Source organism: Camelus dromedarius, chromosome 9, assembly GCF_036321535.1.
Source record: "Camelus dromedarius isolate mCamDro1 chromosome 9, mCamDro1.pat, whole genome shotgun sequence".
Classification (NCBI taxonomy): domain Eukaryota; kingdom Metazoa; phylum Chordata; class Mammalia; order Artiodactyla; family Camelidae; genus Camelus; species Camelus dromedarius.
The window spans coordinates 69,099,067-69,232,786 of record NC_087444.1 but is presented as its reverse complement, the minus strand read 5'-3'; the positions used below and the strand labels follow the sequence as shown (position 1 = coordinate 69,232,786).

The following is a 133,720-nucleotide window of genomic DNA, read 5'->3' as shown; positions in this document are numbered from 1 at the left end:
ACGAGATTTGTGTGTTTTTCTTCTGTGAATGTCCAAAGCTTTCAACAAATTCTCAAAGGGATCTAGAACCCTGAGCAGAGACTGTTCAGAAGTCTATCACTTCTTCTAGAAAGCCTTCCCTGATATTCTCTCAGATTGAGTCAGGTGCCTCTTCTGGGCACCCACAACCTCTGATCTTCCCTATCCCAGCCCTGACCCCTTTTCTGTACCTCCCCAGTTCCAGCACAAATTGTCACGTCTGGCAATGTGTCTGTATCCCTCACTGGATCTCCATGAGGGCAGGGACCAGGGATTTCTTGGGAACAAAAAATGTCACCAGCATTGTCCAACACAGGGACTGACATACCAAAAATAAAGGGAGGGGGCATTTAAAAGATATTTGCCATCCTTACCTGTAGGCCTTTGCGGATACTGTTCCCTCCACCTAGAACATTCTCCTCCACTGCTTCCTTCGTGGCTCATTTCCCCACATCGTTGAGGTCTTAGTTCAGACATCTCCTCCAAGACCCCTCCAGAGCTCCCACCCCTTAGGGCTAGGTTAAAGTTTGTGTTCCCAACACTCGTTTATTACAAAGCAGATGTTATATAGAAAGTACTTGATGAATGAAGTAATGACAGGTCAGTGTTTGGGTCAGTCTCCCTGTATCAGCTGGATCATCACTTCCTGACCTCCCTTTGTAGAATTTTTCTTTTTAACTGCTTTATTGAGTGACAATTCACATACCATACAACTCACTCATTTCAAGTGTATAACTTGGTGGTTTTTAGTATAAAGTTGTGCAACCATTGTTCCCTTTGTAGAGCTTTGTGCCCCTTGCAGACTGACACCCCTCCCTGCCCAGGGCCCTGTGCTAGCTGTTTCTCACTGTCCTGTTGAAAGAGGGTCTGGCATCCTCCATCACCCTGGGAGGGAGATCAGGTGAAGAACAAGATGTAGCTGTTTGCCATCAACACCCAGCCAGCCCCAGGTCTCAATATTTACAGGGAGGCTCGATCACTGAGCCCTTGCCATGTGCCAGGTGACATTCTCAGCATTTGACATACAGAATGATTCATGTAGCTGCCACCAGCAATTCTGGAGAGAAGGCACTATTTGTGTGATCCTCCATGTGGCACCAGTGAGAAAGTGACCCTCCCCAAAGCTCGGTGTTGAGTCAAGGAGCGCCCATTCCCCATTTATACAACTTGAGCTGAACCTGGGAGATCAAAATTGGTCTCTCATGGGCCAGATAAGCTCCACAGGGTGGTTATAAAAATCTTATTTAAGATGGGGTAAGTTTCCCTCTCTGTTCCAGTTGACTTGTAAGCACAATGTCCCTGGTTATGAAGCCTCACTTTTATGCTTTGATTTTCTTACTCTGCACCTGCTTCTTTCTAATATCACTCACATGGGCCCCAAACCATTTGTGTTTGAGACCCTAACACTAACAAGTGTGTGAAGAATGACTCAGGCTCAGTCTTTTGTATTGATTTGTTCCAGTGCCAGTGAGCTCCCCCACTCCTGACCCCTGTCTCCTGAGCTTATGCCCATCCAGGATGTTTTTGGTTCTTTTGGGGGGGGGGAGAACTGTCTCCTCCCCATGGCCCACTTGTCCTAGAGAGTTTTTAACTTCTTTGGGGAGCAGGGGAAATGTGGGGTTCCCTCTAGCTGAGAAAAGAGGTAGCTTCCTGAGCAGGGGCTGAAGCTAACACATCCCATGACTTCCTGGGGCCCCACACGGGGGGAAGCAGGGGTTCCACAGGATTTATTGGGTGGGTCAGGAAAATTAAAAATCCAGATGTGAGATCTCACTCAAGTTTAGAGAGATAATGAAACAGAGAGCTAGGGAAAGAGAAAAACATAGACCAAAAGACAAAGGCAGAGAGACATGGAGAATTAGGTAGAGAAAACAAACAAAGACAAGAGGCACAAGACTGAGATAAAGAAACAAACCTAGGAGAAAAACAGAGACCAAGAGAGGCAGAGATAGACCAAGCAACAGAGGGATGGGAGTGAAGTAGCAGGGATGGGGAGAGGATAAATCCAAGAGGATTTATTGGCTCAAATAATAAACTGGAGCCAAGCTTTGAGAACAGGCAGACAGAGGCATAAGGTACAAAAGAGGTGTTTTTTAATTGAAAACTTTTATAAAACGGAGCGGGAATGTAAAGGGGACCGTGGGCTAGGCCCAGGCCAGGGGCGTTGGTAGGAGGGGCGCTTCTCCTATCCGTCGGTTTGTCTGACCGTCCCTCGTTTTCCGCCGAGTCCGGTATCCCTGTGCGCATGCGCGCAAGCGGGCGTGAGGGTGCGCGCTGCAAGGGCCCCGCGTGCGCAGGCGCGGAGTGGGCAGCCCGGGGCTGCAGGGGCTCAGGCCCGGGGCCTGGCGGGCGTGCAGTGGTGCGGCTCGTGTGAGGGTGCGAATCCTGGGCGGCAGATACAGCGGAAAGAGCCATCGGTGTTGATGCAGCGCGCGTTGATGCAGAGCGGAGCGGCAGCCTCGGCCTCGTCACACTCGTTGATGTCTGGGAAAGGAGGATAACAGGGGCGTTGTTCAACGCTGGGGACCCGGGAGCCCGCCTCCCTGGCCCCTGAGGCTCTCCTGGTGCAGAGGTGTGTGGATGCTGAGCCTCCTGTTGGAGTCGAAACCAGCCACTATCACCTGCTGGCTGTGTAGCCAGGGCAGGTGCCTTAACCTCTCTGTGTCTCAGCTTTGTGTTCTGTGAGATTGGTATGTAAGCCCCTAGGTCACTAGGTTTTTGTTAGGAAAACAATATTGATGATGATTTCAACAACAATGAATGCTTATTCTGTAACAGACATTGTTTTAAGCGTATTACATGTGTTAAGTTTATCCTCCTAATAACCCGATAAGGTAGGTACTGTAATCCCGCTTTACTGTATGTGCAAACTGAGGCCCAGTGTGGGGAAGCCCTTGGCCCAGTGTCACACAACAAGGCCACACTCTGCCCAGACCAGTTCTCAAAAACCCGGAGTGCCCAGCTCCCTGCTATTTCTTGGCTGTGAGACTTTGGGGAATTCAATTCCCTTTTCTGAACCTTGGTTTTGACACAGGTCTCACTGTCAGTGTAAACTGATATTCACCACTCTATGAAATGGGAAAAATTAGATGAGAAAAATTGAGCAAGGGAAAGTGACCTGTCCAGGGTCACATAGCCAGCTGCTGGATTGAGCCTGAGGTCTATCCAACTCCCCCAGAGTCCTTGATTGTAACCACCCTGCCCTCCTACTGTCTAAACGAGGCAGACATGATTCATATTCCCATTTTACAGATGGGGAAACTGAAAGCTCTTCAAAGAGGTCAAGCAAATTGCCCAAGGTAGCCCTGGGAGTCCTTAGTAATTACACCCGCAGAATTCTACCCTTCCATCCTGCTTCAGGCCTGACCCTGCCCTGTGGTCAAGCTCGGCTGTCCTCCCAGCCTGATCTCTCCTTCAGGCAAGCCCCATCGCTGAGCAAGAATTACTTTCTGCTCCCCGCAGGCTGGCTGGTTTCCTTCACGTTCCTGATTACTCACCTCTAGTTAAGGTTTCCACCTTCTCTCGCACCCTTCCCCCCACCCCATGCTGGCCCCAGCCTGCCCCTTACCGACGCAGGCCATGCGGGTCATGTCCAGGCGGTAGCCGTCGAAGCAGTCGCAGGTGAAGCCCTCGGGGACACGCACACAGCGGCCGTGGGCGCAGCCGTCCAGGATCCCGCACTCTTCCGCCTCCAGCCCCTCATAGGGCCCGGCCTGGGCGCCTGTGGAGAATGCGGGGACTCTGGGGTTGAGGTCTCTGCCTTCTATTCCTTATCCCTCCACGGATAAGTGTTCCCTACTAAACTGTCCATCCTGCTCCAGGGCCGTGGGGGGGCGCTGTGGGGCCAGGATGTTTACGTCACTCCGCTCTCCTTAGCTTTCCCTGGGTCCTCTTCTCTTTCCCGTCGGTCTATAGGTATGTCTCTGTTCCTCTTCATCCCTGCTCTTTGTCACTCTCTCCAATAGTGGCTCTGCCCATCTCTCTGAGCCTGTCTCTCCCCCGCTTCTCTTTGTTTCAGTCTTTCTCTGTCTCTCCCCCCTCCCCCTCCCCCATCTCTCTGCACATTTCCCTCCTAATCTTAGTCCCCATCACTCGGTCCACAGTACTCACCAGCATAGCTTCCACCTTCAGGCGACTCCTCAGGTTCTGGGAAGGAGCCACGGGTGTCGCGGGGCCGATACCGCCAGCGGGTCCCCGGGCCGGGTGGAGCAGGAGCTTCGGATTCACCGTAAGGGCCACCATCGTCCTCAAAGTCGGGCAGGTCGAATGGTGGCGTCCCGTAGGGGGCCTCCCGGCGGGCAAAGGGCCCAGGTGGCGGAGGGTAGGGGTCATAGGGTAGCACGGGTGGCGGGTACAACTCAGGCCCATAGGGAAGGCCCTGGTAAGGTGGACCCAGGTCTGGGCCATACTCGTAGGGGAGTCCAAAGCCACCTGGCCGCGGGGGTCCATACGCAGGGGGCCGCAGAACATTGCACAGAGCCTCAAAGTCATCTGTGAAACGGAGCCGAGCCTAACGATCAGCCCTTGCTGGGAGCTGGGACTAGGGGCCTATGAAAATGGGGTGGAGGTGTTTTAGGGACCAGGACTGAGACATACTGGGGGCCCGAGGGGTCAGGATGTACAGGAGGGGATCTGAGCCATGGGACCTGGAAGTCAGAGGATGAGGGGTCTGGGGCTGACACTGGTTTCCCAAAGGCTGAGAATTGGGGGGACTCAGGGGTTTTAGGAGCCAAGACATGAGGATATCTGGTGCTGTGTGTTGAATTCTCAGACACCCAGATGTGGGTGTCCAAGCCCGTGGAGCTTGGAGGTCTGTGAGCTATGACCAGAGAGTCTGTGGGCCAGGATGGCAGGGTCTGAGCATGTAAAGGTCCAGGATTTGGGGGAGGAGGTCTCATGGGCTGTCTTGGGGGTCTAGAGACCAGGAGTTGAGGGTCTGAGAGACCAGACTTCAGAGCTCTATGGGACCTGCTGAGTCAGGCCTTGGGGTTTCTGTGATTGAGGCTTGGAGGTCTTTGGGTTGTGACTTGGGGTCTAAGGGACCGAGATTTAGGGATGGGCTGGGACATAGTGGTCTGAGGGGCTGAGTTTGGGGAAATCTTGAGGTCTAAGACTGGGAGTCCGAGGGCCTGGATTTGGAGTCTGAGGGGCAGGGTCTCTGAGTGTGGCCCAGGCAGGTGGCAGTACCTGAGTCCTGGGCAGGGCAGAGGGCACAGTCCATGCCCCAGGCCTCTCCATAGAGGCAGCAACACTCTGTGTAGGTGGCCTGGCGATCCAGCCTGGGGCGACTGCACACAAGGTCAGCCCCTACTTCCTGCCAGCACACTCCCAGGTTGTCGTCTAAGGGCAGAGACAGCATGCATCAAGGTGGGAAGACACTCTGGTCCTCCCAAATGCTCATTCTCCTCCCCTGCTGGAGCAGCCCAGCCACCCTGTGCCTATCACCAAATCCTTCCCATCAGCTGTGATCTGACTCCTGGAAGTCCTCTGGGGTAGCTCCATGTGAGTACAGAGCTTGGTCCAGCACAAGGCTATCATATAGGAGGAGAGAGCAGAAGGGGTCCAATGGCTTGGAGATAGGGTCTGAGAGGAGGGTTCTATCCAAGTCTGGCCTCTGGAGGGCTCTGCGACCCCAGGGCTGTTCCTTTTCCTCTCTGAGCATTGTTTGAATGAAGTCTCAGGGTGTGGGAGGATGTTGTAGGAACAGGAAGTGGAAGAAGAATTTGGGTCAATGGGCAAAAAGAGAGAAAGGACCAAAGAAATAGAGAGAAACACATCCAAAGAGTCAGAGACTCAAAGAAGCACAGGACAGCAAAGATGCAGAGAGAACAGACCTAGGAGCAAAGACAGTCGCAGTGGCAGAAATTCAGAGAAAAGCCTAAAGACAGAAACCCAGAGAGATGCAAAGAGACAGAGACACGCAGGGAAATAACAGGAAGCACGCTTTTAGACCAGGTCCCATACTGTCCTTAAAAATAAAATTCCTCACAGCACCCTGTAAGCTAGGGGCTACTGCGAGTCCACCCAAAGTGCAGAAAGGAAGCTGGGCCCCAAGAGGCGATAAGCAGCGTGCACATGCACTCAGGGCCAGCAAGTGGCAGGGAGGCTCCTTTAAAACCTTTGCCTTGAACCAGGCCAGCTGGCCTGTGGATCTGAGTCAAACACCAAGACTAGAAGCTAAATGGGGCGTAAAGGGGCGTGGCCGAGCCACGCGCGCGAGGGGCGTGGCCCGGGTGCCGGCGTGAGGCCGAGCCCAGGGAACCCGGGGCCGGATGGTGTGGGCGGGGCTGGGGCGGGGCTAGTCGGCTGGGCGGGGCGGAACTGGGGGGAGGTTACCGAGGCTCTGGCTCTCGTTGGAGACACAGCGGCGCCGCGAGCCGTCCAGCATAAGTGGGGGCTCGCACGTGCAGTGGTAAGAGCCTATGGTGTTGACGCAGCTGCCGCCCTCACAAGCCGGCTCCTCGTCAGCGCATTCGTCATTATCTAGGAAGGCATGGAGGAAGTGATTAGGAAGACTTCCTCTCCCCTTTCCGATTTCCCCAGAGCATTGACAGTGTGATAGATTCAGTCTAGACTCCAGGAAGGACTTCCTGCTGGTGGTGGCCACATTCCAAAGAGAAGCTGGCGTGGCCAAGGGTTGGGGAGAGTCCCAGGCCGGGGGGAGGGAGGGGGGTGATGGTGGAGGTGGGGCTCCTACCGATGCACTCCAGTCGCTGGGCATGATAGTAGTAGCCATTGCTGCAATAACATGAGTATCCTGGGGCCGTGTTCACGCACACGCCGCTCTTGCACACCTGGTCTCGGAAGAGCTGACACTCGTCCACGTCTGCGGGAAGGATGGTTAGGGACGCGCCCCCCACCAAGAGAGATGGGAGCAGGCCAGGTTGTGGGGAGGGCTGTGTAGAGGGAGTGTGCGGCTTGCGGGGCATGATCAGGGAAGAGAAAGACAGAGATGGTGATAGAGACCCAGGAGTAGAGATCAGGGAAAATGGAGACGGAGAGACACAAGTTAGGGGTGAGATGGGGGAGACAGAGAAACAGGGTGAGAGACAGAGATAAAGAAAACAGAGACAGGGTGAGACAGAGCTGGGCCTGGGGGCTGAGGGTGAATGGGCCTTACCTCTCCGGAGGCTTAGGTCTCCACTGGGCGCCAGGTAGCCCCGGCCATGGGGGCACAATGACTGGTACTCGGCTGCACACAGAGACAAGGCTGAGCCCAGACACCCTTGTCCCAGCCCCTGCCTTGGGCCTGCTTGTGCCCACCTGCCTCAGTGCTCAGGCTGGCCCCATGCCCACCCTCCACTGCCCAAGACTTCAGCCCTCGCGCCTGTTTGTATCCACTTCTCAGCCTCATGCCCACCTGGTTGGCAGCTCACTCTTGTCCACACAATGCCAGCACCTCAGCCCTACGTCCAAATGTGTCCCCTTGTCCCAGTCCCATGCCCACTTATTTTTATCCAAACCCTCAGCCCTGAGTCCATCCCTTGGCCCATGCCCACCTGTCTCGGTGCTCGGGCACTGCTGGATGCGGCAGCCGCTGCCCCAGCCCTCACCCACCGTGCAGCAGCACTCCTGCCATGTTACGTTCCGAGCCAGGATGTTGTCACATGCATCTGGAGCTGCCGTGTCAAAGTAGCACTCCCGGCGCCCGCTGCCCACAGGGCCCTGCCTGGGTGGGCTGGGCCGGCGGGGTGGGGGTGGTGGGGGTGGCCTGGCTGGCAGACCAGGGCTGGCAGGTCCGGGGCTGGCAGGTCCATGGGGCTGTGAGCCCGGGAATGTGCCTAGGGAGACAAGGGGCTTTAGCCTCCAGCCCCTATGTTATGGATCGGGAAACAGGCCCAGAGGGCCCCCAGCCATTAGTGACAGAGCTAGATTCCACATCTCTCACCACCTGTCCTCACCCCTCTTTCTCCCATTACTACCTCATCTCATCTCTGCACCTCTTGCCTCCCCACCTCCCTCTCCCAGGCGTCTCAGCTGCCATCACAGCTGCAGTTCAGGTAGGAGGAGAGGAGATTTTGCCGGCCTCTTGGAAGCCTCCCGGGGTCCTTACATCCAACGTGTCCCAGACTGGTCTTGGGATCTTTATATCCAACCCCCTGTCTAGGCCTGGACACCTGTCCCTGACCCAGGCAGCCCACTAGCCTGTCCACTTGGCCTCTCGGGCCTCTCCCACCTTCCCTCTCCTCCCCTCCCATGGCCCCTGCCTTGGTCCAGTCCTGTCCTCTCTGCTGGGGTCCCAGCCCCCAGGATCACCCAATCCAATCCCCCTTTACGTGGCAGCCAGAGGAAATTTCACAATCTGATTATATCCCTCTCCTGCTCAAACCCTTTCCATGGTGCCAGAGTGCCCTCGAGAAAAGTCCAGCCTCCTGACCACAGTAAGTCAGTGTGGTCTGGTGCCTGCCTCCTTCTGTGGCCTCACTTCACTTCTCCCTGCCCCCTCCCTTGCTCTGTAAAGCACGTCGCCCTGAACTTACTGCAGTCTTCCAAACATGTCAGGTACCCTCTTGCCTTGCCAGGCCTTTGCCCTTGTAACCTCACCCCAGAATGCCCTCCCTTATCCACTTAGCCTGGCTCATTTCTACTCATCCTACTGCTCTCAGTTCAGAGATAACCCCCAAACTCTCCTTTAAGGCTGGGGAGGCACCTTCTCTAGATTTCCACAGCCCCTAGCCTTTCCCATCATAGGCTTGTTCCCTCTGGTCTGCGCTTCCTCCATCCCAGTGCTGATTTCTCCGGGTTGTTAACTGTCAGGTTATATCACTATCTGCCCCTACTAGATTTTGAGTCCCTTGAAGACAAGGTGGTCACTACTGAGTCCTCAGTGGACAGAATGTGGCCTAAACACAGTGAAGGAATCTGGTCAAGTCAGGACCAAGATCTACTTCTCCTGACGCTGAGTCCCACACCCAGGTTAACTCATGTTTTCTGAAGTTTTTTGTTGTTTAAAACAGCATTTAACTGATGGCAGCTGTCCACATCAAGAATGGTTAGACTCCATTATTTTTCTGCGGGGCCAGCAGCCATCAGTTCAGTCGACACGGATCTCAGTCTCACCAGCAGAAGTCCGAGGGGAAACACAGCGCCCAGTCATGGGGTCAAACTCCTCAGGGCTGTTGGGGCAGACACAGAGGAAGGAGCCTTCCACGTTCTCGCACAGGGCTGCTCCACACACACCCTGTAGCGTTTCACATTCATTCACATCTGTGAGCAGGAGAAAACAGCAAAGAGGGAGTCAATGGTTGTAAACCTCTGGGATTCCGTAAGTCTAAAGAGTCTCAGCTTTCAAGAGTAATTTATTTATTTATTTTAATGACCTAGACCTCATCATCTACTTATCTTCTGGTGACAAACCCTGAATTTCTCTTGGAATCTCTCTGCTGCTCCATTTTCAACCCATGTGATCTGAGCAGGCCAAACAGAAGTCTGCATTTCTCTGGTTCAGAGACAGGCAGTCACCAAGCTGGGCCAGTCAAAGCCAGTCCTGAGACTTGTTCTAGAATTATTGAGAAAGAACCTCCCTCTGTAGCTAGGGATGTCAAGCTGAGGATGTCAGCCAGAGGTGCCTTTTGTCATTGTGAAAAGAGAATCTGCCTGAACATAAATGCAATTGAGGAGAGCAGAGCTGGGAGAAAGCTGGCTTTGTTACAATTCCTATATCCATCTGTGCCTGAAGTTCAGATATTTCCCAGGACTTCACAGTTTTAATTCCCTTTAAAGAAATAAAGCTTGGTGTGTTTGCATTTGTCAAAACTAAGAAGATGTATAATTAAGACTCATGCATTTCACTGTATGTAAATTGAACCTCAAATAAAAATATCTGTAAACACATATTGAATTCTGGTTAATGATATGCAGACTGAAGAATTTAGGGGGAAATATATTGATGCCTACAGTTTAATTTTAAATCTATCCAAAAAATTAGATGGAAAGTTATGTGAGGAAGCAAGTATAATAAAATGATAATAGAATATAGATCATGGGTGTGCAAATGTTCATTCTACAGGTCTTTTAATTTGCTGTATGGTTAGAAAATTTCCTCTTTAAATGTTGGGAAAAAATAAAGAATGTGTATGTACACTTAAGATTAGTGCACTTTTACTACTTTATGCATGAATTTTGTAAGCACCCACAAAATCAAATATGAATCAATAGGGTTTCCTGACTGACATGAAGATGATCTTATATTCCGAGGTCTGAATTTCATACCTCTAAAGTTTACAAGGATTCAGAGCTATGGAGGGGAGCAGGGCCTGACCAACCTCCTCCCCACCCTCTGGCTCCACCCACCCCTGGGAGCCCCGTACCCACGCAGTGACGCCCGTCCAGTGCCCCCTCGTATCCCTGGTCACACAGGCACTGGAAGGAGCCAGGCAGGTTCTGGCACACGGCATGGGCCCCGCAGAAGGAACGGTTCCGGCATTCGTCCACATCTGCAACCACCAGACAGTTAGGCCATTGCTGGACATTCTGTCCCCTCCAAATCCCTTGCCCCAGGGACACCCACCCTGGCATCCGCCCCCTGGCATGGGCTGGTAGCCAGGGTCACAGGCCGGTGTGCAGCGGTAGGAGCCAGGGGTGTTCTCACAGCGCTGGGCTCCACAAATCGCTGGGCCGTATTCCTGACACTCGTCCACGTCTGCAAAAGAGTGGGGAGGGGAGGAGAGTCACAGGCCTAGATTCACATGTTCCTGATGCTACTGCCAGTTCCCGTGACCAAGAAGTCTTTGAATCTGGTATTCTAGCAGTCTGAGCTTCTAAAGATGGCCTTCATACTCTTAAGGCCACATTACTATATCTTGAATAGCCTAAACATGGCCCCACCTCAGGGCCTTTGCACTTGCTGTTCCTTTTGTCAAGAATAGTCTTCCCTCAGTTATCTGTGTGGCTCCCTCCCTCACTTCACTCAAAGGTCTAGGTCAAGCCCTCCTAGTGCCCCCACTGCTACTGCTCTTTAATCTCTGTCCATTTATCCTGCTTTATTTTCCTTCCAAAACTGGACATTATATTATACCCATGCATTTATTGACATGACAACTGTCAGCTTTCTACAATGCCAACATGTCGGCAGGGATTTGTGTCTGTGTTGTTCCACACTGTATCCCCAGGGTATAGAACAGTGCCTGACACCCCCAAATTGTTTGCTGAATGACTGTTGAATTTATCTACATATTTATTGTCTGTCTCTCCCCTAGAATGTCAGCTCCATGAGGACAGTGATTTTGTTTGACTCATTGCCTGTTCTGCCTCCAGTGTCACACACAGTAGGTGCTGAGTGAATTCTTGTGGAATTAATGAATGAGATCCCATGAAACTAGATTTCCATGAATCAGAAGTCTGGCAACCCGAGCACCAAAGGCAGCCCAGAGTCATTTCATCTGTTTCACCCTCTCCTTCCCCCAAATCTTAGATTAGTCCTAGCCTCCTGTCTTGGTTAGTACCCAGCTGGCACCTGGTGGGGAAGGAGGAAGGTCAGGGGTGGGAAACCATGGAAAATGAGAAGAGGCAAAGGGTGGTCTGAAGGCAGAACAGAGACTGGAAGGAGTGGGCCTGTACTTTCCTGAGACCTGAAGAGGTCTGAGGAGTGGCAGAAAACAGAATCTGAAGAGTCCTATTTGAACTTGGAAGGGTGGAGCTTAAGCAGGTTGGAATCAGAGCTTGAAGAAACCTGGGAATTTCACACTGGGAAAGGATAGGGCCCAGGACAGCCAGGGTAGAGCCTCTATGGAGGGGCAGCTGGAAGTAAAACAATTGGTCAAAGGTGGAAAGAGGGTAGGTCCAGACTGAAGGGGTCTGAAGAGGGAGAAATGGAATTTTAAACCATAGGCTGATTGGAAATGGGAGGGAGGCTAACAGTTCTTTCTAGTAGATGTCTAACCGGGTATAGCCTAAAATGTGGCCTGTGCTCAAATTCAGAGGAGCATGCGCTGCTTCTGAAAGTGAGGCTTGGCCTGTTTCCTGATAGGAGTGTCTTGCCCCATCCTCTGGCCTCCCCTCTGCAAGAAAGTACACTGGTGGCTTATTTCCACCACAAGGATGGGGAGAGAATTAAGTACACTGGTTTGGAGCTTTCCCCCCCTCCCAAGTCCGTGAGGCCTGGTGCCCCTTCTGGGTCTCCAAGAGAGCCAACTTATACAACTTTTTGTGGGAGCGAGGGCAGTGGTCTCACCATCACAGGTGCCCTCAGGGCCCGCATGGTAGCCAGGGTCACAGTCGCGCACACAGCGGTAGGAGCCGGGGGAATTTTCACAACGCTGGGACCCACACAAGGCGGGGCCCCGCTCTCGACATTCATCCACGTCTGAGGGGGGAGGCAGGACAGACAGTCAGATAGGGAAGCAAAGGAGGCAAAGAAGAAGAGGAGAAAAGGCTGGGGAGTCAAGGAGGGGAGTGGAGAGTCAGAAGGGGGAGGAGGGAGACACAGGAAAGGGAAAGGGAGGAAGCAGCGGAGGGAAGGGAGCGGGGGACACAAATGGGGGACACCAGTGGAGGAGTCCAGGAGACAGAGGGGAAAGAGATCAGGTGGGGCCACTCACCAAGGCAGGAGGCGAGGTCTGGGCCAGCGCGGTGTCCCGGAGGACAGACGCACTCGAAAGAGCCGTCGGTGTTGGTACAGATGCCACTCTGGCAGAGGTCCTCCTCGCTACACTCGTCCACGTCTGCGGGACAGTGTCCGAAATCAGGGGCCCATCTCCTTCTTGGCTTAACATTCCAGGCCACTCCCCTCCACCGCCCTTTTCCTGCCCTTCTGGCTCCAAGACCTTGACGTCTTCTGCACCTGCCTTAGTCTCCTCCCTTCCCTGCAAGCTCCACTTCTCCAACAGGTTTATCTCAGTCCTTTCCAATCACTGCCCAATTTTTCCGACAACTGCCCTTTCCCCATTTCCACTCCCAACTCCGCCCCTAGGAGATTCCACAAGCCCCGCCCTCTTGATGCATTAAAACCCTGACCAAAAATTCAGACTCCTTATTCCACCTTCTTCTCCCTGACCTGCCTTTTCCTGGCATAAGCCCACACTTTCCCGGTCCAGGCCCAACCCGGGTACAGACCGAGGCAAGAGGATCCGCGGGGTCCAGGCCGGTAGCCGGGAGCACAAGTACAGGCAAAGGAGCCGTCGGTGTTGAGGCACTCGCCGTGGGGGAAGCAAAAGTCGCCCTCCAGGCACTCGTTCACGTCTAGGGTAAGTGAGAGATAGGGCTGCGGGGTCACCAGTCCCGGCTCCCGAGACCCAGGCCCCGCCCACAAAGCGGCAATCCCGCCCCCAAGCCACACCCCAGATGGCTAGTTTCTAAAACTCCACCATCAGTCCCTTAGTTCAGCTCCCAGCTCCCCAGCAGTCTTTGCCCAGGAAGCCAGGTCCCACTCCCAGGTTCTCCAGCCCTTTCCCCGCCCTGCAAACCTGCGCAGGGCCCGGGCCGACCAGATGGTGCCCGGTAGCCTGGCGCGCAGGTGCAGCGGAAGGAGCCTTCGGTGTTAGTGCAGTGGCCGTGGGGGCCGCAGGAGGCGCCCGAACTGCATTCGTCCACATCTGTGGGAATGGGGATTACAGAAGGGGTTTAATCTTGGAACACACTGATGGATCCCACTGGGCAAAGGGGTCTGAAGGAGATGATTGGAAGTTGGATATGGGTATGGATTTTGGGTTGGATATGTGATGAAGGCTCCATGGCATAAGTCTGTAGGGGAGACCAGGTTTCCTTAATTCTGGGGACCATGATTGGGGGTCCTTTGAGTCTGGGTTTCTTCAAACTCCCTGTGCCAGGATCCTGGAGTCAAGTGAAGGAGCTCTGGACTGAGACAGAGGTCTGACATTAATTATAAGGGGTCAGGTATTATAAATCAGGATCATTGGATGGGATTCTGCCGAGTCAGGAGTCAGAGTGTCTAGTTAGGGGTCACTGTTGAGGATCATGAACCCAAATCAGGTCACAGGGAAGGGACTCTGAGATGGGACAGTGGCAGTGAAAGAGACAGGATCAAGCATCACACAGAGTCAGGGGTTGTGGTCAGGGTTATGGGCAACAGTTATGGTTAAGTCAAATGTCACAGGCAAGTTTAGGGATCATAGGTCACATACAGGACCAGGGGACAGGCAGAGTCAGGAGGGTCACAACTGCTATCATGGTTAGGATCAGGGGTTATCAGCAGGGGTCATGGTTAAAGTCAAATGTCACAGTTGAGTTGAGGCAGAAATCACATGCAAGGTCGTGGTCCAGATCAGCAACCATAGTTTGGTCAGTGGTGTCTGCAGTCTAAGTCAAGAGTCACAGTTAGGCTCTGGGGGTTGTGGTTCAGGTAAGGTGACTGAGATCCAGGTTAGGAGGTTATGGGCCAGGTCAGGGTTGTAGCTGAGGATAGGGGTCACAGTCTGGGTCAGGAGTCATGATGCAGGTCCAAGGTCACAGTCAGGGCCTGGTCTCACCAGTACATCGGCCGTGGTGCAGGTGGTGACCAGCAGGACAGGACCTGCACTGGAAGGAGCCCGGTGAGTTCACACACTCCTGCCCAGGACAGGCCAGGTGGTTCTCACATTCATCCACATCTGGGAGGCAGGGAAGAGGGTGGTCTTGAAGGAGTGGCCCAACAGCCCCCTCACCCATCCACACTCCTCCCTCCCTCCCCGGCCTCACCCTCGCACTCGGAGCCAGCAGCATTGGGCTGGAAACCCGTGGGGCAGACGCACTGGAAACTGCCTTCTGTGTTCTCACACCGGCCATAGGCGCAGGGCGGGGGGCTACGGGCACACTCATCCACATCTGGGGCAGAGGAGACCAGTGGGGCTGAGGAAGGGGCCTGGACTCCCTGCCATCACCGTGCACCACAACATTCCATCCTGGGGGCAGCATCCTGGACTTTGCTCAGGCTGCTCCCTCCTCCCAGGACAGACCCTTTCATTGTTTCCCCATTAATTGTCTCTGCAGCTGCCCAGATGAGGCTAGGGCACCACCTCCTGTATGTTGCTTTCCCTGCCTCAGAGTTGTCCCTTCCTAAGGGTTCTCACAAGCACATCCAAAGTAACATCCAAAAGGGAGGAAGAATTCTCCATATTTGGAGAAAGAGAAGAAGACTCTGAAGCCAGACACTCCCCATCCCTTCATTGCACCCCCTCCCTGTCCTCCTTCACTGAGCCTCATCACCCTGCCTCTCTGCCCCCCAGTCGTGTCTCTCTCCAGTCCTCACAGCACATGCAGGTGGAGTGGGCTTAGACTCAGCACCCTCACCTTGGCAGGGAGCCCCTGGCCCTCGGGAGCGGAAGCCAGCTGGGCAGGCACAGTGATAGGAGCCCACTGTGTTGTCACAACGGCCTGGCCCACAGGGCGGTGGCTCCTGGGCGCACTCATCCACATCCTCTTCGCACGCCGAGCCCCGGAAGCCAGCCGGGCACACACAGCGGAAAGAGCCAGGCAGGTTCTCACAGACCCCTCGGCCACACAGGCCTGGGCTCTGGATGCACTCATCCACATCTGCCCGGAGCAAAGGACCCAGGTCACACCTTCTTTATGAACCTCCCTGCAAACCAACTGCCTCCGTGCTCTACTCAGCTTCCCTGACCTCCATCTCTTGGAGTTTCCACCCTCCATCACTCTGCCACCTTATCCCCCATCATTCTAACTCTCCATCCTCCATTCGTCTCATTTTTCAATCCCTATTAAGCTTCCTGTCTGCCTCTTAGAACTCTATCTTTCTAGTCCATGTCAGTTGGCCTCCTTATACTCCTCCATAACTCTACCCCTTCCCCCATTAATGACATCTCCATCCCCCATCCCTCTGCTTCTCTATTCTCTATGGCTCAGCCTTCCTATTTTCCATCATTTGACCTCTCCATCCCCAACAGGCTCCATGTCTGGTTCTCAGAGCCTGTCCTCTGAGAACCCATCAATCAGCCTCCCTCTTCCTCATTGCTCTGTCTCTTCATCTCTCCGTCCTTCACCATTGCTGCTCTACCCTCCCCCCTACGTCCCCAGTCCCTCACCCTGGCAGCTGGCTCCATGGGGCGCAGCCTGGTACCCAGCGGGGCACACGCACAGGAAGCTGCCTGGCGTGTTCTCGCAGCGCCCACGGTCACACGGTGGCGGTACGCGGTGGCACTCGTCCACGTCTGCGGGCACAAACCGAGTGCCTGGGACTGGGGCAGACACTCCGCCTCCTCCCCTCCCCCAGACGGTTTGGCAGAGCGGGGACGGCGGGGGCGGAGCCAAGCTTAGGCGGGGGCCGGCTGGGGCGGGAGCCCGGGGCGGTAGGGGGTTCGGAGTGGGTCGGTTCAAGACTAAAGCGAAGCATAAGCGGGAAGGGCAGCACTGTGGCTGGGGACCCAGCCAGGGCCGAGGTAAAGAGGAGAAACGTGAGGGGGGCCATTTGGGGAGGGCAAGGCCTGGGGAGGGCAAGGATGGGAAGGACAGCTTTGGGGGCCAAACAAAGGGAAGGCAGAAGCGAGGGAAGGGTTGGTTTGGGGACCTGGCACTGGGTGGAAATCAGGAGTCGTGGTCAGGAGATAGGTTGCCACAGCTGTCTGACAGGGGAGGGTCCTGGGAGAGGGCAGGAGCTAGTCTGGAATATTGTAGGGGCGGGGCAAAAGGAGGGACAGAGCCGGGACCTAGTCCCGGAGAGTCCCGGCGGTAGTAGGGCAGGGACCTGCCCCGACGGGAAGGGCCCGCTGGGCCAGGAAGAGGCAGTGGTGGGGCCGAAGCGAGAGCCGGAGCTGTTCTGGGGACTGGGCCAGGGCCAAGGCAGTAGTTGGGCCGAAGGTGGCGTGGGACAGCAGCAGGGGTGGAGCCTGTAATTCTCACCCAGACACTCCGCAGCGCGCGGGCCGGCTCGGAAGCCCGGACCGCACACGCAACGGAAGCTGCCTGGCGTGTTTTCGCAGCGCCCGGGAGCACAGGGCGTGGGCACACGGCGACATTCATCCACGTCTGAGGGTATGGAGGGGTCTGGTCAGGAGGTGACCAGGTAGAGCGCCCCACCTCCGCCCTACCTCCGTCCCCTCCCTCCGCCTGGCTCACCCACGCAGTGTCTGCCCTGCGGGCTGAGCCGGAAACCGGAGTCGCATAAGCAGGTGTAGCCACTGGGCCGGGGGATGCAGCGTCCGGGGCCGCAGATCTGGGGATTGCGCTGACACTCTCCCGCAGAAGAACCTGTGGGGATCGAGTTAGCCAGAGTTCCCCCATCTATAAATCCTCTGTCCCTTTCATCCCAGCACAATCCCCTCAGATCCTCCGCCTAAAACACCCTCATGGATGTCCCTCCTCAAATCCAGTCTTCCCCCTCTGACACCCCTGTCCTTCATCATGGGACATTCTCATCAGATCCTCTACCTAATCCACCCCCAAAGTCTCCATTTTTGAGTATTTTGCTCCAGTCCTCTGCCTGAGATATGTTCTTAGTGTTGTGAAAACTAATTATTTGTTTAACGTTAACTGAGCACTTACTATGTGCCAGGTACTTCAGAGACAACTCCGCATTTTATAGATGAGGAAACTGAGGCTCAGAGAGGTTAAAATGATATGCCTAATTGATAGAGAACTTGCATCCAGACCAGTCTGACTCCAGCTCCTGATGTAACAGCACCCCACCCTTCAAACCTTTCTTTTCTCACCCACTCCATAACTCCTCTGTCTGTCACATCCCTATTTGTTCTACTCTGCAATCTTCACTTTGGAGTTTCCCACCCCCAACTCCTGCCTGTAATACCCCCATTAACGCCCTCGATTCCCTCTACCACACCTGATTCTGGGATATCAGGACCAGTCCAGGCAGGGATGCTGGGCAAGGGAAGCTCAGGGCCTGGCCGGGGCTCTGGCCAGGGCTCTGGCCGGGGCTCTGGCCGGGGTTCTGGACGATGAGTGGGCAGAAAGCCTGGTAAAGAAGGGATATCAGCAGTGGAGACCTGTATTTGGGTGTCCTCACTCATCTCCCCTTTTCTCTATAGGGCTGGGGCAGCCCCTTGGAGATGACACTCCCTCCTCCAGAAGCCAGCTCACCTGTGGGTGGCCGAGAGGTGGAGGATGGGACACGGTGCTGGCTGAGGGACACTCGGGGTGGCTCCTGGCCCAAGGGTCTGGTGTTGTAGCGGAGATCGGAGGCTGAATAGTGGTAGCCAGGGCCAGCTGGACAGATCTCCCGAAATCCCTCTGGGAACAGGAAAGGGAGGAAGATCAGCAGAGAGAGGTCAAGAGAGCAGGAGGGGATGAGAAGGAGGTGGGGAGGGAGAGAGGAAGGGAGTATAGTGTCTGGCCCTGACTGAGGATAGAGCTTGGCCTGGGAGTGTGTCAGGAGTTTGGGTTGGCTGCTGAGATGGGGTGGTACCCTGGCTAAAGAATGGATGTCTCAGGGGCTAAGGGTAGGACCAATGATGTTTTTCTCTTTGGGATGAAGGCAGGGACAGTAGTTTAGGGCAGGTGGTTTGGTGTCTACAGGGACAAGGTTGAAGGCCAGGAAACAGTAAGGTCCATTGTGGGGTTTGGCTTTATGCAGAAGATTGCCAGGGAGGTGTCTCTGGGAGGGGCATATCTGGGGCGGGGCCCAAGGTGGAGCCTAGGGCCAAGGCAGTGTCTCAGGAACTGAGGACTTGGCCAAAGCCTGGGGAAAAGGTTGGAAGGCAGCACATCTCAAGGGCTAGGGGGGCAGAGGCTGGGGGTGACATCCAGCGGACACAGCCTAACTTCAAGTTCGTGTGTCTTAGGTGTGGGTGTGGCCAAGATGGGGTGGGGACCCAGGCTGAGTCCTGTCTTAAGATAGGCTGTCTCAGAGGCTGAGGGAATGGCCAAGGCTAGGGTCTAACCGGGTTGGAGGGGCGAAGACTGGAATTGGGGCTGTTTGCATCAAATCTAGAGCAGGGCCTGACAGGAGGAACTCACCTGAGCCGAAAGGTGGGCAGAGCTGGCAACCCCGGCCCCAGGCTTTGCCTACACGGCTACAGCAGCAGATCTGTTTGGTGATGTTGCGAAGAATGGGTAGTGAGCAGCCACCATCGCGGAGTACGCGGAAGCAGGGCCCTTTGGCCTCTGAGATCACATGTTGGGCTGGGGGAAAGGGAGAAAATTCTTCAGGGTGGGGTTGGGAATGTAGAGGAACTAGGGGATCTGTGAGGCAGGGGAACGGTCCCAAGGAGGGTTTGGTGGGTGTGAGGGGCACTTAGGAGAGCTCTGGGAGTCTAAAGGAGAGCTGAGGGGTCTGAGGTCTGAGAAGAGTTTGGGGCCTGAGGAGAGCCTGAGGGGTGGATGAGCCAATCTGGGAAGGATCTCAGGATCTGAAGAAGGTGCAGTGGTCGAGACAGATGAGGGTATTTGGGAGCCCGAGAGGAGCTGATGAAAGTCTGGGGTATCTAAAGAGATCTAGATCCAAAAAGTTTGGGGAGTTCTTAAAGAAATTGAAGAAGGTCCAGGGAGTTTGAGAGTGTGTAAGAGTCTGAGAGGATGGGGAAGGGGCAGTCTAAGAGAATTAGACCCAGGGATGCTCTGGCATAAAAGCAGGTGGACATGGGACCCAGCTTCAGGCCCCGGTGGCTCACAGATGCAGCTGCTGCGGGACGAGTCGAGCAGGAAGCCGTCGGGGCACACGCAGGTGTACCCTCCATGCGTGTTCGCACACTCGCCGTGCTGGCAGCGCCCACCAGTCGCGCACTCATCCACATCTACGAGGTATAGGGTGATCTCAGTGGGGTCAGGGGCAAGCTCCTCGCCAGCCCCATCCCTCGAGCCAAGCTCCTCCCACCCCGGCCCTGGCTCACCTTCGCAGGACCCATTAACCCTTTCAAAGCCAGTTGGACACGGTCCATCTGGGGCTCCAACTTGGTCGGAGCTACCTGTGGACAGAGGAGAGGGGCAGGTGAAGAGAGGACGGAGTAAGCGGGGACGAAAATGGAGTGGGAGGAACTAAAAGATGTTTGGTGTGGTTTGAGTGCTAGGTCAGCCTTATGTTGGTGATCTGCATGAGTGGCGCTATGGCACAAAGGTGGGGTGAGAACAGGTCAGAAGTCAGAAAGTCAGGTGAGTGGTCCCAGACAGTATGGATAGGCCTAAACTGGAAAAGATCCCCACGACGGGGTAGGAGTAGCTAGAATTTGTGTACAGGATATATCTATGGTCAGAGTACCAGGAGCGGTGGGGTTTTCACATCTCCCCAGCTCCAAGCACCTTGGGGACGTCCTGAAGCTTACCCAGGTGCTCCGAGCACAAGTGACAGTCGTGAACGCCCCAGGCCAAGCCGTCCCCTCTGCAGCAGACCTCCTGCGTCCGGAGCCCAGGCAGCGGGGACGCACACTGTGGGGAAGTGTAGGGTGAGCGCGCCCCCGCGCGGTGGCACGCTCCGGGCCCCTCCCCACCAGCCTCCTCTCACTTCGCCTCCGCGCAGCTCCCGAAAGCAGTAACCGAAGCCCGAGGCATCTGAGTAGCTGTCCTCGCGCGGCGCACTCTGTGCCAGCACGGTGTAGGGCGCTGCCGCCTCTGCCCGCGCCGCCGCCTCTGCCCGCGCCACTGCCTCAGCGTCCGCCTCTTCCCAAGGGCCAGACACACGCTCCACCTGGTGCACCACCACGGACGCCTCCTGGGGGTGCTCCACGTGGACGCTCACCATAGACGCCACTCCTGGAGAGAGGCACGGAGGAGCAAAGTGGTGTCTGCACAGATTCTTAGGGACTGGGACTAGGAATGGGGAAAAGGGCAAGATGGAGAAAGGTACTCCGGGGAAGGCAGGAAAGATGTGCATCAGAGGAACGCTGAGGTGGTGGACAGAGGGGTCGGAGGGGACTCAGGCTGTACTCTCCTCACCATGCTCGTCGTCGCGGTGGTTGGCCAGTGGCATGGTGTACACAGAGCGGGTGAAGCCTGGCATAGCAGGGGCCGGGGGCCGGGCGCCGGTTGAGTGTAACTGGCAGAACTTGCCAGCGAAGTCCGGGGGACAGAGGCAGCGGTCAGGCTTCACGCACACACCTCCGTTGTGACAGATCAAGGGACACAGGACTAGGGGGAGAGTGAGGACACTCAGGGAAGGCAACCCTCTGGGCAGCCCTCCTAGGGCCAGTGCACTCAAGCTAGCTCAGTGCCTAACATTATAACTACACCCTAAAGGCATCAGTCAGTTCTAAGTCGTTCCGCCATGAGCTGTCACCTCCCCAGTAATCCTGGCCACTTGCATTGCCTGAGTCCAGTCATACAGCCCTCGATGGTAAAGTTCCTCCCACTGGATCCGCTCGCCACGCCCTCCAGCTCTTGATTCACTTTCCTCTCACCCCGCCCTCCCTCTCAAGTCCCACTTTCTGGCTGAGTCCAGGCCTGCCCAGACAGCGTTGTCCCCGCCCAAGGGCTCAGCCCCGCCCACTCTAGCTCGTGCCTTCACATCTAGCCCCACCCATTTTTACTGTTCCAGCCCTTCAGTCCCAGCGCTTGTCACTTCTATTGACTAAAACCACATTTTAGCCATTCCCTGGCTCCATTCCCCTCTAGCAACTATGTCTCCTTGCCGTTCTAGGAACGCCCACACCCCGTTTGGCCAGGTCTACGACGTTCAAGCTCCGCTCATAGGCTATGCGTCCCCCGCCCCATCTATGCACCCCGCCCACATCACCTTCTGCTACCCGCAGGATTGTAAACCTCGCCTATCAAGACGTCTAACCTGCTGCCTTTAGCCCCACCCACCTTCCTTTCCTCACGTTGATTTGCCCTGGCTCACGTTCCTCTCACCCCACCTCCTGGCGATCTGGGCTCCTAGACCCACCCACCGCTTTGTCTCCGCCCAGTTCTAGCTCTGTCTTCCCGCCTCCGGTAGCCCCGGGGCAGGGCCAGCGAGAACGAGCCTCCTTTCCCCTCTGCGCGCCCTCGCTGGGCCCCAGGCCACCTTTGGGCGGGGCACTGCCAGCTGTGCGGCGGTGTAAACAAAGGGAGGGGTGCGGCGGGGGCAGGGCGGCGGCTCCGCATTCCGGACCCTTGGGGAGCACTGGACCCGCTGAGCCAAAGAAGGCTGGACGTATCCTGCGAGGACACCCCCTCCCTTTCTCCCCCAGGGCTGCCGAGAACAGCTGGAGACAGCTGTGCTGAGGGGAGGAAGGGGGCAGGCGTCCGGGGCCGTCCAGGAAGGCGTGTGTGGGTTTTTGAGCCACACACTGCAGAGAGAGGAAAGCATAGAGGGACCCTCCTCAATTTAGAAGGGTAAAGAGACTGGACTCCTGGGAGGAGTTAGAGGGCAGCACTCTGGGGTTCAGAGACCGCTCAAGTTTTCTGGAACAGAAAAGGAGCTATCCCGGAGGAAACTGAGCACCCTTCAGCAGAAGAAATCCAAGTCTTTTTAGGGAGAGTTACCTAAAAAACAGGACTCTATTGTCTTCTAGGGAATGGCCAGTTTGAGGGTGCTGAGGTTTAGATGGGAAGTGAAATTCTTGGGAGTCCCCAGCACATGAGAGCCTCAATTGTCTGGGAAGGCTCTAAGATACTTGGAATTACCTTTCCCCTCCCAGCTAAGAGATTAGGTACTCAAGTCATTTGATTAATGGCTGCTTGTGGGGAGAACAGTATCTGGACACCTCTTGGGAGGAACAGCTGATCAAGACCAACTTTGGTTTTCTCTGAAGATGGATGCATCAGAAGTTCCTGGGGAGGGAGTCAGCTGGAAGAGAACGACTTGGCTAGACAGAAATCAGGGATCTCTGATGGGATTCGCTTGGAAATATAGGAAAATGGAAGCCTTTTGTGGGGAGAGAATTTGGCTAGGGAGCAGAGATATCACTCTGCTTATTATAGAGCTTGTAATCTGGGGTTTCCCCTGGAAGCGGGGAGGGGTAGCTAAGGGACAACACTACAGAGTTATCTGGTGAGGGGCACAGTTTGGGGAGATTATATCAGAAGAATGGGAGCGAATTTCACTGGAGGGGTTGGTCCGGAGTCTGCTGATAGAGGTGCGGAGGGGTTTAGGGCCTGAGGGTAGAGACACTGGGCTTTGCTGGTGAGGAGAGTCAGGCCAGGGTTCCAGGGTGCTCTAATAAGGGTCCTTAATTGAGTGGCAGGTCTAAGGAGAGGCTGAACTAGGAATCAAAATTCCAAAATAGGGTCTCTGCTAGGAGTGGTGGTAATCCAGCTAGTTCTGGGGGCACTTCCTAATCTCCAAAGAAATTTCTCTATCTTTTCTTGGCCTGAATGTAGGCCCCCCACCCAGCTCCCTGAGGGCTCCCACACCCAGGGCGGGCTGTTAGATGGGCACAGGCAGCTCCATGCCCCACGCCCCTATAAGAATGAGGAGCTCAGGACACCGAGGTCCTCCCGAGGTCAGTCCCCCTCCGGAGGCCCCTCCTTGTGCCTCCAGGGGCTTGGCACCCTCCTGGGCACGGCGCCTGGCACGGGCGCATTGGGGTTGGGCCGGGAGGGAGTGAAGGAAGGAGGGAGGAAGGGGAGGAGAGAGGGAGTGGCAGTGGGCGGGGGCTCAGGCGGGAGATGAGCTCACGCCGGCCAGGGCTGGGTTGGCTGGAGGCCAGGCTGGGCGAGTTCTCAGCGCCAGGGGCCCCTACTCCCCACTCCAGACGGCCTCCGGGGCTGGAGGCAGGTAGGGCCGGACCCTGAGAGCCCACCCATCATCACACCCGGCGGCCAACAGGTGTCCGATCCACCCCCCACCTCACCTGAACCCCTCCCAGGGGCTCCCCGTCTCTAGGGGAGCCTGGTGCACAACCTCCTTCTGTCCCCTCTGCCCCCAGGGGGCGCATTTCCTCCTAGGCTTCCTATCTGGATTGCTCTTCCACGTGCGACCCTTGCAACTCAGGGTCCTGCAGAGCCCAGCTTCTATAGACTCTTCCCTCTCAGCTCTCCGGACCAACTTTCCTCACCCCAATCTCCCTCTTTCCAGGCACTCCCATCCTGGACTTGCCTAATCCCTCCCATCCAAAGATGCAGAAATTGGGACACCCTTCACAGCCCTGGAACTCCCCCTTGGATTCTGGGGACCCTTTACTCAGTCTCAGAATTGGGACCCCTTTCCCTCAAGCTCCCAAACCCCTCAATTCTGGTATTCCCCAATTTGACTCAAAGGCGTGAAATTCGGCCCCAATCCCCTCACATGGGACGCCACAGGTCCCTGAGAACCCTTATTGCTTGCGAAATCAAGACCCTCAGGACCCAACCCCAAAAGCCAGGAATTTGAGGCTCTCTTCCTTAAATAGGCTAGGGATTCCCCAGCACTACTGCACACGGAATCTGGGCTCCCTCCCCCTAGCCGACTGACTCCCCCATCCCAGGGATCCTCCTCCCCCTGGGAACCCCTCCCTCGGGACCACCACCCCGCACTCACAGGCGCGGAAGCCGGGTCCCCCCGGGGCCGCCCCGCCGGGCGCGCCGCTGTCCACGCTGGTGGCGTTGCGGAGCGCGCAGGTCGGGGTACAGCGGGGGCCGGTGGGCCCATGGACGCAGCTCAGGCCGCACACGGCCGGGGTGAAGAGCACGCGGAGGCGCTCTCGGGGCCGGCACAGCCCGGGCTGCGGCCGGAGCAGCGCCAGCAGTACCAATAGCGACACCCAGAGCAGCCGCGCGCCGCCCGCCATGGCTGCAGCGCCGCGCTCCGCCGCGCCGCCGCCCCAGCCCGCCCGAGGGGCCCGGCCGCGCCCGCCCGCCCGCGGGGGAGGGCGGCCGCGCCCCCGCTCAGGCCCCCCCATCCCCACCACTCCCTCCCCGGCGGCCGCGCGGGGGCGCGTGGGGCTGGGCGCGCAGCCAGAGGCGCGCAGGCTGGGCGCTAGACTCGCAGGGGGAAGGGGAGCGCCCCCTCTGCCCCCGCCTCACACCAACAAGTGAATGGGGCCCGCAGGGGAGTGGCGGGGAAGGCAACAGGTGGGGGCGGCCCGGTTCCCCCCACCCAAGACAGGGCTGAATCCATAAAAAGGAAAGAGTAGTGGGGGCCACATTTGGGGAGAAAGCTAAAGGCTGTCTCTGCGTTAGGCACAGAGAAAGGGGCTTCATGTGGGTACGGGGCTGTCATGGCACATCTGGGCAGCCAGGTGGCACATCTAGGGGAGAGGAGAAGGGTCGTTGTACCAGGGCACATGCAGGAATTGGGGGTCTGGATGGTGGGCAGGAAGCTGGAGGGGCACATCTGAGGACGCAGTCACATCTGACCAGGACCCTCACACCTGGTATAAGTCGGAATGGATTAGGGGAAACGGTGGATTGAGATTGTGGGCGGGGGTCCTCACATCTGGCCGGAGGCCCACATCTGGAAGACTTTAGGGAGGAGGGGACACATCTGGGCTGAAGGCCACAGCAGGAGGGGGACTTTCGAGGGTGGCTGAGACTAGGGGGTGTGCTAGCTCAGGGGCCGAGCGCTGGAGCCAGAGGAGGGCAGAAGGAGGGTGGGGAACGCAGTGGGAGGCCTTTGGCCCCTAGCCACCCCCCTCAATTTTGGGCATTCGGTGACCGGGCAGGCGCCAACCCGCACAATCGCTTTTGTTGTCTGGGCTAGTTCGGCTGCACTCTCTGCTGGGACAGCGCCCCCCTCTTCGGCTGCCGGGAGCCCGGACACTTGGCTTCCCGGCCCCACCCCCTCGGGTCAGTGCCTCTGGCCGGCGTCTGGTCCTGTCCCGGGCTCACCTCGCGCGGCCGGACGCCAGGGTCCCTAGAGGGGGCTGCAACCTGGGGAGGGGTGCCGAGCTACAATGGGGGGCGGCTAGGCGGCGGCTGGACCGTGGGAACCAGACAGCTTTATCTGGCCCGGAATCCTCCCCACCCCTCCCCAAGGAGGAAGGGCGGATGTTCTTACCCCGGGCCTGGGCGGCGGGGGCGCGCTGCGGGGGCCTCCTCCTCAGCAGTGCCCGGGCCCCCGGCCCGCGGGGCCGCCGTCGCCTCAGCAGAGCTCGGGCCTCCTGCAGCCTGGGTTGGAGGGGTGCAGAGAAGGAGCTGTCACCGCGGTTAGGCTGGCTCACCCTCGGCTGGAAGGGGCCTCCCACACCAGGAGGTCTCCTAGTGGAGGCTCTGTCCTTCCCACCTCCATCTCCTTACCGGGACCAGGCCTTGAGTGCTCCGTAGAAGCTTAAAAGAAACAGAGAAAAAGATGGTGGGAGAAACAGAGATGAGGAAAGGAGAGAGAGAGAGAAGAGAGACACAGAGGAAATGAAACAGGTAAGTACGAAAAGGAGCAGAGACAGATGGAAAGAACAAATACAGAGAAGGGGACATGGAGATAGAGACAGAGAGACAGAAACTGAAAGACCCAGAGACAGTGATAGGCAGGAAAAGGAGAAATAGAAACAGATACAAGTTGATAGACAGAGAGAGAGCAAAGGAGGGGAGAGAAAGATGTGCTGGAAATGGTGGAGGAGTTGGGAGCTATTGGGGAGGGTTACACACTCACGTAAGTGGCTGCCAGTTAAGGGACACTTGTCTCTTCTTCACTCCGGGGCTGGGGCTGGGCAGCTCTGGGGACACTGGAGTCAGGCACCGCCGAGGGCCTGCACACTTTTTGGGCTGGCAGCTCAGGACCCTGCAGGAGGCTTCAGAGACAGCTAGGGACTAAGTGGAGAAGGAGGTGACTGAGTCCCTCTTTCCACAAAGTGCATTCAGCTCTCCAGCTGGAATAAGGGGGTGGGGAAGGGAGCCCTCAGCTCCTCTGCTCCTACCACCTCCCCCCCACACACCTATACCCCACCTACAGGAACCCACCTCTGAAGCAGCGGCTCCTCCTGGGCGACCGGCCTGGGCAGCAGCGACAAGCAGCAACACTATAAATAGAGGAGAGGAAGTCACTCAGGCCCCTAGCACTGTAGAACTCCCCAAAGGAGGGAAATGAGGGATAGGGAAGGGAAAGCCAAGGTAAGGCTTGAGGGTGCTCAAAATTGAGATGTGACCAATCTGAGGCACTGCGCTGGATGCCTCGGCTTCCCCATCTGTACAATGGGAAGCAAACTGGTTTCGACTCTGCAGGGATTAAGGTCACAAAAACCTCAGTTTTATTTTACTTTTGAATTGTTTGGGGTAAAGTATTATTGGAAACGACATTTTAAAGTCTTTAAAAATGATTTTTTAAAAAGACTCAAAGGATTTCGAACCGCATTTCCAAGCCCGAACTAGGAATCTAGAACCCCGCCCTCCCCGCACGTCCCTGTCCTGGACTCAGCCGTCATCCCGAGATTGGCCGGCAGGTGACGCCACTTCCACAGGCCTCAACGGCTGGGGAGGGAGGTCCTCTTTTGACTGTGGGTCCAGCGGGGTGCTGAGGTGGAGGGGGATACAGGAGCCACAGCCCAGGACTGAGAATCCCGAGGCCTGAGTTCTAGCCCGTTCCTGCCCTTCCTCGCTGTGTGTCCTGGAGCCAGCGTCTCCTGGTCTTTGAACCTCAGTTTTCCGCCTGACCAGGAGGAAGGAGTCGTTCTTGGAGAAATCTCCGCGCCCGGAGGGTCTCAGATTCTTGCTGGAGAAGCCCTCAGCTCGGGCGCAAGTGCGTCGCAACCAAGGGGCCCCCCAGACAAATCCATTGTCCCCAGGCTAAGGGGGACGAGGGACGAGGGAGTGCGCGCAGGCCTGGAGAGAGGGGCAGTGGGGGGATGCTGTGAAGGGGACTCTGGGCGTATGGACTCTTTTCAGACGGGTGGGGCCCAGTAGGGGAGGTGGCTGCCCGGGTGGGAGACTCCGGGACCCCTGATCCTGTCGTCATCCCTCCCGCCTTTTCTCCGGGTTAACCCCTTCCCAGCCCCGCCCCCGGCGCGGCTCGGGTTACTAAACGCATTCGCAGAGACCGAGGCGGGAGCGGAGCCCGGGGCCTTTGTAACGGAGCTCTGGCCGCAGGGCGGGGGTTGGGGGTACTGGGCAGACTATTTCCTTCGATCTCGTCACCCGTGGACAGGAAGGGTGGCTATAACCCCAAATCTATAGGAAATTCTGGATTTCTTGCCGCAAAATCACTGGTACCTCATTCAAGCCTGGAATCCTCTAATTCTAGGAAACTAGAGCATCCCCATCCTTCATGAAACCTGGAGGCCCCCACCTCCGCACAGTTTTCCACAGCCCCTCCGCCAACAACCCAAAAGTCCACGTTTTCCTAACTTATTAGGAAAAAGTCACTTTAATTATTTCAGGCGTTCCCAAACCCTAGAAAACCAAGACGTCTCAACTCCCGCATAAAGTCCCTTGATAACCTCCCATACTCTTCCTCCTTAAGCACCCAAGAAGCTTGGGGAACCCCATCCCAGCTCGGCCCCGCCCATCTATCATTTTAGGAGAGTTCAAAGCCCCATCCGCATATAAACTGGGACCCTTCTCCGAATAAACTCTAGAATTCCCTGGAGCCATATCCGTCTCTACCACACAGGAGGAGAATCCTTCCCCTCAAAATCTCAGTACACCTCGGATTCTAACCCCTACAAAATAGAGGGAGGGCCCTAATAAATCCAGGAGCTCTGGTCTTCATTCCTATCCAGAGGCAGTGGGCTCATATTCCCCTAAATCCGAAAGTCCTGGTCTTTCAGGACCGCCAGACTTATTGGGTGGAGGGGGCACAAGGATGAGGGGTCCGCAGCAGGGCTTACCCAGCCGGGCGGCCCGGGATCACCGCAACCTCGACGGCCTGGCTGGGGCTGAGGCCCGCGGCGGAGGCGGCTGTGGCGGCCGCTGCAAGGAGCGGTAGCAGCAGCACCAGCAGGAGGGGGCGGCGGCCGCTGGGGCCAGGCAGCCGCATCGTGTCCGGCGTGGAGTCCTGCTCCAGGCGGCCCGTCTGTCCAGCGGGTCCGGCTCGGAGCGGCCCCGCCTTCCGCCCCCGCCGGAGGCCGACTCATTTTCTCCACTGTCCCAGTCGCGGGCTGCGAACTTCCCGCCAATCAGAGTCCGGTGCCGCCAGGGGGCGCAGCCCGCGAGGCCAATCGGGAGACGACAGGGGAGGGGCCAAAGGGACAGGTGCTGGGCGGAGGGCGCCGGGGCCTGGAATTTTCAGTGCTGTCTGGGGTACTGCCTCAGTGAATCCTCTCATAAAGGAGAGGCCCCACCTGTGGAGGTGCTGGGACCCCTCTCACGACTGAGAGGGATGCGTAGGCTGTGGGCAGGTTCCCCTAAATTAGACTCCCACTTGAAGTCTTCAACCCTCTGCTTACAGTCCTGGGAGAAATCCATCAGAATTTGCTTTCTGACTGACATAGATGCTGAAAGGCATCACAGGTCCCCACTTCTCACATGAGAGACTCAGAATTCTGGGGACGGAGTGCTAATCCTGCACTGAGCCCCAGGTCCGGCCCCTCTGGGGGCCCCAGGACCTTCCCAAAGATTTGCCACCTCTCAAGGCCCTGTGTTTCAGCCGTTCCAGGCTCAACAAACAATAGCCCTTCCTCAAAAGGCTGTAGCCTCCCGTCCTGGACCCATAGACTCCACTCCCACCCCTGTTCGCTGTCACCCCTAGAGGGTAACACATCCTTTCCCTGCCTGAGTCTTTAAAGGCTCCCAAGAGCACCCCTCCCACTCCCAGAATTGTAGATTCTTTCTTTAGAGAATTTCAGCCCCCTCTACCAGGGGGAGCCCCAAGCCACAAGGTACCTTACTACCCACCTGCACCTGCTTTCGTGGGTTCCAGGCTCCAAACCCTGCTCACAATCTCCCAACACAGAGGGTCTCAAGCCTAGCCACTTCCTTTCATTATGAATTCAAGGCCCCAACTTCTTTCTTAGAAATTACAAACCCCGCCTCCCTTCTCCTAAAGACATCCCCAGAGTTCAGACCCCGCCCCCTAGTTGCCCATTTCTCCTTTGAATTTCAGGCCACACCTTTTGGTACAGAGAATCGGGCCACAGCCCTACACTTAGGCTCCCAGTCCCTAGCCCTTTTATGTTTGCCCCTTGTCCGGGGATTCCAAACCCCATCTCTCTCAGCAGTTTGATGCTTAAGGTTTCCAGTTCTGTGTCGTTAGCCCCGCCCCCAGTGGATCCCAGGCTCCACCCACACTAGGCCATTAGCCCTGACCATAGGGCTGACGCCAGACTAAGAAAAGCAATCGATTCAGCTTCGACCTTATCCCCAACTCCCGCTCCTTCTTCCAAACGGAGGGTGTGCAAGGAGGACAGGGGATCCCTCCACCCTGTGTTACCATAAGGCACACGGGGTGACTCACACAGCCACACTCATACCATTACTGTCACCTACAGCAATCTACGCCTCCACCCAACACTGACACCCAGAAGCCTGGGCCCACTCACCATCCAGGGACACACAGCCCCTTGGAGCAGAAACCACGGTACTCAGGCCCCACTCACAGTCTTTCGTGGTTTGTCCCAGCTCAGTAATGGAGTGTCTGGCTCTGCCCACTGAATGTGCTCAGTGTCCCTGTCTTTGTGTAGCTCCTGAGATCCCTGCTAACGTGGCCCTGCAGGACAGCGTGTCCCTGCCCCTGTTGCCCCCCTCCCCATCTCCTACCCTGTGGCTGGATCATTTCCTGGGGGCGCTGCCGAATTTCTCCCTTCTGCTTGGGATCCAGGGCATCTTCAATGCTCGTTGCTAGGCAACAGCCTCTGGCTCACCACTGCAACTTCCGGGGATGGCGTTGGCTTCCCCTCCCCCCAGAATTTGGAGTTCTCGGCTCCCAATCCCTCCTTATCAGCGCCACTGTTTCCCACGGTCATTTCTATGTCACTCCTGGATCCTGATCTGATCTCAATCCTTCAGAATCCCTGAGTTCTAGAGTCATGGCATTCCAGAAGCTTCCTCCCATTGTATGCGCTCACACACAGTTTTACCCTTGTATTAGCAAACAAACAAATCTCTTCAGTGTTCTAGATTTTCCAACATTCTCTCTCTCTCTCTCTCTCTCTCAGTTCTAGCATCGCTAGCATCCCAGAAACACAAGCATTCTGGATTCCCTGGCATGGAAAGAATAATCTCAATATTCTAGATCTGTGAGCATCTGTAAAAACACTCCCATATTCTAGATCCCTCACATCCCAACCTCTTTCTACATTCTAGACTTCCTAACGTTCAAACATTTCCCCAGTGTTCTGAATGCCCTGAAATGTCAAAACATTTCCACAGTTTGAGATTCACAGACATTCCAGAACACTCATGTTTTAGAATCACTCACATTTTAGGTCTCCCATTCACATTCTAGATTCTCTGGCAAACCAGGACTACTTGCCATTATGGATTTCTTTGAACACAAACACATCCTCTAATGATCTAGAAGGGCTGACATTCCAGAATACCCCTATGCTCTAGATTTCCTAGTAATACAATTTCCTTTCTGTGTCCTATAAGTCTCAGCATTCCAGAATCCCTGGCTTGTAAAATATTCCTACTGGTATAGATTCACAGGCATTCTAGAACACTCTTCCATTCTAGAATCACTGACTTTCTAGGTCCCTTTGTCAGAAACTTTAACAGTCTGGATTCTTTGCTATGCAGGGGAGAAGCCTAATATTGTTCATCCACTAGCACTCTAGAATATGCCTGTGTTCCAGATTCCCTAACATTCTAGACCCCACTCCATCATGTTAGAGAAGCACTGGCATTCCAGACACTCTGGAATTCTGGAATTAGCATATCCTAAAATCCCTTGTTCTTTGTTGGCCCAATTTCTCTTCTCTTCATTGACCCAAGGAAAAGATGCAGAAAACTTTCCTGAGGAGTTGCCATAGAAACAGGTATTATCTGGGGGAAAATCTCAAGGATGTCAGGCTGGGGTGAGCTGATTCTATTCTACATACCCTCTCTGGTGTGGTCAGGAGAGAGATGAAAGATTGGACAGCCAGGGATATGGGCAGTATGTTTGCAGTGGTAAGGTTTGGGATACAAACCTTATGTTAAGGACGTGGCAATCATTTAGCTGACATCTGTGTTCCTGTCAACCTGTACCCATTTATCCCAGCTTTGGTAACAGTACCCTGATTCACCTTTCAGGAACTCTTCCTCCACTCTGAAAACATGAGGCTGACCTCACTGCCTGCTTTGTGAGGGCACATGAGCCCTGGAACAATGGAAGGGCATAGTGATTGGCTCAGGAGTGGCCATCTGACTCAGTTTAAGCCAGTGAAAATCAGTCCTGCCATTTTAGCTGCTACTAGAGAAAAAAAGTTGCTGAGGAGCTGCCTGGAGTCATCTTGGCACAGAGTGGAGAAAAGGTGACTGAGAATGATCCCAGAGGACAGCTAAGCCAAAAGATGAAAAAACGTTCTAGATGAGTGTTTGAGCCCTGGATCCTGCCACACCTGAAGCCAGTTATAAAAACCAAGTTCTCTTCTCCTTCTCCTTCTTTTTTTTTTTTTCCCCAGTGGGTGGATGTGATTAGCCTTTCTTTCTGTCTTTTCTTTCCTTCCTTCCTTCCTTTTCTTTCTTTCTTTCCTTCCTTCCTTCCTTTCTGGAGGTACTGGGATTTTTAACCCAGGACCTTGTGCATGCTAAAATGCTAAGTATGCACTCTACCACTGAGCTATACCCTCCAGCCCTCTTCTTTACTTAAACCCGGAGAGACAACTGTTCTTGAAACTACAGCCATGGGCCTGGTTGGGAACCAGATCTCTCCCAACATTTTCCTAGGGGTCCCCAAACCCTCTAAGAATGTAACCAAGGTGTTGGCAGTGAGAACTTTATTAGGGAAGTATGACTTTGGCTCTAGAAAAGGGAGATAGTGGGGCCTAGTAACAGTAACCACTCCAAGGAGGCCCTGGCCCTGAACCCAGGGCTCTGACAGGAAGTGGGGGAGGCACCTGAGTCCCCCAGGACCTGGTACCCCAAGGCACCACGGCAGCTGTGTTCAGAAGGAAGTTTCATTGAGCTTCATCTTGGGGGGTGCAAGGGGAGCCCCGAGACCTGAGGAGGGCCGGGGGGCTGGTGTTGGTGGCCGCCGGGGCTCCGGCCCACTCCGCACCAGTTCCTGGCAGCGTTCCACAAAGCTGCCTCCTCCGCGGCGCCGGGCTTCAGCCTGCGGGGGGCTCGGGCTCCCACGGCGGCTGGACAGTGAGGAGTTGCTGAAGGCTGAGTGGAGACTGAGGGGGTGATGAGGGTTGATGCGGATCATCAGGGTGGAGCTGGGCCAACCCCCTCCCAAGGCCTCCCTGTTCTGCCCTCTCCCCCATTGCTCATAAAGGAAAGTGGAGTCATGCCTACCTGGTGAGAGAGGCATGGGGTGAGGGGCTGGGGAGAGAGGCCCTCGAGGAAGCCAGCGGGGCTAGTTCACACTGCTCCAGCTGTTCCATCAGCTCTTCCTCTGTCAGGCCGCCTGCTGGGGGAGGGGGGATGAGGAAGCAGGATCAGGGGCAAGGCAAGGGTCATAGGCCAAGGGACAAAGGTCAAGTGCAAGGATTGAGGTTGGGATAATAGAAAAGATGCAGAGGTCAAAGGACAGGGGTCAGAAGCTAAGAGAGAGCGATTGAAAAGCAAAGGCAAGGAAGGGTTGGTGGGCAGAGAAGGGGGTCAGAGGGCAAGGGCTTGGGGAGGGAGGTTGTGATGAAGGAGGCTGTAGAGAGGAATTCAGGGCAAGTCTAGGGGCCTTGGGGAGAGGAGTACCAGGGGTCTGGCCAAGCCCATCCATGGCGGTGGTCAGGTCCCACATGGCTAGGCTGCCGTTGGCTTGGCCTGTGAGCAGATAGCGCCGGGGCCGAGACCCAAGCCGCCGGGAGCCCTCACATTCAAGCACCGTGAAGGCGGTGGTGGGTGAGCCATCCACGGAGCGCACGGAGCACACCCTGAGAGGGCAGGGGAAGGGGTCACCTTGGCCACACCAGGGCCTGGCCCAGTCCCTCTTATCCTTACTCCCTTCCCGGCCTCAGTCCCCACCATTACGGTGGCAGTACCTGCCTCTCTTCTTGGGAGAAGCACCCAAGCTTCTCCATCCCTCCCAAATCTATGATACCCCAGCCCCTAAACCTAGGACCTTGTGCTCCCTCCCAGCCTTTGCTCCTGCCGTGCCCCTTGGCTGGGATGCTCTTCCGACCTCTGGGACCAAGCTGGCATTTTGTCCTCTCCTCTGACCACCCTCCCTGTTTGACGGGGTGGTCCTCACCGCTGACCAGTGGATGAAAGACGCACAAAGAGCTGGCTGGCACTTGGCACCACCTTCTGAATGAACACTTGCTGGTCATCCCGCTCACCATAGGGGCCTGGGCAAGTCAGAGGGGGGCAGTCAGGGCCAGCTGGGGTCCCTGGGACCTCCAGACCCCAAGATTCTGCCCCCTTTCCTACTGATGGAACATCCCCTGCAGGACCGGGTCCCCATCCCAAGGCTGCTGGAGTTGGGCAAGGTCCGAGAGGGTTCAGAGGCAGGGGTTAGCAACAGTCAATGGCGTTCAGGCATGTCAGGGATGAGGGAGGCTCCTAGGTCAGGCAGCAGTCAGCAGAAATCAGTGGGAAGGGTAACAGAATTCAACATGGGTCCGGTGGTGGTGGGTGGAGGTCAACCACATTAGCTGGGTCAGGAGAGGTCTACAGAGGTCAGGTAAGGGATTGGTGGAGGCCCATGGAGGTCAGGCAGGGTCTGGGGGATGGGGGACCAGGGGCCAGGAGGCACCAATGTCATTGCCGGCACTGCAGCCGCCATGCCCGTCAGCTGACTCCAGCGCCAGGATCTTGAATGAAGCGAGTGGGGTGGAGCCAGGCTGGGTGGAAATCATGCCGCGGAAGCGAGTCACAGACCAGGTGCGCACATGGTTGTTGTCGGCACAGACTGAGAAGCGAGGAGGCAGCAGAGGGTCAGGCTCAGGCACAGCATCACCAGTGCCCTACCTTCCCGAGCCCCGGGATGACCCCCTTTCAGAGGTGTTGGGATTCAGGCCCCTCGGAAGTCTTCCCCTTCAGAGAACTCTCTCTTCCCCAGAACTATTCCCCAAAATGTCAACAATCCTGTTGGCTCTGCCTCCAAATCATTTCCAAGCCTGATCTCACTTTACCCTGTCCACTGCCCCACCCCCACCCTGGTCCTGTCTGTCTCATCTCCTGCCTCAATGGATGCTGCGGCCTCCGCCCTGGCCTTCCTGCTTCTGTCCTGCCCCACAGCCTGTCCCCATGTGCAGTTAGAGGGAACACTGGATGCTTGCGTCAGGTCATGGCCCTCCTCTGCTCAGAGCCCTCCCGTGGCACCATCTCACTCAGGGTCAAGGACAAAGTCTTCTTCAAGGGTTACAAGGTCCCACTGACCTGCCCCCATCACCTCCCACCCTCTTACTTGTCCACTCCACTCCCAGCACAGGGGGGTCCCTGCTCTTCCTTTGACACACCAAACATCCTCCCACCTCAGAGCCTTTGCAAAGCCCTTTCCCTCTGCCTGGAACACTTGTCCCCACTGATCAGCACTGCTCATTTCCATCCAGAGCTCCTTCCTCATGAAGACCTTCTCGGTACCACGCACTTCCCAGTAACCCCAATGCTCTCTAGCCGCTCACACGGCTTTTTTTAATTCATGGCCCCCATCACAGTTGGACTGTGATTTACATTTGCAGTGATTTATTGTCTGCCGCCTCTGCTAGAACATCAGCTTCATGAGGGGAGGGACTTGGCCTGTCTTGTCCATTGCTGTGTCCCATGTGCCTGGCCAAGTGCTAAATTGATGAGTCCTCCCCTTTCCCCTGCAAATTCACTCTCCCCCAGACTGGTCCCCCTCACGGTATTCTCCAGAGGCCACCCCCACACAATGTCCCCATCTGCCTGGCTTCGTGGTCCCATCTGAGCCATCCCTCGGCTGCAGGCAGATGGGAACCCAGGGCAGCCCAGCACAGCTCACCAGAGATGAGGTGTTTCTCTGACAGCATGATCTTGGTGACAGGGCTGCGATGCACTGTGAAGGTCTGGAAGAGCTGAGGCCCCGAGCCCACTGTCTCGGGGTGTTGCACGATGACCCGCACGCCCCCTGAGCTGGTGCCGTAGGCGATCTCAATCCAGTTCCCACTGTCACCTGGTAGGGGGGCCGGCCGAAAAGGGAGAGTGGCACAGGGTTAAAGACAGACAGAAACCAAGGCAATGAGAAAGAGGCAGACAGACAAAGAACAGACACAGAGTCAGAAAGCCGGGAGAGAGGGGGAGATGGAAATAACCAGGTAGTGAGATGTGGGAAACGGAGGAACGGGAGACAAAGGGATGGATCAGAGGGAGAATGAACAGACAAATTCATAGAGACAAAAAGAGGATTAGAGGTTTCCAGGGCTGTCAGGAGGGAGGACCTGGGTGTGACTACTGTGCATGGGGTTTCTTTACAGGGGTGATAAAAATGTTCTGGAATTAGACAGTGGTGATGCCTGCATAATCTTGTGAATCTACGAAAAATGGCTAAATTGTAAATTTTATGGTATGGGAATTATATCTCAAAAACAAACAAAAAATTAACTTACTTTTTGCATTTGAAATCAAGAAAACAAAGCAAAACAAAAACAAAAAACTCTCCCAAGTGAGAGAACTCAGCTTTGTCCACTGTAAAAAACGCATCCTCTTTGTTTTAGGAGTGTGCAAACAACATGCCCTACTCACAGAGATGGTACAGAGACCCAAAGATCACATATTAGAAATCTATTTTGCCCCTGGTGGAGAGGCCTGCCATGGTCGAGCACCTAGAACAGAGCTTATACATAAGTGGTGCTCAGTGAGTGTTTGTTAAATGACTAAATGAAAGTTGAATTGTCTCCCTCCCAGTAGACCTCCCTGGGTCATGCTACACAGGTGGTAGGGAGACAGCTGTGGGCTGGGGTCAGAGCTGGCCACTGATGGCCAAGTGGGGAGCTGAGTCATAGCTTACTGGTCTTGGGGGTGAGGTAGACGCTGAGGGCTGTGACTCCATCCTCCGCTGGGTCCCGGTAGAGCTCGCTGACAAGGAGGTCATTGTCCTTCATGCGCAGGGGGAATTTCTGCACATCTGGGGTGGGCAGGGAGGATAGTGCAGGTTTGTTCACAGTACCCCAGTCTTTCTCCTCTTTCCCACCACCCAGGGGAGGCTCTCAGGCAGTGGGGATGCCCGCTGCTGCTCACCCACGTAGTAGATGGAGCCGTTGCTGCAGCCCAGGAGCAGGAAGGAGCCTGCCGCGTCGTAACTGGTGATGGGCTGCACCTCCTGGACCTGCGGGCGGGAGAGGTGGGGCGGGCTGTGACTCTGCAGTGCCCCTCCTGGCATGGCCTCTCCTCAATGCTCCAGGACCTCCCCCGGGGCTTTCTAGGCCCACTCCAGCCTTGCCTGCTCCAGGCCTGTGTCTCTCTGTCTCTGAATGGCTCTTGGTGGGCACTTCTGTCTCCTGGCCTCTCCTTGACTCTGTATCTCTGACACGTCTTTTTTCATCTCCATCTATCTCTCTCTGTCCCTGTGTCTACCAGTCATTCAGTCCTGGTTTCTCTCTATCCACCCTTCTCTCTCTCTCTCTGTCGCCTCTGGTTCTCTCCCTCTGTCTCTGTGTCTTTCTCTGTTTCCTCTGCTTGTCTGTCTGTCTCACCCACTCACACTTCAGAAAACAACACTGTAGGTGTATTTTTTTTTTCCCGTTGGACATTGCTTGGGTGTGTGCAGAGAGAATCACAGACATTTGTATGTCTATCTCTGGGTTCTGCCTCCTACACCAACTCCCAGGGCCTGGAGAATCTTCTCTTCCTTTCAAAACCCACCCATCCTTCATGTCAGCTCAGTAGCCCCTCTTCCAGGAGGGCCTCTTTGATTTTCCTTAGGCCTTTATCACACTTGCCCTCGCCTCCTTACTGGATCTGGCCCACTGCTAGGGTCTCTGGCTCTCTCCAGGTTGAGTCAGGGCAGAAAGGAACTCCTCCCTGGGTCTGACCAGTCTGGACACATGAGAAAAAGACAGGCAGGCTGGCCAGCGACCGGACCTGCCAGTGCTTGGTGACGGCATTCCACACCCCGATGCGCCCTGTGTGGCTTGTGGCGATGAGCTGGTTCCCAACGAAGAATAAGGCCTCCACGGGCACCCCCAGATGGAAGACTCCTGTGGAGGGTGAGGAGCACTCAGCCAGGAGCCCCCTTCACAGGGGAGAAGAAGGGTGACAGGAAAACCTCCAAGGGCCAGAGGATTCAATTGGGTCATGGAATCTTAACAGGATGGAGGATTCCAGCAGGAATTACAGAGGATTACAATGAGCCAGATGCCTGATAGGGTGTGGGACTCTAAAGGGGTGTGGAATTCTAACACAGCTGAGATTTTCAACGAAGGCCAAAAAAAAAAAAAAAAAAAAAAAAGACTATGGGCGGCACAGGCTTCTCACGAGGATTAAGATTTGTGAGGGAACAGATTAGCCTACAGAGTCAGATTTCTAATGGGAACAGATTCTAACAGGCCCGGGGATTTTACTGGCATGGAGAATTCTAACAAAGCAGAGACCTGAGAGGATGGTGAATTCTGATGGAGGAGAGAACTCTAGGTGGGTGGATTTTTCTACCAGGCCAAGGAATTCTAACAGGATATGGAATTCTTATGGGTGTGAGAACTGAGTAGGGTGGGTTGTTTTAACAGGCCACAGGTTGGAATATAATTCTAAAGGGCAAAGGCTGGGGGGAGGGGAGTGTACAGCTCAATGGTAGTGCGTGTGCTTAGCATGCACAAGGTCCTGGGTTCAATCCCCAGTACCTGCATTAAAAGTAAATAAATAAATCTAAAGGGCAAAGGGTTCTGGGAAAAGCTGGATGCCCTACCTATCTCAGAGCCGCCGCCTTCTGCCTGCAGAGCCCACAGCAGGATCTCGCTGCCCATGGCCGCTGCCACCATCTTGTCATGCTCACCCAAAGCCCCACCGAGCACCCGGGCTGTGAGTGCCAGTCGTTCAATGGGCCAGTCCAAGCGGGGACTGGAAAACACCAGCTGCCAGCCGGAGGCTTCCTTCAGCCTGGAGGATGGGGACATCGTTAACTCTCACCCTGAGCCCACCCCATCCACAGGGCTCAAGGCCTCCTGCCACCACCCTCCCTGAGCACCTATAGCAGACAAGGAATTGGGTATAGGCCACGGCGATCCAGTTGTGGTGTCCACACACCAGGCGCACCATCCCTGGCTCCTCGGGTAGCCCTTGTGGGGAAAAGCAGGGATCAGGTTGGGGTCCCAAGGGCCCACTGGCTACTCTAGTCTCTCAAGAGACAGATACGTACCTGACGGGGAAGGAGGGGCTTTCTCATCCAGCATTCGGCCCAGCAGCCCTGCATTGCCCAGGTTGGGGGGCATTGTGTTGCTCCGGCGAACAGGAGCTGGGCGCCCCCCTGCTTGCTGGGACCCTGCCAGGCTGTGCCGGTTCCGCCGCTTCACTGGGAACACTACGGCAGGGAAAAGGGACAGAATGACAATAATTGTAATAATCACCACATTATAAGCACTTAAAATGTGTCTGATACTGATTTTCCCACACGGGGAGCATCATCTCCTGGCAAAAAGATTTTAGGTGGTGCAGGGAAGTGGCATTACATGACACTGAATCACACAGAGAGCTACTCCCTTTGCAGTTTCTTGGAGCCCATCACAAAGTAAGAATCAGTTTGGTGTGGCCATGATATCGATACCTCTTCAATATTTGCTAATTTCTCCTTTTTAAGAAATGGAATCCTGTCCCCTTGGCAGACAACAGCATCTACCCAGAGTTAATTACACTGTTATGTTTGGGGATTATTTTTCTGTCTACTAATTTGTGGCATAAAGGTAGTGATATGAAGCTTTTATTTTAAATAATTTTTTAATTTAAAAAATTTAAATAGAGATACTGGGGACTGAACACAGGACATCGTGTGTGCTAAGTATGCACTCTATCACTGAGCTATAATCACCCCCACATAAAATTTTTTTAAAAAAACAGGGTCAAACTAAGTTAAGAGAACAACAGTATTGGTCTTCATATTTCGCAAACTTCATGAAAGTAGTAGGTATTGACTGAGGTTAGGGAGATAAAGCCATAAATCGAATTTCCCCACTCTGTTCCTTTCACCAAACAGCAAAGCCTAGTGGACTACAATTTCTAAAACCACTAGGGCATATTTTCCATGGCCAGTGGGCTGGCTGCTCCAAGGTCTCATGGAGATTATAGTCAATAACTTTCCTTTAATATTTCTCCCCTCTGTGAAAAAGACACAAGTTTTTCTTAAGCCTCCCTACAAGGAAATCAAGCCTGGACTACAACTCCCATCGGGCTCTAGGGCATGCTTCTGAGCCTCAAGGGGGTTAAGCCTGGCCTACTGCCTCACTGGAAAAGCTGTTTCCTACTTCCTTTCCAAGCATCAGTCCAAGTATCTGCTATAGAACTACAACTCCCATAGCGTCTCAGGGTTCATAGCCCAGGCACCCAAGGGCTGCAGCCTTATGGGAAATATAGTCTTTAGCCGCCCCCTCCACCCCTTCCATTCCTTAGTAGTTCCCACCTGGCGGAGGCAGGTAACCATTGAAGAGGACGTTTCCACAAGAAGATCGATCCAACTCTTCCCTCAGCTGCAGACGTCGAACTGAGGTGGAAGGACTCAAAGGCTGGGACTTGGGGAACACTGAGGAAGATCCCTTTTTCCCTCCCCCCTTTCTTTCTCCACAGAACACCACCACTCTCCTGAGACCCAGAACCAAATCCAGTGCTCTCAGCTCTAACTCAACCTTCTTTCAGGAGAGAAGGGAAAGAGGGAGCATCACTAGAGAGCTGGTTTTCTATACAATGAGGATGTTAAGGGGGGCCGGCCCCACTTACCCAGAGGAGTAAGCCCATAAAACTGGGCTTCGTGGAGGAGGCTGGAACCGTGGACACCCCTGGGTAGCAGAATTGACTAGGGGTCAGAGTCTCGTGAGTGGGAGTGGGCAGAGAATTCTAGGAGGAAGTTTTCGAAACTGCACAGAGAATCCCAAGGGGCAGCAAATTCTAATGGGATCAAGATTCTAAACAGCAATGATTTGGGTGGTGAAAATGTGTGTGTGTATGTGTGTGTGTTTGCGGGGAATTCTAAGGACACAATTTAAATATGATCAAAGAGCTTAATGAACATTCTTAGAGGAAGAAGAGCCTTCTCAGGGGTGAAGACGGTGGGGGAATCCCCTTTATCATCCATGCCAACCTGGGGTCCAACTCTTTGGTGCGCAGGAAGTTGAGGATGGGGGCGAAGACGGTGGGGTCCCTGTCGATGAAGATCTGCAGGGAAGGGGAAGGGATGATGGATGGGGCAAACTGCGGGGCTGAGTGGGGATTCTGTCCCTCCTCCTACGGGCTGCCCCCTTTCAGCTTTACTCTACTCACGGCTCCAGTCTCATCCTTCAGTGTCGAGATGCGTCCGCTCAGAAGACTGAAGAAAGGGGACGCAGAACAGGTGTCACGGGCCGGAGTGCGTGCGTGAGGGCAAGATTACGTCTCCCCATGCCCTCTCCTCCCGCCCCCCACCCCAAACTCGCTCTCCCAATCACCTGGAAAAGAAAGAGTCCGGGATCCAGGTGAGAGTCTGGCGAGAGGTACTGAATCTTCAGGACGGTGAGCAGGCGCGAGGTGATAGGAGGATGAGAAAAATGCGTTCCTCAGTCCCAGGACCGGGTGAGTTCCCTCCACTACCAGGGCGCGGGTCTAGGCTCCCGCGCCTCCAGGAGGAGGCGGAGCAATCCTTGATGGACAGGAACACCCCCCCCCCCCGGAGAAGAGGGTACTCCCACCCGACTTCCCGCCCACGAGAGTAGGAATATCCTACACTCACCTCTTGCCTCCCACGTTCAGATGAATCACCTCCCCGGGAGGCCCCCGACCTGGGACCCCATCTGCTGCAGGGGCCGCGGCTGCCATGGCCCCCCGGCTAGCCGGCCGGCCTGCACCCGCTTCCGGGTGTGCACGCCCCCGCCCCCACCGCGTGCTCATTGGGCCGGAGACTACCAGAGCCACCCGCGATTGGGCAAAGCGCTCACCCATCGCAGTTAATTTCTCCGCCTCCTTAAAGGGGCCCGCCTTTCCTGTCCTGGACGGGGCGCACCCAGCGGCTCTTTGGGAGTTTAGTTACTACGGATAGCAAAACGTCCCTCCATCCCCCTGGGGTTCCCGATTTAGGAAAGTCATCTAGGTGTTTCGTCAGGGGCACGTGTTTAGACCTGAAATTAGTCCACACCAAGAGGGATATCAAACTGTTCTCCGCAACTCAGTTTCTTCCCCTCGCCCCACCCAACCCTCTCGGACGCAGCCCATTAAACACGAACTAGCATAGACCGTCAAAGCCAAAGGATTTATTATAGGTACATAGAGTGTGCGCCTGCCACACCGCCCCCACACCCCTGGGCCCCAGCGGCTTCTCCAAGCGGCCATGGGCGCTGCCCACAACCCAGTTCCCCCACTCCCCAGGGAGGTGCTCCAGCCAGAAGCATGCAGGGGGAGGGCTTCCCCTCGCCCCTCCCCTCACGAAGTGGCATTTACAGTTGGAGGGGGGAGGAGAGAGGAAGACAATTTAGAGCTTTGACGCCCCTCCCATTTAAAAGCCTTCGCGGATGCGGGGCGGGGGAGGAAGAGGTCGACATTTTGCAAAAATAAACTAAGTCAGGAATTAACCGCATGGCTCTGAGACGGCGGAGTGCGGAGGCTAGGGCCCCTTCACTCCCCCTTCCCAGACAGAGATCAAGGCAGCATTGGAAGTGAGGTAAAGGCGGGGAGGGGGCGTCCCCTCCCCACCCCCTAGCACCCTGGATGGTCCAGGGGACCTCACCAGCGCCCCCATGCCCATCCCTAGGGCGGAGAGCGGGTCGGGAATTTCGCCCCTACCACCCCAGCTTCTTGGGGCAGGATCTGGGCATCGGGGCAGGGAGTTTGGCTCAACTGGCCCCTTACCGGCCCCTGCCCAAGCTCAGTTATTGCATAAAAATAATGAAGCCCCAGCACCTGGGGTGGGGGTGGCGAGCAGGAAGGGGCCGAGATATGGCTATAGGGGCAGCAATTCCCCCAGCACTTCTTGGGGTGCAGGAGAAATCCCCTCCTTTCCAGTGCCCGTCCATGGCGCGTCCGCAGTGTCGGTGGGACTAGGGGCTCCCGCCCCTGCGGAAGAGAATGTGTCTTCGTGCCCACAGTGCTGAGAGGAGGGGCGGGGAGGTGTCAGGCCCTAGGGGTAGGAAGTCACTTCCGGCGCCCGCTGGCCCTGCGCTCTCCTGCTTCCCTCTTAGGGTTGCCCTCATCTGTAGAAGACGTTGTGGGTAGTGTCTGGCCCCAGCGGGCGATCTCCGCGTGTTCCCCAACCGATGTGGCCACAGCCTCCAGCCAGCCATTCATCTCCTCCTGGAGAGAGAAACAGGGCACACAGTCTGTGTTTGGAAGAGAGGAGACTGAGTAATAGATGAGTCTGGAATCAGACTATCCTCTCTGAACTTCAGTTTCCTCATCTATTAAACAGGATAATGATGATGATGATGATGATGATGATGGTGGTGGTGATGTAGTTACACAGCACTTATTTTGTGCCAGGCTCTGTTCTAAGCACTTTTGTGGATTAATTCACTTAACCCTATGCAATCGGAGTATAATCTAACTCCCACTATAGAGATAAACAACAAGAAACAATAATATCAGCAGACACTTAGAGAGCACTGACATTTTCCAGACCCTGTAAGGACTCTTCCTATATCAACTTATTTCTCATATTAACCCTATGATGGAAAACTATTGTTATCTCCATTTTAAAGATAAATTGAAGAGGCATGGAGAGCATAAAGGCCTACTTCATAGCCTCTTGTGAGGATGAATGAGATAACAAATGTTACTATTTTCAGCATCTCTTCAAACTGCTTCCACATCTGCTCCTCCTCTTGCCCTGGCCCAGACTTGTGTTCTCCCAATTGGGCCCCTGCCCTAGTCACCTCCTGTGCTCCACACCTCCACTCTTACCCTCTCCAATCTACCCTGCACATGGTAGCTAAAGGGATCTTTCTTCTGCCTCACTGTAACCCTCCCTTGCTCAAAGAGCCTCTACCATGTCTCCCTAGTGCCCTGAGAATAAACTCCAACCTCCTCCGAATGGCCCACAGTGCTCTTGGAGATCCAGACCCTGGGAACCTTCCTCCTTGAACTCCAGCAGAGTTAACCCTTTGCAATTCTGTACCTCTGGATCTTTGAACTTGCAGTTCTTTTTTTTTTTTTTTTTTTTTTTTAAGCTAACTCTCTCCTAACTTTCCAGTCTCACCCAAGAAGCCAAGGCAAAGAAGGTTGGACTTTGTCCTGGGGCCTCCAGGCAGCCCTCCTGATCTTCCACCTCCCCCCAGCTGGATTAGGAACTTCTATTGGGCTCTCACTACCCATTGGCTTTCCCACTGCAGCCCTGGTAACTCTGGCCTGTGCTGCCTCTCTTCCACAGCCCCGTCCCTGGGTCAGGAGCCAGCCAGCTAGGTGGTTCCTGAAGTCTGAATACAGGAGAGAAATGAACAGATCTCACCTCATCTTTAGCCTGGAGCAAAAACTCACTGCCATCCTGGGTCCTGTGGGAGAGGACACAGAACTTGGGGGCTCTGGGGCAGGGGACCAGCCCACCCATCCACCAACTATCCCCCACTGGAGCAGGGTATTGCTGGGAGAGGGAAGCTGGGTCTTGGACCCTCCCTTTCGCCCATTGTGGGGGCTCACTGGAGCTTGAAGACGTGCTTCTTTTTCTTGTAGTCACTAGCCACCTCGCTGGTGGCCTTGTGCAGGCTGAGCAGTGGCTCCCCGCCGTGTGTGCCCCCGGATGCTGGGCCCTTGGCGTCCTTGTAGAAGCCCAGCTCCCCCTTGCTGAGAACGCAGTACAGGCTCACCCACGACCTGGGGTGACGAGATGGGGCTCAAGGCAGAGTCGCAGCTCTGCCTGGGTACTCTTCATCAATACCTTTCAAGGGCTGACTATACCTGAGCCTTCCTCCTTCTAGGCCGTTGCCCCTGTAGGGCCTGGAGTGTTCTTGCTTTTGGCTGCTCCTGAGCTGGGGGGAGAGTCTAAGTCCCGCGGTACCAAGTCTTTGCCCAAGCTGGTCCCTGCTGGGGCTGCCCCTCCTTATCCTCAAGCTGTCTCTGCCACAAGATTTTGCTTGGGCATTTTCCTCACCATTCATCCAACCCCCACCCCAACCACCAGGGAATCCCCTGAAGGGAGATCTATTAGCTTACTGGTCACCCTGTCTGGAATGAGGAATTCTTGTCTCCCCATTCAGCCAAAGCCCCAACAGAGAAGGAAGTCTCCCACGGGCAAACCACACCCAGGTGCCCCTATTTATTTTCACCTTGGTCTCAGCGCAAGGAGGAAAGACTGCCTCCAGGCCCCAAAAGCAAAACCTCAATCTGTTCCCCTCCATTTCATTCTGTTTGCTCAACACTTCCCTTTTGGGCTCCACCTCTCCCTAGATTCAAAAAAGGTTGGACAACCTGGAGTCGGACTCCAAGAGTAGATATATCACTGTTAGACCCTCATTTGGAAACCCATATGACATGCCCCCTATCTCTTAGCCCTCAGTTTGGGATCTGCCCCTTATCAGACCCTCCCTCAATTTAAAATTGAATGAATGGACCCACCCCACTCATTGGTTGAAGGACCTCTCCAGGCTCCACCTCACGAGTCAAGAGAACCCTCCAGCTAGACCCCACATCCAGTTTGCTATTAGCTCTAGTTAACTCCTGGGTTGGTTTCCGTGAGATTGAGTTGCAATTTATTCACGTTCGTAACATTTTCTTCAGGTCCCGCCCCCATGTAAGCGCCACCGGCTCACCCATTGGACGCACTAACCTTAGGCCCCGCTCCTCCGGTTCATTGATTGATTCTTTGAAGTTAAGGCTCCGTTTTTCAGGCCCCGCCTACCCAGCCACCGGTTGGATGCCCTAAAGTTTAGCCCCACCCCCCTCCTCCGGCCCACCTATTCATTCATTGGACACTGAGCTTGGGACCCACCTTCCAAAGCCCCGCCCACACGCTCACCGGTTGGACGACTTGCGGTTAGCGTCGAGCTCGCGCTTGCGCAGCAGGAAGCCCTCGTGCTGCACTGTATGAGTGGGCGGTGGCGGAGGCGCGGGGGCGGAGCCGCCCTGGGCCGGGGCGGAGCGCGAGCGCCGGCTTCCCCCGCCCTCACCACCCTCTCGGGGCCGCGGCCGCCGTCGCGGCTTGGGCCGGTCCCGCGCCCGCGGCCGGTCCGGCCGAGGTGTCCGCTCGGGCGGCTCAAGCCCGTTGGGCAGGCGACCGGGGGGAAGCTCGCGAGGCTGAGGCAGCGACGGCTGTGTGAAGGGAGGGGGAAGAGGGGTGCTGTCCATAGTGGGGTGTGGGGGCCATCTGGGCGAACTCAGGGGTCTAGGGGTCCCATTTGTCTGCAGGGCCATCTGTCTTGGAAGCGAGTATGGGAGGACCTCAAGGTTGGAGGTCCAACTAACAGTTGGCTCCCCAGGTCTTGGGCATGGGTCCTAGGTTTGGAATCCCTCTCTATCTTGGAGGGGAGCTAGACTTATGAAGGTGGGGGTGTAGGCTGGTGGGTGTCCCAGCTGCCAGTTGGAGGAACCTGGCACCTCATGTGTGTGTGGCTGTCTGTAAGGAAATTTGAGATCTCCCCCACTGAGCTAGAGACAGAAACTAGGACAGATGTGGGAAGAGTCTGGAGTCTACTTGTGTGTGGGTGGAAGGGGTTAGGAATCTCTTAGGTTAGTGGCCTCAACTTTCTGAGGGAGAAAATTTCAGAGGCATCTGGGAGCCCTCTCCCATCCCCTGAGAGTCTCTGCAGGGTTCAGATGAGAGGGGCAGGGCTTGACATCAGTATTTCTGGGATCCTGACTCCAGCTTGGGGGAGAGGGGCCCCCATACCCCCACCCATGCCAAGGCTCAACTTACCCCAACAGAGAGCCCAGGGCCTGCCTCTTTCTCCTGCAGCTGCTCCACAATGTCAGCCAGGGTGGCCTTCCTGGAGGAGGTGGGGGGAGGCGCAGAAAGACCCAATGGAACTGGGATGCCTTCTCCCAGAGACCATCCTGGCTGGCTGGAGGAGCCTCAGCCTGAGATGCCAGGTCCCTATCCACTTCTGCATCTGCCTGTCTCAGGTGTCTACTTTACACACCACAGGTGCTCGGCACATGTCTGCTGAATGGAGGGTGGAATCTCTCTCCCCTCTGAGTTTTAAGCACCACAAAGACCAAAATGAAAACTGGTGCCTTCAAGCCTTTGAAGAAACTGTTGCCTTTCTCCACCCGCTCACTCTACCCCCAGCTGTCAAGCTCCCTGGACTTCCCTCATCCCCAGCCCCCATCATTCTGGGTCACATTATCTGGTGACAAGTCTGTTTCCCTCCCTAGACTGTGGGCCCCATGAATGCAGGGATGGAGCTGGTTCAGTCATTGCTCTCCCCAGCACATACCACAAGCAGAGTGGACACATGTTCAAGATGTACAAAATTTGAAAAGGGTCTGGTAGTCATTGTCACTGAAACATATTTGACCAAAGGCCTCCTCTGGGGACACAGCTGATTGAAGTGATCTGCACAATATACTGGTTAACTCTGGATTCTGAAAGGCCTGGGTTCCAGTCCTGCTTCACCCAAGCTGAATGACTTACCCTCTCTGAGACTCAGTTGCCCCATCCATGAAATAGATATGACTACAGCCTCCAGTTTATAAGGTTGAGACAGATTGTGATAAAGGATCTTAGCTCCAATCAGGCAGGTGATGGTTCCACCATTAGCCCAATGAAGAAACTGAGATGCAGAGAGGACAAAATCCCTGCTCAGGGCCACCCAGGGGATTTGGTGCAGGGGTCAGAACTCAGTAGCTGAGAACCTGCACCTGGAGGAGGCCACTGCCACTGTGGAATAATGGGCAGGACTCCTACCCTTTTTCAACCTCCGTTTACACCTCTGCGAAATGGGTATCACGAATGTATCTCCCTCCCTAGGCAGTTCTGAGCCCGGAAACCCTCTCCACTGGCCTGTGTGATTCCAGGAGCTCTCCGTGTCCCCCTTCCTCCACCCCCTGGGCACATGGGGCCTCACCCCTTGGCCAGGTCTCCTCTCGTGGGCATCTCCTGTTCGCTGGACTCCTGCCGCTCCAACCGCCGCTCCCGCCGCTCGCGCCGCCGCTCCATCTGCTCATAGCGGCCCAGGGTAAGGCTGTGTGCAACCTCGTGCTCCGCTGACTCCTGACGCTCGGGCCGCCGCCTCCGCGCAGCCTCCTCGGATTGATCTGCCGATTCTAGACGCTCGGGCCGCCGCCTCCTGGGTAGCTCCTCTGCGCGATCAGCTGACTCCTGGCGCTCTGGCCGCGGCCGAACCTGCTCTGCTGATGCGGGGGCCCCGGGGGTCTCCGCGGCGTCCTCTGCTGCGGCCGGCAGGGCCGTGGGCTCCACTATCCCCGGGACCTCCGGCAGCCGGTCGATGCGCGGCTGGAGGCGTTCCGGCTTGAGCTCCTGACGCACGTACCCCACCCGGGTCCGCACCTCGGCCGAGAGCGTGTCCGAGGCCCGGCGGGCCAGGGGCTCCAAGCCCCTTTCATAGCCCCCTGGCCGCAGCAGGGGCGCAGCCTTGGCCGCCAGTTCTGTAGGGTCTCCAAAGAACTTGCGCCCCAGCAGGGGGGTGGGCGGCTGTTTGCTCTGTTCAGCCTTGATTTTCTCAATCTGAGGACAGAGAAGCCAGACTCAGGTGGAGGGGCGGGGTGGGGGTCGGGGGTTGGGGGTAGGGCCTGGGAAGGTGGCTCTGAGTCGTCTGCCTCACCACCCCATTTATTAGCTCTTATCAGTGAAAAAGCAAGGTTGTCCAGGCCAGTACCCCTGCTTAGCTCTCTGCTAGGAGCTGAATTCCTACTTTCTCCAGCAAACAGTGTTCTTTTAAGAACTGGCTAAATCATCACTTTATGTGCCTTTCTCTCCTCTGGCCCCCAATTGCCTCCTTCCTTCAAGACCTTAAGACTTTTATTAAAATGATTCCTTCTCTTCATTCTTCAAGTCTCAGATCAGACTCCCCTAGGCCAGGACAAATGCTTCTGGGCTCCCATGGCCCCCTGTGCTTCCCCCCATCCCAGCCCTGGGCTACACTGTCTGGTGACAGATCTGTCCCCCCACCACACTGGACTGGGAGCCCAGTGACTGGCTTGGCCCTCACTCAACACAGTGCTGAGCCTGTGTGTTTGTCTTATATAGAGAGATGGGTGTGGTGCCACGGCAGGGGCCTGGGGCAGGATCTGGGGTGTGCTGACCGTGGTCAGGCGCCGCAGAGAGCTGAACCTTTCTTCCCAGGCTGCAGCTGCTTTACGGAAGGCCTCATGTCGCCTGATAAGCTGCTCCACCTCGTCCACGCTGCTGCCCAGCTCCCCACTCTGCAGGAGTGGCTCCTGAGCGGTCAGCCAGGCATCGGCCACCACCGCCTCCTGGGCAAACTGGTGCACTTCCAGCACTATGGAGAGACGTTTTGGGGGTAAGGATGTTAGGGGCACCTGTGGACCTTTCATAGTGGCAGTGGCTGTTTTCACTGGCTGTACACACACACAGAGGGCACTGGCTTTTCACCAGGGAGTCAATGATAGGGCAGCACCCTGCCCACCCTCCCAGGCCTTTATGTTTGCTGCTGGGCACCCATGGGGTGTGCAAAGCATGACTGAGTCACCCTCTGGGCTCTTCTGAACATGCTGGAGCATGTCCCTGTGCTTCTGAGCCGCGTGTCTGGGCCCCCACTCACTCTGCTGCAGCCACTCCCAATGGCGGTCCCACTTGTCCGACACCTCCTCCTTCCTGGTTCCCAGCTTGTCCAGCTGTGCCTGGATCTGGGAGTGGCAGGTGGGTGGGAGAGGCATCAGGGGTGGCTCCCACCCCAATAGGAACAGGTGGCAGAGGAGGACCCCTGCACCCTCCCCACCTCATCAGCCATGGCACTCTTGTTGAGCAGCAGATTGCGCCCCAGCTCCTGGCAGGCCGTCAGCTCGGGCACCCGTGCCTCCAGCTCGGTCTTCAGGCCCTGATGGTAGTTCATGAGCACCTCCACCGACGACACGTCCCTATGGTGGGTGGTGGGTAGGGGTCTGAGCCACGGGAAGCCTCCCTAGATTCGCCCTATATATGCAGGTCCTGATAAGCCCAAATCCCTGAGGCTGGGATTCCACACCATCTCAGGACACCCACCTCCCATGACCAAGTTCTGAGGGGCCAACATTCTTCACTGATTCAATGACTCCAACTTTTCCCCAAGTGCTAAAATGTCACACTTCTGTGATTCTAACCTAGAATTTCAAGATCCAATTTTTCTAATTTTCTAAAGCTATACTTCTTCTTTCTTTCTTTTTTAATGGAGGTGCTGGGAATTGAACCCAGGACCTTGTGCATGCTAAGCATGTGCTCTACCACTGAGCTGTACTCACCTGTGGCAAAGGTATACTTCTGAAGTTTCCACTAGCCAATGATTCTAACCTTCTCAGTCTGTGCTGTCCCATATGGTAGCCACTAGACATGTATGGCAGTCAAGCCCTTGAAATGTGGCTAGTCTGACTTGAGATGTGTTCAAGTGTAAACTAAACACCATATTTTGAAGACTGAGTATAAAAACGAAGGTAAGATATCTCAATAATTTTCATATGCCTATATGTTGAAGCAATAGTATTTTGGGTACACTGGGTTAAATAAAATTAATTACTAAAATTAATTTTCATTTGCTTCTCTTTACTTTTTTTTAATGTGGTTACAAGAAAAATCTTCAATTATATACATGGCTCACACTGGTGGCTTGCATTGTGTAACTATTGGACAGCATCATTCTAAGCTATTATCTGTGCAAAACAAATCCCAAATTTCTGAGGGTTCAACCAGTCAACAAGTAGAGCTTTATAAGACTTAATATGTCCAAATGCATTTCTGATGGTCCCACATTGTGATGATTCCTACTTAAGACTTCATATGCCTAGAACAATCTCCCTGATTCTCCCCTATCTCCCAAATGTACCCTCCCCAAAATTCTCCAACTCAGTAAATTCACCCATCATTCATCCATGACTCCTCTTTTTTCCCCTCAGTCCCCGAAGCTAATCAGTCACTCAAGACTGGACATTTATAACTGCAAAATATACTCTGAAATGATATAAAATCATAGATTTGTTTTAAAATAACTCAGCAAAGGGTGGATGGGATGGGATGGGGAAGGGCAGTGTATGGATGAAGCAGGATTGGCTAAATGTTGATGGTTGTCCAAGCCCAGTGTTCACTCTACACATGTGGGTTCATTATACTGTTGCTGCTACTTCTGTATATTTTTGAAAATTTTCATAATAAAGAAGATTTTTTCAATTCCTAAAGCCAATCATTTCTTGCCATCTCTTCAACCACCACCCTGGGCCAAGACAATATTACCTCTTACCTGGATTATGTTAGCAGTCTCCTGACTGGTCTACCTGCTTCCACCTGGCTGTCCACAGTCCGTTACCCACTAGGCACCTGGAGTGATCGTTCTCAAATGTACATTATATTACATCGCTCCCTTGCTCTACGCAATCCTGTGACTCCCATCTAAATCCAAGAAAAGGCAAACTCCTCACCATGCCCTATTTCTCTTCTAGCCTCACTTCCTACCATTCTCCACTCTCCCCTACCACTCACTCCATCCAGCTACAATGCTTGTCCAGCTTTCCCTCAAACATGTCTAACTACAACCCACCTCAGGGCCTTTGCACTTGCTGATCCCTCCACCTGGAAGACTCTTCCCCCTAAAACTTTACCCAACTCACCATCCTTCACTCAGGTCCCCTTACCTTGCTTTATTTTTCTTCAGAGCACTACGACTATCAAAATAATATTAAGTGTTTGTTTATTTACTTAACTGTTGCCTGTCTCCTCTCTCAGAATGTAAGCTGCATCAGGGCAGGGGTTCACCTTCTGGCATACAGTAGGCATCAATACATATTTGCTGAGTAAATGAATGCAGGCCCAAGGCCCCACAGTCACAGACACAATGCTACGCATCCACAACTCTCCAGGTCCTTGTCTTCTTGGACACATGCCAGGCTACATTTCCCAGCCTCCCAGGCAGACAGGTTGGGGCCACTGGGCCAATAGAACATGAGCGCAGGTTTAGTCCCTAAAACCTCCCATGTGATCCTCCTGCTCTCTTCTCCTCTGCAGTTGGATGCAGAAGGTCCAGCAAATGAATCCCAGGGCTGATGATGGAAGGACAGTGGCTCCCAATCAGTGCAGGACAGGCTTCTGCTGGACACTCACATCAAGCCGTTATGTGAGCAATATGTCAGTTCCTACTAGATTAAGCCACAAATACACCTCCCTTTCCCAACCCTGGCTTCAGATCCCCCCCATGCTGTGACACCCCCACAGAGGCAGGAGGATGTCCCATGCTCTGAGCCCCAATGTCTGGCCTGACAAGGGGTCTTAATACACAAGAGGCATTAAAACAATGCGTAGCAGGCAGAGGTACTGCACAGGTATTGGCTATTGGGGTTTTTTATGGGAAAGGAACTGCTGATGGGCAGGGGTGGCTGCCCGGAGGCAGGTAGGAAGCCCGAGGTGGGATGAGGGGCACCTGGGCTTGTCAGCTGCTCCAATCTGGCTGGCGATGCCATCCATCCAGGAGAGCAGGTCGCGAGCCTGGCTGTGGAATCGCAGGGCGTCGGCCGTGGAGCTCACGTGCAGGCGGGCGTCCTCGCAGGCTGCCAGCAGCTCCTTCCAGCCCTGCAGCACCTCCTGCTCCCGGCTGGCGATGGCCTCCGCGTGCTCGCCCGCATACACCGTCCGTAGCTGGGCTGCCCCTTCCTGGAGCTGCCTTACCTGAGGGGCATGCCAGGTCGAGCACCAGCCCTCCATGGGCTCCAGGCTCCACCCACTCCTTCCCCCATCTGCTGGCTGGGTGCAGAGCCTAAAAACATAAGGAGCCTGCACCCTTGAGATTCCACACTGGGTTTCATTCCTATCCGCTGCCTGATTTCTTTTTTACTTTCCCGCTTTCTGACTTCTTTTAGACCCACTACCATATTTCTCTCATGTCTGCTGTCTGATGTTTCTTTAACTTACCTGCATTCTGACTTTCACACCTACCACCTCTATAGGGTCAGCCACCTGATTTTTTTGGAGTAACTCCATATTTATATCAGATCCACCACGTAATCGCTATCAGTTCCTCTGCCTAATTTCTAACAGTCATCTGTATGATGTATATAAAATAATTGTCCAATTTTCACCTTCCTTTAGACCTGCAACCCAATTTCCTTCAGGTCTGCTGCTTGAGTTCTGTTAGGTCCACAGCTTCATTTCTATCTGGTTTCTCAGATCCACCTCCCAATGTCATCAGATTCACTGCCTGATTTCTATTAGCTCTGATTTCTATTCGTTAAATTCAACCCCATCAAGTTTCTTTAAGGAAAATCATATGATTTCTATCTGTCCCACAGCCAAATTTCTCTTAACCCCCTCTCAATTCCTTTTAGACTCCCAGTCCAGATTGGGGTAAGATTCACTTCACAGTATTTAGGAGAATCTCCTGCCCAAACTCCATTGGAAACACTGTCTGATATCTGTCAAACATTTCATACCACCTTTTTTCTGTCATTGTCTGATTCTGTGCACCACGTGATCAATCCATATTCTACCTGCCCCATCATCTAATTTCTCCCTGTTCCATGGTCTGTTTTCTATCTGTCCCATCATCTAACTTCAACGTGGTCCACAGCCTGATTTTTGCCTGCTCTGCTGCCCTATCCTTTGGTCATGCTGCTCAGGCCCTCCCACCTGCCTCTCTTGGCCGCCAGCTCCCCACCTGGGACACAAGGAGCTGCAGGTCATGTTCAAAGGTGCGCAGGGTCCGCTGCATGGAGCTGGCACTGGGTCTGGGCTCAGGCGGGGCAGTCAGGCGGGGCAGTCGCCTCCGCTTCTCCTCGATCTGTCCTTGAAGCTCTCGGGCATCACTGAAGAACTTGTGCAACTCCCGAGAGGCGGCCAGCAGCTGGGCCCGTGTGCCCATGAGCTCCAGCAGCTCGGCCCAGGCCTCGTTCAACCCGTCCTTCCACTCCGCCATGGTGGCCGCCGCCGTGTGGCCACACTCAATCAGCTCGTCCACCATCTGGTTCACAGCCGCCAGCCGCTCCCGCCCTGCTGTACCAGTCTCATTGGCAAACTCTGAGAATTTCTCCTGCAGCACCTGCCAGAAGTATGTTGGGGATGGGGACATCATGGGCAAAGGTGCTATACATGAGAGCCCCCTCCAACCCAGCATCTTGTGGCAGGTAAGAGTAGTAACAGTACCAGTGATGATAATAATAACAAAAAATAACACCCAACACTTACTGAGTACTCACTCTGTAGCAATAATAGTAACAACAATAATGAAAATAAGAAAATAATACTTAACTAACACTGTGTTAGGCCCTGTGGATGCTGAATACTGTCCTAAGTGCATTATATTACATTATATTAATTCATTTGTCTCACAGCATAGCCATGATGTAGTGCTATTATAATCCTCTTATTAAGGATGGGGACACTGAGGCCCAGAGAACTTGGTAGCATACGTGGTGGCCACTGGAACCATTGTTTATTCCTAGTGATGCTCAACTTACCGTGACATGCTCAAAGTCCTGGCCGAGCTCAGGTGAGCCGGCCACCACCTCTTTCTCTGCAATCCAGTGCTCCAGCTCGTCCACCTGGCGGCTGAGCTGGTACAGCCAGTACTGCTGCTCCAGGCCCACCCGGCGTTCCTCGCCCAGCTCCTTGAGGGCCACGTACAGGCGGTCCACCTGAGACTGCCGCCGGCTGATCTGCTCGCTAGTAGGGGACAGGGAGGAGCAGAGATGGAGCCCCCTGAGATTTCCAGGACAGAGCTCTGACCCCCCTGCCACCCCTTCCCCCAAGGGCAAGGCTGTGCCTCCTCTGAACCTTCAGGCAGGGTTGAGTCCCCTCAGATTCCTCCATGCAGGACTGTTTTCCTCAAGTTTGGGATGCAGGGAGGTCACATGACCTGTCACCCAGGAGGTCTCAGGCCATGCCCAACCTCAGCACTCAGGGAAAACTGTTTCCCTCAGCTTGATAAGCTCACCACCCCCTACCCCTACCCAGCCTTTCAGTCTGCAGTCCCACATCTGACCCGCCAGCGACTTGGGTGGCACTCCAGACCCCCCACTTGGTCCCCAGCCAACCAACCTCACTTCCAGGCCTGATCTCCAGGCTCAGGCGGACAGAGGTCTAGCCCTGTGCCTCTGTCTCAGCTCTCACCCCTGATCCAAGCATCTCAGATGTGGCCCCTACACCTGATCTCATGGAGGTCACATGACCTGTCATCCAGGAGGTCTGAGGCCATGCCCAATTACAGTGCTCCAGGCTTTTCTGTCCTCCCTGATACCAGGTAGGAAGAGGACCCTTCTCTGTCCTGAGCTCTTACTTCTCACCTTGGTCTTAGACATCGCCCCCCTCCCCTACACTTAAACCTCAGTGCTCCTGGCCCCACTCCCTCAAACATCCCTGTGCAGGGCTCCTCCATTCTGAGCCCCTCCCACCCCAATGCCCAATTCCGGCTCTGTCTCAATTTCCAACAGGGAAACTCCAGATTCTGCCGGACCATTCCCTAAGAACGGGCTCCGCCCCTGCCTGGCCCGGATCCCCTCCCGCCCGCCCACCTGTCCGGGTGCCCCATCTCCAGCAGCGCCCGGCACTGGCGCGACAGCTGTGCGATGCTTTCCTCGTAGTTCTCCACGCCCTGCTCCAGCTGCAGGTGCTTCTTGAGCAGCTGCAGGGTGCTCTGTTCGTCCTGGGGGCACACGGCGCCCGAGATGAGGCGGCAGCAGCGGGCCCCGGGCTCCAGCGCCCCCAGGCCCCCCGCACCCCCAGCCTGGGCGCACCTTGCCCTTGTCCTCACTCATCATGAGCAGCTCCTGCTCGCCCAGCCACGCCTCCACCTCGGCCACGTCGAAGTAGTACTGCTCCACCTGGAAGGCGGCGTCCAGGACTTGCTGCCGCCGCTCGGCCGCCTCCCGCAGCCCGGCCCAGGCGCTCTGCAGCTGCTCCTGGCCACAGCGCACAGCCTCTGCCTCGGGGCTGCGCAGCGACGCCAGCGCGCCCGCACGCTCCAGCACCTCCTCCAGCCGCGGACCGTGAGCCTGGATCTCCCGCCGCAGGCCCTGGGGGTGAGAGCCGAGAGGAGAGTTCAGACGTCGGGCGCCCCCGCGACTGGTACCGCCCAGGAGAGAATACAAACAGTCGCAGATCGCCCACCACGTGCCGGGTACCACGTAAGCATTTTGTGGTTCCTCGCTCAGTCATTCCCCTATGTTGCCGTTGGGAAAACAGGCACGGAGAGGTGAAGTACGTTGCCCGAGAGCAAGTAGCTATAAGGGGCGATGGGATTTGCACACAGGAGGCCGGATCCAGAGACTGCTCTCAAACAAGATGCCTGCTAATACAAGATACCCGCTCATGGTTGAAACACGGGGCCTGAGAATCAGGCAGCTTAGGAGCAAGTGGGGTGTAATTTACATACAGTGAAGTGCACAATTCTTAGGTGTACAGCTCGACACGTATGTTTACACATTATATATCCGTGTACCTAGATCAAGATACAGAACAAGTTCCATCACCCCAGAAGGTTCTCTCAACAAGCTCTGTACTTGCTGAGTACCTGAGTTAACCTCTCCCATGCCTCCATTTCCCCAGCTGGTAAATGGAGATAATAATACAATAGCCAACACTGAGTGCCTGCCAGGCACTTTGCTAAGTAAGGGCTTTGCCAAATATAGTCACTCATCTGATCCTCACTCCAACCCCAGGAGCTACACATCATTATCATTCTCATTTTACAGATGGGGAGACTGAGGCACAGAGCAGTTGAGGAACTTGCCAAAGGCACATGGCTAGTGGCAGCCTGCTAATATCTACCTTGCTGGGTTGCTGCACCGTGGAGCGCTGAGAACTGTGCCCAGCATGCACTAGGTCATCAGTCAATCTTAGCAGCTATTATTCGTTCAACAGCCCCCGTGTATCCAGAACACTCTCTCACACATGCAGCTGAGCTGCCCCAATTTTAAGCATTAAGTGAATTTGATCAATTTCCTCAACCATGAAATTGATGGGCCAGTCCTGTTTGTTCCCAACACGGCTGACAGCCAGGAGTATTTTCATCAAGACGGAAAAACAAAATCTAAGAAAACGCCCCGCCTCTTAAAGAACTCCACCTAGTGCAGCATGATCACAAACTTTTCAAAATAATTTGTGTGTCCACCTGCCCACCATCCTTCAGTGCTCCATTCTTCCAACTTATATTTTTTTGGTAAGAGAGGTGAATGACAATTCCTATCTGGTAGGGTTACTGTGGAAATTAAATTAAATAAGAGGCATAACCCCCCTAGAACAGTACTTGGCACATAATAAGTCTTTAACCAATGTATTACTAATATTATTATTGTTCCTCTTTTATACGTGTTACTTTGGGCTTTGGTGAGAGTTGGTTTGATCAAGTTTCCTCCACTGAGTGATTGGAGAATCACTGCTCAAGATCAAGAATCTACTCATTAAGGTGTGGCAACTAAGGCTCAGAGAGGTGGATAGAGGTCCAGAGATATTAGGGGCTGAAAACTCCCCACTGTGCTCAGCCTGAGTCAGCACTCTCACTGTCTCTGTCCTCTCTCCCCACGGGTGTCTGGAGAGCTTGGTTTTTGTTTTTGTTTTTGTTTTTGTCATTTTCTTTTTCATGGCCAACAGACATTCTCCTTACTTCTAGTCATGAGGTCCTGACTTTCTTTTGGGGAACACCCTTGCCTCCATCTCAGCCCAGATAATTAAGTGAAGGCTGACCCCACCTGCTGGTTCCAAGGTGGGCCCTTAGCCCAGATCAGGCCCTTCAGAGCTGTCTAAATCCCTGGCCACCAGGATGAGTTCAGGGTGGACATGTGACTCAAACTGAGCCTAAAAGAGTTACTCCTGGGACTACTGCTGAAATTACTGAGAGAGAAAAAATCTCCTCAGTTTTATGAGTGGGATGTAAATTTGAACCTGTCAGAGCTCTTTTAACCAGCAGGAGAGGGGAGTTGGCCTGAGAACAAAGCTAACAGGAAAAAAAATTTGGAAATGAGAGATTCATGACATCTTGGAAGCATCTGGATGGATCTGTATCTGCTGTCCACAGTCTTCTCAAACACAAGAGCCAATAAATTCACTTTTTTGGCTTTAACCAATGATAGAGCTGTTTTTCTATCATTTGTATCCAGATGTGTCCTAACCCACTCTCCGGCCCTGGCTCTGCTCACCTGGTTCTTTTTGATGTGCTGCTGGACAGCTTGCAAACCACTGCCTCGTTCTGTCTGCATGGCCAGTGGCAGCCGTTCCTGGACCCATGCCTGGAGAGGAATCAGGGAGCAGGTCAAGGGAAGGACACAGGGAGCAGGGCCAGGACCCCTGCATCCCCCAACTAAACTGTAAGCCACCTCTACAGCATAAAAGGCCCCTCCTCACCTAAGAGCCTGCTCATGTTTTCAGCCTCCTCTCTGGACATGCTCTGTCTTGCTCTCTGCACTGGAGCCGGGCTCATGCTTACCTCTGGCCTTTGTCTGGGCAGGTCTTGCTTCCTGAATTCCCTTCCCACTCCCTCAGCAGGCTCATTTGTACTCTTCCTCCACGTCTCAGCTCAGACATCCCCTCTTCCAGGAAACCCTCTCTGACTTCAGACCTTGGCCAGTTGCTTCCTCTGGGCTCCCATGGCCTCCCAGCTTCTCCCATCACAGCCCTAATCACCCTGGGTTCTTCTCACTGACTGAGGACAAGTCTGTTTTCCCCTTTGGACTTTGAGTCCTCTGTAGGCAGGAACGGGGTCTGCCTTAGTCACCCCTGTGACCCTAGCATCACGTAAGCACAGAGAGGGGCACAGAATGAGCAAATTCTTGAATGAACGAACAAGCAAACCAGGAGGTGAGAGACTGACTGAGGAAGTGACTGGATGAGTGACAAGTGAGTAAGTGAATAATAAATAAATGAGTGAAGGAGGGAATAAAGGATGAATTGATGAATAAATCAACGACTTCATGAATAAAGCAAAGAGTGATTGAAAGTAAATTAAATGTAAAAGAGTGAACGAATGCATAAGTGAATGACTACATGAAAAAATTAAGGCTTGAATAACTGAGTCTATCAGTGTATCAGTGGGTGGGTTTCTCAGCCATTTCCACCCTTGAACCCACCGAGGTCCCACGGCCCCGACCCCATCCCAGTCTCCATTCCCTCTGCCCGCTGGCCCGCCTCTGGCCTCACGCCCCGCCCCCTCCTCGCTCACCTCTCCTCTTATCCGGGCCCCGCCCAAATCCCCCGCGCGGGTCCTCACCAGCTCGTCGTCGAGGTCGTGCGCCACCTGGTGCAGCTCCTTGGAGGCTAGCAGCAGGCGGCGGCGCTCCTGCAGCGGCTCGAGCAGACGCACCAGGCGCTCGCCCACCGCGTTCTGCCGCTCGCCCACCAGCTCCTTGCTCGCCGGCTCCAGCGGCAGCGCGGCTGTCTGCGCCTGCAACTCTCCCACCTCGCGGTACCACTCCTCCACCTGCGACTCCATCGACTGTGGGAACAGGGGCCGGGTTAGCAGGCCCCACCCTCCCTCCCCATCCTGCTGTGGCTGGCTCTCCAGTACCTTTATGGTGACAGCCAAAACCCTGGTCGAGGCCCACTGTTCCACTCTCCCCTTGTTCAGTTCCCTCCAAAAGCGCTGCCCTCCTCTCTGTTCCTACAACCCACTAAGCTAGTTCCTGCCTCAGGGACTCTGCCATTGCTGTTCCCTCTGACAGGCATGCTCTTGCCTGTCAATCAGATTTCGGCTCAAATACTACCTTTTCAAAGGGGCTTACCTGACCCCCTTGGACTAAAACGGTCCATTAGTTCATTAATCTCAGAAAAACCCTTCAAGGTTGGTGGTATCTCTGTTTTACAGAGGAGGAAACTGAGGCCCAGAAAAGTTATGTAATTTGTCCGGAGAGTCAACCTTTCCAAATACCAAAAATAAATACAAAGTACAGTGATTTAAGTGGATGATGTGCCATAGGGATGGACAGAAAGTGCAAAAGCAGACCCGAATACACAGGAGAATTCATATAGTTATAGATGCCATTTCCAATCTCCAAGGAAAAGATGGATTATTCAATGAATGGTCACCAGCCAACTGGCTGACCAATTTAGCTGGATCCCTTCCTTGCTCTTTATGCTGAAAACAATTCCAGATGGATTAAAGACTTGAGCGGAATAAGTAAATCCATAAGGCATACAAAGAAAACCTGGGCAAATGATTTAATACTCTTGGGATGGAGAAAATCTTTCCAAGCATATAAACCATAAAGGGAAAGATTTATAAATTTGGCCACATAAAATACTTTTGCGTCAACCAAAATTTCTAGCTTTAGTTAAAGGCAAATGACAAACTGGAAAACTATTTAATATGTGTTAGAGCAAGGAACTAGTTTCTTCAACAGTAAAAGAATTCCCTTTGATCCTGCTTCCTTTGTCTCTACGAGACTTAACCACCATCGGATAACTCTGTCTTTACTTGTGAGGTGGTCTTTTTTTTTTTTTTTTTTTTTTTTTGGATTGACCTCCTGCTCCTAGAATGGGAGCTTCATGAGGGCAGAGGCTGTATCAATCCACCTCTGTATTCCCGAGTGCCTAGAACAGTGTCTGGCATGTAACAGGCCTTCAACTGAGATTCATTCAATGCACAGATGAATGACATCAGCAAAGAGAGGTTGCCCAAAAGAGAAATGGGCCTCTCATGTGAACAGGCAACACAAGAAAAAATAAGCACGTGAAAAGCTACCCAGTCTCACTAATCAGCAGGATAATACAGATCAAAACAAAATATCCTTTTCTATTCATCAGATTGGCAAAAATGTAAAAGATGGATAATATCTAGTATTGGCAAAGACACAGGGAGATGGGCACACTCAACCACTGTCAGTGGTGGTGTAAATTAGTAGAGCCTTTCTGGAAGACAGTTTGGCAGGTCCTATCAAAATGCAAAATGTGTCAAAATGCTTTGACCCAGCACTTGCATTTCCACTTCTAGGAATGTATTTAAAGAAACACTGGCACATGTGCACAAAGATGTTTGTCCAAGAATCTCATTGTAGCAGAGTTTATAATGGGAAAAAAATGGACACATTGATGTCCATCCAGGGTGAAATGGTTAAACAAATCCATGTCAGTATGGAATAATACTCAAGACTTACTGATAAGAGGGGGAAAAAAACCAATTTAGAACGTACTTATGGGGGGAGGGTATAGCTCAAGCAGCAGAGGAAATGCTTAGCATGCACGAGGTCCTGGGTTCAATCCCAGTACCTTCTCCAAATGTAAATAAATAAATAAATCCAATTACCTCTCCCTCATAAAACAAAAGAAACAATAAATAAATAGATAAATAAACCTAATTACCTCAAAAAAAGAACATATTCATGAATATATACGTAGTGGATTGCGTATGCATAAAACTTCTCTGGAATAAACAAGAAATTAATCACACATGGTACCTATTGAGGCAATGGGAATTTAGTGAATGGGGACAGGGATGAAGGAGAGATTTTTCACATGGGATTTTTATATAGTTTTTGACGTCCTAACTGTAATATTTATTTGTTCAAAAATTTAAATTAAACATGAAAAACAAAGAACACAAAACCATTGATAATCCATATAGGTACATCTGTTACTGCATAGATAGGGGTCTAGAAGGATGCAAGCCAAATAATGATTGAGGTTCCCTTTGGGGTGTGGGATCGAAGGCATGTTGAAGGAAGCCTTTATGTTTTACTGAAGATTTCTAGGTTAGTATCATCTTTTACCAAAAGAACACATTTATGTATTATTTGTGTGATTATAAACAAAGAAAGCTAGAAAAGAAAACAAAATAACAATAATGAAATTAAATGGTAACAGATTACCGCAAAAAACTGCAAACCAAAGCTCAAAACTTAAGAACCAAGTCAAGACTTCTGTTGCAAGGTTCTGCAGTGCAGAGCTGTTGGTTTTGCCTGCCCAACATCAGCACCTTTCTTCCCAGCACCTGAAACCCCACACTCAGGTCCTGAGCTTCTTGAGGGACTAATAAAACCTAGGGGGTCCAAAGATGGCCCCATGATCCAAATCTGGCCAATCAGAACACTGAAATAACTCTTGCCACAGGGATTGGATCAGGGATGGTCATGTTACCTAAGCTGGGCCAATGAAAACTCTTCCAGATTCCTGAGGGCTGATGAAACCCAAGAGCACAAGAATGGCCATGTGACTCAGGCCTGGCCAATGAGAACACTGAATCACCCTGGCCACAAGGATTGGGTACGAGATGGCATGTGACCTAAGATCAGCCAATGAAAACTCTTCCCACTTTTGCTGGAAAAGCATGTGAGCTCAAAAGAGGTGGTCTCCTCATCAGGTTCCTAAAGCTGGTAGAATATAGGCCTGGGACGCTAAGGACAATTTTGCCACCAAGAGGGAACAGGCTTCCCAACAATGAGGCCAACACTGAGGAAAGCAGGGTGCAGAAACAAAGACAGAGATTCCTGAGGGCAGAATTTGAGTAACTGATCCAGCCATGCCCAAAGCTCTTATCCTCTGGATCTTTCAGCTCCATGAGCCAACAATGTCCCCTTTTAGACTAAGTCCTATGAACTGCACCCCAAAAAGTCCCAGCTGACACAGTTCACAATGTGTAGGAGTCATATACATGGGTAAAAATCAAACCTTATAACAAGTCAAAACCATGTATGATGAAAAAATTTTAAAGGCACAATTATAAGTGGCAGAAATCAAAGAAAAAGGAAATAGTCATCCCCAAAACTTTTTCACTAAGAAAATCATCATAGTGATGTATAGAAAAATAAAATGCACCAGAATTCAGGAAACTTTCAATATAGTCTGTAGTCTGAAATGTTAAAGTTATAAGTTCCAGTTCCCCATGAAATGAAAACCTCTTCAGTAAGTGGCCGTGTGACCTGAGATGAAATAATTCCAGGGACTGACATTTTTCTACTTCTACAAAATTGCTACGTACTTTGAACACTCATTTAATGTGTATCCTTTCCTGCAAACACATGCCAAGGATACAGAAGTACAAAGGTGATTAAACACATCAAAAGATGTTCAGCCTCCTTCAATGTTCAAGAAAATGCAAATGCAAATTAAAAGAACTGCAAAACAGTACCTCTCCTTTCGCAAATTAGCAGAGTTGAAAAAGCTTTCTAATGCCTAATAATGGTGACCTTGCAGGCAGATGGCTGGCTGTCATGTGGCAGGTGGGTCCACTGCCTTTTCAGGGGGATACTTGGCAATCTCTGCCAAAAAAGTTTAATGCATACACCTTTTGGCCCCAATATTTTACTTCGAGGATTACCTTCTGCAGAAATATTTGCACATGGGCATAAACACATATGGACAGGGATGTCTGCTGTGGTATTATTTATACTAGCAGATTGGGAACAGCCCAAAGGTTTCTCAACAGAAGACTGGTGAAAGACAATGTCAAAGCACCCTCTGGAATACCATGCAACCGTTTAAAAGGACAGGACATATCCTAGACTTTGTGACTAGGAAGGATGCCTGGGGTGTTTTGTCAAGTGAAAAGTCAAGCTTCAGTCTGATCTATATGTCGTGTGTCTGTGTGTGGGTATGCACAGAATATTTCTAGAAGGGTAGAGAATACACAGTTGAGAGCAGTTACACCCCTGGGGAGTGGAACTGTCCATGTGGAGGGGGAAGGAAGACTTTTCACTGTTCACATCACACCCTTCTGTTTGAACTTCTTACCATAACAGCACTAATGAGTAACACATCCTGCTGTTTGCTCTAAGCACTTGACAAGAATTGATTTAATCCTCACAACAGCATATGAGGTCAGGGAAGATGGGGACATTTGTATTGTTCGCAAGTGGAGCCAGCACCTGACTCCACGCCTGGCACAGAGTAAGTCTCCGTCAGTATGTGTTCACTTTGTTTGCTGGACTGGTCACCATGCTATTCTACTTCTCTTAGTATTAAAGATGAACATTAAAAAAATTAAACTGGCTTTAAACATTAAAACCAAAGGAACCATGAAGTACTCACACAGTCTACATAAAACATGGATGACTCTTGCAAGCACTGTTAAGGGAAGGAAACCAGACACAAAGGACCCTATGTGGTATGATTCCATTTATATGAAATGCCCAAAACAGGCAAATCTAGGAGAGGGTATAGCTCAGTGGTAGGGTGCGTGCTTAGCATGCATGAGGTCCTGGGTTCAATCCCCAGTACCTCCATTAAATAAATAAATGAATAAACCTAACTTCCTCCCAACCCCTCCCCCGCAAAAGAAACAAAATAGGAAAATCCATAGAGTAAAGGGAGCTGATGGGTACAGGGTTTCTTTCTGGAATTAAATAGTGAGGAGAGTTGCTCAACTTTGCAAATATACTAAAAACCACTGAATTGTTCAGTTTAAAATTATGCATTTTAAAGCATAGAATTATGTCTCATTTAAAAAAAAAAAAAGGTATTAAAGGTGAAAACCAAAACAAACAAAGAACAGAGGCACCTACTTCCAAAAAAGCCTCAGGCATTTTGCCACATGGTGACTGGCAAGCCCCAACTCCCACATCAACCTGATTCCTACTTGGGTCCACCTGCTGCCTTCCCATATTCCAGTTGTGGAAATTGAGGCTCAAAGAGGATCAGTCTCTGGTCTAAAGTAAAAATTGCCAGCACCAGAATTTGTACCCAGGATCATGTGACCACAAAACCCTAGTGGCCCTCAGTCACTCTGCTGCTCTGTGATCAGGGGTAATGAGGCTCAGAAAGATGGGGTCCCCTGCCCTCAGTCACATGGTAAAAGAAGGGGCATTCTAACCCTGGACTGTGTAGCTCCTGTCCCTGGGCCATGCTGAGCCAGATGAAGAAAATGTGGGACAAAGAATGAGAAGTGGGGGAGAGGGTGTTTCCTTGGCCAGAGAAAGAGCCTCGCTTAGGTTGGGGGTAGTAAGGCGTCCCCAGGGACTCAGCCCAGCAGCTGCAGAGCCTCCAGTGCGTTTTCCCCTAGCTGGTCCCTTCGGATGGCAGGAGACTAGCTCCCCACTTCCCTCCTGGAGCAGGAGCTGGTGGCTGAGCCAGACCAGCTGGTCAGGCCCTCGAGGACTGGGAAGGCAGGAGCTTGGGACTCCACCATCTGGCCCCTCCGCCGCCAGGAAGGACAGTTGGACAGCAGGCCCGAGGGAGGACTCCGGGAGGTGGGGTTCCAGGCAGGCTGCTGCAGGGGTGGGGGACAAGAGGAAGGACAAGAGGAGGACACAGGCATAAGGCGAGATCAAGGGAGAGAGGCCGGGATGGAGAAGTGAAACAGAAAGAGACAAAGAGAAGAGAGTGAGAGAGTCAGAGGAAGAGAAAGAGGCCCAGAGATGGAGATAGAAGGGCAAAGAGAGAGAGACAGAGATGAGAGAGAAAAAACTAAGAGAAACAGAGACCCAGAGGAACTGGGGGAGCAGGACTGGGAGACGGGCCCAGGGTGATGCAGAGGGGAACAAATACCTCACACATCCACACTCCCTCCGACCCAGGGCCCGCACCTCCCGCAGCCCAGCCTGGCCCCGGTGGCCTGAAAGATGGGGCAGCCAGGAAACGCGCCCGTCTGGACTGACCTCTCCCTCCTGCCTACGCCCAGTGTCTGGGATCTCAGGCGGGCCACAAAAGACAGTGGGGCCTGGGGAGGACCCCCTCCCAAGTGGCAGCTCGAGAGGCCCCAGCTGGGCTCCATCTGGGGGCCTTGGCCCACTGAGTCACGAGCTCCCTCTGCTGGGGAAAGAGCCCAGGAGTCCTGTGCTGGGGCCTGCCCATTGCTGTGTGACCCCGAGCCAGGCTCTAGTCCACCCTGGGCCTCAGTCTCTCCCTTAAACAATGGGGAAACCTCTCCAGGGCTTGGTGGGGCTAAACCCAATCTATGGAGGGAAGAGCCGACCCTGCACTTGTCTTGGGCAGGAGGCCCCAGATCCTCCCTCTGACATCTAAATGCCAAAAAAGGAGCCAAGAACACCCAGGGTCACCAGTTACCCACCCAAATCCAAATGCAGACACCACAGTGAGATATGCTTCCTTTCCATCAGAAAAATCTAAACAGTCTGACAATACCAAGTGGTGGTGAGTACAGGTGGAAGCAAGAGCTGTCATTTGCTGCTGGGGACAGAGCATTCAGTGGCATCAGGACTCAGGCAATCAATCTGTCACCATCAGGTGAACTGCAGACAGTTCTAACTTTTAGCATTTGTGTTAATGCTTCATGTATCACCCCCCAAAACATTTTTTAAAAGTATATGGATAGGAGGGAATACCAAAATGGAAGACAAACAGAAACAAATGAAACAAACTGTTTCACATCAATAACAATCTGCCAGAGGTGGGAAAATAATAACCCAACTTCTGAACACAGCATAGTGATGATGTACCCTCCGGATGGAGACAATTAAAAATTTAAAACCTGTAAACAGGCATTATCTCTTAGTTAGATTTGTTGGGTCAGCGATTCTGAAACTACTTAATGCAATCTGTCTTGTAATCTTTACAATGTCCAGATGAAATCACTACTGTTATTCTGCCCATTTTACTGAAGAAGAAACTGAAGCCAAAAAAGAGGAGTCGTTCTAAGTCACCCAGCTGGTATAAGTCACAGAGCTGGGCTTGACCCCAAGCAGCCAGGCTCCAGCATCCATGGCCTTGACTGTGGATGAGGCTGCATATCGTCTCCCACAGTCCTGCTGTCACCGAGTGGCTTAGCATCAGGGTCCTTCCCATCGCACAGAGGAGGCGCCTGAGGCTTAGACCGGGGGTAAAGTCATGTGCCTAACATCACACACCTTGCACGTGGCATGCTAAGCCCGCACTCTACCATTGACCTATACCCTCCCCGCCTTGTCAAGACTCTTGATAACGCCCTCCTCAAATCATCCTTGGCGGACAGTGCCTTCTGTTTCCGGCTGGGACCCTGACGGTCAGATTCCCATTCTTTGGGAATTCACCACATCTCAGTGCACAGCTTCACCTGGGAGGCCCACAAGGATTTCACCCTACTTAAGATGGGCAGACAGAGGCTCAGAGAGGGACTGAACTTGTGCCCTGACTGCGATTTGAACCCAAGTCTGTCTGCCTCCCCTACCCAAGTCTCTGTCACTGGCCCCTAGCTGCTTGTACTGCTTGCTCCCTCCTCTGTCTGACTGTCCAGACCACCACTTGTCTCTGCCGACATTCTGGGCGATCCCTCAGAGCAGACTTGGGGCCGAGTCACCCTATGTGACCACTGCCTGCTAAGACAATGAGGTCTGGACCTCAGATAGTGATTGATTATTCAGAGGCCAGTGAGAGGGTCATCTTCCCCACTGTGGCCTGAGAGTATCAAGGGAAGAGGTGGGATGGGAACTAAACGTGGTCCTGAATGGCCACTTGGTGGCTGTGTGACTTTGGGTGAGCCATGGACCCTCTCTGTGCTGTGGTCTCCTCATATGTGCAGTGAGGGTAACCATAGCACTTCCCTTGTAGGGCTGCTGGGAAGGAGAGACAGGGTTCAGTGGCCAGCACAGAGCACATATCAGCGGTTCTCAAAGTGCAATCTGGGGACTCCTTGAAATTCCCGGGATTTTTTTCAAGAGGTCTGCAAGGTTACAACTCCTGTTTTTTTAAAAAAAAATGTTAATGGTTATTTGCCTTAATCATTCTCATTGTCTCCCAAGTGCATAGTGGGATTTTGCAGGGACCCCATGACGTGCTATTGCAAGAGACTGAATACAGAGGCGGACATGAGAATCTAGTGCTCTCTTAAGCCAGACGTGAAAGGGAGCTGCAACACTGAAAATGACGCCAATCTTCTGCCTAAACTTTTTGTTGGAAAATATAGTTATTCTTCATAAAAGAATGCTTCAGGGTTAACATGCGATTGATTTATTATTGTTTTAAAACAAATCAATCACTTAAATATGTCTCAGTTTTCATTTTTAATACAGTTTCAATAGGTATAATCCACACAAACAAGCCCTTTGGGGATCTCAACAGTTTGTAAGAGGTAAAGGGATCCTGGAGACCAAGGCAGTGGAGAACCACTGGGGTATATAAAGCAGTGACGTCCCTGGCATCCTATTCAGATCTGTTTCTCTCTTTGCTTCTTTGCCCATCTCCCCCACCAGAATGTGAGCCCCCTGGGAGCTGTGATTTTTTTGTCAGTTTTGCCCACTGCTGTATTCCCAAAAAGCACCTGGCACATTGGCATAGGTGTTCAATAGAGATTTGCTGTCTAGATAAATGAATAAATACTAATGAATGTCATACACATTTTTATCCCTTGACTTTCCCTCCCTGCCCCCCGGACACTACATCAAGTACTTTAGGAGCATAAGTATGCAGGAGGTTATCAAAAGGAGCAGAGAAGAGACGAGGGACCTGGATTTAAATGCAGGCTCTGCCACTTGCTACCCTGGGCTGGTAAGTTCACCTCCAGGAGCCTCAGGCCTTATTCCTGGGACATCCAGGCGGGAGCTGTCACATCCTGGAGGTGAGATGCAACACCTAGATTTGCACCTCCAGTCAGTGCATCGAACAGCCAGATACTGAGCGTCAACTGGCTGCCAGGCCAGGAGCAGAGATAAAGCAGATCCTGGGTCTGTCCTCTATGAGCCGCTGTTTCATAAGGGAGAAACTGGCTGGCTGTGAGCCCTTGGGCCAGGTGTTCTACCTTCTAACTTCTGTGCCTCAGTTTCCCCACTGGTCAAATGGGGGATGATAGTAGGAGTACCCCTCTCTTAGAGTTGCTGGAAGGAGTAGGTGAGAGCTGGGCACTGAGGCTGGTAGAGGAAGCGCTCTGTGAATGTTATGATTGTTCTGTGCAAAGCCATTGCCCTACTCTGGGCCTTGGTTTCTCTATCCAGGAACAGGTGTCAGGGTCCCGGGAAATCCTCAGTGTGCTGGTTATCTCCATACTGTTTCTTGGCTCTAAAGCCTTCCTCTCCACTTTGTTCTCAGGCCCTAGGGGTAGTGACTGCTTCCAACAGTGACTACTAGCTGGACTGCCTCAGTATCCCCTTTCTGCTTCTAGCCCATCTAACACCTTGGAAATAAACCCCTATCTTTAATACCCTCTGTTTGTAGTAACTTGAGTGGAGTCTGACCATGACTCAGGCCCCACTGTGGCTAAAAAGCCCCCATCCACATCAGCCAGGCCATACCTGCAGCTTCTTGAGCTGGCTGTTGACAGTGGCCAGGTCCCCACCAGGGTCCACGTCTTGCAGCTGGCTTTCCATGTGAAGGAGCTTCTTGTCCAGTTCAGCGAAGCTTTGCACCAACTGGTCGGCCTTGCTGGCCTCAAAGAGCTGCCTCGCCTTGGCCTGGGTGGTGCTCTCCAGCTCCGCCCAGCACTGCCGGATCTCCCCCAGCTTCTTCCGTACTGAGGGCGCCAGCTCTGGTTTCTCCTGCATCAGTTGCTGGCCCTCCTGCCCCAGATGATGGGAGGCAGGAAATGAGGGGGAGGGAGTAGATGGTGGGGAGGGACAGAGAAATATGGGGGCAACAGAACACAGGGGTAGGGATGTAGAGAGAGAGACAGAGGTGAGGAGTTGGAGACACAGAGAGATAGAGACATGAGGTGTGGATGCAGAGGACACACCAAGGCATGGGGAGAGAGATGAGGAGAGACAGGCAGAGAGACATAAGCAGAGGCATGGCAAGGAGACAGGGAGAGACAGACAGCCATAGAGTGAGGGACCCAGAGACAAGAACAGAGTCAGAAACATGGGAAGAAGGCCATAAGAAAGAGAAGGGGAGAGACAGATCGAGATGGAAGAAAGAGACAGAGAGAAAGGCAGAGATCACAAACCTCCATTAAAGTCAAAGTTGAGAAGAGTGGCTTTGCCCCTAAAGCTGTCAAATGAAGCCCCCATAACTATGCCACCATTTATGGGCTGTCAGTGGCATTTGAGGGTTTAAGGCCCATCTGGGTATCTCCGTTTGAGTCAGAAGAGTGCGGGGTCGGCGGGCGGGGGGGGGGGCTCTGGGGCTGCAGGTCTTGGGGGCAGTAGGGGGGTTGATGCTTGGAGCAAATATCTGCTCAGGTCCCTCCAAGACTGAAGTCAAGCTAGAGCCACATTAAAAATAACAATACCATAGCAATTCCAGCTCCTAGGTGCCTGGCCTTGTGTTAAGCACTTTATGTGCACAAGAGCCCAGGGAAGTAGTTGTATTTATTATTCCCTTAATTTTAAAGTAGAGCAAACTGAGGCTCAAAGAAGTTAATACAATCCCCCCAAGGCCCCAGAGATGCCAACAGGCATAGATACAATGAGAACCCAAGGTTGTAGGAATCCAAAGTTCACTTGAACCCAAGCTTCCCAGGGCTGCTGCAGCCTGTCTACCTGACTTTCCCTTTTAGATACTCCAAATGATGTGGAAGGAAACCTGGTGCAGGAGGTTATAGGAAAGGGTGAAATATTTAACTCTCCAGAAGACATGTTGGCCATTTTACAGATGGGCAAACTGAGGCTCCAAGAGGTTACATGAATTGCTCAAGGCCACATAGCTAAAAGCGGATATGGAAATGATTTGAAGCAGTTCAGAGGTATGAGAACAGCAGGTTGGCAGTGGAGGGTGAAGGACGTGAGACGTGGGTTTCCTGGAGGCACCTAGCATGGGCCTGGCAGGTAGGAACTTTGGGTTCCTACAACCTTGGGTTCTCATTGTATCTACACCTGTCAGCATGGGCCTGGGTCTTCTGCATCCTCACCCTCTCGATTTTCTCCAGCCACTCCTTATTCTGAGCCAGCTCGGCCATGAATGCCTGGTGCCGGAGCCATCGCTTATGCAGCTTGTGGCCATCTTCCCGCGTGCTATCCCGCGCCATCAGCATCTTCTCATGGATCCAGCCATCCAGCTGTTCAGGACAGGGGGAGAGGCTTGGCCAATTCCCCCAACCTGGCATAGACCCCCATCCCCACCCACTCTGTGATGTCCCAGGTTCAGGGCCTAGGTTTCTGGGATTTCAGAAGGAGAGCAAGGTAGGATGGAAAGACCTTTGCAAGTGAGGCCTTATGGGGGCGTGCAGCTCAAGCCCTTTCCTAAGGGGTGGAGGATGGATGGAAGAGCCCCCAGAATGCCTCATCCCTTAGTCCCTCTATCCGCAGGGCAGCCCTTTTCAACTCCTCATAAGCTTTAAGCCCCAAGGCAGGGTTCCTGGGCCAGTCAGCCCCCTCCTGCCCACAGCCAAATCAACCCTCCAAAACAAGCCCTCCAATTTAGAATTTAGCTGTCTTCCAGTTCAACCATGCTCTCCCACCATGGCAACACTTAGATCCTTTGATTCAGTCTCAGCCACTTCCAATAAAGACCAATTCCAGATCCCTAACCCATTCCCAAAGGTATCAAGTGAAGCCCCCATATCTAACCCCAGGCCCCCAATATGGCCAAATGAACCTCTAAAAAAAACCCTCTTAACTAATGCCAAGTCTAGTTCCTTCCAAACCATCTCTCCAATCTGCGGTAGACCTATCCCCCACAACCCAGGTCCAGCCTCCCTAATGAGCCCACAGGACTCCCCAAATCCAGCCTTGAAGATCCAGCCCAAGACCACAGTTCCCCTAAACCATGACCAGCTCTAGCCCTCAAAGGCAACCCTCCAAATGCAAGCATCAGGGCTACCCTCTTGCTCCCCAAATGAACCTACCCTCAAATCTAGCACCAGACTCCCCAACATGGACTAGATAGAATCCCCGTCAAGTCAGCCCCCTGTCCCAAAATAAAGTCAGTTCTAGTCCCCCCATTCACCAACAAAACCAGTCATTCAAAATGTAAGTACCAAGAGTGGGCCCCTCTCACTACCTTCAGCAGGACCAGTCACACACCTGCTTTCTGAGCCACTATCCCCCTCCCAGTAAGACTTGTCTCCTAAGCTGGAACCTCCCCACTCATGACCAAACCTGGCACCTGGGACAGTTTGCTCCTCCCCCTTCTCCTCCCCCCCCCCCAACCCCAGTCACAAGATCCTCCTACTCCCTCCTGGAAAAAAAAAAAAAAAAAACACGGACTCTAGCTTGCAGTCATAGCCAAGGACAAATCCCCAGCTGGCCAAACCCCACTCCGTGTTCCCTGAGCATGCGCTCCCCAGGGGGCCAGGACAGCTTCAGACTCCCTCATACACACACACACACCACTAGAGCCAAGTCAAATGCTGAATCCCCCAACGCAATTCACAGGTTCCCAACAAGCCGGGAAGAGTTCGCTAATGGCAGCCACAGCTCACAGGGAAAGCAAAGCCCCTGTAGGAGAGGTACTCCGTCATCAAGGTAAAGCCCCCCAAAAGTGACTGAGCCCCATCACTGAGGGCAAAGCCAGAGTTCCCAATAACCCAGGAAAAAGCCTTCAAAAGTCAGAGCCTCCCAAACCCAGACCAAAGCCAAGACCCTTATCGCCCAAGGCAGACCCCCGCAAAAGTGATTCGCCCCCACCATCTAAGGCTGACAGATTCCGCAAGAACTAGGAAAGGACGGCTCCAAAGGTTGAGAGTCCCCCAACCCCAGGGCAAATCTCAGATCCCCCATTACCCAGAGGGGGATCTGAGAGAGCCTCCTAGAGAGGTTGAGACCCCCTTAACCTCCAGGACAAATCCACACTACCACAGGAGTAGCCTTAGAAGTGCCCCCTTTTTCGCCACGGTCCCTTGGGACCTGGCCCCTCAGTCCCGCCCGCAACAGCACCGCGGACAGCTCCCGGAGTCTGGGCCCCTCCCCAGGGCTGGGGTCCCTGCTCCTGGTCCACCCGCCCTCGCGCCGCCAGCGCCCCTCCCTCCCGCGGCGGGTAGGCGAGCACGCGCCCAAGCCCCCTCCCCCGCCTGCCTAGGCGGGGGCGCGCACCAGCCCCCTCCCCTAGGCGCCCCTGAGACCTGAAGTGGCAGAGGCGTTGGCAGGGCGTCCCCGTGGCGGGCGGGCGGGCTCTTGCCCCTCCACTGCGACGGCGGCGGCAGCGGTGGTGACGGCTGAGGCTCCGGCGGACGCGCGCCCCCGCCCCCCACCCCCGCGCCGCGGCAGCGCGCCCGCCCGCGCGCGCCCCCTGCCTGCCTCCGTGCCCGCCTCCCTGCCGGGCCCTCGATGCGGGTAGAGAAAGAATCACTACCCTCCCTAAATCATGGCGGAGTTGGGGGGGGGGAGTTGTTGTGCGCCATCTCAGACGATTGCTGCTTGGTCCAGAACAATCTAAAGAGAGGCGGAAGGGGTTCCTGGGCCAAATCGAACGGCTAGGGGTAGAGGGAGGCCGGGGCCTGGGCTGCCTCCGCTACGTGAGGGGGCTGGGTGGGGTAGGCACCTGAACCATCTCTATTGGGAAAGGGCTCAGATTTCTGGCTACCTCAGCTATATAGGAAATACTGGAGGGGGCCTGGAACATCTCCTATAAGACTTCAGTCCAGAATAATCTCCAGTGGAAAGGACGGGGACGGGGATTCCTGAACTCACCTCTAGTAGGCTAGAGTCCCAGACCCATCTCTAATGGGCTTGAGTTACTGGGGGTGGGGTGGGGTATGGAAGCCCTTGTCCATTTCATGTGTGGGGAACACAACCTATCATGGGTGTTCACATGGAGGGAATCAAATCATCTTTAATTGGGGGGATTGGGGCCTGGTTCCTGAACCATCTTTGGTTGGGGTAAACTTAAGTACTGTATCATCGTGGAGGGGGTGCTAATGATCCTAGGTCGGGTAACTAGATGAGGCCGGGACCATCTCTGTTTGGATTAGGAAAATATTTACTGGGTCATCTCTCATAGGGCCATCTCTTATGTGGTCAGGGTCCAGTACAGTTTCTAGGGAATGCAGGGGAAGGAGAGAGAAGCAATGTGTCTCCCGAACCGTCTCTAGTGGAAAAGGGGACCTGGATCACTTCTGATTTGGGGTGATCCTTATAGGTGTGTAGATCATCTCTTAAAGGGCAGAGCTTGATTTCTAGACACTTTTAAAGGGCGAATGCTTGGTCCTGGACCATCTCTGACTGAAGCTACGCTCTGGGCTGCTGGTCCACCCACACCTCCCCCCAGCTCTCGTGTCTCGGGTCCGTCCCCACAGCAGGGCGCTTCTCACGAATCTCCTGAGGGAAAGGTGAGATCACCGCGCGTCCCCGCGGGACCCGTAGGCGTGGACGCGCTCCGTTGCCAGGGGCGCCCAAGGCCCCTCCCTCCTTCCCCGCTGCCCGCGTGGGCGGAGGAGCGAGACTTGAGGGGCATGCGCACTAAGGCCAGGATCCGCGCGCCTCCTGGCGGCACGAAGTGAACATCGCTCCGCGACCCACTTAGACGGGGCGTCCCCGCCCCCACCGCGCCTCTGTCCTGGAGCACTTCCCTCCCTAGGAAAGAAGTCCCTGTGCTCAGCACAGCTGGAATTCCTACCTCGTGGCAGTCCCGGAGGAAGTGCTGCAGCCCAAGTTGGTCGTGTAGCTTCTGCATCCATTGCTGGGCCCGTAGCTGGTTTTCTTGGCTCCTGGGGATGGGGAGATAGGAGTTGGGGGGAAGCCTGGGTATGGGGGCACTGGCAGTAGGGCTGTGGGGGCATCGGGCTTGGCAGGACTAGGAATCTGGGGCATATGTACCAGCGAGGAAGAGGGGAAAGCAAGGTGGGGATGGGAGGAGAGGCAAAGAAACATCAGTAGGGTCAGAGCCAGGGACAGAGCTGGGAGAGGGAGACTGGGGGAGGTGCGGAGGGAAAGAGAGGGAGAGGAAGAGGGAGGGAGAGAGAGGGAGAGAGAATGGGAGAGAGAGGAATAGAGACAGACAGATACCTGGAAAGAAAGAAATACACTTAGACACAGATCAACAAAGGGACACAATCCTAGAGACAGAGATAACAGAAACACCTAGAGAGAAAGAGAGGTCAGGAAGGAGAGACAGATAGATTCAAAGAGGTAGAGAGATGCAAAGGCCTAGAGAGAGAAACAGAAACACACAGACACAAGGCCAGAGACAGAGGAACAGAGACCTCCAGAGGGAGAGATTTGGAGAGATGGATGAAGAGAGAGAGACTCAGGAATAGAGAGAACAGGAAAAGACACGAAAGAAATGAAGCATGGGTAGTGCCAGAGAGAGAGCAGAAGTCAAGGAGAGAAGGAAGCAGAGGAAGGGAAAGTGACAGAGAGAGTCAGGGGAGGGACAGCCCAGAAAGGGACAGGCAGAGCAGTGGCAAGATGCCACCAGTAAAAGACACTTCCAGACAGACAGAAGGCCGCGACAGAGCTGGAGAGAGGGATGAGAGGAGTGTGTGGCTAGATGGGGCTGGAGCCACCGGGAGGCAAGAAGGGGCAGGCCCTTGGCCTAAGTGAACTGGCCAGGCTGGACCCAGGCCCTGCCACCCCAGAGCCAGCCGGCACTGCAGCCCCAGGCAGCCTGGCCTCCTGCCCACAGTGCAGGGTAAAGTGCCCAAGAGGCCTGGTGGAGAGGGCTGGGGGGCATCCCACTTGCTGTGCCTTGAACAAGCAACTCACCTCAGGGCCTTGGTGTGGGCTGTTTCCTCTGCCTGGAATGCTCTTCCCCTCAAAGTGTACTCAAATGTCACCTTCTTAGCGAGACCCCCTCTTGACCACCCCCCAACGCTTTCTGGCTTTCTTTCCTTCTTTAATTTTCTCCTTTGCACTTAACACTAACACCTGTATGTGTTACATGTTTATCTCATCTGTCTCCCCCACTAGGATGTCATTCTGTGAGGACAGGAACTTTTGTTGGTTTTGTTCACAGCTGTATCTCCAATGCCTAGAATAAAGGTCTGGCAAACAGTAGGTGCTCAATACATAGCTGATGAATGAAAGAAAGCAAGAGAGATAGAGAGGCAGAGAGAAAGAGGGCAGAAACTAAGGTAACGTGTCTGACGAAGAGAGAGAGAGAGATGCAGAAAAAAAGACAGAGGATGCAGATGGAGGTAGAAGAAGCAGAGAGAGAGAGAGAAGGAAATAGACATATACAGATGTCCAGAGAGATGGAGGCAAAGGGAGCAAGTCACAGAGAGAACCAAGAGCAGAGCTGAATGGAAGAACAGGAAGGACCAGGACAAGCAAGATACGGACTCCCTCCTGCCCAGACTCTGCTCAGGAACCAGGAAATAGGAAATGCCTCTGAAATTGAACTGAACTCAGTCCCTCCAGGCCTTCACCAGCCAACTTGTCAAGCTTCAGTCCTAGGGATGAGGAAGATCCCTCATCTCTGGGAGAGTGAGAAAACAGCTATGACCTCCAGCAAGTCTGTTCCCCTCTGAGCCTCATGTGCCAAATGCAGACCAGGAGAGCACCTTGCAGGCAGGGCTGGGCCAAGGTCCAGGGGAGGTGAGGCACATGGAGAGAGAATTCACTTGCCCTGAATCTCACAGGTTGAGAGGCGGAGGTGGGACTAGGACTTGACCCTGTCTGACCCCAGGGCTCCCACAGGCCCCTGCGTCTCTCACTCCAGGCCCTGCCCAAGCTGCTGGTGCTTCCTCTCTCCCAGCCCTGACCATTCTGAGTCACCCTTGTTAGAGAGCCTGCGAGCTCTCTGAGCATCGCCCCACCGTGGCTGGAACACAGCATGGACTCAGTACGTGTTTAATTGGCCAAAGAATCAATGTATAAAATTAATGCAACACTGTAAATCAATGCTACTTCAATTTAAAAAATCAATGAATAAACAATAAAATTAAAGGAGCAATTAATGACCGCAAAGGAATGAAGGTGTGACTCAGAGGGAACAGCCCTCCAGGCCCCTCCTCCTCCTCATGCAGCAGAGCTCGGCATAGAGCAAAGACTCAAGAAATGTGGGATAAGGGAAGGAAGGGACCAGGCCTGGAGCTGGGGGCACTAGATCATGCATTTGCATCCTCAGGATGGGAAGCCCCATAAAGGCTTTGTTTAGAATAAACTCCAACCTTGTCCCAGACAAATTTAGGGGAAAGGGACACCTGAGCCCCAAATAGAGGCAGAGCTGGGGTCCCTGGGCTCTGGCTGGTGGTGGAGGGACCAGGTATGATTTCCATCAGGAGATGGAAGACAGAAGGAGGGGAAGTGGGCTCTCTTCCTGCCTCACTCATGCCAGAGAGGAGAAACCTGAGGTCACCAGAAGAGGTAGAAACAGTGACAATGACAGAAAGAAGTGGGCCTAAAGAAAACCCTGTAAAGGACTCTGTTTGAGGCCGGATTTTTTTTTGAGGGGCGGGGGCTGTTGCTGTTCTGTTCAGGGCCTAGAATCATGCCTGGTACACAGTGGACACTTAGTAAATGCCTTTGCTTGATTAGTGCAAGGACAGACAGGAGACAGGGCAGAGGTGAGAGACAGATGGTGATGGAATCAGAGAAGGATAATGTGCCAAAGAAGCACGAAAGAGACACACAAACACACACGCTCTGGGTGCTTCCTAGAGAGCTGTGTGGTTGCAGCCCGCAGGGAAGTTCTTTCCCCACATCTGACAACCAGCATGGCCAGGAACACCGTCCCATCTGGAAAGCTGGAACAGAAGCTGTGTATGGCCTTTAGCTGCCAGATCTGGGGACCAGAGCAGCAGCGCAGATGCTGGGGCATCTAGGAAAAGATGTTAATATTTTAACAACCAGTCCAGCTATCTCAGGCTGAGGGTAAGCTTTAGGGAGGAAACTTTTCATTGTGTATTCTTCTGCAGCTTTTGGGTTATCAACCACGAGTTACTTTTTCACAGAATGTCAGTTTAAATCTAATCTAAAATAATGTGGAATTTGGTAGAAATCAGAGAGGGGCAGAGAAGCAGAAATGTGATGGCAAGAAAGGGAGTTCCGGCCTCCTCACCCCTCCCCTGTGCCCAGATCCCACTCCCTGCACCCCTGGGATCTGAGGGACCTACTTCTCCAGCAGCCGAGCCACGGCCTCCTGGGCCTGCTCCCCGTAGGCGTTGCCCTGCCTCAGCAAGCTCTCGGCAGCCTGCACAGCCACCTGCATCTTCTGCTGGTTCAGCTCCATCGTGGTGAGAAAATCCCGGTGCCATTTCAACGCCTCCTCCACTGACTCCACGGTGCCGGGCAGCTCCAGACCCGACAGTGCCATCTCCTGGGAATGGGGGAGGGGTGATGCTCAGGTCAGCCCTGCTCCATTGCAGGGCCTGGGAGAGGCTGCCGACCATTTTGTTTTACCCTAGTCTCCAAAGTCTTTGTTGGTAAATATGCTTTAGGAAAGAAGGATCCATCCTACTGCTTCCAAGTCAGTGGGATGAAGGGCTTCCCTCCCTTGCTCACTGTGTTCCTGCATCAAACATGCCAGGTATGGTCCCATGTCAGGGCCTTTGCCCCTCCTGGTCCCTCTGCCTGGTAGTCTCTTCCTCCAGATATCACCATAGCTGGCTCTTTCACTTTCTTTGAGTCTCTAACCATCTGCCAAAAATCATTCTCTGCCTGAGCCACATTCCTTTACCTTGCTTTACTATTTTTCATAGCATATACCTGGCATGATATTATAGATGCATTTTCTTGCTTATCATCTCCTCCCCCACATATATTCACACACATCAGAATGCCAACCACATGAAGGTGGGGTTTCATGTTTCGTTTCTTGTGTGCTCAGCCCCAGAATAGTGCCTGGCACAGAGGAGGCACTCAGTAAATATCTGATTAATTTATGAAGACCAACCTGAGTGCTGTGTGACTTCAAGGAAGTTCTTTCCCTCTCTGGGGTGAGTTTTCTAACTGGTAAAATGAGTGGGTCAGAAAGGGTCTCTCAAAATCACCTCAGCTCCAATGTTTAGCAACCTCATGATTCCAGAGGGTCCCTGTCTGTTCCTCCAGATAATCCTCTAACTGGGTCATCTTTCTCTAATCAGCACAGGTAGTCACCCTTTCTAAAATGGTCCCTAAAAATCAGTACCTACTCTTGGACAATCTGAAAACTGGGTGTTCTATCTTGACCAAATCCTCACATTTGGTTTCCATCCCAGGGAGATCTCTAGACTGGATCAGCTGTTCCCAGATAACCCCGGATCGATTCCTCAGGCCATAAAAGCAGTTACCCTCTCCAGAGAATCTGCAAATTGACATCCCCAACAAAAAGAGAATCTGCTAATTTAGGCCCCCACAACTATTTAATCCACAGTCACTAACTGATCCCAATAATCTCTCAACCTGAATTACCTACTACTTACTTCATTCTCTGTTATCCACCCCAAGATCTTCTTTGACCCCCATTAACCATCACTCATCAACCTCATACTCTTATTTCCTTCCAGACAGGCCACAAACCCAGAAAGCCAGTGCAATGAACATCCAAGTGCATTACTCACTCAGAATATTCCACAGTCACCTCGGATGACACCAACCCACCCATCATAATCCTCAAGTTCTGTTACACACACACTCACGTATGTTCACACCAGTTGATCCACAAACCCAGCTGTCCATACCAAATACTACCCCCTCCCCTACTCCCAGTGACATCAGAGAAGCCACGAACCCAGTGACCCCCACAAACACACTCCTGCATACATTTTCCTGTCCCTGCAACACCTCCCTTGGCCTCAGACCCCCACCCGCATCAACCCCGAAGCGGGCACCTGGTTGCGCAGCACCGCTCGCGCCTGGCGTAGGTCGCGCAGAAAGAGCTGGTAGACATGTGCCTGGACCAGCGCCTCCCTGCGCGCCTCCCACAAGCCAAGCAGCTTGTGCCAGCCAAGTTCGAGGTGCGGCAGCCACTCATCCAGTGCCAGGCCTGGACCCAGCTCGGCGCCGTCGCCCGCCAGCAGTGCCTCGCTGGCCGCCACGATGCGCGCATAGTCCTCCTCGCGCTGGTCCACTTCCTCCTTGAGCGCGGCGTGGCGCGCCAGCAGCGCGTCGGCCTCCTCCAGGCTGCCCGGCAGGGGCCCCTCGCAGCCGCCAGCCATCTCCTGGGCGCGCACCAGCCAGTCCAGGAAAGCGTCCAGGTCGTGCAGGAAGCGCTGCAGGCGCCCGGCAGCCGCCACCGCCTCGCCACAGGCCTGAGCCGCGCTGGCTAGCGCGCCCCACTCGGCGCCCAGTTCCTCCGCACCCTGATGCAGCCGCGCAGCCTGCGCCGGGAAGCGCACAGCCAGTAGGGCCGCCTCCTCCAGGAGGGCCGCCTGGCGCGGCTCTAGCGCTTGCAGAGCCGCCTCCAGGCCGCTAAGGCGCCACTGCAGGGCGCCGCCGGCGCGGGGCGCGCTCTCCACAGCTCTCCGCTTCTCGCGCACCTGGGCGCGCACCTCCGCCACCTCCAGAACGTGGTTCTCCACCAGCAGCACCGCGCTCATTTCCTCTTTGCGCTGTTCCACCAGCTCCACGATGCGGTTCCACCTGCCCAGGGGAAGCAGGGCAGCTTAAGGAGGACAGGGCCCTCAAGTATGGAGGGCCCACTGACCCTGGGTAGAACCCAGCCACTGTGTGACCTTGGAATATCCCCTTATCTCACCAAGCTACACTTTCTGCCTGTGTGAAATGGACTCCACCCTGCACATTTGCTTAGAGTAGCAGTTCTCAAAATGTAATCTGAGCGAGGGCAAAACTATCTTCATCAAAATGCTAAGATGCTATTTGCCTTTTCACTCTCATTCTCTCCCGAGTGTACAGTGGAGTTTTCCAGAGGCTGCAGGACAAAGACTGATTGCAGAAGCAGACCTAAGAACTCAGCTGCCTTCTCTTAAGCCAGACATGAAAGAGATTTGTAAAAACGCAAAACAATGCCACTCTTCTCACTACATTTCTTTTGTTTTGAACAATAGTCATTTTTCATTTAAAATATTAGTTATGTAATATCATATGTTTATGATTGTTATTTTTAATGACAATATTTTAAAAACACCCAGTGTTAATTTCTAATATAGTAAATATTGATAGACATAACCTGATAGACATAACGAATTCTTTGGGGTCCTTAATAGTTTTTAAGAAAGCAAAGGGTTCTGAAATCAGAGTGTCAGAACATCAATGGGAAAAATTATGCATTGCTCTGTGTCCTCAGGCAAGTGATAATACTTCTCTGGGCCTCAGTCCCCATCATGGGCAGTGTATGGTCCAGGTTACAAGAACAGAATCTGAGTCGGACTGCCTGGCTATGTCAGGCTCAGAGTCAAATCTAAGTTGTGCATCCTTTGGCTAGTAACCCTCTCTGCACCTCAGTTTCCCCACCAGTAAAATGGTAACAATCATAGCACCTAACTCATAAGGGTGCTGTGAGATCCAAATGAGTTATGATTTATGAAGTGCTTCAGACAGTACCTGTTTGCTTCTGTTATTGAGTGGGGACACTCTTTGGGAACAGATCAAGCCCTCTTCTACCTCATAGCCTTTGCTTCGGCTGTGCTCCCTGCCTGGAATGCCCTGTCCCCTCTCTCCTCTTCCACATACATCCTCTGCCTGTGGCTGGATCCTTCTCATCCCCGTTGAGAGCTCAGCTCAAAATGCCATGGCTGACCACAAGATCTAAAATCACCACCAAGCCCGTTATGCCCTACCAGGTCACTCTATTTCCTGCATCCTTATCCTTACAATTCTCTAAATATCTCATTCATTTATTAGTTTATTTGTTAACCCCTCTTGTCCCCTCTAGAATGGACACCCACAAGGAAAGAGATTAAGACTCCGAAATCAGAAGGACTCAAGTTCAAGTTCTATTCTGGCCAGATTCACCATGTGAACTTGGGAAAATCATTTCTGTCACTGATACTGCTTCCTCATTTGGAAAATGGGGATAATTATGTCCACTTTATTGGGTGTTTAATGATACCATGTGGCTAAAGCACTTGGCACCTAATCTCACTAAATACTGTAAATCACTATTGCCATTATCACCTTTTTAGGCCCTGGCACCCTGGGATTGCTGAGGCTACAGGGGCTTGGAAATCACAGGACACTGGGATCTTACAGCACAGCAGTTATGGGCACAGACTTCGGAGTCAGACAAACCCAACTTCAAATCCAGGACTGACCCTACCCCCAACTTGCCATGTGACCTTGGGCCACTTTCCCCTCTCTGAGCCCCAGTTTCCTCCTCTCTAACATGGGTAATTTATACCCCCACAGAGTTGCTGGGAAGAACTCTGTGGGAGAATATATGTGATCAGAGCCCCAGCTCTGGATTCAAGCAGAGCTAGGTTTGACTTCTACTTACTAGAGTGAGTAATCTCGGATAAGGATTTCACCTCTCTGGACCTGTGTCTTTACATATGAAGCCTACCCACACCGGGAGAACTGCTGGTAGTATTCTGGGGGAAAGATTTAATTTGTTGCTATTCTTAAAGAGTTTCAAATTCTGGAAACTTTCTATGGACACTGAGATATGGGCAGATAAAACAAGGTATATAAAGTATTTGGAAAAATTCCTGGCATATAGTAGATACTCAATAAATCATTTCAGAACAAATGAAATAATACTCCATTGAAATGTACTGTATCCTCATTTTACCACATCATCACTAGCACTGGTTATCACCAATTTTTTCAAGATTTTGCTAATTTACTAGGTAGCCCTTAACATCTCAGTGATTTGAAATTGCACATTCTTGATTTCTACAGCAGAGTGGATGAGGAAAGGAATGATGGGAAGAACTGGTGTGGGATGCCCAGAAGGACTTCCAGCCCCAGGCCCCACCTACCTGCTGTTGAGGTGGTCCTGACAGGAGCGCACCTCATCTGAGCTGGGGTGGCCTCCTTCCACCAGCTCCTGGACCGTGTGGTTTACATCCAGGACTCGGCCCATCAGACTGTTCATCTCCTGGTCCAGGCTCTCAAAGCTGTGGAAGAAGGATGGACATGCTCAGAGAGGCCTGGACCCTGGGGACCTGCCCACTGGTTCTTGCAAAGCTGCCTCTTCCTGGTTCTCCTCCTAATTCTCCAACCTTACCTCCTCAGGCTCCTTTGTCAGTTCCTCTTCTTCTACCTGTCACTTAAATGTTACATTTCTCAGGGCTCTGTCCTGGGCCCACTGAGCTCTCCCCCACATCCTGCCTGGACCATCTCACCCATCCCCACAGCTTCAGTCCTCACCCCTGAACTCATCACTCCCACATCTGACTCTAGCTTCAACCTTGTTCCTTCTGAATCTGTCTCCAGCCTTAAACCCTGCTATGTACCTCCTCAGGGCTCCCTACTGTGACTCAAACTGGCTTCAGTATCTCCCCTGATTTGTTCTTCCTCTGGGTCCCCATCTCAGGAACCACCCTACTATATCCTAGGCCAGAGCCCTGGGCTCTGTTTTGGACATCACTCCCCTCAAGCCTGTCTTTCTCATGGCCTGTCCACTTGGACTCCTGCCTTGGTCCAGTCTTGTCCCCTCCTACCTAGGTCCCCACCCCAGTTCCCTCTCTGGGCTGCCAGCCACCGTTCTTACCCACTCCAACCCACCCTCCACCTGGCAGCCAAGGAGATCTGTTTTAAGCTGGCCATGGCCCTCCCTTATTTAAAACAATGCCCAAGGCTGTGGCTTGGGTAACCGTGGACAGTCACAGCAGGGACCAGGCCTGTGTTTCCAGCAAGGCCTGGAACAGAGTAGGAACTCAGTAAGTACCCACTGAAATAAGTGGATGGATGCACATGCTCAGAGAGAAAGGCACAGAGCGTTCATCCACTAATTTAAAAACTCATCACTTAACCTGCCAACAGACAAACCAGTATCTACTGTGTCACAGGGTGGTAAGTGCTATGAAGAAACATAAAGTGGGTGAGGGAATAGAAAGTGACAAAGGTCAGAGCAATTTTGTTAGCTAGGGAGGTGACATCTATGCAAGGGCAATGAGAGTCCCAGGGGAGGGATCAGGCTGGGGCAACCCTGGAGAAGCTTAGGTTAATTTCATGCCAGGTGACTATAAGCCTCATAGTAATAATAGCAAACGCTCCTGGGGTGCTCCCTGAACCCAGACATTTGGTAAGTATTTTGCACGTATTAACTCACTTACGGTTCTCCAGGAGTTTGTGAGGTTGGGACTAATATCGTTCCCATTTTACTAGAACCCCTGGTTCCAGGTGAGTGAACACGGAAACTGTTTAACCAAGGAAGGTGAGACTGTGTGCATGAGGAAGGGGGCCGAGGAGTCCCACAAGCGGGCGCTCACCGGTGCTGCACCACCTCGACGTCGTCGAGTGAATCAGGCACACGCATGGCGAGCAGCCATTTCTCCTTCTCACCGATCCACAGCTCGCAAGCGTGCACCTCCCCGAACATGCGGTAGACGGCGAGGGCATCCCGCAGCCACTGGCGCCGCAGCGCAGCCACCTCGGTCACCTCGGCGAACAGCTGCTCGGCCTCCACAACGCGCACCTGCAATGCTACCACCAATGGCCCGGCGCCACTAGCGCCCCCAAGTGTGGCCAGCTGACGCCGCAGGCCGCCCACTGGCCCGCGATGCGCCTCCACCTCCCCAGTGAGCGCGCGGTGCTGGCGGGCCAGGCGGCGGCTGGATGCTTCGTCGTGGCCGAAGTCGCCCGCGGCTGCTAGGCGGTAGGCGTCGCGGAGCCAGTCCAGGAGCCCGTCGAGGTCAGCGCCGAACTGATGCAACGCTCGCGCCTCCTGCAGCCGCCGCTCGCGCCGCGCCGCCGCCTCTTCCAGCCGCTGCCAGCGTCGCCGTGCGCTCGCCGCGCGCTCCGCCAGGCCCGCCAGGTGCACTGTCTCGGCTCCCGGGCCCACGGAGCCACCGGCGGCGGCCAGCTCCTCGCCGAGCCGCAGCGCCTGCTGTAGCAGTGCCCGCCGCCCGCCTAGCTCGCCCTGCAGGATCTTGTGTTGCGCCAAGAGGCGCGCGGTGCTGGACAGGTCATGTGCGCCGCCCGCGGAACTCGCCGCGCCCGCCGCGCCGCCGCCGCCCGCCGCCTCTAGGAGGCGCTCCTTGTCGCGGGCCCAGCTCTCGGCCTCTTCCAGCTCCTGCAGCAGCGCCCACAGGCTCCGTGAGGCCTCCAGATCGGCTCGCCGCCTTGCCGCCTGCTCCTGCAGCTCCGCCAGACAGCCGTGCACGTGGTTTACGCGGTTGCAGATGACCTGCGGATCGCAGGGCTGGTAACCTGGGCCAGGAGAAAGGGAGGATCCCTGGTTGGGCACAGGCCAGGGGGGCGCCCAAGAGAGGGTGGCGCAGGCTACCTGCCTAGACCTTGGCCTGACTTCATCAAATGGCAGGTTACACGTCGCCTTCTCCAGGCAGCCGCCTCCTCCAGGCAGCCACCTCCTCCAGGCAGCTTTCCCTGACATCCCAATCTGGAGCAGGCGCCTTCTCTGGTTCTTCCAGGCTTCTCTGCTTTCCCCATCGCAGCCGGGACTACTCTGCCTGTAACTTTGTCATTCCAGCTCTGACCCCTCTGGGTTGTCACTGCCAGTCTGTCTCCCCCACTGGACTGGGAGCCCCGTAAGGACAGGGCCTGGGACAGTCTCCATCACACAGTGTTCTCGCCACTGCCCAGCATAGGGTGGAGCCCAGAGCAGAAGCCTAGTGAAAATGGTGACTTATTGATTGAATGATGGATGGAAACTGAGATTCAGCAATTCCTAGAATCTGTATTATTTTAGTGTAAACATACAGTGTGTTTCCTTTAGAACTGGACCGAGTGAAACAACTCTTAAGCAATGCTTCTGGGTTCCCTCCCTCATCCTCGGTTGCCTTATCTATTAACTCAGTGATGATCTAAACTCCTTTTTGTGTTAAAATATTTCACCTTCCTCCTAGACCTTTAGTTTGTGGGATTAATTTTACTAGGTGGCAGCCAACATTTCTTTAATGAAATAGAATCGAATGAATAGAAAATATCAGAATGTAACACTCGAGGTAAGAGGAAGCATTGTTTTATAAAGCCTTCATGTCTGTGCATATCTCTCTGTGTGTGTGTACACGTGTGCCTGTGAACTCTGGGTCATGAGGTAAATGTACTTCTTACTGGGTTAAAACAGTGTGAAAGACACTGCCCTATATGGCATGCAGGATTTCTGTATTTTTGGACATTCACTGAAATTGACCCAAATACCAATGCATAATAAACATCAATGGCGTCCATGTATCCAGCCCTTACTCTGACACAACGTCACTGAATTCTTACAACCATCCTACAAGGCCAGTATCCTTACTAACCCCAACTTACAGATGAAGAAACACACGCTCAGGAAGGGAAGCTGCTTGCCCAGAATCAGTAGCAGATCAGGTCACACTCTGGACCATTCATCGGGTAGCACTGCCTCCCATCACCATGACAACACACAACCCACATTAGCCTCTTTGCTGTTTCCACGGTGCTGCTGGCACGTTGTCATCAGGCACCGAGATCTCACAAGGAAAAGATAGAGAGAAGCTCCCGGATGAACATCCATAAGAATGAAGGATGAAGGAGAGGGTTCCAACAATGTCTTGAGGGCTGAGCTAGGATGGGGATGTCTGCACCCAGGCGTGGAAGGAGACCTCAGCGTTTGCTCTTAGGACATGATCCAGCCCATGAAGGTGAGAAACTTCCCGACCATCCTGCAAGCCAGACAGCCTCTTCCTTTTCTAACAATGCTCCAGGATTCCCAAGGGCCGTGGCTCCAGGTAAAGGAGTGAGATAGAATAGCCTCAAAACCCTCTTATCAGCTCTGCAGCTCTGGGCCTCAGTCTCCTCATCAGGGAGAAAGAAAAAAGCCACCCTGATGCTGTCAGCGCTCATACACAGCTGCACAGGACACAACATCAGACAAGATGACTCTGTGATCATGATGGCGTGAGACAGAGACAAAACCGCTCCGCAGTCACGTCTGAGCGCACACAAAACAAGGTCACTGCGCAAACCGCAAAAACAGCCACTGACTCCCCCTTGCCTGGCCAAGGTGAACCACTTCTGCCAATCCTGTCCCTCCCACCACCTGGATAAAAATGATTAAGATGTGCAATCGTCTAATTACCTCCACTTCCTGATGGCATTCAAGCTGCAGCAAAACACACTACATTAAATCAAACCAAATCACTTAACACAGCCCACATCCTATAATAAGCCCCTCTTAACATCCTCTTACTGATGGGGAACCCCTTACTGGGTTCCCCGTGGTGTGCGCAAAGGGCCAACAAACTCAGCTTGGTTTGACTCCAGCGGGGCTCCTGGTGGTCTTTGGTTGGAAGGTATTGACCTCAGTGAAATGAGAACCTCATTAGAGCCAGACTGGGTTTTGTCTATCAGCATCCAAGCCCCTGTTTCTGCTAATGGTGCCCCACCCTTCTCCTTTTCTGTTCATGCCTTTGGAGGGAGCTGACCCTACTCTTGGCCCTGGGTGGATATGTTACATAGATATGGCCAATGATGCTTGGCTGAGCAATGGAGATGGAAGCCACAGTGGGCTAATGAAAGCTTTCCTTGAACCTTTTGCCAGAATACTGAGAAAGGGGCCTATCTCTTACTGACTGTTGGGATGTAAACATGGGGCTGAGTGATCCAGTGATCTAGATTTATACCACAAGGGGAGGGACTGCCCAACAGTGACACAAGCATAAAGACTAGAGTTGGAGAGAGATGGAATCTTAAAAGTATCATTGAACTATCCTTGGATCCAGCCATACCTAAAGCGAAAATCATCCTTTCCTGCACATTTAGTTACATCAGCCAATACATTCCCCCTACCTCCGTAAGTTAATTGAATTGAGTTTCTATCACTTGAAGCTGAACAAGCCTTGACAATAATTACCTTATTCAGTCTTTTTATGGTATTCACTGAGATCTGACTGTGAAAGGCTTAGCACATGACAAGTGCTCAACAGACGTGAACTATTACTGCAGAATCTGAAAGCAGGAAGAATCATGTGGCCCAACCTCCCACTCAAGGCACTAATTCCCCCCATGGTATCCCTGATGGAGTGTGATCCTAGTCCATGATTGGATACCTCTAGAGATGGGGAGCTCACTCCTTCACTCTCTCAGGAGACATTTGCTTCTATTAGTGGCAGCCCTGAAAGTCTCCACCCCAACCCCAACCCCAGACTCACCCTGCAACTGGGAGAAACGCAGGGCAGCAGCATTGAGTGCCTCCACCCGCTCACTCTGGGCAGCGATGTCCCCCTCCAGCAGCCCATGCTTCTGCAACAGGTCCTCTGCCTCCACCAGGTGCTGCCCACACTCCCGGGACAGCAGCTGAGCCTACAAGAAGGGGCAGCCCCGAGCATACTTTGAGCATCAGCCTTCAGGCCACTCCTCCCTCCCACTGCCCGTACCAGCCTCTGCTCCTCTACACGATCAGACTCTTCTGTCTCAGTCTCTGTGTCTCTGTCATCATTTCTCTCCATCTCTGTCTCTCTGAATGTTTCATCTCTCATTGTCTCTGCAGTTCTGGGCTCTGGCTTTATCACTCTTTCTCCCTCTCTATGCCTCCATCTGTATCTTCTTCCATCTCTCTGCCTTCACCTCTGCCTCATTTACACTTCTCTGTCTCCATCTCTAACCCTCTTTCTCTCCAGTCTCTCTTTGTGTCTGTCTCTCTCTCTCCGCTTCCATCCTTCTCATCTCCATCTCGCTCTGTATCTGTCTGTCTATCTCCGGTAGGTCTCTCACTTTCTCAGATGGATTCCACCTCTGGATGTGTTTTTCTCTGTAGCCATTTAGATTTCTGTTCCTACCTTTGTGTCTGCTTCTCCAGCTCTCTTTCTCTGATATCTCTTTCAAATTGTCACGATCTTCCTCTGACTTAATCTTTCTGTCTCTGTCCCTACTCTCTCTGTCTCCATTTACTGTGTCTTTTTATCTATTTCTCTAGATATTTCTCTGTCTCTTTCTCACACTTTCTTTTTCTGCATCTCTGTCTCTCTCCCTGTATCTTTCACTCTTTCTTTTTGTCTCCCTTTCTCTTTATCTCTTTCTGTCTCGCTCTCCTTCCCTCTCCATCTTTGACAACTCCTACATTGTAGATCCCTCCCTCCCTCCCCTCCCAGCAGGCCATCTCCATCCTTGGTCCCCGGTCTGGCTCCCACCTGCATCTCCTCCATCCAGTCCACCATGTACACCATCTCCTGGAAGACTTTCTGCAGGGCCAGGTTCTGCTCGAGCCGTGTCCGCCGGGCACCTACCAGCCCAGTCAGCAGGGCCCACTGGCGCAGGACACTGTCACGCTGGGCTGCCACTCGGCGGGCATCATAGTAGCCTTCAGTCGCCAATGCCTGGGCCAGCTCTGCCACGCCCTGCACCCGCTCCTCATAGGCTGCAATGTCCGCCTCAATCGCTTCATGCTTCTTCATGGCTGCCTCCACTGCTGGCAGTTCATACCCAAAGTTGTCCTGGGGCAGGGCAGGCCACAGACACTCACCCATGTTGCCTCAGCAGTCAACCTGTTACCTTGACTCTGTGTGACCTTTGAAACTCCCCCACCTGCTCCTGTTTCCCTGGAGACCAGTCCCATCCTTCCCTGTTACCCTGGAGATCAGCCTCCCCATCCCCAGTTACCCTGGAGACCAGCTCCTCTCTTCCCTGTTACCCTGGAGACCAGCCCCACCTTTCCCAGTTACTCTGGAGACCAGCTCCACCCTTCCCTATTATATCTCTAACCCTAAACTTGTTACCCAGGAAATAGTCCCCATCCTTCCATTTCCTTAGAGACTGGGGACCAGGCCTACCCTATCCTGTTACTTAGGAGACCAATCCTGAGTTACCCTGGACACCAGATAACAACCTCCTTTGTCACTTAAGAGATAATTAAATACTCTCCCGATTTCTGAAGAGACTGATTTTGGGCTCTCTAGTTACCTTGGAGACCAGCCTCACTCTCTTATTACCCTAGAGAGCAGGCCTACCCCCCTCCCCTACCAATCACTTGGGAGACCGCTTCTCCCTTCCCACCCTCGTTTGTCACCTAGGAGACTAATCCAACACTTCTCTGTTGCTTAGGAGATCAAGTCTCCCTCTCTGGTCCTTGGGCCATCAGCCCCACCCCCCCTCCCATTCCCCCGGAGCCAAGCCCTACACCCTGTACCTGGGAGACCAGGCGCTGGTTCTCATTCAGCCAGCTCTCGCGCATAGCCACCTTGTGGTCAAACCTCTGGGCCAACAGTTCCAGCTTCTCCTGCCGGATCAGTTCAGCCCGTAGGGCAGCCTCTCGCTCGTGTTCTGCCTTCTCCAGTTGGCCCCATGCCTAGGGAGGCAGGAGATTCCAACAACTCCCCACAGTTAAGTGGCCCTGGCTTCTCTGTCTGAGGTCACTCCCAGCACTTATGACACCTTCTGCACAAACTGGGGAAAAAATGTTGCTTCCTCATGACCCTTTACTGCTAGGGAACCATCAGAATAAATATGCAGGCCGTGATGTCTGCAATGTAAATGGCTCCCTTGAGCAGTGCACAACCTACACAACTTTACAGAGCAACCCTTCCTCTCTCCTACATCCTCAGCCTCACCTTATCGATATCCCAGATGCCACAGCCCTCCCGGGGCACGAAGAGGCGACGGTTGCAGGCACGCAGTTTGCTCTGGATGCTGAAGAGCAGCACCTCCAGGTTCCCCTTCTCCTGAAACCTGAAGGGGCCTGAGCTCAGGGACCCCTCCTCCACGCCTCCACCTGCTCCCCTCCCTCCTGCGCTGGGCCTCACTTGACTGGCTTCTCCAGTGTGCAATAGGCCGTGAAAGCCTGAAGCTGCTGCTGCACCCCACTCAGTGAGTTGGCGAACTTCTGGTTGCTGATAAGCCCCACGGTGCGGTGGATCCAGGCTAGCAGCTCGGCCGCCAGCTCCTCATAGCGCTCAATGATCTTCCCTACCTCCAACACCTGGTCCAGGACCTGACCAGGCAAAGGGAGGTGGGATCAGCCTCATCCCAGATATGCCCCCACACAGTTCCCAGGCTCCCACCCGCCCCATTCCTTGGCTCCTCATACCTTCCCGATCCGCTTCCCCTCCACAGCCAGAGCCTTCATCTTAGAGAAGTAATGGTAGAAAGAGACCACATAGGTAATGATGGACTTCTCATCTGGAGCCTCCATGTTCACATCTAGAGGGTAAAGGAGAGTGAGGAAGCATGATGGTAAGCACTCTGACAGACAGACTGAAGGTATTACAGGGAGCTGGGAGAACTCACTCTTAATAGCTGTGTGAACTTGGGCCAGGTAACTAACCTCTCTGTTCCTCAGTTTTTGTATCTTCCCAATGGGGCTCCACCTCATGGGATTAAACAGTGCCTGACACACATAAACCACAACAGAGAAATTTATTTATAATTATTTCTTGAACCATCATTCTACCTTCCACCTCAGGGCCTTTGCACATGCTGTTCTGTCTGGAACACTGTTCTCTTTTCTGTGTGCCAAACTCCCACTCATCCTTCAGGGCTCCACTAAACTTAAGTTTCCTCAAACAAGCCTTCCTGTTCATCCTGTCTAGAGTTGACCTCCTCTTGTTATTCTTCCTTATAGCAGTTTATCATTTCCTCCTAGAACATATCACAATTTATAATTAACTATTCATGTATGTGATTATGTTCTTACCTCGAGTTTCAGCTACATGAGGATAAGGGTTATGCCTATCTTTTACCACTGTTCCTGCCATGCCCTGCACACAGTAGGGGCTCAATAAATATTTACGAAATGTATGAATGGTGTCTGAGGTCAAGGACACAGGCTTCGGAGGCAGCCTGAGCTTGAATCCCACCTCAGCCACTTACTCACTGCATGTCCTTAGAAAACAGACCCAACTTCTATCAGCCTTAGTTCCCCGTTGTTACAGTAAGGATAATCACAGTGTCTGCTACCTAGGAACACCATAAGCAGTAGAAAGAATAGCCTGGCACAGAGGAGTAACTCAGTAAATCCTGTTATCATTTTAATTTACCCATTGAATGCACAACAACCATCCTCTTCCCCGCCTCATGAAACTGACATCCAGTAAACACCGACCACATGCCAGGCATTGAGCACAGAATACAGCTATAAGAGGCAGGGTAGAGGAATGATTAAGACCATGATTTCTGGGATCAGATAGTCCTGTTTACTAGTGTTCTTTCCTTTTTTTAAAACTATTTACTTACTTACTTATTTATTTTACAGTATCATTTTTTAAATTGAAGTATAGTTGATTTACAATATTATATGTTATAGGTATACAATATAGTAATTCACAAATTTTTAAAGGTTATACTCCATTTACAGTTGTTATAAAATATTGGCTCTATTCCCCATGTTGTTCAGTACATCTCTGAAGCTTATTTTATACCTGATAGTTTGTACCTCTTAATCTTCCACCTCCATCTTGCCCCTCCCCCTTCCCTTCCCCACCGGTAACCACTAGTTCCTTCTCTACATCTGTGAGTCTGTTTCTTTTCTGTTATATTCACTAGTTTGTTGTATTTTTTTAGACTCCACATGTAAGTGATATCTTACAGTATTTGTCTTTCTTTGTCTGACTTATTTCACTAAGCATAATGCCCTGCAAGTCCACCCATGCTGTACACCAGAAACTAATACAACATTTTAAATCAATAGTACTTCAATTAAAAAGCAAACAAACAATCAGCCAGCCAACCCATTTAAATAAGGGCAGAAGAACTGAACAGACATTTTTTCCAAAAGAGGAAACGCAGATGGCCAACAGGAACATGAAAAGTTGCTCAACATCACTAATATCAGGGATGTTTACTGGTTTTCAGTGTGATGCTGAGCAAGTAATTTTACATCTTTGAGCCTTTGTTTCCATCACTTTAAAGCAGAATTGATGACTTATATCCAACCAGATCGGTGTGAGGATGAAAGGCAACAACATTCATATAATTCCCAGCCGTGTGCTTGGCACACAGTAGATGCTCAGAAAAAAGGGAACAACCATTATTCCAGATATGGGGGAGTGGTGAGGCAAGATCATGGCCATTATTCCAGAAAGAGGGGGTTGGTATTCCGTGTGATCATGGATTGGGAATGAGGCTGAAGTCAGGAGTGGGAGTGGGGATAGACTGAAAATGGGGAAGGGGCTGGGATGGGGACAGAGTTGTGGATGGGGACAGGCATAGGGATGGGCTGGGGATGGGAATGGGGTTAGAAACAGGATTGGTGTGGGGATGGGGCTAATGTTGGGGATTGGACAGCATTGGAGATCAGGTTGGGGATAGTGTTGGCTTTAGAGATGGGGCTGGGGTTAGGGAGAGAGAAGGGGTTGGGTGTGGAGGGAGATGACTAAGGATGGGGTTGGGGAGAGGAGGTTAAGATGAACATAGGAATAGAGATGGGGTCCAGTTTGAGATAGAAATGGAGAAACTAAGGGACATGGGGATGGGAAGGGAGTGGGATTGGTGATGAGGAAGGAGAGGGGAGGGAGTTGGGATTTGAAACCTTGGGATTCGGGAAGGTGTTGCAGGAGGATGGGTCGAGTCTGGGATGGCGCTGGGAGTGCGAGCCCCTCCAAGAGGAAATCTGGGCTGGGGCCAGGCAGGGCTCACCCTCAGGGTCCAGCAGACGTGCCAGCCCCAGGTGCTGCTCAGCCGTGCGGAAGGCTCTCTGCAGGTTGTAGTTGGCGTTGGACTTGGTGAGTTTGTTGAAGTCCACGAGGTCGGGCCTGGGCAGGGGCACAGAGTGGGCAGGCAGCAGGCAGGCTCCAAAGCCGGTGAGCAAACAGGTGAAAAGACATCCTTGTCTGAGTCCCACCCAGGGTGAGGGAGGGAGGAGCACAACCCAGCCAAGGGAAAAGCTGTGTGTGCTGGTGTGTGTCTGTGCAGCATTTCACTGCGTGAGGGCACACGTACGTGTGACTTCACGACACACACACATCTACTCAGGTGTGTTTCTCTACAGTTATTATGTAGTGCTTAGAAGTATGAGGTCTGGAGCCAGCTTTCCTGGCTCAAACCCCAGCTCAGCCACTTCCTGGCAGTCTGGGTGAGCTCTCTGTGCCTCAGTTTCCTCATCTGTAAAATGGGGGATAATAATAGCCTCTGCCTCATAGGGGCACTGAGTATGAAAAGACTTACAGGAAAGCACTTAGAACAATGCTGGTACACTTAGCAAATGTTCCCATTGTTAGCACAACCCGGGTTACAGCTTATGTGTTTGTGGGTGTGTAGATGGTGCTGGGTCTCCCTGTACATGTATGAGTGTGTATGTGTGGGTTCTGGCTTCTGTCACAGCAGAACAAGTCCCTCCCAGTCTCTGGGCCTCAGTTTCCCCAATCTGTCACATGGACGAGGGTGATGTGGGGATAATTTGCCTGGATGCCCACCCCTCAGCCAGCTCAGTCCCAGGCCCTGAAGTATGAGCATCTGGGTGTGCAGGGAGCCAGGAGAGGATCTGGGGGTGCACAGTGAGGAAGGAGTTTCTGGTGCACACACAGGAGCGGATCCAAGCGGAGTGAGCTGCCCACCGTGGGGGCGTCTAAGCATCAGGACCAGGTACAAGCTGTATATGTGCATGAGTATATGGATGTTTCCATGTGTGCACACAGTATGCAGCCTGGACAGGGGTCTGTGTGTGTGTGCCTGTGTGTAAGAGCATGAGTGTGAACGGAAACATGTATGTGTGCAGAGAGGTGAAGTGGGGGTCCTGTGTCTACACGTGTTTATATACATCCCTGTACAAGTGTGTGCCCAAGGGATGTGGGGTTGGGGGTAGGGCCAGGCTGGGCTGCCCCAGGCCAGGTGGTACCTGTGCCGGTGAATGAGGGCATTGAAGGCCAAACCATCCCGCCAGCTGGTGGTAAAATTCTGGATGTTTACCTCAGGGTACCTGGCAGTGTGGAAGGGAGAGACAGAGGCAGAGATGGAGAGTCAGGAGGAAAGAGGGAGGGAGGGAGAGACAGACAGACAGGCAGAGATGGATCAGTGGATGGATGGATATACATGATATATAGATGGATGATGAGAGAGAGAGAGGGAGAAAGAGAGAAAGATAGATAGGTAGATAGATTGAGTGGACCAGGGAAACGAACAGAGAGAGAGATCGAGAGAGAGAGAGACAGGAGAGGAGCAAACAAGAGAGAGAAACAGAGGGAAGACAAAAAGAAGAAGGAAGGAAAGGACAGAGAGAGAGCAAGATGCAGATAGAGATGGGGAAAGAAAGGAGTGGGGAGAGAGAGATAGGAGGGAAAGAGAAGGGAGGAGGGAGAGAGAGGAACAAGGAAGAGCAGACACAGAGGTAAAGACAGACACATGAAAGAACTAAGAGCATCTCAAGACAGCCCCAGGAGGACGAGAGTCAGCGGAAGCCCAGTCTCCATCCACACTTGCCCCTCCCTCCTTCTTCCAAGGGCTTTGAGTCTCCAGAGGGCACTTGTGTCTCATGCCAGGCCCCTCCCCTCAGGGCAGAGAGTTGCAGGACGAGGGGACATACCTAGTGGGGTCTGTGCACCCCATTTCTCGACTCCACTGAAGGTACCAAGACCTGAACTTCCCACCCGAGCTACCAGAGCCCTGGTGTGTGTTCCCCTAGGCTGAGGGGTCGGGAAAGAGCTCAGGATAGGGCTGGGGGGTTCCACACAGGTGCACATGAGGCCTCTGTGGTGCAGAATGAGATGGGGGAGGGAAGGGAGCTCACCACCTTAGGCATTGCTCTCTGAGAAGTCCAAGTTCTAAATTTGAACCTGACCTTCTAGAGGTTTAGTCATTAAGTTTGGAGGAGTTTGTTACCAGTTTGTTAACTTCAGATGTAATTTTGACACTGAGGACTTGGGCTGCCCCTTGTACTCCTGTCCCAGAAGGAAGCCCAGAGGTCAGGGCCTGGCCTTCCTAGGGACTAGGGGGTTTGGGGGGCTCACCCAGCTGTCTTCATCTGACACCACAAGAGCAGTGCGTCCTTGGCTGAGCGAGTCTCTCTGTTGTCCTCAGTCTCAATTTTGATGACTTGAATCTGTGAGGATACAAAACATGGCTACTGGGACCTGGAGGGCTTGAGGCTGGGCAACAGCCCACCCCAACCGAGGGACGGCAGAGATGAGAGATGCAGCTTTAGGCCTGGGGGGTGGAGGCACCACCTTGTCCCCCTCCCCTTCCCCTACAGCATGTCCTTTCCCACTCCTGAGAGTCTTCCCTACCCAGCTCCCTCTTCACCTCCCTATGGCCCTACCCTGGTCCAGCTCCAGTCTCTTCCTCAAGCTCCTGGCCCCTAATTTTGGTGACCACCTCAAATCCAGAAGGATCTTTCTATGTCTGATTATGCCCTTCCTCTTGATAAAACTCTCTAAATTCTCCCTATCTCAGACAGAATAAAATCCAACTGCTAATCACAGATCACCTCAGCCCTGCCAACCATTCTGACCTCATCTCCTCTCTGTCTCCCCTTTGCCTCCTGTTCTCTAGCCTTACTGGTCTTTCTGTACCTGTAACATGCCAAGCTCACTCCTACCTCAGGGCCTTTGCATTTGCTGTGCCCCCTGCCTGGAATGCTTTCTCCTTTCATCTTCATGTCATTCAGCCATCAGCTTCTCTGGTCACTAAGGCTAAAATCTCAACACCATCAATGGGATATTTTATATCCCTTTTACTGCTTTATCATAATCTATTCTGTTTTGTAAAGTTATTTCCACTTCTCTGCCTAGAATTGTCCTTTTCCCATACCTTTCCTGTTTGCACACTGATGTGTTTATTATCTGTCTACCCTCTCCACCACGTCTTGTTCCAAAAACACAGAAAATGTGTCTATTTTGTTTCTGAAGTGAAGCAAGATTGCCTGCATTTGAATTCCAGCCCCAGTACGCAGCTGTGTGACCTTAAGCATATTACTTCACCTCTCTGGGCTTCAGTTTTCTCATTGGTAAAGTGGGATAATAAATAGTACCTAATTATTGAGGGGTTTGTGCATATTAAATACCAAGTGCTTAGAACAGATGAAAAAATAAATGATCATATATTATCACCACCATCACTATGATGAGTTAGAGTTTTATCAAGAGGAGGGGCATTACACTTTTTAAAAATCATTTTCACCCCCACCACCTGGAACAGGGTTCCCAGAGCATATTAGGAATATTTTTGGAGTGAATGAATGAATGGCTGAGGAACACCTTCCTATGGCTCCATTGTGGGAGCGGGGCTGGGCTGGGGTCACTTGAGGATCACCTGGAAGCGCAGGATGATGGTCCAGACCAGCCCCAGGGTCAGTCGGTGGTTTCCGTCCACAATGTCATGCGAGCCCACATTCTCCAAGTGCACGCGCTGCTCCTTCAGGAACTGCAGTGCCTTGTCCACATTTTCCAGGGAGTGGATCCTCATGCGACCACGCGTGGGCCTTGGCTAGGGCGGCAGGGGCATTAGGAGATCCAGAACCTGGCCAAGAGCACCGTGCCCTCTACCCTATCTCTTCCAAAGAAGGCCGCCCACAAAACTACGCACCCCCAAATTCCAAGTCCAAGCCCAGGCAATGCCCTTCAGTCGCCTCATCAAATACCCAGGACTCAATCCTTCTAAAGAAGCCCTACCCCATTCGTAGCCAGACCCTTTCAGGGCGTATTCAAGTTCCTGGACCCGCCCTTTCAATTTAAGCCCCACCTCCAACCTGATAACCACGCCTTTTACCATGCAGCTCCGCCCCCTGTCTGTAGCCATACTCTCGCCTCTTCCATTGGATCTCTGCTCCAGGCGACTAATGTTTTGCCACTAGTTCCATGGCCATATCCCTCACTTCCTCTTTTTCAGGTCCCAGCCAAGGACCACGCCCATTTCTATCAAGCCCCGCCCCACTCCAGGGCTCTCCCCTTGTTTATAGCTCTATTCCTTTCAACGGCGTTTGTTTCTATTCTATAGCCATGCCCCTCACGATTTCCTGAGCTCCAGACTCTGCTTCTTTAATCGATATCTAGCTCCAACAGAAAGCAACCCTTTGCGATGAAGCCCCATCCAAGCTCAGAAATACAACTGCAACCCATACAAGAAGCCACACCCATACAAGAGTTCCGTCTGGTCCCCCAGCCTCATCCTTCTGATGACAACCGTACTCTCATCCTTCATAGACCCACTGCAACTGAGTTCTGCCCCTGTTTTATAGCCATGCCTCTTGCTACCGCACTACCCAGGGCAGTTCCTTCTAATAAAGCTCCTCCCTTCTCCAATAAGCCCATCCCTTCCAACGGAGCCCCACTCAAGCCCGGAGTCCCGCACTGAATGACAATCCTCTCCTTTGACGGAATCTCGCCTCTGTTCCAAGCCACAACCCGCGGCTCCTCACAACCAAGCCCTGCCCCTGTGCCATAGCCCCGCCCACCCTAATAAGGGGCTTTTACCCACCTAGCCTTTCTAGGACGTTCCACCCAACCTTTAGCCAGGCCCTGTAGTAGCCCCGCCCGGGACTCCAGGGCCGCCCTCTTCCCCCAGCCCTCCTGGCCCTCTCACCAGCTGCTCCCCCGACAGCACTTCCAAGAGCCGCGTGAGCACGAAGCCATCCCTAAGGTCGGCATAGAGGTCCCCGATGTGGCAGCCAACGCGGGCGAGGTGCGAGTTCACCCACTTGGTGAAGGTTTTCTTCTGCACAGCCTCCCGCTCATCTGAAGGACAGACCCTAATGAGGCCCAGTCTCCTCCAGGACCTCTCCCTTCCAGCTTCACTCCAGCCCTCCCCTGCCAACCCCCAGCCAAATCCTGCTCAGGCCCAGCTCTCTGCAACTATCCGGTCTTTGTTCAGGCGGCTCTTCCTACCTGGGACAACCTCTCCGCCCCTCCTACCCCGCCTTCTGCCCTCCCCTCCACTGCCCACCTGGAGATGGCCTCCTTGTCCTTTAAAGTTTTCCTGGGATATTACTTCCCCAGGAAGGCTTATCTGTTTCTTACCCAAATCGGCTCTGTTCATTCCTTCAATATTTGAGCACCCGCTATGTGCCCCATGCTGTTCTAGGCTCTGAATACAGACAAAGCCCTTCTGTGGCAGAGCTCAGTTTAGTGGGGACATACATTAGGGAGCCATAGAGGGTTAGGAGGAAGAAGGACAGGATAAGAGTTGGGTTTCAGGGACATCTCTGGCTGCTGTGGGAAGGGTACCTCACAGAGGGCAAGAATGGCAGCCCGGAGCCCAGGGAGGAGATGAGGGAAAGGACCCCAGAGAGACAGAGAATGAAGTTGGACGAGGGCAGAAGCCGAGGGAATGGAAGAAGGGGGCATACTGTAGAGTTATTAAGAGTTGGCCACTGAATGTCTGTGGGGAATGAAAAGGAAGGAATATGCCAGAATGAACATTCCCTGAGGGCAGGAACCATGTCTCCCCTCTCTAGTAGCCAGACAGCCAGGTTTCCAACATCCCTGGGGCAAGGAGTAAGCTTGGGACTACCAACAGGAGGGTAGTGGGAGGATGTGCGAGACTTCTGCCTCACTTGCTTACAAAGAAATTGTTTGGGATCTATCTTACTGTCTTTTTTTTTAATATATAAGTTTTACTATAAGCAGTAATTCACACACTATAAAATTCAGCCTTCTAAAGTGTAAATTCAGTGGTTTTTAGCATAGTCACAGAGTTGTGCAACCATCACCACTATCGAATACCAGAAGATTTTTACCACCCCAAGAAGAAACCCTGTACCCACTTAACAGTCACTCCCCACTCCCCCTTCTCTTAACCCTCAGCAATCATTCATCTATTTTCTGTCTCTACGGATTCACCTATTCTGGACACTTTACATAAGTGAAATCATGCAGTATACGGCCTTTTATGTCTTGACTTCCTTCTCTCAGCATATTTTCAAGGTTCATTCATGTTGTGGCATGTATCAGTATTTTATTCCTTTTTACAGCCAAATAGCATCTCATTGGGTAGATATACTACATTTTACTTATCTAAATGTCCATCAGCTGATGGACATTTGGGTTATTTCTACTTTCTGGTGATTATGAGCAATGCTGCTATGAACAATCAGGTATAAGTTTTTGTCCGGACACATGTTTTCAGTTATCTTGAGTATAAACCTGGGAGTAAAATGGCTGGGTCAACTGGTAACTCTATGTTTAATCTTTTGAGGAACTTCCAGACTGTTTTCCAAAGTGGCTGAACCATTTTACATTCCCACCAGCAATGTACAAGGGTTCCAATTTCCCCATATCCTCACCACCACTTGTCATTTTCCTTTCTTTTCTTTTTTTTTTTAATTTTATTATGGTCATCCCAGCGGGTATGAAGTGGCATCTCAATGTTGTTTTGATTTGTATTTCCCTGATGATTAACAATTTATAACTAAATATTTAGCAGTCATACTTTTAAGTTCCCTATGAGTGCAGAAATTATGATTTGTATTACCAGTTTATTCCCAATTTTAACCATCTGAAACCTCACAATAACTTTTCTTCCTAAAATTCACTTTTTATAACATTTCCAAATATTACATTTGATTCTGGCAGTAGAGAATACACGTAACTAGAAAACTTGCAGTAAATTGACCTGTATTTCTTTTTGGGTGTGTGTGTGTGTTTGTTTGTTTGTTTTGGTGGGGGAAGGTAATTAGGTTTACTTATTTATTTATTTTTGGAGGAAGTACTGGGGAATGAACCCAGGACCTGGACCTCCTGTATGCTAAACATGAACTCCACTTGAGCTATACCCTCCCCCCAACTTTTTTTATCTTTTGTATTTCTTTGTGCTTCAAGTTGGATCTTTTTTTTTTTTTTTTTGGAAGAGTGACATTTATTTGTTTAGGTTTTTTTTCAAGGGGGGAGGTAATTAGGCTTATTTATTTCTTTATTTTGAGAGGAGGTACCAGGGATTGAACCCAGGACCTTGTTCATACTAAGCATGTGCTCTACTACTTGAGTTATACCCGTCCCCGCAAAGTTGGATCTTGAATGTTTGCCTTTAGTTTGAAAATGAATATACAGAAACAAGCAGTAAATCCAAATGGCCTATCTCGTTTGTTTAAATGTGGGGTTTGTGCTGTTTGGATAGGATGATCATTGATCACACATGAGGAATCGATGACAGAAAAGACGCTGAATTGGGTATTTGGTGATTCTGCCTTCCCACAACCGATGCCCATAGCAGATTGTGGCCACTGCGGAGGCCCGACTGGAACTTTGGCACATCCCCAGTGTGGTGCAGAATGAGGACAACTGGATTCAGTCCTGTCTCTACTGATGGCCACTGTGTGACTTTGAGAGGCCATCCCTCCTCTTTGGGCCTCTATTTTCCCATTTCCAAAATGAGAGGTTTGGGGGAAGGGTATAGCTCAGTAGTAGAGCACATGCTTAGCATGGACAAGGTCCTTGGTTCAATTCCCAGTACTTGCATTAAAAATAAAGAAATAAATAAACCTAATTGGCCACTCCTCCCCCCCAAAAAAGAAAAAAAATCAATAAGAGGTTTGTCAGTGGGTTCTGGGGGACCCTGGACGTTTGGCAATTCATACTTGGAAGACAAGGATCCATGAGAATATTTTTAATTTTTAGTTTCATTTCAATGGTACCCAAGGAAAATTAATAGAAACAAATCCTGGACCATCTGGATGGTGACTTCATAGAGGGGACTATGCTGTGAGCGTTCAGGTTTTGTGATTCATTAACACAGAGCTGGGGTCCAGAGCTGAAATGCCCACAGGGGCCAGGCAACCAGGCCTTCCTGAAGTGGGGCAGTGGCCACACGGCCCCGGAGAACAGAGCCTCCCAGGAACAAAGGCTCAGTGTTGCCATAATATATTATAGTCCACGAGGAGCCAAAAATCTGGAGACAAAATCTCCCTATTTTTAAACGTTGGCAACTGATTTATGTTTTTATAAAACACAGTGGGGCTGAAACCAAATATGTCCCAGAGTGCCACTTCTGATATAAGATGACACTGAATGTTTACTGCGTTGGTGAGAGTGTTTGGCTGCCTTGCTGGGTATCTTTCGTCTGCCCCTCCGGTGCCGCCTCCACTCTTCTGCACCTGCTCTGGGCCCAGGGGAGTTGTCTGGTGTAGACCATGTGAATGGGCTCCCTGGCCCATACAGGCCTTAGACTGTCGGTTGGGTTTGGCTAGCCAGAGATGAGAGGAGAAAGAAGTGGCTGAGCAACTTATTCCCTCCCTGCTTGACCATCTTCTGCCAGGGCCTGGTGTCTCTCTCTACTCCGTGCTCCTCCCTCTCACTCCCTTCCCTGCCCGAGGCCCTAGAGGTCTCCATCACCCTTGTAAGCTCTCACAACCCTGCCTACACCTCTGTAAATCATCCTTTCATTAAACTCACCTTAATTTTACCCCTTTGAGGGAGCTATCCACTTCTTCCTGGCACTCAAGTTGGTACACAAACCTTTAAGCTGTCAAGACTCCAAGCCAAAAGATCATGGTCCTACCTCTGCCACTGTGCTCATATTGAGTTATTTTAGCATTTATATTTTCTTTTCCACTATGGTAGTCACCAGTCAGAAGTGAAATGCTTTTCCTTAGAATAAAGTTTTAATTTTTTATATCTTGAGATTTTTTTCATATCTAATACATTGAGATTTTCATGGAGCAGGGAATAGCTACTCCCTTCTCTACTACTGGTTAAGAAGGAAGCATAGAGTGAGACTTCATATGTAAATGATATGTTTGGCTATTAGTCTGGGAAAAGTTAGGAAGCCAGAGATACCAAGTATTATTAGAAATGTGGGGCCATCATAACCCTCATGTCTGCCAGTGGGAGTTCTGGACTAGGGCAGCCATTCAGAAGGTGATCTGAGTCAAATTAAATCAACATATACCCACCATGACCCAGCAATTCTTTCCCTATGTATCTGTCCCGTAAACTTTTCCAAACTGGTTTACAAGGAGCATGTATGATGTTGTTCAATACAGTGCTATTTGCGGGGAGGGAGCAGGGCAGGCTGGGGGTTGGAGACAGCCTGGTCTCCATCACTGGGAAAGTGGAACATGGTGAATGCACACCACAGACTCCATGCAGCAGTTAGCAGCAACAGAGTAGAGGCACACAGAGCCCCAGGGGTGAGTCTTGAGGCTAGAAGGCATAACGCTGAATGAGAAAATAATGCAAAAAATGCAATAAAGATATAGTAAAATACGCATCAATTAGCAATGCCTGCATTCACAAACCCACACATAGGGGGCTCCCAGATTCGTGACAGAGTGAACCTGAAGTTCAGTTGGGAAAGGGAAGTCTTCAATAAATGGAGCTGAGTCAGCTGGATGTCCACATGGGGGGAAAAAGAACCTTGACCCATGCTGTACACAGTAATAAATATAGTAAATACCATTTGGCTTATAAAGTACAAAAGGGATACAATAGGCTTTTAGAAGAAAACATCAAAGAATATCTCCAGGATCTTGGAGTAGTCAACGATTTCTTACACAAAACACAAAATCTTAGCCAAATAGGAAATAATTATTAAATAATTATTAAATTAGACTACTTGTAAATGAAGAAATACTGTTCATCAAAAGGCAACATTAAAAGAATGAAAAGGTAAGCCACATCGTAGGAGAAAATATTCATAACAAGTGTATCTGACAAAGGACTTGTACCCAGAATATATAAGAACTCCTGCAAAACAAAACAAAACAAAACAAAACAAAACAAAACAAAACAAAAAGTAAGAATAGTAATAGGAAAACAAGCACAAGACTTCACAGGAGAATATCCAAATACTAAATATATGAAGAGGTGCTCCACCTCATTAAATGTTATTAGCTATCAGGAAAATGCAAATTAAAACCACAATAGAATCCACACCTGTCAGAATGGCTAAAATTTAAAAGACTGACCCCATCAAGGGTCAGATATACAGCAACTGAATTGCTCATACACTGTTGGAGGAAAGTAAAATTATACAAACTGGAAGTTTCTTCTATAGTTAGATTTACACCTACCCTGTGACCCAATAATTTCACTCCCAGGTGGGTCTAAGCATCAGAAATGAGTGCTTATATCCACCAAAAACACGTACTAGAAAGTTTAGAGCGGCAACAATTTGTCAGGCGAATGTGATAACCACTGCACTATGGAAACAACGCAACAATTTGTAATACTACTAATTACCAGTTTGTAGTAATCTAGTTTGTGATATCCCCAACTCGAAGCCACCTCAAATGCTCACCAACAGGTGAACAGATAAGTTAGGGCACATTCGCATTGTGGAATACTATACAGCAATGAAAAGGGATGATATACAAGTAGAGGTAGACATGGATGAATTGAATCTCATAAGAGGAAGTGTAGAGTGAACGAAGCCAGTTGTCAGAAGGGTACCCACTGCTTGATTCTGTTTATATAAAGTTCAGTTGCTAGCAAATTCAATGTACACTCTTAGAAGTTAGGACAGTGTTTACTCTGGGGTGTAGTGATACAGAGGCAGCCTGAGTGGGGCTTCTCTGGGGCTGTCAAATTCTGTTTCCTGATCTGGGTGCTAGTTACAAAGGGGCACTAATTGTGGAAATCCTGGACACTCACACTATATCTGCCCTTCTATATGCATGTAATACTTTTAATAAAGAGTTAAAATATATGGATACATGCACACTAATTAGCAATGCACATTTCACAGTCATCCACATGCAAAGGAAAAGATCCGCATTAAAACAATTGGAAATGTGTCCATAGACAGATGACTGGCTAAAGAAGTTATGGGATATTTACACAACGGAATACTACTCAGCCATAAAACAGAATAAAATAATGCCATTTGTAGCAACATGGATGGATTTGGAGACTGTCATTCTAAATGAAGTAAGCCAGAAAGAGAAAGAAAAATGCCATATGATATCACTCATATATGGAATCTAAAAAAAGAAAAAAAGAGGACACTAGTGGACTCATCTACAAAACAGAAACAGACTCGCAGACATAGTAAACAATCTTACAGTTACCGGGGGAAAGTGGGTATAGCAAGGTATAAATTTGGGAGTTTGAGATTTGCAAATGTTAGCCACTATATATAAAAATAGATTTTAAAAAATTTCTTCTGTATAGCACAGGGAACTGTATTCAATATCCTGCAATAACCTTTAATGAAAAAGAACATGAAAACAAATACACAGGGGAGAAAAAGGAAAAAAACAGTTGTTGCATATAGGAGAGAGGGCACTGATGTGACATATGGGAATAAAACAGAATAAATGAGTAGGTTAAGAGGCAAGAGGACTCACACAGACGCCAGACAACAGCAAGCCACACACTGTGGAGCATGATTACAGGAACTCTTTGAGCATGGGATCCAGACAAATTTTTTAATTGTCTTCATGCAAAAACATGTTACTGAGAACTCTGCTTAGAGGTTTGGCCTTAGTTTGAATAGACAAAAACCATGAGAGAAGCGGGCAAAGGGACCCAAAAGAAAATGCGCCCTAGTTGTCTACATCCTATTAGCATTTTGAACAACAGGATAGCAGCATCACAAAGTTACTGTTATGTTGAAGTCAATTGGTTTTGTGGTTTGGGTCTAGAATCCAAATGATGTGTTTTAGTTGTAGAGAATTTAGGCAATAACAGATATAAACAGAGTTGTGTGGTTTTGTGCATTTAAGAAAACCATAGTTCTAACAGTTTAAGAAATTTTTTTTCCTTAAAGGAGGTTCCTACATTTCTCTGGACCAGATGCTGTCTGAGGTGTCATCCAGGGCTGGTGTTCTCTGAATCAGTGGTTCTAAGAGTTGAATAGTCCTTGATCCTCATGTTACTACATCCCACCTCTGCATTCAAATCGTACTGTAGCTCCCTGGGAGCCTCACACTCTCCAGAATGTACAAGGCCCTTCCAGATCTGGAATCCACTGGCTCCTCTCTCATCATTATTTACTCACCACCTCACTCCAGCCACTCCCAACTTCTGGAAATCTTACCTCTGCTGTTCCCTCTCTCTAGAATATTCTTCCACTCTCGACTCTAAGGTTCACCACTTTTTTTTGGAGACGGGGGTGAAGTAATTAGGTTTATTTATTTATTTACTTATTATTTTTTAATGGAGGTACTGGGGATTGAACCCAGGACCACTTGCATGTTAAGCATGCACTCTACTGCTGAGCTATTTCCACCCCCCTGCCAAGGTTCACTCCTGTTAATCCTTTAGAGCTCAGCTTAGCCATCTCCACCTCCAGAAAGCGTTCTGATTCCCTAGACTGGATCCGGCCCCTCACTTGGGCTCCTACAGTCCCCAGGCTTCCACATTACAGTCCTCCACCTTTGCCTCCCACATCTCAGCCCTGATACCTCTGTAGCATCACGATCTGGCTGGATCTAACTTTCGCGCTGGACTGGGCGCCCTGCAGGGGCAGGACCAGAGCTGCCTTATTCACCAGTATGTCCCTTATATTGTCCAGTACAGGCCAAACACAGAGCAGGCACTGAATATTTTGTAGATGAAATAAGAAATTCTAGGAATTCTAAGGTTGATATGTTCCCAAGTTTTCAAATCCAAGACTAGAAATTCAATTTTCAGTTTCCATGAGTATATGTTTATATCATTTGAGGTGTCTCAACCACAGGAAGATAGCCAACCATGAGTTGAATCTGGTTAAGATTTTGTGTCATATTCCAGTTTTTTTTTTTTTTAATTATCTTGGTTTTTGAATTCTTTTTGTAGGGAGAGGGAAGTAATTAGGCTTTTTTTTTTTAAGAGGAGGTAGTGGGGATTGAGCCCAGGACCTGGTGCATGCTAGTCACACACTCTACCACTTGAGTTATACCCTCCCTGCTACATTCAGTTTTTTTGTTTTTGTTTTTTTAATTGGGAAACTGCATATAAACATCAGAGCCAGCAGCTCTGGGCCTGTATTTCCCCATGGCTAGAGCCAGCGACCAGGGTGCTGTTCTCCAGTTGACCATGGTCCCCAGTCCACTCACTTGTGTATGTCCCTTGCTTCCCAGAGACCCTTGACATCTTATAAAACAACCTGCTTGACATCTTATAAAATTCTAAGGATCTTAGTATTGTAGAGCCAATGACTGTCAGATGTTGAGTTACTAAAACTCTGAGATGCTGAGGGAATTGATTCTGACTTTTGGATTTTAAGATTTCATGACTATGACAATATATATTTTATGTGTATAACACTCCATGATTTTGAGATAGTAACATTCCCAAGGGTCAATGTGCTAAGGGTCTAATGTTTTAAAGGCTTATGACTATGGAGTTACATGTCTCTGAAGGGCCTTTGCTCATAAAGCTTTTTTTTCATTTTTTAAGTGGAATTATAGTCATTTTACAATGTTGTCTTAATTTCTGGTTTAAAGCATAGTGATTCATTTATACATATATGTACATTTTCATATTGGTTTTCATTATAGGCCATTACAAGGTATTAAATATAGTTCCTTGTGCCATAGAGTAGGACCTTGTTGTTTATCTATTTTATATATTGTAGTTAGTATCTGCAAATCCTGAACTCCCAGTTTATTCCTCCCCACCCCCTTCCCTGCCTGGTAACCGTAAGTTTGTTTTCTATGTCTGTGAGTCTGTCTCTGTTTTGCAAATAAGTTCATTTGAGTCCTTTTTTCCTCTCTCTTTTTGTTTTTTTAGATTCCACATATAAGTGATATTATATGGCATTTTTCTTTCTCTTTCTGGCCTATTTCACATAGTATGACCATCTCCAGCTACATCATAAAGCTTTAATGCTGATGATTAAACACCTCTGAGGTTCTAAAGCCCCAGGAATACAAAGTCCTAAGGATCAACGGCCTACAATTTCAAAGGTCTAAGGTCTGAAGATTCTGTAAGTATACAGTGCTCTGGTCTTCGCTTATATTGTTTTAAAACATCAAAGCAGGGTGACCAACCATCCCAGTTGTCCCAAGACTAAGGGTTTCAGTGCAAAAAGCATGAAGGTGTGGTCATTTTATCTCAAAGTTCTCAGGATCCACGCTTCTAATCTGAAATTCTAAAGGTTTAGAATTATAAAGCCCTAAGGATCTATCTGTATAAGAGTTTCGGTTTCTAAGGTTCTAAGATCCTAGGAGCCAATGATTAAAATTTCTAAGGTCTGTGATTACGAAAGTCTTTTTCCATGAGTCTCCATTCTCAAAGCCCTCAGGTTCAAAGAATTTCTGAGTGTGACGTTCCAAGGTCCTAAGATCCGAGGATTCTAAGGAAGTATGCTTACAAAGTCCCACATTTCTGGGGTTGTACATTTCTAAGGTTCTCTGGCTCCATACAGCAGCCACAAGCCACATGTGGCTATTTAAATTTAAATTAATTAAAAAGAAATTAAATTAAAAATTCAGTCCCTCAAGTAGCACATTTCCACTGCTCACAGCCACAAGTACTAGTGGTTAGTATATTGGACTTCACAGATAGAGAACATGTTTCCATCAGTGTGGAAAGTTCTATTGGCTGGTCTAAAGATTCAAGTTCTAAATGTCTGTAACTTTCTTCCCATCTTGCAGGCCATCAAGGTTCTCAGGCACTGAGGTACAGAGTCACCACCACAGCAGCATCCTCCCTCCCTAACCGCCCTCCCACCCCAGCTCTCCTCCAGGTACCTGCCAAGGCCTTGATCCGGGAGCACTCGAAGAGTGAGGCGCCCGCGGTGGAAGCAGCTGGTTGCTCCCGCTCCCAGCCCCGATCCGGACTCTCCCAGCGGGATGCAGGGTTGTTATTGTTAGGGGCTGGGGGCCCCTCCATGTTGTCCACTTCCCCTGGTACCTGCGCCATCAGGGAAGGTGAGCCTGGGGATGGGGAGAGGCAATGTTAGGGCTAGAAACAGGGCCTGAGTTCAGAGGTCCCACTTCTAACAGTGATTGGCTGTGAGTCCTGTCCCCTCTCTCATCGTTGGTTTCTCTGTGTTTAGAAGGGACATAATAATAATGACAGTAATGTTTACCCTGACCACATTGTAGGGCTGTGGTCAAGCACCCAGCTTAGCACCTAGCACAGGGTAGAGGCTGGGCAAATTGTCACTGTTATTTTTGTTAGAATGATAACATTGTTATCAATAGAAATCTAAAATACAATAATAACAATTATTAACTTTTATTGAGCACTTGGACTATGCTCAGAACTTTATATGCATTATCTTGTTTAATTCCTACAAATTTAATTCCCTAAAGAAAGGTATTATTAAGCCTATTTTACTGAGGAAGAAACTGAGGCACAGAGGGGTTAATTCACTTGCCTAAGGTCACACAGCTAGTAACTAGCCAGGGTTCAAACTTGGCACTGTGATCGAATTGCACTGATGCCCTCAATTCTTCATCCTTATAGCCACACCCTTTCCCACTTAAATCAGTGTTCTACTCTGGGGATGGGAGGAGTGGGAGAGTGAGGTGGGGAGATATGCCCCACCCCTTGACTCTGGGTTTGGTCACATGACTTGCTTTGACCAACAGAATTAGATGGAAGTGCTGGTGAGTTCTGAGCCCAGGACTCAGGAGATCTTGCATGCTTTTTCTAGTGCTTGAAAGTGGCCATGAGAAAAACACTGCTAGGCTAGTCCAGGTCCAAGGCCCTTATCACAGCCAAGGTCAGCTAGAGCAATCAACAGTCAGGATCCCCCTAGCCATTGCAACTTGTGAATAATCTCAGATGAGCCCAGCCTAAATCACTGACCTCAGACTTGAAACTAAATAAATGCTTAGTGTTTTAAGACACTGAGTTTGGGGGTGGTTTCTTGTGTTTTTTTTAAGTTTATTTTTTGGGGGGGGTGGTTATTGTGGCAATAACCAGCATTATTGTGGCAATAGCTAACTGACATTTTGTCTGACTCCAGAGCTATGTTCTAGAACACTGCCAGATTGTAAATATGAAAATTAAGGGGATGAGAGATATTAGATATAACTCTTCCACCCTCTGGGACCCCAAACCTGATTCTAAGACTAAGAAAGGAGGGAACTGGGAAGAGATCAATGTCCTCCTCAAAATATTCAGATAGTTGTCAACCCACCCGATTTTAGGAAGTCAGGATCTAGGTCTTGGTCAGTGTAGCAGAGGCTGTCCCTTTCAGTGGACACTCCAAAATCCATTATTATTATTCCCTTCTTCCATGGAAAGCTGTAAGTGGACACATAGCTACTTACCACCTGTGTGACCTTGGCCAAGTCACTTCCCCTCTCTGGGCCTCAGTTTGTTCATCTGTAAAATGTTAATTAATGATAATAGTACCCATTTCCTGGGGCATGTTTGAAAATGAGAGAATTAATAATGCAGGAAACATGGTATCCAGTTGACAGTAAGTCCTCAAAACACCAGCCTTGCTATTATTAGTCATCCTCTGGTCACATACCTTAGCAAATCAAAGTGCCTGTGCTGGAGTCAGACAGAAATGAGTTCCAAGTCCTGCTTTATTCTTGCTGTATCTTTAAACCCGATTATCTTTAACTTGGCGTCTCTGTGCCTCAGTTTCCCTCTCTGTTAAACGGTGAGCACAACTGTTTCCTCAATGGAGGGTACTTGGAGATGGGGAGGCACTTAGCGCTTGGTGAGCTCTCAGTCAGGCCGGCGGGGGAACAGCCCTGGCCATTACGTGATTCAATGGAGAAGGGAGAGCGGTGGGGGAGGTGGAAAGGGGTGTCCTGCGGCCCCAGAAAAGGCTGGCTCCGCGAGGCTAGGGCTGGAATCTAGGATTGGATTCTTTAACCCTTCCAAGGCCGCGCCTCTCTCTCTCCGCAGTCTAGTCACCGTTCCCAAGGAGGGGGGCCTGGAAAGGACAGGCTTGTCTGGAAGACCCACGTATGGCGCGCAGGCTGGACTGGGTTGAGGGGTAGGGGCTGATTCTGCCCTCGACCCTCTGCCTCCCCAAGCCGGGGAGACCCTGGGGGCTCAGGCCATGCCCACGGCGCGCGGGGGAGGGATGCTCGGGCAGGTGGGGAGATGCTGAAGGGAGGGGCTATCCGCCCCCACGCCGCTCACCTGGGCCCGCGGCCGCTGGTGCCGCTGTCCCCGCTGCTCGTCGTGCCCGACCGCCCTCCCTGTCGGCGTCCGAGGCCCGGCCCGGCCCGGCCCGGCTCGGCTCGGCCCGGCCCCACCTGCCCCGCCGCTCGGCCAGATCCGCATGCGCCGCCGCCGGCGCGCCTCCTCCCGCTCGCGCGGACGCCGCGCTCGGCGCGCCCCCGGGACCCCCTCCCGCCCGCGGTCCCCTGCCAACCCCGACCGCCTGCAGCGCTGGCCCACGCACGGACACACACTCGGCCACGGTGTGCGATGCACAGATGCAGGGGCCGGAGGTAACGTCACACACAGTCACACACTGCCACACACACGGGGTCATATACAGCGTCACAAACATTATCCACATCCACACACACAGTCACCTCCTCGTTTGGGGTCACACAGGGTCAAATATTCAAACTGTCTCACGCAGTAACAAGCTCACACTAGTTCCCACACTCAAGCTGTGCCCGACAGCTTCACACAACGTAAAACACTCAAATAGTGCCACCACCATTCACACGGAGTCATACATAAGCACACATGTGTCACACACAGTCGCACACTTCCATGGGGTCACAAAGTGTCATATACTCACACATCACCACGGCTTCACCATCACACAGTGTCACACTTTTATACACAAACTTATTACACCAGTTACACATTCACATGGGGGTCATACGTCCTGCACTGTCACACTCATGCATCACAGAGTCACAGGTCATAAATAGCATCACAACTACAGTAACACCTACAGCCACACTCAAATGGTGTTATAGTGTTACACACCTTACATGACACATGCAATGTCACACCCTGTCACAGTCCAACAGTGACACGCTCCCATGTAATGCATCTCACATGTCCCACACTCACACCATATCCCCCAGCATCATCGATGCTTACAGCGTCACAGATTGACACACTGTCATCCAGTGTCACCACAAGGTAACACAAGGACAGCACCAATGCCTGCCACACGTGGTGTCACACATAGTCTTACACTGTAATACAGTGTTACACACAGAGGGTGGCACATGGTGTCATCCACAACCATGCTCTCCCTTAGAGTTATTCACAGAATCACACAGGGTCACATGGGCACACAGATACGCAGTTACACCATGTAGCACTCACACACCTACACTATCCTCCCTCACATTCTCCCCTGGTAGCCTCGAGGAGACCCTGGGGTGTAGTGTTTAAGTCCGGGATCAGCCTCTTGGCCCTGACAGAGGGGGCGTGAGCCAAGAGAGAGCGGTGGGCATGGCCCACTCTCGCCCCGCCCCTCCCTGGGAGGTTAGAGCTCGGAGGCGGGGCACTGGGTCCGCCTTCGTAGAAGGCCGGATACGGCCACGCCTCCCAGCCTAAGTGGCGGGCGGAGAGGGCAGTGCTGGACCGCAGGCGAAGGAGGGGAGCGGACTCGCGTCCCACCCACCCCGTCCTTAGCTAGAGGCGTGGCCTTTGGCCCCGCCCCCGGCCTAAACCTGAGACCGGAGGCGGGCTGAGGCGTGTCCCTGTGAGCGGCCCGCCTCGTCTCTCCCGCTCCGGAAGGACAGAGTGGGTGGCCTAGCAGCCAGTAGGTTCCCGCGCGTCCTGCGACTCCGCGGCCTCGCACCCCGACGACCCCGCAGCATGACCGTCAAGAAGATTGCCATCTTCGGCGCCACCGGCAAGACCGGGCTCACCACCCTGGCGCAGGCGGTGCAAGCAGGCATGAGCTGGGGCGGGCAGGGGATGTCACATGGTGTACAGCCAGAACTTTAGGAAGGGGCATCATGGGGCCGGGCGGGGGTTGATTGGGGCTTTCAGTGCCTTAGCGTGTGAGGACATAGGGGGCAAAGCAGATGGCCACAGCAGCAGAAATGGAGGATACTATGAGATCCAATTTTATATAAGTCCAAGGAACAGGAATTGGCCTTGGCCCTGGCCCTGGGAGGCTGGGGGACTTCAGGGACAGGTTTAAATCCAGTGCTCTTATGAAATGTAGTTGTTATTGTGGTGGTGGTGGCGGTGGTGCTGGCAGTGGTGGTGGTTGTTTGCACACCCAGCAAGGGCTTAACTAAGCCGGGCACTGGGCTTGCCTCCCAGCTCTGCCCTCTCTTCTCATGTGTTTAGTTGAATCCTTAAAGCACTCAAGAGGGGTGGGAACTAGTATCACCTCACTTGACAGATGAGAAGACTGAAGCCCGCTGAGTGACTTGCCCAAAGATACACAGCTGGAAAGTGGCAGTGCTAAGAGTTTGTACCCAGCACATGCTCTTAATCACCAGAAGTCCACTGACTCTTGGTTTGGGCACCTGAGCTTAAAGCTGAAAAGGCTGGGGGGTGGGCTGCTGTGAACACCTAATGGAAAGAAGAAGATGGAAAGAGATAAGGGTGAAGACTTGAGAACACGGGTCCTGGGAAAGTCAGTGAGGCCTGAAAATTCAGAGTTGCTCCAGGAAAGGGAGTAAGTATCTCGCAGGAGCCCCCTGCCCCCACTGTCCAGACTTCACCAACCCCCAGTGGAGCCTGACACTCCCAGATAGAGGGCCCCACCCTGGCTGGTCTCAGTGACTCCGAAGATACTGACTATCTGGGTGCCCCAAAAGGGTGGAGGCCTCCAGGATCCCACTCTCTGCTGTCTCTCAGCCCAGCTGGAGGGACTCTGCCTGAAAGTTCCCCATTAAGCCCACTTCTCCTTCCCTCTCCAGGAAGACATAGTGAGGATCTTGACTTATGGGGACTGGAGAAACAAATTTGCTGATAAACATTTCCAGGGGAGGAAGTAAGAGGGAGAAGTTTAGAGATGCTGAGTCACCCTAAGGATCCAGATTCGGGTGTAGCTACCTTTCTCTTAATCGTGGATTCTATGAAATTCCATTCATCCGCCCTGCTGGTCACAGCTGGGACTGCACCTAGGGGAATGGATTGCTGAGACCTAGGGGGAACCCCCTGCCTTCTAACTGGGGCTCTGACAAGTCTCTTCAGAGCCACAGTGAGCCTGAGCCTCGCTGTCCCCCTTAGAAAAAGGAGGGGCTTGAATGAGCTGGGCTTTTATTTACTCAGTGATTCTCAGGACTGACTCCTGACAGGCACAGACTCTGGAGGCCCTGTACCTGCATTTAGACCACAGCCCTGCCACTCACCACCTGTGTGGTCAAACACTTTGTCATCCGTGTAAGTCGTAATGAAACTAATAGAACTTGACCTGGGGCTCTCGTGATGATAAAATGAGATGATATGTGGAAAATGCTTAGAACCATATCCAGGAAACAGTTGGTGCTCAATAAGCACTCCATGGCTGAATGAACTCAGATTATAGCTGTGTCATCTTGGCCCAGTTCACTCAAATTGCCTTAGTTTCCCCATCCTCAAAAATGGGCATAGAACACAACCTACCTTGTGGGGTTGCTGCAGTCTGGTACTTTTCAAACTGTGGGGTCATAGTGAGTTCTGAGATATATTTAACTGGTCACAATAGTGTCAGAATGTATCACATGTTAAATATTGATTTTATGAAACTTTAGTTTCAGTTATATAGGTATGGATTTGCATATAATAGGTTAGGCTGTGAAATCTATTTTGTATTCAGGATTGATATAAAAAAAACTTAAAAGGGGCATGATCTCTACAACTTACTCTCCCACAGTTACTAGAAAACTCTGAACACATATATAATTATATATGTTATGTGTATATATTATATACACAGAGAGAGAGAAAGATAAAGGAAATGTGAGAATCTAGGTCTTGCAACTTTCGTATAGGTCTGAATTTATTTCAAAATAAAAAATTAACAGGAAAATATAAATAAAGTAAGGGATTTTTAACAACAACAACAAAAAGATTGGAAATAGCCTTACAAATGCTCTGGTTCTTTGTAAAGGGTAAAATCTGTGAATTCTAAAAATCTAGTTTGCAGGGAGGGTATATTTCAATGGTAGAATGTGTGCTTAGCATGCATGAGGTCCTGAGTTCAATCCCCAGTACCTCTATTAAAAAAGAAAATCTAATTACCTCCCACCCAAATAAACAGATAAATAAATAAATAATAAAACTATAGTTTGGTACAGTAGCCACTAGCCACATGTGGCTATTTAAATTTAACTGTGGGTTGTGTTAAAATTTTGGGGAAAACAACTCATCTGTGGGAAAAGCTTAGCACAGCACTTGGCACATAGGAGACTCGATAAATGTCACTAATTATCAGTGATGTAACACTGATGGGTACTCCTTTGCTAGGCTTGTGTCAGAGCTCTCAGGGTCTGTGAGAACATGTTTCTCCCCCAAAATACCCACAGTTTACTACGGTCTGTTTTAACTAATACAGTGGTAGTTAACCAGTGCCTATACTGGCACCCTGAAAGCCCCATTGCCCCCCACCCGATGTGTGTGAGGGCAGCACAGGTTTGTTTCATTCCCTTATAAAAGGTGGTCACATAGGATGGGGATGCTGGGGATTCTGATCTTTAGAGAGGAAACTGAGGGCCAGTCAGGCAAGGTGTCTCCTCAGGTTCCTCAGCTAGTAAGAGGTGGAGCCAGAGTTTGAACCCAGGTCCCTGGGGCAGTAAAGCCTGGGCTCTTGTGTTCATAAGAAGTCAGGGAGGTGGTGGTGAGTATGACACAGTCCCTGGACCCACAGGGCCCTTGCTTTATTCCAGGTCAACATAAGTAGGGCCGTGACAGAGGAAGCATGATCAGCTGGGGCTTCTGGAGAAAGCGGGTAAGGGTGCTCCAGGCAGAGGGGCACGTGCCTCCTGCCTACAGGATGCAGGAGACAGCATGATGCATTTGAAGAAGTGAAAGAAGCTCAGTGGGTGAAAAGGGCAGTGGCTCCAGCGCAGACTGGAGAGGAGAGGCCAGATCCTGGGGGAACTAGAAGGCTGGCACCAAGAGCCTGACTATCTCAGGGCACTGGCGGGGGGTAGGGGTGGCATGGGAGGGATCTGAGCTGGGGGCGCTTTGCAGTAACTGTGGAAAGCTCTCTCTAGCTGCCATGTGGAATATGGATCGGAGGGGTCCAGATGGGCCAGGAGCCCGGGGAGGACTAGACCAGAATGGGAAATAAAATTGTGAGATGATTAACATAGTGACATATAACACAGTAACATATAACACAGAAACAGCCAACACCCATTTAGCTCTCTTTCCTATGCCAGACGCTTCTCACCCTTTCCTTTGTTTGTTTTGCATTTTTATAAGGGCTTTATTAACATATTATTCACATACCATATAATTCAGTGGTTTTTAACATATTCACACTTATGCAAACATCATCACAATCAATTTAAAGCATGTTTATCACCACAAAATAAACCCCTAGAAGTCATTCCCCATTTTCCTGCTCAACCCCTTCCCCAGCCCTAGGCAACCACTCACCTACTTTCTGTTTATATGGACTTACCTCTTGGGGACACTTCATATAAATGAACTCATACACTATGTGGCTTCCTTCACTTAGCAAAAAGAATATGTATTTTTTCAAGGTTCATCCATGTCATGGCATGTATCAATGTGTTGTTACTTTTATTGCTGAATAGCACTCCATTGTATGGATATACCACATTTTATTTATCCATTCAGTTGATGTAAATTTGGGTTGTTTCCACTTTTGGGCTATGATGAATAATGCCTCTATGAACATTCATATACAAGTTTTTGTGAAAACATATGTTTTCATTTCTCTTGGGCATATACCCCAGAGTGGAATTTCTGGGTCATATGATAACAATATATTCAACCTTTTGAGGAACTGTCTGACTGTTTTCCAAAGCAGCTGCATCATTCAACACTCCCATCAGCAGTCTAGGAAGGTTCCAGTTTCCCCACATGCACACCAACGTTTATTATGTCTTTTGATTATAGTCATCCTAGTGGTATGAAAGGATATCTCACTGTGGTTTTGACTGGTATTTCCCTGATGGCTAAAGATATTGAGTATCTTTTCATGTATTTATTGGCCATTTGTGTATCTTCTTTGGAGAAATGTCTCTTTACATCTTTTGCCCAGTTCTTAATATTCATCTTTTACTATCGAGTTGTAGGAGTTCTTTATGTATTCTAAATACAAATCTCTCATCAGATATGTGATTTGCAAAAATTTCCTCCCATTCTGTGGATTGTCTGTTCACTTTCTTGATAGTATCCTTGGAAGCACAGAAATTTTTAATTTTGGTGATGTCCAAGGTATCTACTTTTTCTTTTGTTGCTTTTGGTATCATAGCTAGGAAACCATTGCCTAATCCAAAGACACAAAGATTTATGCTTTTGTTTTCTTCTAAGAGTTTTATAGTTTTAGTTCTTACATTTAGGTCTTTGATCATTTTGAGTTAATTTTCATATATAGTATGAGATAGGGATCCAACTTCATTCTTTACATACAGTTGTCCCCAGCACCATTTGTGGAAAAGACTGTTCTTTCCCGATTGAATTATCTTGGCATTCTTATCAAAAATCACCCTACTCAATTAAACTTTTAGATATATTATTTAAACCTACAACAACCTTATAAGGTAGAGACTATTATTAGTGTCACTTGACAAATGAAGGCCCTAAGGCCCAGAGAGGTTAAGTGACATGCCCAGTGTCATGCAGCTAGCTAGTGGTAGGGCCAGAGGTCAAACCCAGGGTTACTTTGAGGATTTAATATGCTAATAAATGCAAGGCACTTGGCACATAGTGAGTGCTCTATAAATATTACGTGTCATTATCATCATCATCATCACCCCAGAGTGTACAGATCTTGAATCATTTGTTTTTCAAATATAGGATGACAGCTATCAAAAGAAATGGAACAATTTTGTTGTTTTTCTTTTCCTTTTTCATTTTCAGGGTAATGGATTAGTCTTCTGATAGATACTAATGATGATCAATGAAGTTTCTTAATATCATTATGAACTCCCAGAATTTTTATTGTATATTTGATGTTTCACTTCTTTGCCATGCCATCAGTATTCTTTTGGACAAATCATATTGCCCTTGATTTGCCCAGTGAAAACCCCTTCAAGTGGCTTCTGTGTTCTCTTGTCATCACCCCATCACTCTTTAAGCACTGCTTCACCAGCTGGTGGTACAAGATGTTCCAGGCTCATCTGGTCCCCTCCCTGCCCCAGCCCAGCAAGCAGCCATTTCTTCAAGGAGCTCTGGTTCATTTTTCATGAGAATGCTATTTAGAGGCTGTCTGAACCAGCTCAGGCTGCTATAACAAAATACTGTAGACCTGGTGGCTTAAACAACAAACATTTATTTCTCACAGTTCTAGAGACTGGGAAGTTCAAGAGCAAAGTATCGACAGGTTTGGTTTCTGGTGAAGTCTCTCTTCCTGGCTTACAGATGGCTGCATTCTTGCTGTGTGCTCACACAAGGAGAGAGAGCTCTGGTTTTCCTCTTCCCATCACGGGGGCCCTACCCTTATGACCTCATCTAAACCTAACTATCCCCCAAAGTCTTCATCTCCAAATACCATCACATTGGGGATTAGGGCTTCAGCAGACAAATTTGGGTTGGGGGCACAAGCATTCAGTCCATAACAGAGACTACAATTAATAATTTTTTTTTGCAGTATACACAAACATTAATATCCTTTACCATTTTTTCCTATTAACTCTTTATCTCCTTTTTTTTTTTCACTTTCTTTTTTTGGTTGGTGGGGAGAGGTAATTAGGTTTGTTTATTTATTTACTTATTTTTTAAGGGAACTACTAGGGATTGAACCCAGGACATTGTGCATGCTAAGCACGTGCTCTACCACTGAGGTATTTAAAACAAAGGAAGAAATATGTTGGCTATAAACTTTAAAAAGGGGGTGTATGTGTGTGTTGTGGGGGAACATAGTTATCCAAAGTTCTTTGGGTAGGTGGCATGCCAAGGTGATGTTCAAAGTCTTTAATGATCACTAAGACAGGGCCCAGCCCTTCAGAAGTAAGGAAGGCCTGGGGGACCAAACCCAACAATGTACAACCTTTGGGCAACTCATGCTTCCTCCAGGACCATGGATGGGGGGCAAAGACCAGTGTGATGCGGGCATTAACCCTTTAGTTTCTGGAGGGTGGAGAAGTTGCGTTGCAGGGGGGTACATAGAGGAGGCCCTTGGGGGCATCAGAGCCGGTTATTTATAAAGGTATCACCCTATTTTAATAACCATCTGGATATCAACTGTGAGTATGCCAGCAAAAATGTCTGAAGACCATTGTCCCAGAGAAAGGGATCTAGGGGATGGATTTGGGTGTTCATGGCACCCTCCAGGACCCAGCCCCTGGCACCTGGGAATGCCAGCCACAAAGCCACTGACCTGCCTCTCTGCCCCTCTCTGCCCCTCTCTGCCTGCAGGTTATGAGGTGACAGTGCTGGTGAGGGACGCTTCCAGGCTGCCCTCAGAGGGGCCCCAGCCAGCCCATGTGATAGTGGGTGATGTTCGGCAGGCAGCTGATGTGGACAAGACCGTGGCTGGACAGGACGCCGTCATCGTGCTGCTGGGCACCCGCAATGACCTTAGTACTAGGCCCCCCCTATGCCCACGGCCCACCCCTGCACCTCGGCCCCCGGTGCCACCCCCACCCCCGGCCCCGCCCCTGCCACCCCCACCACCGCCGCCACCCACCAGTGACAGCCACTCTCTGTCTCCTCTAAGGTCCTACCACAATGATGTCCGAGGGTGCCCGGAACATTGTGGCGGCCATGAAGGCCCACGGCGTGGACAAGGTCGTGGCCTGCACCTCGGGTGGGTGGCTGGGTCAGAGAGGTGGGGCTGAAGGGTTGGGGGGTAGGTCTAGGACCGGCAGCCCAGGGGCTTCTACGAGGTGGCATTGGAGCCATCCCGAGTTACCATGCATTTCTTGAGCACCAAGTACTCGCCTGAACATTGCTGAGTGATGCCAGGGACACAATACAGCCCTGGGCCCTGCACTCTGGGTCTCACAGATAGGAGGGAAGTGGCAACAGAGCCATTATCAAACAGTGACTGGCCAGAGTAGTCAGGGCCAGGATGATGGGGAGGGGGAGTATGGGCAGAGGGATCAGGGCTCAGATGGAAAAAGCCCAGAGGACACGGGGTGCCCAGAGGAGGTGTCTGACCCACCCTGAGACAGGGAGAGCATCCTAGAGGACATGACAGAGCCGTGGATACACAGACCAGATCTCCACCCTCACAGAGCTCCCAGTTTACGAGGAGGTGGACATTAAACAAATGGTTGCCCCGAATAATCTGAAAGGAAGGCTGCAGGGTACCAGGAGCAGTTAATGCCAACAGTTGGCATTTATTGAGCACCTACTGTGTACTAGGCACCATCTGAGCACCTTACAGATGAATGCCACTTAATTCTCTTAAAACTCCTTTGAGTTCTATTTATAGTGGTACATAGTAGGTGCTCAGTAACAAGTAGCTGTTCTTATTGCCTTCCTGGTATAGCTAAGGAAATGGAGGCACAGATAGGCCCATCAGCTTACCAGAGGTCACACAGCTTGTGGCTGGTCGAGCTGGGGTGTGGATGTGGGACCAGGTTGTCTGTCTCCACAGTCCATACTCCTCACCTCTGTTTCATCTCTCCCACTGCCTCCCAGGGAAGGGAAGTGACATGAGGGAGGTGTGGGGAGAGCAGGGGACTCCAGGTAGAGGGCACAGCTTTTGCAAAGGCTGTGAGGCAGGAGCATGGCCGCAGCAGAGCAAGTGAAGGGGAGATGGTTGGGCAGTGAGATCAGAAGTCTGATGTGGACAGATCAGGTGGGGCCTCGTGGACCCGATGGGGCCTTTGCTTTTACCTGGAGTAAGTGGGGCCACAGATGAGATCCAACCTCTCTGGATGTTCCCAGGCCCCCTCTGGCTGTGCAGGAGGAACAGAATGTGGGAGGCCAGGGCAGGGAGACCAGGGAGGAGGCTGCTGTTTTGGTCTAGCCAGGAGGTAATGTCCAGTGATGTGAGCTGTGAGAGAAAGACAGGCCAGGACGGCTCCCACATTTCTGCCTGCAGCAACTGGAGGGCAGTAGTGAGCTCCTGTCGGGGTTTGTCTGGGCATGAGAGGGGCGAGCTGGGGACCTGGTCGGGCTGTCCTCAAGCCTTGGCTGAGCCTGCCCTGTGTCCCTCCAGCCTTCCTACTGTGGGACCCATCCAAGGTGCCCCCAAGACTGCAGGATGTGACCGATGACCACATCCGGATGCACAAAGTACTGCAGGAGTCAGGCCTGAAGTACGTGGCTGTGATGCCGCCACACATAGGTGAGTGGGCGGGGACCCAGCTGCAGGGTGGCGGCCAGCCTGACCACTCCCGATCCGCCGGGCCTTTCCTGCCCCGTCTAAAATTGCAAACCTTCCCACCACACTTAATATGCTCTTTCCTGCTGGATCTTATCTCCTTTCTGACATGCTTTTCAGTTATCTCTATTGAACAAACTACTCAAAATTTAGAAATGCAAAACAAAAACCCTCATTTGTTACCACTGTCTGTTTCTCTCTGGACCGGGAGCTTCTTGCTGGGGTCTCGAAAGCCATGGTTCAGTAGCTGGGAATAGAGCCTTGTGGAAGGAAGCCTTCCTCACAGCAAAGAGGGTGGTTGATGCTGGAATGGCTGCACACGGCCTCTCCTAGCATGAGATTTCTCAGGGCTGCTTCCACCGTATTCTCTATTAGAAGTGAGTTATGCTGGGACTGGCCTGTATTCAAGGGAAGGAGACTTACACTTCACCTCATCTATCACATGGTTTCTTTCCTTAATTCTTTTTTTTTTTTCCCTAATGGAGGTACTGGGGATTGAACCCAGGACCTTGCACACAATAAGTATGTACCCTACCACCGAACGATACCCACCCCGCTTCTTTATCTTATTTAGTGTGTGTCTCCCTCACTAGAATTTTGCAATGTGAAATTTTGTTTCTTGAAGGCACGAGTTTTATCTTGTTTTGATCACAGCTGTGTCCCAAGTGCCTAGAATAGGGCGTGGCAGGTAGTAGGTGCTCAGTAAATATTTGTCCGATGAACTAATACGGAGGAAGATGCCTCACGTCCAGGGGGTGCTGCGGAGGGAACCACACCCTCTTTTCCCCTCCCAGGTTTTGAATCCACATTGAGAGAGATACAGAGGAAGACTGAAGGATGGAGAGATTCATTCATTTACAAATGTCTCTGGCAGGGGAAGTGTGTGTCGGGCCCCCATGACAAGTACTGACGATACAATCTCTGCTCTCATGAGACTTACGTTTCTAGCAGGGGAGACAAACCAGAGATAGATGATTTCTATTCTTGTGATGAATGAAGAAACAATAAAGCTCGGTGAAGGGAGCAATGGGGTGCTGCTTATACAGCAGAGGATCTCTAAGGAGATGGCTTGGCGCAGGGAGAGAGGGAATCGGGTGAGTGTCTGGGGGACAGGAGGACATCCTGGGATGAGGGAATTGCAGGGCAGAGGCCGGAGCCCGGCACTTACATCGCCTTTGCATTTGCCTGCCTGCGGGACCAGTGATTCTGCTGTGCCCTCTGCCTGCAGGAAGAGGAGGCCTGCACGCCTTCCAGAAGTTTAAGCTTCAGGGTTTAGCTTCAATTCAGGACCTTACTGGGACGAGAATCCAAAGCTTTGAGTCAGCAATAAAGCTGCATGGTGGAGAAGCTGGGTAAAAGTCCCAGCCCCAGCACCGCTTGGACTCAGGCCTGTGGCCTCTGAGCCTCAGTTTCCTCATCTTTAAACAGGGCTCATGATGTTACTTCTTGATCTCCCACGTTTGAAGTGAATATCCAGGGAGATCGTGCCTAAAATTTAATTATTTAACACAGAGTACTTTTTTTTTAATTCATTTTTTTTAATGGAGGTCCTGGGGATTGAACCCAGGACCTCATGCATGCTACCAGTATGCGCTTTACCACTGAGCTCTACTCTCCCCAGATTACTTTTTAGTTTTGCTTTTTTTGTATGTGTCTGAAAACTTGGAAACCTCCAGGAAAGCTGAAGAAATTAAAGGTTTAAGAATACCCATAGACCCTTTATCTAGATTCACCTGTTAACTTTTTGCCCTGTTTGCTTCCTTTATCTGTCTTTCTATCTTTCATCTGTGCATGCATCTAATGTGTATGTGCGTATATGTGAATATGTATGTATTATATATATATTTTAAAATAAGTGTATGTCTGTGTGTATTTTTTTTTTTCTGAACCATCTGAGAGTAGATTGCAGACACTGGCACACTCTACTCCTAGAACCTCTTGATAGGCATCTCCCAAGAAGAAATATTTGGGTATGAACCACAGTAACATCACTGCACCAAGGGAATTGACATTAACTCTGCCACATCACTTAGTATCCACTCCATATTCAAATTTTCCCAATTGCCAAAAAAAAAAGTCTTTCCTCCTCCCCCTCCCCTCAAAATCAGGATCCAGTCCAGGATCATGTGTTGTGTTTAGTTGCCATGTCAACTTTACCCTGGAACAATCCTCCAAATCTTTTTTATTTTTAATATTCCTCATAACAGGAAATATAACAGGCCATGTGTCTTTTGGGGGGGGGGCAATTAGGTTTGTTTGGTTTTTTTGTATGTTTGTTTGTTTGTCTATCAGTCTATCTTTAGAGGCCATCCTGGGGATTAAACCCAGGAACTTGTATATGCTAAGCATGTGCTCTGCCACTTGAACTATACTCTCCCCCTGTCAGGTGTCTTTTTAAATATCCCATATCTGGATTTCTCTGGTGGTTTTCTCACAGACACAGATTAAGCACTTTTGGCTGAAATGCCACATGGGTGAGGGCATGTGTTTCTTACTGAACATGATTCCAGGTTGTCCCTGAATTGATATCCTGCATTTGACCCCCAAATTTAGTTGGTCACTGTCAGATGGTATTTTTAATTATCATAATGCAGATACTGGATGCCCTGGTAGCAGCCAGGTCATGCCTAGGTGAAGGGGGTTGGGGAGCAGAGCAAATCTAGCCTTTGCCACTGGGAAGTGACCCTTTGCAACCCTGGGACGTGACTTCCTCTCTCCGAGACTCAATTTGCCCACTTGTAAAATAGAATTAACAATAGTTCCTAGCCTAGTCTCTGGTTTATTTCTCTCCATCTGACATATTACCTATTTCACTTTCTTATCAGTTGCCTTTTCCTAGTGACTGCATGCTGAGGGCAGGATTAGCCCTCATGTCTGTTTTGTCCCTTGCTGGGTATCCAGCACCTGACACATAATAGGTCATCGGTAAGGATTTGTCGACTGAATGAAGTAAAGGGTACAGATTAGTGCCCTGCACGTGGGAAGGACTTCATACATTGTTAGCTCTTAAACCATCTGGGCTGGGCACACTGCAGACACCCTGGGATGGTCATTGGAGTGATCACATGTTGGGGGAGGGGGAAGGGACATCTGATTAACCTGGCCTCTCTGTCTTTACCTTGCAGGAGACCAGCCTCTGACTGGGGCCTACTCAGTGACCTTGGATGGGCGAGGGCCCTCAAGGGTCATCTCCAAACACGACCTGGGCCATTTCATGCTGCACTGCCTTACCACTGATGAGTACAACGGGCACAGCACCTACCCCTCCCACCAGTACGACTAGGGCTCTGGCCCTGTCCGGGAGGACAGCGTCCTGGGAAGTAGAGAACAAAGGAAGGGAGCAATAAATCTGGAGCCAAGAGCTTCAAATTATTCCAGAGGAGTAACTCTGTGACTCTTCCTCTCTCTGGCTCTGTCTGGGCTTCTCAGTGTCTCTGTCTTCCTCCGTGTAAGATTTTCTGGGTATTCATTCATTCATGTACTTACCTGGCTCTGTGCTGGGGACCCAGTGGTGATTCTGCCTTCAAGGATCTCACAGTCCAGCAGGAAAGACAGCCCTGCCTCTAACAGTGACAACATAGAGTGGCCAGGGCTCTGATGGAGGAAGCTCAGAGGGCTGAGGCGCCCAGCTTGAAGAGCAAACAAGGTTCTGTGGAAGAGGGGATGTCCCACCCAAAACCTGGTTTGGTGAGACTCCACCAGGAAGTTCTAAGGAGTGATGGCATTCTGGGCAGAAGATACCATGTGAGCAAAGGTCAGGAGGCAGGAGAGCACACGGCCCCTCTGAGGAACTAAAATCTATCCCCACAGTTAATAATACTTTGCTCAGAGGAGAGGAGCGATCAGCCCCAAGAGACTGTTCCCATGGACTCTTAACTGTACAGGGTCGTTGTAAAAAGTCTGAGCTTTAGTCAAAGGTTTTCTGCAAGGAGTGGAGCTGGAGAGGGGGCACAATCAGGTCTGTGTTTTGTAAAACATCCCTTGGCTACTGTGTGAAGGTGAATGGAAGGATGAAAGAGTAGAGGCTGGGAACCCAGGAGGGCCCAAAGGGCTTGAGGAAGAAAAAGGAGAGTGGGAGGAGCCTGAGTGGACAGTTGGTTGGGGAAGGAAGAAAGGCATCCAGAAAGAAGCCTGGGGCTGTATCCTGGAGATGGGATTACAGTGGGGCCACCGGGAGACCAGAACCCTGGAGGGGCAAGTTTGGGAGGGGAAAGAGGAAGAATTGTCTCTTCCTAATTATGCCCCTCTTAGGAATCTACTCTCCCCCACCTTTACTCCCCAGAGACACCTTTCCCAGACCTGAGCAAGCCACTCCTCTCTCTCTCTACCTCCAGCCTCCCCCCACCTAAGCCCCCAATGCTCCCCCCCCCAAAGAATTCATTCCAATCATCTACTGCTTCTGCAAACACCTGGACAACTTGGTTGACAAATTCCAACCGGTGAGAACTAGTCTGAGGAGCCTTCTCAGGAGTGGCCTGGAGAAAATCATCCTCCTCCCCTTGGTGAGAACTTGTTGTGGGGGTGGGGCAATACTGGTTCAGGCTTTCGAGACACTAGCACTTATATTTCCACCCTCTTTATTTCTGTCACATTGTCTGGGCATCTAACAAACTTTCACTGGTCGTCTGCTTTGTGTCCAGCTCTGTACTGGGTGATGCTGGGAACCAAGCAGTGGGAGACCCAGATAACCTTGGTACATGTCCTCAGGGGGCCCACAGTCCAGACAGTGACAGCCCGGGGCCAGGATGGGGGAGGCCCGGGCAGAGGAGTCAAGGCCGCGTTGGACGAAGTACAGGACACCATGGGAGACCAGAATGGGTCCTAACCTACCTTAAATCCTCAGAGAAGGCTTCTGAGAGAAGGAATCCTTTGAGATCAGTTCTGATGAGAGGCATCTTGGAAACGGTGTATTTTCAGGATGGGGAAACAAGTTTAAAGATCCAAAAGCCTTTTATTTTTCTCATTTTTGAGTACTTGCTATGTGTCTTGTGGGCACCAGGGATAAGGCAGGGAAGAAAACAAGACAGAATTTCTGTGTTCATGGTGGTGGAGAACACTTGAAGTCATTTTAGAAAAACTTAAAGTCAATCTGTGTGGCAGGACTGTAGGGAATAAGGAGTGTGTATCAGCCCAGACCTGAAGGTCTGACGCAAAAATTAGGAGTATGGACTTTGTCCCCAGGACAGTGAGGAGCCACGAACGAGTTTCTAGCAGCAGGGGTGCCAACCTGAAAGAGAGATGGGACGTCAGGAGGAGGTAGGAGGAACTACCAGAAGACACGCTAAGGAGAAGTCCTTATAAGAAGAGAGCTGCGGGGGAGAAGCGCTGGGGGCGGGAGGACAGGGGAGGCGAAGGGCGGGGCTGCAGTCGCCCAAGCAACATAGGCCGCGACACTCTATTGGCTGATCTTCAGTACGTCATCCTCCTCCGCCCCGCAGCGTCCGCCCTCGGAAACCAAGGGGCGCGGCATCCGCGAGAGGCTCAGCCCCGCCCTCCAGGAAAGCGGTACGGGTGGGGAGTGCCAGCCACTCTTGTTCCGCTATGGGGTCCAGGTCTGGTATAAAGGGATCGCAGAGAGCCACGATGACGATCTTGGAGCAAGGACAATAGTTGAGTTGAAAGAAAACAGTTTTGATACTCCCCCGACCCTAGAGACTTGGCCTCCCAACTCCCAGCGAGTCGGAATTCTTTAAATGGTCCGCGGAGCACTGTAGGGAAGGGCGAGTCGGGCGTCTACTGGAGACCAGTGGGTGGCTCCGCCCAGCCAATCCGCCCCCAGCGGCGGGCAGGGCTCTAGCCAATCGTGGCTCGCGGTTCGGCTCCCGGGCGAAGCTGGGTGAGCCTGAGTCCAGACCGAGAGGCCCCGGAGAGGTGAGCAAGGCTCCTGCTCAGTGCTGGAGGGTCGAAAAGCTGCGGGCGTTCCCGGAGGTGGTCATTGCGAATCTGGCAGTTGAGGTGAGGTGTGGCTGCCTGGCTTGGGATCTGCCTTGGGTTGGGGGAGGTGGAGGCGCGCCCCCGAGAGTTGTGGAGGCGGGATATCGGCGGGACTGAGGGGCGCAGATTAAGGGTGATGATAGGGTTTGGGGGGAAGGTTAGAGACCGGAGACTGAGTTTCGGGATCCTGGACGAAAGGCGAAGTTGGGGGTGGGCAGGATCTTCAAGGGAAGGAGTTTGAAGCTGAGACATGGGGTGTTTGGAGAAGCGAGAGAACTAGAGAAGGAACTTTTGAGGCAGGGAATCTGGAGATTAGGACACTTTGGGTCTCCGAGACGGGCTGAATTCGGGGCTTCAGTGTTCTGGAAAAGGTGTGCAGGTTTGGGCTGGGATCCCGGATATTTGGAGAAGCAAGAGGACTGGGGGGGCAAGGACTCTTGATCTCCCAGCGGCGGAGATGGGGTGATGGGGAGAGTTCCCTGTCAGGTCTTGGAGACAGAGGGGGAGACTGGAGGTGAAGTCGAGAGGCATTTGAAAGACGGGAGAATAGTGGAAAATTGACGGAGGAAGGTCTCAAAATTGAGATACCTAGTGTCCCGAACGGAGTGGGTCGGAGAGTATTGTTAAGTCTTTGAGCGACGTGTTGGGGCCTGGGTCTCTGAACCCGGGGGCAGTTTGCGGGAAGAATCCAGGACCTTCTGCGGTCCGAAGGACCGGGAGAAAGCAGTTTTAGAGCCAGAGTCTGGGGTGGGGGAGGGGTGTTCAGGGCGTGGAGCTCAGACTCACCGCCCTGGAGGCAAAGGAGGGCGGGGCTCGGCAGGCGTCCGGCAGCTGGACGTCCGGGTTCCCTTCCCCCACCCACCCCAGGCTCCTCTGCGCATGCCCTGAGGGAGGGTGGGGAAGGTTCGTCCCTGAGGCGTGCGGAGCCTTCCGGGGATTGTAGTGCACGCTCAACGTCAGTGCGCGTGCCTGGTGGCTATAGACCCACATTTCCCAGAAGTCCCTGGGCCAATTTGTGGCGTGTCTGGGTGCCGAGCGGGGAATCCTTTCAGGGTGCCGAGGTTTGGTTGGGATGGGCCGGTAGGGGCGGGACTTGGCGTGAGTCGTGTTCCCGCAAGTTTTCTTGTGGGGCGCGGCCAGAGGGAACCTGAAGGCACCCACAGAGGGAATGAGGAAGTCCCCTTCCTGGTTGTTGGGAGCGCTCCCAGTTAGTTAGGAAGAGGGCATGAGCAGATAATCTTCCCTGTGAAAGGAGAGTCTCCACAGATAGGTACCCTAACAGGGTTCCAGGTGGCTGGAATATCGTAGACTCTCAAATAGAAATATTGAATGAATAAATGGCAGTTAACTGTTGTTCATTAAGTGTTTCCTGTGTGGTGGACGCTGTCTATGCATATCACTCTTAGGATCTTCTAACGGGGGTGAGCATTTTTACAATCCCCTTAAGGCCCAGAGAGGTTACGTTACATCACTTCCCAAGACCCACAGCTGAGCAGCATGAAGGGCAGAATTCAAACTAGGATTCGCTACTTTCAGGCCAGGTCTCTGTACCCAACACCTATCTTGTGTATGTCCCATTTGAAGAAAAGAGTATTGTGGGAAGATTAGCTTTAAGACTTAGAGGGGCTTGAATTAGGATTCTCATTTTGTAGATGAGGAAATTGAGTCTCATGGAGGTAAATTCACTATCTGAGGCCACACAGGCAAGTAAGTGGGATTCAAACCCAGCTATGTTTAAGTCCAGATCTTGTTTTCTTAATCACATACATTTACTCTCCTCCTTAGCCTTGTGGGATTCATACTGTCTCCATTTTATAGATGCAAAAACTGAGATTTGGATCATTACAAATCAACAACCATACAGGAGATTCGGGATTTGAACTCGCCCTGCTGTATCTGACTTGCCCCTCTTCTCTCCACAGGGCATCATGGTAGGAGGCTTGAAGAGGAAACACTCGGATTTGGAGGAGGAAGAGGAGGATGAGAAGTGGGCCTGGGGCCCGGCAGGCCTGCGGAGCTACCAGCAAGCCCTGCTCCGCATCTCCCTAGACAAAGTCCAGCGAAGCTTGGGCCCCCGAGCACCCAGCCTTCGCAGACATGTCCTCATCCACAACACTCTCCAGCAGCTCCAAGCTGCTCTTTGCCTGACTCCTGCACCTGCCCTGCCTCCTGAGCCCCTCTTCCTGGGTGAGGAGGACTTCTCCCTGTCAGCCACCATCGGCTCTATTCTTAGGGAGCTCGAGACCTCCATGGACGAGACCGAGCCCTCTCAGAATCCAGGGGCTCCCCCCGGCTCCCAGAATGAAGTGCTGCCCCAGCCTGATCCAGTCTTCTTAGAAGCTCTGAGCTCCCGGTACCTGGGGGACTCTGGCCTGGATGACTTCTTTCTGGACATTGACACATCCACAGTGGAGAAGGAGCCCGCACTGGCACCAGCAGAGCCTCCTCACAACCTTTTCTGTGCCCCAGGGTCCTGGGAATGGAATGAACTAGATCACATCATGGAAATCATTCTAGGATCCTAAAACTTTTAGAGGGGGCTTCCTTCCTCATCTGAGCCTTGGTGGGCTGAACCCCTGGATGCAATTCTGTGGGTATGTTTTGACAGGGGCTCTAAACAGTGACTGTGGCCTCCCTTCTCCCATTTCAGGGTTCCACAAACTGTCTTGCATGTGTGTGTGTGTCTGGTTATTGCAGCCTTCTGTGAAGGTGGGTCTTCCTGAATTAATTTATCTGTTCCAAATGCCTTAATGAGACTCTGTTTCTGGGAGTCTGATTTCCCACTTCCACATGTCTTCTTGCCTTTCCCTCCAGTTCCTACTCCCCTGTGTCCACTGGGGCCTCAGGGAAGATAAGCTGGGCCTGTCAAAGGATGACAGGTATGTGCTGCCTGGTTGCTATGGAAATGCAGCCTCTGCCTCTTGGCACCTCCAGGGCATGGGAGGGGCTGGCCTCCTCCCCTCAGACTGAACCCCACCTCCTTCACAGGACCCCAGTCCCAGCAGCCTCCTGATTCATGACCAGGCCGGACCACGTGCAATAGGGTGGAAACCAAACTGCTCCATGCCGCATTATTTAAAAGAAAGGCGGGTTTTGTGGTGGGTTTTTTTGTTTGTAATGATTTTTTTTCTAATAAAAGTATTTTGGAAGGGATGGTGTTGTCTAAATTTTCTAAACTTCAGTGGGTCAATGGGAGAGACCTAGTAAGTTCTGTGGATTCCTGTACCCCTTCCCTGTCAAAGTTGAGGCAGGTATATTATTAAATGTAACATTTATTGAATGCTTGTTAAGAGCACTGTTCTACTTACTTTCTTTGAATTAAGTCATTGAATCCTTATGATTATATAGAAATAGATACTGTTAACCACGTTTTACATAGGAGAATCCTGAGGTTCAGAGAGGCCAAGTCACTTGCTCAGGGTCACACAGCTAGGAAGAGTGAGTACCAAGGAGCTAGAACTCAAATTCAGTCTACCTCCAGAGCCTACTTAACTGTTTTATTTGTTGTTTCTTGGTAGACTTAGACTCCCCAGACACAGGTGGACACAGGAGGTAGAAACTGGGTCACGTGAATTAAAGTCAAAGGATAGGGCTCTCTTTTGGGGGAGGGTATAGCTCAGTAGTAAAGCACATGCTTACCATGCACAAGGGCCTGGCTTCAATCCCCAGTATCTCCATTCAAAAAAAAAGGGGGGGCTCTGGCACTTAAAAAGTCAAATCTTTCATTGTATGAAATGTGTTGCTGAGGCCCAGAGGAGAAAAAGTGCCCAAAGACCCCCAGAATTAAAAGCAGATCTTTCTAGAAAACTGTTGGCTAAGAAGCAGAGCCCAGCTAAGTTAATGTTTCAGATGATTAGGAGGTATAAGCCCAGGGTGGTGAGAGTGAGGGGGAAAGACAGGAGGCCAGGGAAGATGCGCTATGATACGCTGCTGCAGTGGCTAGGCCCCCACAAAGACCTTTGAAGACATGGTAGCAGGTAAGTTTACACAGCATTAGGGACTTTTCTGGAAGGATTGTAAGGAGGAACCATACCTGGGTGTAGCCCACAGACAGGGAAAGGAGAGGGAGTTTTGCCTTTGCTTTCTGGCTCGAAGCAAAATTCTCACCCTGAAAGGAGCATTGCCTCTAAATCTAAAATCGGCTAGGTAACTAACAGGTGGGTGCCAATCTGGAGAGAGAGGAGGAGGTGGTCAAGGAGATCTTAAGGCACATGAGGTCCATATTTCAGTGTGGATGCCCATTCGATCATGTCTTCCTCCCACTTAAAACATCTGGTGACTTCTCACACTCCGAATAAAAACCCCAACTTCACCAAGGCCTGTGAGGCCTGGCAATCTTGCTCCTAACTTCCCCAGTGTAATCTCAGTTCTCTCCTTCCTCATGTGACTCCAGTTAACCCCAAGGCCTTTGTACTTGCTCTTAACTGCCCAAAGGACACTTTCTCCATAGTTTCACCAATCCAAATGTCCCCTTCTCAGGTCTTCCCTGCCCTTCCTGGCTCAACGTGTTGAGGTGCCTATCCCCAATCCCACTTCATATTGTTTGATTTTCTTACCAATCTCAAATTATTTATGACCTCTTTATGGTTAGCCTCCTGGTCTGCTGGAATCTCTGAGAGGGTCATGTTGTAGTGCATAGAACTATGCTTGGGACCAATGAGAGGGGCACTAAAAACAATTTTTTTTTGCTGTTGTTGTTGAGAAGATGAACTCCCAACCTTGCAATGGCCAACCCTCCATCCCACCTTTCTGAATTCATCTTCCTCACACCATCCTCTGCCGTTCTTCAAACGCACCATGTCCCACCCTCAAGACCTGGAGTAGTACCTGCGTCACTGAGCAAGCATGCAAAGTGTGTAAGAGGGTGCCTGCTGCACACCAAGGATTCCAATAATTGCTCAAAATGAGTGCCTACTGTGGACCTGGCACTCTCCCAGGTGCATGAACAAAACAGAGTCCCTGCTCTTGGAAAGTATCACAGTGGGAGAAGGCTGAAATAAACACGAGTGTGTACTGTTTACTAAAATAGACAGTAAAGTGTATAGTCTGTCAAGTGGTGATAAATGGTGTGGAGAAAAAGAAAGCAGGAAAGTGATGGGGGTGTCACTATTTAGATGGATGGCCAGAGAAGGTCTCCCTGACAAGATGACATTTGAGAAAGACTGGAAGGAAGTGAGAGGTGAGACGTGTGAATCTGTGGGGAAACAATCCCCACAGCAGGAACAGCCAGTGCAAAGGCCCGGTGGTCTGAGGATGAGTGGAATGTCTGAGGGACCCTTCGGAGGTCTGTGTGGCTGGAGTAAAGGGAGCAAGGGGAAGAGTCCTAGGAGATAGGGTGAAAGAGTTGAGGGAGACAAATCATGTAGTGTCTTGTGGGAGTCCCACAGGGAGGACTTGAGCTTTACCCTGAGTGAAATGAGAGGCTTGGGAGGGTGTTGAGCAGTGGAGGAAGGAGACCTGAGTCACTTTTACATAGGCTCTCTTTGCCCTAAAGATACAGGAGAGAAGCGGGATCGCCGAGCCTGTTAGTATCAGTGAGGCCAGTATGAGATGCACCCCTACTTTCCAGATGATCAAACTGAGGTTCAGAGAGGCCCAGAGAGAGAAGTCAGGGAACTGGCGAGAGAAGTAGAAAGGCTGGCCCCGCAGAGGAAACCGGGTCCTGAGGGCAGAGTCCACGTTCCCAAACCTGCCTTCCCCCGCCGTCCCGTGGTGGGGGATGGGCCTTGGCCACCTCGGTCCCTCCCACCTGCTCACCCTCCGCCCCGAGCTGGCAGGCAGGCTGCCGACCCGGGAGCCCAGCCGGCGCCTCCTCCCTCCCCAGGGGCCGGGTGGGGCGGGCGGCTGCGGGAGGGGCGCTCCCCGAACCCCCTCCCTCCCCAGCTGGCGGAGGCTCCTCCCCCGGCCTGCCAGGCCGGTGGCTTCGCTTCTGGTTTCATTTCCCGAAGCCTGGGCTCTCTCTTTGTCCCTTCCCCCAACCCTTTGAATTCCTGGCTCCTTCTCCACTTTCAGGTCCCAACTCCAATGTCACCTCCTCTGGGAAGCTCTCCCGGACCACCCTAGCTACAGGTACCTCTCCCCTGACCTCTCTGTTTTCCCGTCCTATTTGTTTTCTTCAAGTCGCTGAACAGAAGCAGAAATTATCTGCCTCATTTATTCATCTTCCAGGGATTCCTCATCCTACTCAGAATGAAAAACAAAGGTCCGTAGGGTGCTCCAAAGGTCCTAGAAACTTCTCCGACCTCCTCCCCGGCAGCATACAGTCCGGCTACGTTGGCCTTGCTGTGGGTCAAAGACAGGTAGCACCCTGAGCCTCAGGGCCTTTGCACTGATACCTCCTTCTGGTTGGAACACTCTTTTTACAGAGCTTTACTACCACTCCCATTTCATCAGGTTTCTACTCAATGTCACCTCTTCAGAGACCCCTCGATCCCCACCAGCTCCCTGTCCAAAGTGCACACCCTTTCATCACTCTCCTCCAGCTCTGCTTTTCCTTTTCACTTGTCACCTTCTAAGATACTAAATAATTGCTTTATTAAGTTTATTGTCCACCTCCTCACATTAGGGATTTTTGTTTATAATTTTACTGCTATATCTTCAGTGCCTAAACAGTGCCTGGCCCATAGAAATTGCTTGATTCGTTTGTTTTCATGTTTCTTTTCTCTTTCCGCCTCTCTCCCCTGATCTGTGAGGAGAGAGACTCCGTGAAGCATATGCAGTGCTGTGCCCTCATTGTCTGCAACTGTGCCCGGGACATAGTAGGCTCAATAAATACATGTTGAATTCCTCAGACTTCTGTGAGTTCTTCTTCCCTGTATGACCTGGAAAGAGCCACTGGGAGACTGTGAGCCTCCCTTTTCCCAGGCCAAAAAGATAGGGTATGAGGGAAATTATGTGAATTTGCCTAGCAGGAGCCTGGTTCTACTTAGCATTTGACCCTCTTTTTATTATGAAAAATTTCAAGCACATAGAAAAGATTTGAATACTCTCCCACCTATGTTTAATTGTTAACATTTTAAGTTTCCTTTAATTGCATATGTATATGTGTATATGCACATTTTTTCTTTTGCTGAACTATTGGAGAGTAAAGTGCAGACATCTTGACACTTTACCCCTAATATAATAGCTCAGCAGGCATTTCTTAAGATGGACACTCACCTACAAA

The 133,720-nt window shown here is 51.7% G+C and overlaps 5 protein-coding genes across 15 annotated transcripts; 2 read left to right on the top strand and 3 right to left on the bottom strand.

Moving 5' to 3' along the window:
• Nucleotides 1-2,089: 2,089 nt before the first annotated feature.
• Nucleotides 2,090-28,675, bottom strand: LTBP4 (latent transforming growth factor beta binding protein 4). Of its 5 annotated transcripts, XM_031458723.2 has the most exons (33): nt 28,512-28,675; nt 26,650-26,708; nt 26,342-26,480; nt 25,751-25,860; nt 20,791-20,982; nt 20,360-20,607; nt 20,181-20,283; nt 19,752-19,826; nt 19,533-19,655; nt 18,880-19,044; nt 18,004-18,153; nt 17,747-17,878; nt 17,026-17,157; nt 16,810-16,935; nt 15,996-16,121; nt 15,244-15,486; nt 14,653-14,778; nt 14,445-14,564; nt 13,422-13,550; nt 13,072-13,197; nt 12,558-12,680; nt 12,191-12,322; nt 10,529-10,660; nt 10,329-10,454; nt 9,079-9,225; nt 7,518-7,799; nt 7,139-7,210; nt 6,716-6,844; nt 6,355-6,501; nt 5,206-5,358; nt 4,129-4,509; nt 3,587-3,739; nt 2,090-2,502 (listed from the first exon to the last, which is right to left on the bottom strand). In XM_031458723.2, exons 1-33 carry the CDS (start codon nt 28,658-28,660, stop codon nt 2,348-2,350), a joined length of 4,905 nt encoding a protein of 1,634 aa, XP_031314583.2. In that variant the 5' UTR covers nt 28,661-28,675; the 3' UTR covers nt 2,090-2,347. The 5 variants fall into 5 exon arrangements, with proteins under 5 accessions (XP_031314583.2, XP_064345409.1, XP_064345406.1 ...); XM_064489339.1 differs by lacking the exons at nt 26,342-26,480; nt 26,650-26,708; nt 28,512-28,675 and adding an exon at nt 25,990-26,224; XM_064489336.1 differs by lacking the exons at nt 25,751-25,860; nt 26,342-26,480; nt 26,650-26,708; nt 28,512-28,675 and adding an exon at nt 24,293-24,553.
• Nucleotides 28,676-32,525: 3,850 nt separating this feature from the next.
• Nucleotides 32,526-41,701, bottom strand: SHKBP1 (SH3KBP1 binding protein 1). 4 transcript variants are annotated; one of them, XM_031458719.2, is made up of 18 exons: nt 41,570-41,701; nt 41,289-41,342; nt 41,116-41,170; nt 40,946-41,019; nt 40,585-40,643; nt 40,271-40,351; nt 39,017-39,178; nt 38,846-38,936; nt 38,567-38,757; nt 37,747-37,862; nt 36,904-36,991; nt 36,674-36,790; nt 35,669-35,839; nt 34,460-34,615; nt 33,956-34,052; nt 33,460-33,638; nt 33,061-33,175; nt 32,526-32,939 (listed from the first exon to the last, which is right to left on the bottom strand). In XM_031458719.2, exons 1-18 carry the CDS (start codon nt 41,653-41,655, stop codon nt 32,708-32,710), a joined length of 2,124 nt encoding a protein of 707 aa, XP_031314579.1. In that variant the 5' UTR covers nt 41,656-41,701; the 3' UTR covers nt 32,526-32,707. The 4 variants fall into 4 exon arrangements, with proteins under 4 accessions (XP_031314579.1, XP_031314581.1, XP_010983510.1 ...); XM_031458721.2 differs by having other exon boundaries at nt 33,061-33,172; XM_010985208.3 differs by having other exon boundaries at nt 41,125-41,170.
• A 375-nt stretch (nt 41,702-42,076) lies between these two features.
• On the bottom strand, nt 42,077-110,489 carry SPTBN4 (spectrin beta, non-erythrocytic 4). The gene is made up of 36 exons (XM_064489335.1): nt 110,370-110,489; nt 108,005-108,190; nt 97,978-98,129; nt 96,709-96,882; nt 95,409-95,500; nt 94,301-94,381; nt 93,103-93,218; nt 90,557-90,669; nt 90,273-90,460; nt 90,081-90,198; nt 89,660-89,818; nt 88,665-88,967; nt 87,687-87,837; nt 83,820-84,759; nt 82,365-82,502; nt 79,317-80,067; nt 77,622-77,824; nt 74,183-74,273; nt 70,539-70,685; nt 68,989-69,252; nt 59,109-59,333; nt 58,042-58,131; nt 55,642-55,920; nt 55,420-55,550; nt 54,367-54,571; nt 53,568-53,948; nt 52,338-52,582; nt 49,677-49,815; nt 49,500-49,584; nt 49,021-49,217; nt 47,823-48,442; nt 46,673-46,742; nt 45,776-46,068; nt 44,461-44,634; nt 44,273-44,315; nt 42,077-43,122 (listed from the first exon to the last, which is right to left on the bottom strand). The coding sequence occupies exons 2-36, from the start codon at nt 108,174-108,176 to the stop codon at nt 42,964-42,966; spliced, it is 7,689 nt and encodes a 2,562-aa protein (XP_064345405.1). The 5' UTR covers nt 108,177-108,190; nt 110,370-110,489; the 3' UTR covers nt 42,077-42,963.
• Nucleotides 110,490-111,903: 1,414 nt separating this feature from the next.
• On the top strand, nt 111,904-123,994 carry BLVRB (biliverdin reductase B). The gene is made up of 5 exons (XM_031458717.2): nt 111,904-112,104; nt 118,704-118,868; nt 119,005-119,094; nt 120,457-120,585; nt 123,747-123,994. Exons 1-5 carry the CDS (start codon nt 112,026-112,028, stop codon nt 123,902-123,904), a joined length of 621 nt encoding a protein of 206 aa, XP_031314577.1. The 5' UTR covers nt 111,904-112,025; the 3' UTR covers nt 123,905-123,994.
• A 2,131-nt stretch (nt 123,995-126,125) lies between these two features.
• SERTAD3 (SERTA domain containing 3) lies at nt 126,126-129,708 on the top strand. 4 transcript variants are annotated; one of them, XR_010382363.1, is made up of 4 exons: nt 126,126-126,576; nt 128,478-129,264; nt 129,370-129,434; nt 129,544-129,708. XR_010382363.1 is itself a non-coding variant. In XM_010985206.3 (2 exons), the coding sequence occupies exon 2, from the start codon at nt 128,484-128,486 to the stop codon at nt 129,078-129,080; it is 597 nt and encodes a 198-aa protein (XP_010983508.1). In that variant the 5' UTR covers nt 126,126-126,576; nt 128,478-128,483; the 3' UTR covers nt 129,081-129,708. The 4 variants fall into 4 exon arrangements, 1 of the variants encoding a protein (XP_010983508.1); XR_010382362.1 differs by having other exon boundaries at nt 129,370-129,708; XR_004138976.2 differs by having other exon boundaries at nt 128,478-129,434.
• Nucleotides 129,709-133,720: the final 4,012 nt, after the last annotated feature.

What these genes read in the sequence shown, in the direction of transcription:
- LTBP4 (XM_031458723.2), bottom strand. Translation starts at nt 28,660, where the DNA reads ATGCGGCTGCCTGGCCCCAGCGGCCGCCGCCCCCTCCTGCTGGTGCTG. An exon ending in GCCAGGGGCTCCCTGCCAAG is followed by an intron (nt 14,779 to 15,243) that starts GTGAGGGTGCTG and finishes CCTCTGCCCCAG; the next exon opens with ATGTGGATGAGTGTGCCCGT. An exon ending in AGACCTAAGCCTCCGGAGAG is followed by an intron (nt 6,845 to 7,138) that starts GTAAGGCCCATT and finishes TCCTTCCCGCAG; the next exon opens with ACGTGGACGAGTGTCAGCTC.
- SHKBP1 (XM_031458719.2), bottom strand. Translation starts at nt 41,655, where the DNA reads ATGGCAGCCGCGGCCCCTGCAGCAGATGGGGTCCCAGGTCGGGGGCCT. An exon ending in CTACCTCACCCCCAAGACCA is followed by an intron (nt 35,840 to 36,673) that starts GTAAGCTATGAC and finishes CCCCCCTACCAG; the next exon opens with GTGACAGTGGGAACTGGATT. An exon ending in CAGTGCCGGCAATGACATTG is followed by an intron (nt 34,053 to 34,459) that starts GTGCCTCCTGGC and finishes TGACTTGCCCAG; the next exon opens with GCCCCTATGGTGAGCGGGAT.
- SPTBN4 (XM_064489335.1), bottom strand. Translation starts at nt 108,176, where the DNA reads ATGGCGCAGGTACCAGGGGAAGTGGACAACATGGAGGGGCCCCCAGCC. An exon ending in ACGACCTCGACGACGAGCTG is followed by an intron (nt 58,132 to 59,108) that starts GTGAGGACCCGC and finishes ATTCCTCTCCAG; the next exon opens with GCATGGGTCCAGGAACGGCT. An exon ending in AGAGTGCCATGGCTGATGAG is followed by an intron (nt 49,585 to 49,676) that starts GTGGGGAGGGTG and finishes TGCCACTCCCAG; the next exon opens with ATCCAGGCACAGCTGGACAA.
- BLVRB (XM_031458717.2), top strand. Translation starts at nt 112,026, where the DNA reads ATGACCGTCAAGAAGATTGCCATCTTCGGCGCCACCGGCAAGACCGGG. An exon ending in GGGCACCCGCAATGACCTTA is followed by an intron (nt 118,869 to 119,004) that starts GTACTAGGCCCC and finishes GTCTCCTCTAAG; the next exon opens with GTCCTACCACAATGATGTCC. An exon ending in GGTCGTGGCCTGCACCTCGG is followed by an intron (nt 119,095 to 120,456) that starts GTGGGTGGCTGG and finishes GTGTCCCTCCAG; the next exon opens with CCTTCCTACTGTGGGACCCA.
- SERTAD3 (XM_010985206.3), top strand. Translation starts at nt 128,484, where the DNA reads ATGGTAGGAGGCTTGAAGAGGAAACACTCGGATTTGGAGGAGGAAGAG.